The sequence below is a fragment of the Chaetodon auriga genome, chromosome 2, assembly GCF_051107435.1.
Source record: "Chaetodon auriga isolate fChaAug3 chromosome 2, fChaAug3.hap1, whole genome shotgun sequence".
In the NCBI taxonomy this organism is placed as follows: domain Eukaryota; kingdom Metazoa; phylum Chordata; class Actinopteri; order Chaetodontiformes; family Chaetodontidae; genus Chaetodon; species Chaetodon auriga.
Window position 1 is genome coordinate 26804464 of NC_135075.1, and position 115965 is coordinate 26920428.

Below are 115965 nucleotides of genomic sequence, written 5' to 3' on the forward strand. Positions count from 1 at the left end.
CATTAAAATACTGCATCAGTATTTGATGGAAATGACCTTCACAGTAAATCTTCGTCCGGCTGTTAGAGATCAAATGAAGCACAAACAGTCAGAGCGCCTGCGTCTTGAAGTGACCCGGGTCTGTTGGAAAGTGTCCCCCCATCACGGCGGTTTCAGGAAGTCCTGCTCTGTTTTGTTCTGGTTTTAGTCGGCCGTGTTGGACGTTCGGCATGGCTCTTTCTCTGTTTTGTTTTTTTCTTTTCGGGGGAGTTCGGGTCGGGGATGAAAGTTGAAGCCAAATTATTAGAATAAAAATCAGGTTTTGTTTTTTTTGTTTTTGTTTTTCGGGGCACAGAAGAAGGGGGTCAAAGTGCCTCTGATGTAACTAACACCACAGTTTCTGTACGTGTGTGGGCAAACACGCACACAACCACACACACACGCACGCACGCACACGCACACTTTCTCTGATAAACACACAAACACACACACTTGGTTTATTTGACTCGGAGGTCCGTCAGTGTCAGTGTGGAGAGAGGCTGAACGTTGGGGATCCATCGTGTCCCAGAAGCTTTTTCCAGAGCTTTCAGCTGCTCCTCCTGGCCTTCTTCAAACAGGGCATTTAGCTCAGTTAGCACAGAATTAGCTCAGATCCAACGACATCTGAGCTAACTCTGTGCTGTTGACATAGTTATGACAGAGAAGCTCGTATTGTTGCGAAAGCTCAGACGTGTTCGAGTTGGTGTTCAATAATTGTTAAAGGTCAAATATGGACGCCAAACCTAAACCAAAGTCTGTCTTAGAAACGTGGCTCTTCCAGATTTTAGATTTTCTCTTAATTTGGCACCTCCTCAGGATAAATTTCACATTAAACATCACAGAAAGTTGTCTTCACCCAAAAATTGTACTTCCTGTACTTCCTCTAGCCTCAGAGTCGAAGGCTAAAATGTGAGTTTGTAGAAATAAAAAAAGGAGATTCATCTTCTCTCCAGACTGTTAACACTTCAGGCCTCTGCTGAAATGTTTTTAGCAGACGTTAAGTTATTTGTAGGTGTGTGTGTGTGCGTGTGTGTGTTGGTGAGCAGGGGGAGTGTGTGTGTCGGTTCACACTCTGGACTCTTGAGCAGCGTTTGTCATCGTTCGTGTACTCTGTCTTGTCTCCGTGTTTAAAAAAATGAATAATACGAACAAATATTCCTGATGTTTAAAGAGAAAAACACTACAGTACAGAGAGAGAATTGTAAAATAAAATGTTATTGAATGATGTGCTACTAGACTTATTTTGTTAAAATTGTTTAGAGATATGAGAGGGAGCTATGTAGAGGATACAGTATGACGATGATGATGATGATGATGTATTGAATATGCAGAGAAATGTTTGGATTAAAGTTGTAGCAAGCTGACCCACCAAACCAGCGTCCAGCGCCTTCATTCACGGTTCCACATCTGGGTCCTGGTCTTCAGATGTGCTTCAGTCCAGCTTATCGTGAGCTGAAATCACCTTTTCGGAGGCAGTATGCTCTTATTTTGAAAGGAAGCCAACAAGCAGAGAGTTGAATCAGCACTCATGATTGGTTGGTGCTTTGCTGAAAGTGCACTTTTCTGCTGTCCTTGCACAGCATTTCATTCAAATCAGACTTTTTCTCATCAGCCACACCTGCAGGTGAAAATACTCAAGTACAAGTACTTCGAAACTGTACTGAAGGACCGGAGTAAATGTACATAGTTAATTTCCAGCACTGATTAAAGCGCAGAGAGAAGATGTGATGTAATACGGACACTGCAGCATTAAACAGGCCTGGGCAGGTGTGTGTGGGTGTGTGTGTGTGATGTTAGCTGAGTGTCTTCACACGACAAACGTGCATCAATCATCCAGCAGGAGCTTGATGTCGTCTTTATGAGACGGTTTCAACATGCAGAAGGAATGAAGACATCTGTGACTCGTCTAATGTTGAATCAGAAAACTACTTTGAGAAAAGGTTTTCATTCTTACTTCATGTTGGAAAAGTTTAAAAAAAAAAAAACAGTGAATTTATGTCAAAGATTAAAGCAAATGATGATCAGTAACAATCACAAGTCAAAATTTGTCTTAAAAAGTAAAAATTTGCCATAAACCTTAAAAATTCAAATTTTGACTGAAAAGATCTTGATTTTAACGTAGTCTCTTATTGTCTTTTAAAGTGAAATATTTTACTTTTTATCTTAATTTTGTCTCAGATGTTGACAGACGTTTATAATTTATATTTATTTTTTACATCAATAAACATAATAAAAATGTTTTAACACAGTTTCATTGGTACATAGTTTTTAATAAAACAGGAGTGTTTTATTCTTATGATTCCTAAACTTTCTTCTTGTTCGTGTCTGAACAGACAGAAAAGCAACATCAGCAAGAAGAAGAGTGTGTGTTGGGACATGTCAAGGAGGGTTTGGTTTGTTCAGATTAAAGACTGACTGTGTCGATCAGATCCAACTTTATTGATCCGAGTGAGTCTGAAGGTAAAAACAACAACAAATTAAACTGACAGAAAATAAGAGCGGTGCACAAACTCTGAACAGACAAACAAACAAACAAACAAACAAACAAATTACAAATATGATCTGTAAAAGATATTTATTTGCTTTATTCTTTTTGTTTACTTTTTCCTAATTATTCTTTGGCGAAACACTTTAAAATTGTTTCTTTAAATCTCCCCATGTTCAGCTAATAGGACCCCACTTTGGGTCACTTATAAGCAGGTGAGGTTGTGAAAAGGCTCATTTAATATTTTGGTTAAATAATAATAACAAGTTTGAAATGTGTCATGATTTCTTCTCATGAAACTTCAACATTGAGCATACTAATTTTTAGTTTAGTAACTTTAATTGTAATGGAGTATTTTTACGGTCTGGTGTTAGTACCTTTATTTAAGTAAAGGATCTGAATTCTTCCTCCATCACTGGAAACCAGAGTTAAAGTAAATCAGAGTGTGGAGGGACGAAAATGGTTATTTGGTTTTATAAAAGCTAATTACACAACTTTAAAAGAAACAAAGGGGAAGATTAAATCCAGAAGGAGGCAGTAACGCAACATCCAGGATGCCAAATGCTGTAAAACCTCAAAGAAGAAGTGTGGGAGGGATTCCGAGCTTTCAAAGCAGCACCTGAACACACCAGCAGCCAGTCAGTCTCAGTGAGGTTCAAAGAAACTTCAGACCACCTTCGTCTTCCTCCGAGGAAGCACCGCGGGACACCGAACGCGCTCACCGGCACTGTGTCATTTTACCCTCCGTCCCAACAAAAAGAGCTCACGATAATTAACCAGAAGAGTCGATAAAGATGCCGGCCACAGAGAAGGACCTGGCTGAGGACGCTCCGTGGAAGAAGATCCAGCAGAACACCTTCACCCGCTGGATCAACGAGCACCTGAAGTGCGTCAACAAGCGAATCGGGGACCTGCAGTTGGACCTGGGCGACGGCCTGAGGCTCATTGCCCTGCTGGAGGTCCTTAGCCACAAGAAGATGTTCAGAAAGTACCACCCGAGGCCCAACTTCAGGCAGATGAAGCTGGAGAACGTGTCCGTGGCTCTGGAGTTCCTGGACAAGGAGAACATAAAGCTCGTCTCCATCGGTGAGTAACGGCGGTCCATTCATTCGTCTGGAAGCTTCTCTGAGGCTCCAGAACCATCACCTGTTGAGCCCAACATGAGTTTATCAGTTAATGGAGAGTCCACACACGGCAGGGAGGCTGGCATGACTAATATTACTTGTCCCAGGAAAGTTTCCCCCCCAAGTTTTCCAAGCTTATATCCCAAACACGCCGTTTTCTGTCGTGGAAGGTGCGGATTGCCTTTGATAATGTGGCGTTTTAAAGTGCAATTGCTTCTCCACATTAATGTATATATCTTGTACTATTTTAAATGATGTTGTTTGAATCAGTTGGACGCAGTCTTTAATTCGGCATAAACGAATCATGCAAAGCAACAACGATATTTCTTATAAATCTGAGGTTTTTTAAGTGCTTCACTGTGTCGCTGCCGCCCACCTGGCTGCAGTTAACGTTAGCTAGGTGTCGGGCTGCGCTGGGAATCAAGAGGAAAACTAGTTTAAAAAGTTTTATTCAATTGAAGTTAACGCTGTTGGTTGTGTTTTGTTGTCTCAAAGTAAAGAGTGACTTCGACCGTTTCTGAATTTAGTCGTGTTTCATAATTATGTCTATGCAGTTCGTCGGAGACCAAAGTTCAATCCGGACTATTGTTCTTTCATTTGTGTGGAAGTTTCCCGGAGTTCGCACATTTCTTCCCGCTATGTTTACCCAAGTCAGGTTGCTAACGAGGGCTCCTGACGTGGTAGAATACATAATATTACTTAAGTGTCACGGTTTAATGCAATTTCTTCTCATTTTAGTGAGTTTGGGTCCCGTTAGCCCCTTTGCATGTAGCACTTAGGCGTGACAAGAACTCCCTGCCAAACTCGATTAAATAATTCCGGAGTTTAAGGTCTTCTTATTGATCTGTGATATTAGAATAATGGTCAGTTGTTTTTTTAGAGTATTCATACAATTTGCAGGAACTCCTCTTCAGATCGGCATACACATAAGCCACATTTGAGTCAATATTTAATTGGCAATCTCAAGTTTTCTAAGCAAACCGCGGTCCTGCTGCCTCTCACTTCGTCCTAATATTCCTGTGAAAGACTGAGAACTGAAATCAAATCACCCCTAAAATTTTCATTTCATATCCCAGCTACAGATTTGCTGATGAAATGTGATCATGTTGTCAACAGCAGCGTTAAACTGACAGATTTCTGGATGGAGTTTGGCATGTTTTGGGTGCAGAGTCTCCACATGACAACAGCAGAGAGTGTTTTAATGAGCAGGCTCCCACAGACAGAGGACACACCTGTGTTAATGAGCCAGGCTTCACGTGGAGAGGTGAAGTCTTAGTTTAAGTCTGGATGAAAACATTTCTCCCCCTAAACCCCCAAATCCACTGTGTTGTTAATGCGGTTTGTCAGTTTGAAAGTGAACGTGAGCAGCCTCCACCTGCCCTCCCTTACTGTGCTGCTTATTTCTCTTTAACAAGCTGCTTGTTGTTGTGTCCCGAACATAATTACCACACATCTGATTTTAATTAACGCTGTTCGGCTTCCACCCAGGCGGCCCAACGCTGACAGATAATCATATTGCACTTATCTGCTATAGAAACAACAGCGTCTGTGTAGTCACTGATGCGCTTGTCTTTGTGAAAAGTTCTGGGTGTGTTTTTTATTCATGTGTTCATTCGCTTATCCTGCTTTGGTGTGCAAAGGACAAATATGATGACACAGTTAAGTTTGATGTGGTGGTAAAGTGGTGTGACAGTGTTTCAATGTCAAGTGCTGAAAACTGTTTGTGCTGCAGGAAACTGTTTGAAAAGTCAACACTGCTGTTAACATGTTTGCCTGCCGTCGCCTGCCGTCTGTCTGTCTGTCTGCCTGTCCGTCTGTACACTGTGGGATTCATAGGTTCACAGAGTGTGAGATGCCCCAACAAAAGCTTAGTCATGATGGTTTCCAGACTGCGTGATTATCAGTTTTGAGGCTTGTCTAATTGTGTGATGAGTGTCTGGTGAGTCATAGAAAGTCTTAGCACATCATCAGAGCTCACATCTTCAATCTGTACCGCTGTTTGAAAATTCATCAGAAGCCAAACTTTGGTCGAAGAGCTGCTAAAATCCTCATTCAGAAATTATGCTAACCATCGAGGGTAAACATGATGAACATCTTTGTCTACAGGGACTCAAAGTGTCTCATTATTCAGTGAATTCTACATCAGCTCGTGCTCATTGTGAGAGGTGATATTGGCTGTTTGGTCTCTGACTGACTTGTTATCAGTGGACGAGTCTCTCAGTGAGACCTCAGACTTTAGACTGATGATCGAGGATCTTTCCACAGGTCTCAGGAAGACAGTTTCTTTTTTTCTCATGACCGCCAACTTTCATCTGGGACAGTCAGCTGATTGGAAAATATCTGGGTCAGTTTTAAGAAGAGCATTGTTAAGAGCTCTGCAAAGTAACGAATGCAGAGAAGTATTACTTCAGTGTTGTGTGCACAGTGCTGGAAGCACAGTGATATGAAGTACTTTCAGAACGCTGAAGATATTCTTCGTTTTCTGTCTTTCTGGGAATTAAGATGAAATGCTGAGTTGTGTGTAAACATGAGGCTTGAACTTGTTAACTTGAGTTTGCCTCTTCTTCTGTGGTGTTCATACCAGCCCAATGCTGTGTTCAAATACCCGAATTATTTAGTATGCAATCAGAAGATGTAGTATGTCCTGATACATAGTATACAGCATACCAGAAATACCAGGATGTCCTTCTGCGTTCGGTCGCATTTTGCAGAATGCAAGCCAGCGTACATTTTGTGCGGCCGTTCTTACCCACAATCCTTTGCACGGTGGAAGATTCGTCACATCGACTGAGCCGCTACAAAATCTTGGCATCCGTTCCAAATCATACTTTTTCTTTTTACTTCAAATTTCACAGTACAGACTTCAAGGAGCAGTGATAAGACGAAGTACTGGTGCCCCTTGTCTTCATGCTGCATGCAGCAGTTTGTATTTTAAAGGGCAGCTGCCCAAGTATCCAATCACAACGAGCTGCCTCCGCCCTTTCTACCCATAATCCCTTTTGTGTTGTTGTCGTTTTGCGTCAGAGGATCGAGACATTATTGTTTGTTTCTGTGTTGCTGCTGGAGTTTAAACCTCTGCTCCATCATCAGGCAGATGGAGCAGTAACACCTTCACACGGTCACATCTCAGGCCTGTATGAGTGGCAGCGTTTCAGGTGTGTGGTCAGACGGGACCGCTGCTTTTCCAGATTCAGCAGAAGCTCCGTCAGACGCTCTGAATTCTCTGAATAAACTGTGGTTCAGGAACCAGCTCGAGTGTGAGAGCATCCCGAGGCCGACCATGTTCGGTGATGGGCGTGAGCTGAGGTCAGAGTGTTCAGTGATGTCAAACTGAGGAGGTTTGATTTTCCACAGTAGAAAGGAAATGACTGGGTGGGTGGGACGGACACACACACACACACACACGCACACGGAGCATTGGGCATGTTTCTGCTTTCAGAGCTCCTGACAGATCAGAAAACACTGATCTGTGTCGCTTTAAAGAAGCTGTAAAACACTTGGTGTTTAGTTTTCGGAGACTCGATGCTTGTCTCATATTAAATGCAGGTGATGTTCTCTAGTTTGCAGAGGAAATAATTTGTGATTGTGCTTATTGCAGAGGACTCTTCATTTAGACATTTTGCTGAACTCTGTTAACACTTTGGTACTTTCTGATGGGAATGAAAGGTCCACATGACCCCTGAAGCTGCAGTCCGGACAGTGTGGAAGGGGTCCAGTACTGTTACACAGGTAACGCTGGTGTGTCAGATACCTCACCTCCATGGCAGGAAGAGTGCACCAGGCAAACAGAGAGGGAGCGTGGGAAGGAGATGTTTGCTGCTGTCAGAGTGAAGTAACTGTCTCTTTTGCAGCTTAATGGTTAGCTGTGGTGTGGGGCCCCTCAGGGAGGCCCCCAGGCTTTTGTCTGTCACACACACATTGGGGCAAACAGAGGGATATTTTCAGCACGTCGGAGATGAATAATGTTTTTTAATTCATCGAGCAGTGTGAATATTTTGTTTCTTGGTTGGTCCTTGAAGCTTTTGTGTTTTAGCAACAGAACAATTTTAAAATCATTTTCCCCTTTTTAGATATTTAATTTTTCCTCTGTATTGAAGCGCTAACTCTTTCTTTGACCACAAACTGGACTCACACATTTGATGAATCTTACAAAATATGGAAATGACTGAATAAAGACGTCCATGTGGACACTTTGCATGCCGTGAACAAACGTACTGGATATTATTTTGTTTGCCAAAACGTTCTCACAGACATAGAAATGCACAGTCAGCCAACATGTTAATTGGCCTAATGAGGTTTCTGGTGTTTGGGATGAATCCCTGTTAGACCTCCTGTCGACAAACTGTTCCTTATTTGGAAACAGAAACATTGTATGTTGTGGATTTATGCTACTTGTCTTCAGCCCTGAATAGTTGAATAACAAAACATGAAAGTTCAATAATGTTAAAAATCTGATCTGAGTCTCTTCAGGAATGAATAGTGTGTGTGTGTGTGTGTGTGTGTGTGTGTGTGTGTGTGTGTGTGTGTGTGTGTGTGTGTGTGTGTGTGTGTGTGTGGTGGACCCCACCCTGCTTCATATCGACCAGCTGTGGTTTCTTCCTGATGTAACTGTAGCTGAGGATCGACCTCATCTGTCTTCTTCTGCTGCTTCTGGAGTCCCGTCATTCTGAAGGAGCCACATTTTTATCAAAAGAAGCGCGTGATTGGTCGGTTCACTTAAAGTGACACTGACGAGGGCGTGGGCGTTATGAAAAGTTAGCCAAACCCACTCTTTGCTGATCTCGTCCTTGTTGTCTCCTGTCTTACTGCTTCAGCTGCAGAACCTTGACTAACAGCTTCTCAGCTGTCCAGTGTCTTTTCCACCATCCGTTCAGGTGGAACCTGTTATCAAGGACGAGGAGAAAAAACATTATCATCTCATTGTAGTCGTTTTTACGTCCCATCTGATGGATGGAAGTCCAGTGTTCACTCTCCTTTTTGCTCTGGTTTGGTCTCCACAAGCTAACAAGAACAGTATGGAGTCTTTTTAGCTGCCAGATGTTCCACTTTGTTCACCAGCTGGTCGCTCAGTGTGTCCGAATGTCGCTCAGTGCTGAGCAGGTAGCGTGCAGTGGGTTTTGTGGGTTTGGTGCTGGAAAACCGAAACCAGGAGCTAAAAGAAAACAGACTGCTGTTACACGTCGTAAAAAGCTGTTGGAAATGTGCGCCAACAAAGATTGAAGGTATCACAAACTAAGCTTACGTCACCATGATGCATAACGTGGTCCACCGAAGCATGTGGAGCACCAGGATTTACTGTGCCAAACACCAGCAATTAGACACATCGGCAGGACCAAGCTGCAAGGCAAGAACCCACAACATTACTGTGACACACTGAGACATGGCTGTCATTTCCAGATTTAACGCGGTCTGAATTCACCTGCTGCTGTTTCCCGCCGAGAGTGAGAGGGACCAGGTGAAGACACTGAGAACAGGCCCAACGGGATCTGTAGCTTTCAGTTATGACCTCAGTCAGACTGTGTGACCTCATTCTCACACACACACACACACACACACACGCAGTGCCTCCAGGCTGTGTTTTTTGTAGAGTAACATTAGCTGAACACAACTGACTTGTGTTTAGAGTTTAAGACAAAAGAAATGTGCAGAGTTTCACTGAAGTGACTGAAGCTTCAGTCTGTGTTTTAACGACCTTTCGTGTAGAAAAGTATCTGTTGCATTTTAATATGCAGTCCTGATTCAGCCTATTTCCACCTCACCACAGGCTTTTTATGTTTAGTCTTTGCGGCTCTAAACACTCTGGCGTTTTGACCTTCACGGGCCTGTAAAGCTGCTCGGAATGACATCAACGCTGCATGAATGCCCCCAAAACGAAACTGAAGTGGCCGTAAAGCTCTGTGAAGCCGAGTGGAGCTGCACACTCTGCTGATGAATCTCCGTAGGTCCATTGTCATTTGATGCGTTTATCAAGCAACGAGGGTCTCACAGAAAATGCTGTCAAGTTGCATTATGGGAAATGTAGGATCCACTCGGGACTAAACGTATTGATTTCTCCGCCTCTGCCGCCACGATTTTGACCTTCATGATATTTAATGTTAAAGTCCCCCAGCTTGCTTTCCCGTTAACGTGGATCGCTCATATGACGTCCAGATCCTGATCAGATTAACCAGGACAGGAATACACCAATATTACATTTTCTAGACTAAATGATTAATCAAAGACAATAATTGGTTTGTTGCGACCTGAACCTGAATGTTCTCAGTCTCTGTCCCAGTTTCACACTCTCTCTCTCTCTCACTCTCTCTCTTCCTCTGTTGGCTGCTCGGTTGCCGTGGTGCTGTGTGTCAACAGTCTTCCTCCCGCTCGGCTTGTTGGACTCCGTCAGCTGATGGATGTTTGGTTTCAGTCTAACAGGTCCTGAAACTCTTTCTGTCTGACTCGTGTGTTTCAGTTTTGTGTCCGTGTGTTTTTTATTGGTGCTGGTTTGTCACTGAGGTGGTTTTATCTGCCGTCAGGGATGTTCAGTCTTTGGCTCACAGACTGGTTGGTGTTGAACATTTACTTGTTGTAGTTCATTAAAGAAGCAACACGCTGGCCTTCAAACATGTCCGTGCTCCTGTGTGGCTTCACGTGTGTCATGTTGACGGATGCTGTTTCATCATCTTCACGTCCTGGTTTTAATGTTTCAAACGTGCTCGACTACGTGACGACTTTGACAGACTTTTCAATCTGTGTGCACTTATAAGGAAATATTGACAATAAAGCAGAGCAGAAAAATTAAATGCAAAAATATAAAACTGTGGTTTTGGACTGGTTTTTCAAACATACCAGTCAGCTCCCACAGTCATGAAAATTGCCTTGTTTTTGTCAGAGGGGCCAAGTTTTGAAAAATGTATAATGCATAATTAATCCAGGAGTATGAGTGTTTTACATTTCGGAAATGTGGTTTGAGATGTGACCAAACAGCTGTCACAGTTTACACAGTGCTTCATGATGTGACACAATTACAATATGAAACAAAGATCCATTTAAGAGCAGAGCAGGAGTAAAACAAGACAAGAAAAGGAGACGAAACACACTTGAACATCAGTAAAAGCAGGGATGAAATAGTGAAACTGCAGAAAATAGTTTAAAAAGCATGAAGATGTCTAAAACTCTGTGATATTCAGCTGGTTTGTTACTTAAATATGCAGAGAAATCTATCACAGATTTGGCAACATTGTTCCCTTTCAACGCAAGAAAGAACAATTAGTATCATTTTAAACACACACACACACACACACACACACACAGAGGAGTGGTTGACTACACCAGCAGAAAAGTGACCCAAGGTCGGCACAGGATGAGGCGCGTTCCACCTGTTGTCCCGGCAACCTCTGTAAACAAAGTCAGTGACTGGCTGGAGTGGACTGGAGGGGGGCGGGGCTCTGAAGAGAAAGCGTCACATAACTTCAGTGACCCGCTGCTGCCTCATGCTGCGTTCAAGTCCTGTGAGAAAGATGAGCGATAAGAGAAAGTCTGACAGTGAACACTTCTTTGTTCGATCAGGCTCAGAGGTCCAGGGTCCAGGATCCCTCCCAAACATCTGCATTCGATCTGCTCAGGGCTGATGGGTCAGAAGTCTTCTTGTGGATAAGTCCACAGGCAGAGGACGTAGAGGTCTGTGACCTGTGAACACGGTGGATGTAGGCCTCCAACATGGCGCCTCACTCATTTCAGTGAAAGAAGACGCTTGTTTTTGAGTCCCTCTCTGCGATCTTACGTGTGAGTGCACCGGGTGTATCATTATGTGGGTTACTATTTTGTAGACGGTCGCAGCCTTTTAAATGTTATGGTATAGATGGTGTGTATTTATGTCCGTACACAAGGGATTAGAGAGCTACGGCGCTCTACAGTAAACTTCAGCAGAGCGGACTGATGTGGCCCAGATGTGTCTTCAGGGTGGCGCCGCTGGCATCTGGGTGGCAGCAGCATAAATCATACGAGCCGATTATCCCCTGACGTTAAGCAGGTATGCATTTAACCACGCTTGCCTTATTTGTTTAGCATGTTAGCATTTGCTAATTAGCAGAAAACCCAAAGTACAGCTGAGGCCGATCATGAATTTTGCAGGTATTTTGGTGTAAATCAAAGTGACCTGATGGTGGCGCTAGGTGAGTGGAGGCTCATCAGAGTTAAGACAGTTCAATCTGGACCAAAGTGCATTTGCTATTTAACAGAATATCAGTCTGCTTAAGTCTTTTGGAGGAGATTTCCAGTGAAGTTAAGCAAGAAGCTAAACAAAACAATAATATTAGGGTGACCTGACGTGTGGAGATGAGGCAGCCATGAATCATCTTCATGTCCTTTGGAAACTGGAGCCATAAATAAATAAAACTAATGTGCTCTTTCATGCAAGGGTCTCCCCTGTCTATAAGTCATAGCTGGCAGGAGTGTTTGAGTTGGCCGTGTACTCTCTCACACGCACACACACACACACACACACACACACACACACCTCACAGCTCCTGAACTCTCACATTAACTCGTTTGTCTCTTGGCTGCTTTGTTCTGTCTGTCCTTTCTGAAAACCTCCGAGCTGCCGTCACGTTCATGGCTCTTCGGCGTCCACTGTGTGCTGCGTTACTGCTGTCACCAAAACTGTGTCAGCCGGACGGAAGGACATAAACATGGACGTCCAGATAAAGTGGTTTCAAAGTCCAGATTGTCAGCCTCGGCTCCCTGGTTACTACTTGTTTTGAGATGCAACCACCTTGATAATTGCAAACACATCAATAATCACAAGCAGATCTGGACTCACGCCGCCTGCAGATGAGGTCAGAGCTATGAAAAGATAAACGTATATAAAACTATTTAAAGAACTATGACTTGATAATTGCATTGTTCTCTTGATGTTTTGGTTCTCCACCATGAAGTATGGTTTTGGAGGAATTAAAGAAGCGTGACTTGTGGTGCTGGAACAGAAAACACATTTTCGGGGGAAGAACAAAAGTGCTTTCAGGTTACGGCTTACGCTGCAAGAACCGGAGCCGGAGTCAAGACGCTATAAAACCACCAGCGCAGAAAACACCAACAAATTCCCTCCTTGTCTTTGGTTGAGCTGATGTTTCCTGCAGAGTCCCAAACATGAAACCAGACTATGAAAGAGATCCTGTGAACTGAGCTCACTGTGAAAACAAGTTACTTTGCACATATAAACATTTAATGCCTTTACATCGTTAGTGTACTCAGTCATAAATATGGCCGAACAAATCACCTTTCTCATATTTAAAAGCGTCGTTTTCAAATTGCAGTTTTCACTGCATTATTATCAGTGACTCAGCTGGAAAACATGATTCCAGACACGTTTAGCTGGCGACCATCAAGCTCTTTGCCTGGTTCTGCAAGTGTTTTTCACGATCTGTGTCCCAGTTCCCATTTTTCCTCTAAGAGATCCTCAGTGTTACTTAACATGGAAACATGGGACTCTCCCAGATGTTCTGACAGTTGTGGCCCCCAGTTTTATTTCAACTTTGTTTCTGAGAAATCATGTGTTCTCCATCAGTTTGGCATGGCGGACAGATCAAAGTACTGCAGTACCCATGAGCCTCCGTTGTGTTTGTTGTGAGTGTTCACCTTTGAACGTTTCCTGTCCAGCCAATACTTGAGGCGCTCCAAATGCGAGTCACCTAACATTCCCTGCGAGGAAGACGAACAGGGTTTTTTTTTTTTTACAGCTTTTCCCACTTCGCTGGCAAATTCAGTCAGCAATAAGCACTGTTAATTTTGGGAGTCTGCCAGAACATGCGTTATACCACTCACATGCGAATTGGTGCCATTTCTAAGCAGCCTAGCTTATTCTGAAAATAACAATGCGCGACAGGCTGAGCTAAGACGTGGAGCGACTCTGCCAAAAGCCTCGTTCAGGTGTGACTAAACCATTAAGGAGCGCTCAGTGTGAGGATTTCAAAAGCTGCTAAACACACCGGAGCCACACCACATCCTTGAGCCAATCAGCTTTTGAGGACAGGTCAGCCAGCGCGCTCTGATTGGACATTTGGCTCCACTACAAACCATGAGCTTCAAACGTGCAGCTGAGTGCTCTGCAGACAAAGATGGAAAAACAGCAGGATCAGCGATGTTTTATGTAAACACACAAATACATTTAAGGCTGTTTCGCTCTTGTCCCACGCTAGATGTGTGTGTGTGTGTGTGTATGTGTGTGTATGTATGTGTGTGTGCATGTGAGGCACAACACATAGAGCCTCTGTGTTGCTGCAGAAAAGGTAACATGAGACTGGTAGAGATATAGACTTTCACTCCTACACACACACACACACACACACACACCTCCTCTGTGCAGAGAAAGCTCCTTTGTTGGTTTCAGGTCTAAATGTTGCAGCTTTGTGCTGGTTTTTCAATGTTAAGCTCAAAGGAACAAATGTCACTGAAATCCACTTTGAGGAACATTTCAAGGATTCGTTCCAGGAAGTCGGATTTCTCCGTGTTTATTCCCGATCAAAGCGATGACCGCACTGGTCACATGTGATTTATTTAGTTTTTGGTGATGTTTTTAAATGCAAACCTTTTTGGCTCGTGACTCAGTGAAGAGGTCTTCTTTGTACCCCCTCTCCCCCTCTAACGTCCATCTCAGTCTGCAGCTGGTTAGCTTAGCGCAGACACTAAACAGGTGAACAGCTAACAGGTGAACAGCTCGCCTGGTTCTGTCCTGACCTCACCAAAGCTCACTAATGAGCATGTGATATTTTGTTTGGTTAATCCAGACGTATGTTTTGCCGGTAGTTATGTTATGTTTCTCTCAATATCTCAATACCTGTGATGGAAAAAAAAAAAATCACCTTTTTAAAGTGTCAGTTCACCCAAATGACAAAGACTTTACCTTTAAAGCCGGTGGCAGTTTGGTTTCTGCCAAGAGTTTGAGGTGTCTGCTGATGAGACCAGACACAGTGGAGGTTAATGGAATTTGTATTGTGGGGCCAACACTGCCGGGAGGAAAGAAAAAAAAAAACATCCAGCACGCACGCACGCACACACACACACACACACACACACACACACACACACACACACACACACACACACACACACACACACACACACACTCACTCCCTTTGTTTGCTCGTCACTACCAGGCGTCCTGTTGTCTCACAACAGATGTTCATGTCAGGCGTTCATGTCTTCATCAAGCTAAATTGTTACCGTCATGTCGCTGGTGTCATTGTGTTCAGGTGCTGAGTTGTGTTTGATGTCGGGAATCTAATCACTAACTCACCACACACACACACACACACACACACACACACACACACTCACACACACACTCTTCTATTGTCTGGTTGGAGATGAAGCAGACATGACGCAGAGTAATGGACAGTGACTGCTCACCAAATGTTTGGTTAATGATGAAGGTGACACACATTTCACTCCAACAAAAAACAGTTGTCTCACTCTCTTACACACACAAACACACACACACACACACACCACACCACACCACACCACACACACACACAAACCCCAAACCTCGACATTTAACCAACCCCACACAACTTCCCAACACACTCACACAATGTGGGGTGTGTGTGTATGTGTGTGTGTGTGTGTGTGTGTGTGTGTGTGTGTGTGTGTGTGTGTGTGTGTGTGTGGTTACGGTGGTTTTCTGAGGATTGTTCAGTGATAATCACTGTGGTGAACCTCCTGCAGCCTGGCTCAGCTACAAACATCTCTGCTCTTCTTACTCACTCTGGTTTCTTCTTCTCCTCTTTCTCTTCTTCCTCTCCTCTTTCTCTTCTTCTTCTCCTCCTCCTTCTCTTCTTCTTCTCCTCTTTCTTCATCTCTCTTTTCCTCGTCACTCTTGGTGTTGAACTCTCAGTACTTTTTTGGCACAGACAGAATCTGTGTTTTAGTATCTGCTATTGAAAAAAAGTTGGCAGCAAATGTTTGTTCTTGATTATTTGTTCTTGATTATTTGTTCTTTGATCAGACAGGTCCTGATGTAAATCATTTTAGACTGTGTTAGGCTGCAACTATCAAATATTGTAAATGTTTATTTTTTGATTAATCAATTTTGGTTTATAAAAATGGAAGGAAACAGTGAAAAAGGCCTTTCATGGTTTCCAGAAACTCAAGCTGACGGCATCAGTTGAATTGTTTTGTCTGATCAATGGTCCAAATCCAAATACTCAGTTTGCTGTCACACAAAATCAAAGAAATACAGTTAATCCTCACAGCTGAGTTGTTTTATTGTTTGTGTTCTGCTTTTCCTCCAGTTTCTCTCCATTTTGTCTTCTTTGAGTGTATTCAGGAAGTGAAGTCTAGTTTATATTCAAATGTTCAACACAGATTCCTAAAAAGCAAGAAGGAAAAGACCGAAATGAAGCAGTGATGCTGATCCTTTCTGACATAAACAGCACGAACTCAACGTGTTTGATGTTTGACCTCATCAGCTTCATTGATTTTTGTAAATATCTGCTTATTCTGAATCTGATGCAGCAACACGTTTCAAAGACTGGGAAAGATGTGGAACACTCCAGAAACACCTGTTTGGATCATTCCACAGGTAAACAGGTTGATTGGTAACAGGTGAGAGGATCATGATTGGGTATCAAAGGGGCGTCCTGGAAAGGCTCAGTCGCTCACAGGCGAGGATGGAGCGAGGTTCACCACTTTGTGAACACATGATTGGATGAAGGATGTGACTACATGGACTCAGGAACACAGGAAAACTGCTGTCAGTGAACATGATTTTATGTTTTACAGCGTCCCAATTTTTTTGAATCAGAGTCCATTGAGTTGCTTTTCTGGAGCTTTTGAGCCTGCAGCTGTTTGTCTTTCCATTGACTTCCATCCAGCCTCGTGGCCTCCTGCCTTTATTCTGCTCTTCATATTTTTCTATCTATCCCTCCTCCCCTCTTCATCGTAATCCTCCTCTTCCTCACCACAAACGCGGTCTGGTTCTGATGACATCATAGCCTGGGAACCAGCAGGGTGAGGTCATGCAAGGCTAAACGCTGCAGTGTGTTTGTCAGTGTGTGTCCTGTTTATGCATGCAGATGTAATGCCAGATGTGTGTGTGTGTGTGTGTGTGTGTGTGTGTGTGTGTGTGTGTGTGTGTGTTAATGACAGGGCAGCACTGTGCTGGTTACTCAGCTCTCTTGCGGTTCTCATGTTTTCATGTTTCTTCTGCTGTTTGTTCAGATCAGGCTTCTTGCTCTGTCTTCCTGTGGAAACTCGTTTTCTATGCATGCACTGTTTAAATGCTAATCTATGTTTAACTTCATTTCCTTTTCGTGGTGATGCTCCATTCTGATCAGCAGTCGACTGTTACCGTATATTCAATGGCCAGTGCCAGTATTCAGAGAGCCGGGTGGCTGATGGCCGATGTGTAATCCTGATGTTGGTTTTTTTTTCCATCTTATAAAATACAACAATCTGAAAATAATAACAAATGAGACACAATTGCTGAACTTAAACAAAAAATTATTTAACACTGATGTTAATGGCTGTGATGTCTGTTTGCACTTACTTCAAATAAAAACTTGATCAACTAAATAAATGTCCACAGGCAATCCACTAAACTTAATGTATTTAACACTAACACAGTATTCACTTGAACAAAGACAAATATTTGAAAATAAATACTGCTGTCTCTGAAATGTCTGCAGGCATTTTTTTTTTTTTTTTTAATCAGCCTGTGAGCATTGGCTGATTATCCCGGATATTGGCTCGATTAATCAGTCTACCTCTGATTCTGATACTTCATGAGGACATCATCTTTTTTAATGGTCTTGAGAATTTTGTCTCTGGTAGCGCCCTGCTCTTTTTAAAATACTATCTCATCCATGAAATACTGGAGGAGTACTTTAAGCTGTACTGCCCTTCTCACTTGTGGTGTACCACAAAGCTCAATTTAAGGCCCACTATTGTTCTCTGTATAAATGCTGTGGCAGACCTGTCAAGATATCAAAACCTGACTCCATAAATGACACACTGAAGCCGTTGGTAGTCCCCATTAACTCATGCTGCTTTTAAAACAACCTTCCAGAGGTCTATCTTAAAGAAACTGGCTCGTGGAGGATGCTCTGCCTTTGTTCTGCGATCGTGTTGTTTATTTCGTTTGTGGTTTTGTGTGAGACCCTTGAGGCTGAGGTCTGGTTGGAGTTTGTAGCTCTTGTTCTGTCTTGGTCTGGATCATTTCTCCAGAGAGTGACCAGCAGACCTCATCACGACCTCTCTGTCTGTCAGGCTGAAGGGTTAATGCTGACGAAGGCCGACTGTATGACTGACTGCACAGTACCTTTATCACTTAGTCCTCTCAGCTGTTTCCTGCCTTTGTTTTGTTTTCTTCCTGCTTTTTTGGTTGAGCTGACGGTAAATCCTGGGGTGGAATTTTGAGTTACTGTTACTGTTTTTCTGGTGATTAAACTGAACTGAGCTGAAGGCGTTGTCTGAGTGATGCTTCTTGCATCCTCATATCAACATTTCACCTCATCCCCAGCAAGGGCGCAGACCTCATTACACTTTAAGGGGGGGACCACAAACATGGAAAAAGGCTGTGTGTGCTGATCAATCACATACATACCTGGGCTGCTAACATTAGCTAGCAGGCTAGCTAAACTATGTATATACCTCTAAATATGGATCTGGCCTGGGATAAATGAATTTACTTGAGGCCTGAAACACATTCTGATTGTGTTTTTAATTGATTTAATTCTGTTGATGGGTCACATTACTTAGTCTGTGTCTGCCACAGGACTACCTGGGGTCCTTGTAGTCACCGTTCACCAGCAGCTGGACTCATTCATTGAAGACACAACTCACGTTCTACAGAGATGCTGTAGAGATAGAATCTGGGAAATGTAGTCCAATAGCAAGTGAAGGTATCAGGACGAAGTAAAACATTGGGACACTTTGGGAAAGTAATTTAGAGGATACATAAGTGGAGTTGGCTTCTATTATATAATATATTTTCAGAGACATTATTTATTCAGGGCTGAACTTGGTCTGACCCCTGATGAGCAGGGTCCCGGTCTGAGGTCCTCCATCAGGGCTCTCCTGGCTGCTCCTAGAAGCTGCTTCACAAACAGTTTCACCTCTTGAACCAACACTGGATGCTCTCCAGTTTCCATCATTTGACATTTTTTTGGTTCATTCACTTCTTTAATTCTTTGGGTCTGAAAGACGTGAGAGCGACTTTTTCTTGCTCTTTGATCTTTGTCTCTCTTCATCTCTGCAGCTGTGTGAGTCCCAACCAATGACCAGATGAAAGAGAGAGAGAGACAGAATGACACACACTGCAGCTCGCTCGCCCCTCATTAACTAAATCAAAGACATTAAAAGCCTCTTGCCTCCTTCTGTGTCTGTAATCTGGGTTTTTTGGTGGGATCGCCCCCTCTGAGCTGCTGGTGCATGACTCATGTGACTCCTATTAAGCAGCACCGTTATTACAGCAATGCATCATGCGGTGATGTCATCAGTGGGTGCCACAGTTAGGGAGTGCCGACATGGTGCGATGGGGGAAGGACTGCTGACTTCTCTGGAAACAGTTCGCATTTTAAGTGATCAGTCATTTTAAAACAACTTAAATCTCACTGGAGGCCCAAACAGTCAGTTCAGCCAAATTATTAGAAACACGCGCTCTTCCTCGCCGCTGGTCATACGGAGCCATGCTGATGAGGTTTCTGCCTCCACCCCAATTGAAGGGTGGTGAATTTTCGGTGCTCGCAGCGTTGAAAAATGAGGTCTCTCTCCATGACTCAGTCCACAGATCATGCTGTCTGCTGTTTCCATAAGAACTAGTTCTTCAGGACAAAGTAGTTCCCTCCGATCACCTCCTTTATGTAAATACCGCTTTTAAAATTTCAAGAGAAGTTAAATTCCTGAGAAAGCTGATTACACTGAGCATAAATAGCTGTTTCCCTTAGTTTGAATGACATAGATTAAGCTAAGGCTAGTATAAGTAATGTAAATGTGTGCTTTTGCTTCTCATTTTTAGCACCAATGATTGAGATATCACGCATTCATGAAATGAAAGCTTCAACATCTGGAAAAATTCATGCAAAAATAATTATGTTCGCATGAAGTTTGGGCTGTAAGTGACTAAGATTTTACCGCTCAAATAAACATGTTAATTAAAACATATGTGCTCAAGTTCAATGTCAGAGCATTTAGGGAACAAATATGCTTTGATATAAACAGATAAATAACTTTTATCCACACAAAGTTAAGAAAAGAAGATAAAAACAAGGATAAAACAATAGTGTTTGATCTATAGATGATGATGATGATGATGATGATGATGATGATGAAGATGATGATGGTCCTCACTGTTGGACCGTCAACGGTTGATCAATCTCAGCGCAGAGGAGTGATGTCATATACCTGGAGGAGTGTGTGTGTGTGTGTGTGTGTGTTTGCGTAGGGTGTTTTCACCCCATTGTGTTCAGTGAAGGACGTGCTGACCTGACATCAGTTTGAAAAGTGTGTTTATGGTCGTCTTTAAAGAGTAATGTTTTATTTATACAGAGAGGGGTGTGTGTGTGTGTGTGTGTGTGTGTGTGTGTGTGTGTGTGTGTGTGTGTGTGTGTGTGGCTTTTGTTCCTTTGCCACCATCCATTGGATCCTCGGAGGGGAGGGGGGTGTTGGAAATATGTGTGTGTGTGTGTGTGTGTGTGTGTGTGTGTGTGTGTGGTGAAGTGGGGGGTGGGTGGGCGGGGAGATGATCTCATCATTGAGGAATCTGTGTGTGTGTGTGTGTGTGTGTGTGTGTCAAACCTTCTGCACACACACACTCACGCATGGTAGCTCCACATCCTGTTTCCCACTGCAGGTACTTTTAAAGGGCATTTCCACCCCAGATTGACTTTCCTCACTGGGCTGCTGAATTGTCTAAGCTTTAAGTCTTTGTCCCTCAGTGAGTCCCTGATCAGTGTGATGATGCTCCGTTGCAGCTGGTTGTGACCAGTTTTCCTTTATTTCCTTGTATAAATCAAAAAACTGTAAAAAGTACATTTAAAAACTCCAATATCAACTGGAAAGAGTGAGAATAATGGGACATTGACACCATCCATCATTGAGCCTCAGAACTCATTTGCTGATGTGTGTGATGATGAGGACGGGGTGTCCTCCCTCTGGCTGCTGCTGTGGGACTGCGTGTGTCCTTCTGGAGCGCGGACCGCTGTGTGTCGGCTGACATCAGCGCGATGGTCCGCCTCAGGCGTCGGCTGTTCTGTGCCGTGCAGCAGTAAATTGTTGGGTAGGAAGCTGAACATGTGTGTTTGTGAGGCGGTGATGTCGTCATCGTGTGAGGAACAGCTGTTGTAAGTGGGACGGCGTTTTTTGCCTCTGAGACACAGAAACAGAGAGAGGGGTCAGGATTCGCCTGTTACCTGACGGGATGTTCAGCTCTCACCTGTCGGCCAGGTGTGACTGGACTGCACAGATTAGCGTGTGGCTAACAGTGGATGGAGGACAGGTGTTGAATCTCAGCGTGGAGCTTTGATTCCTCTCGCTCTGCTGTTGTTGTCAGTAACGCAGGAAAACAGCAAGTGAGGCCGTTTTACAAGCGATTCTTGTTACATACTTCCAACCTCCGGTAACTATAACGGAAACGGGGAGAACGATGGAAATTCTTTATAAACAAGGAAAGAGCAGCGTGATGCTTTTGGGCTAAGTTGAATTGAACGTGAATTGAATTCATGGAGGCCCTCAGGGGTCCATTCTGGGCATCATCTTGTTCTCGATGTTAGTTTGTAGGTCTGATGTGGGCCGAGTCAAGGCTGCTTTTGTTTCTTCTGTGACTTGTTGGTACACGGGTTGGTCAGTGGTCAGTGGACGTGATGAACGGCTGCTCTGGAGGTTATGAGTCCGACTGGACTGCCGGCCTCACGGAGCAGGTACTCCTGCAGTCTGCTGTTGGCTCATAATGCAACTTCCTGTAGAGAGAGAGGGTGTGCCACACTGATAAGAAAGGCATTTTGTTCCAACTCGATTCACCTTTACACACCCACACACACACACACACACACACATCCACACACACACACACACACACACACTCACACTCACACAGCACACTCTTTATCGCTCTCCCTCACTTTCCGTTTCTCCTTGTACTCATTCTTTGTCTCTCCTTACACAAACTTAAACCCTCCCATCCCCCACTTCTCCATTGCCGTCCTTGTTGCCTCTGTATTGTTGTGTCTCCATAGTGACGGGTCAACAAATCGGCAGGTATCTGCAGAGATAGTGGCTGTCTGAGAGGCTCAAACACTGTTTATCTGGCAGGAACCCGGGCTGAATTAAACAGGACCTTTGTGAATGGATTCGTGGAGAGATAAATCTCTGAATGAAAGAGGAGGTGACTGCAGTGTTAAATATAGCGGAGCGAGTGGGGGAGTCGAGGCAAACCTCCTCTGTGAGCCCTTCACGGCTGTAGCATGTTAGCATAGAGCGCTACAGCAGGTGTGGGTCAGTAGATGAAAAAGAAGTCTGTACAGGAAACCACAGCAGGGTGCAGTAAATAAACTGAACTGATTTAACTGATGTGATCATTGAACTTTTCTAACACTCGTCTAAGTGTTACGTAGACCAGGTTCAGTGTTGCCATCGTCTTTGTGGGTCTTCATCCAGACTCTGACACCACCGCTCCCTGAGCCTGGTTTTGATGTTTATTTGGGCTGGGTGGGGTCAAGGGCTTTCAGGACGTGACTGTGTTTAGCAAGGCGGGTCAGTTCCTTTAAGACATGAAGGACATGAGTGGTAGTGTTTGGCGTTACCTGTCCAGGTGTGTGTGGGTCAGAGTTTATGCTTGTGTTCTTTAGACAGAACCAGAACATCAGTTGAATTTAGTGTGTGTGTGTGTGAAATATTATTTGAATAGAAAATAACTGATTGGGCCTCAGATAAGCTGAATGCTGAGTGATGCATGTCCTCGAACCTGCGAGTCACATGAGGAGGATGAGGAACTCCGAGAGGAAGGAGAGGTCAGGTTTTAAGCAGCAGGAAACAATGCAGCAGATTAGAGCTGTTTGTAAGCCCTCTGTACCACACACACACACACACACACACACACACACACACACACACACGCGCACACACACACACGGGTAATCCGATTGCTTGATTTTTTTAAAATATTTTGTATCATATATTTATCTATTTGAATATCCTTGTATCTTTGTTGTTGCTCTTCCTCTCGCTGCCCCCCCCACTCTCGTCCTGTATGTGAACAATGGGCTACCATGGCAATAGCCTCGTTACTCACAAAACTGTGTCAGCAAGGACACACACACACACACACACACACACACACACACACACACACAGTAGTTAGTTCCCAGTCTGTTCTGAACTGTTTAAGTGAAATTAAGTTTAAAGGGAAAAAAAATAACACTTAAAGGTTAAAAAGTAACATTTAAGTAACATTTCACCCAAACTGCAGCTCAAAGCTGGGACGCAGTGGAAACATGAATAAAAACAGAATGTAATCATTTGCAGATCCTGTTCAAGCTGTATTCAGTTGATAACAGTACAACAACAAACGGATAAACTTCAGGCTGGAAGCTGTCCTGACCGTGAGGGACATCACTACATGAGCTCTTCAGGAACGCTTCAGAGTCCCACTGTCAGTGAACTCAGCTCATCGCCGCATCTGCAAAATGCAAGTTAAGAGTTAAGCACACGAAGCCAAAGCCAGATATCAACATCATCCACAAACGCTGCCACAAACGAGCTCATCTGAGACGGACTGACGCAAAGTGGAAAAGTGTGCTGCGGTCTGACGAGTCCACATCTCACATTGTGTTTGTAGACGTCCTCGCTTATTCCAGCGAGACGATGCCAAGACACACTCTGCACGAGGTATAGCAGCAGGGCCTCGTAGTGAAAGAGAGCAGGTGGTAGACTGCAGTCCAGTCCTGCCTCCATTGACACTGTGAAGAAATGAAGATGTACATCAAGCAAGAAAGAAAGAAAGTCACATTAAATTCTGTCTTTGTGCTGCATTCAATCGAATAACAGTCGAACAGGATTTGAACACGGCATTTTATTTCAGCTTAGGTTTCACACATCATCCCAACTTTTTTGGGATCTTGGTTGTACATGTCTCAACACCTGGACTAATAAAACCAAAACTGTCCATATGGATGACGGCACTAAAACTATTGAGTTCCCAAGAGGCCCCAGAATAAATCTGGAGCATCACAAGCAGTTTACAGGAAAGGAAAGCAGAATAAAAACACATGCAGGCGACACAAAGCTGTAGTTGTGTTGTGTGTTAGTCTGAATCTTCAGAAAAGTGACAGCCCGTCACATGACCCCTCGAATTCTTCATGGGACCCCTGAACTGCTGCTCTTATCTTTGTTTTCCCCTTATTTAGTGAAACAGTGGCCTGGTCATAACCCACAAACTAGATATGAGTGAGGAAATCTGCTTTTTGTTATCTGTTTTAACCAGCCGTTTAAAGTACAGAAAAGCTGCTTAAAGGCACAAAAGTAGCACTTTAAAGGCAAAAAGAACAGTTTTAATTCCGTCTTCATGCATTAACTAAACGACCATGTCGTAACTTTAACGGCTTGTAGTTCCTCACCTGGTTTCAATAAAGAAAGTGTCTCGTTCGATGTGACTGAGTGTTAAGCTGAGTGAGTGAGCTCAGCCATGGGTGGAGCTGTGCGTGCGTGCACGCGTGCGTGTGTGTCTGTGTGTGTGTAGCACTGACTTGCCAGCGATGTTGCTCGCGGCAGGATGTTTGCTGGAGAGGTGGCTGGTGGTGACACACACTCACAGGTGTGGCAGATGAACCATAGAGAGTGAGAGAAAGGCAGAAAGAGGGAAAACCACAGAGAGATTAATGAGACGTAACAGGTGGAGAAAGTGAAAGGGTTGGAGGAGAGATGAGCGGAAAAATGAGGGACGAGAGTTGAAATAGACGAAGAAAAAGAGGCAGAAAGACACAGATGTGAGCGTGAGTCTGGAGACGTGCAGAAAGCAGGATGTCGTAACCTCTCCTGTGCGTGTCGTTGAAGAATCCTCCGTCATGAACAGCGTTGTGTCACCATTGTGGGTGAGGCGGACGTCTCCCAGAGCTCCACCTAAACCTGAGCTGCTGAAACATGTTCGGGCCACAGCTGGTCCGCTGAGCTGCAGATTCACCAGGTGGATTCCTCACACACACACACACACACACACACACACTGAGGACACGGCTCGTATGTGTGCTAAACACACATTACACAGCGCTGAGAGGCGGCTTGCAGCAACACAGTTGCATAAGCAGGCAGAGACAAACATATTTGGTAACTGTGAAGGTGTGGAGGCTCCAGGATGAGATTGCTGGTAAGGGCTGTTAAAGAGCTGAGTCCACATGTGTTCAACACACATGCAGCGCAATGAAAGGTTTCCCGCTGTGTTTTGGAGTGAAATGAAGAAAGGAAGAGCGCCTCATCGCAATCAATCTTAATGAAATAAAATCAGTATGCTGTCAGCTAAAGCCACGTATTTAATGACTGAGGACATTGTTCTAACCACTAAGCAGGTGTGTGAAGATGAGCTGATAAGGACCGAAATCACCTCACAACCACAGATCACACCCAGATTCTGCATCAGATATAAATGACAAAATCATCTTACTCAATAACTTTCTCTGCATTCTGAGGCTTTGGTGTGGGTGTGGTAGGTGTGCGTGTACGTGTGCGTGTGTGTGTGCGTGTGCGTGCGGCCCCGCCCTGTTCTACTAGCTCGTTATGTTCCTCAATCACATACCTGCTTCACATACAGAGCAGGTTCAGTCCGTCCTCATGTCCACATGTTGATGCGTCTTCATGAAAGACGCTGAGCCCCATGTTGGTGAACACCTGCTCCACTCATTTGTTCGGACAGCTAACGTGTAAACGGACCAATTTATCTGCATCGTCTCATTTGATGACAGCTTGTTTTGTGCTGTCGGTGACTGATGGCGTCAACATTTGGTCATGTTTCACCAGAATTTATCAGAAATGTCTGAGTTTCTCTTTTAAGAATGAGTTGTTGTTATCGGAGGCCGAGAGATTAAAAATGACTGGAATGTTTTGTCTGCTTCACCCTGAACTCAGTGTGCTGCAGCCACAGATTAGCTAATGCTGCTGCGTGTGTGTGTGTGTGTGCGTGCCTGTGTGCGTGTGTGTGAGGTACCAGCTGGTACAGAAGTCTGATCAATGAGCACTGTAACTCAGCAGCACTGCTCTGCTAAAAAAGGCTGAAACGTTGATGTTAATGGTAAGCTGGTCGGGTTTGTCACCGGCTTGTGTTCAGACGTTGATCCTCAGGTCGAGTCAGTGTCGGGGTGGGAGGCCCAGCAGGTTGGTCACAACGGGCTGCAGATTGAGGCTGTGCTGTAAAAATGGATGTCAGCAGTTAAATCTGAATCTTTTCCTCTTCCTCTTCGTGTGGATTTGAATTTGATTTAATTAAACAAAGCCGATCACCAGTTTGAAAGGTTTGAATGTGTTTTTCAAACTCAGACTTTAAAGGGCCAGTCTGTAGCATTTAGTGGCATCTAGTGTTTGGTTTGTCTGTTCGGGGCTTCTGTAGAAACATGGCGGACTCTGTGAAAGAGGCCCCGCTCTCTCTGGATTAACATTAATGTTCTGGTTTGGGAACCTGGTCGTTGTTTCGTTGCTGCTCTGTTAGGAGCAGTTTGTGTTGTTGTCATTATTGTATGTATGTGTGTCATTATTACAGCAGAACAAACATCAGGAGGAGAGCAGAATGTAAATCTGACCTCAGGTCTGTCTGTGTCTCTCCATCAGACTCCAAAGCCATCGTGGATGGGAACCTGAAGCTGATCCTGGGTCTGGTCTGGACTCTGATCCTGCACTACTCTATCTCCATGCCAGTCTGGGAGGACGAGGAAGAAGAGGTAACGTCCAGCTGAGCTTTTGACTTCATCTCTTGACCAAATCAGCCTTCTGTGATAAAACCAGATTTTAAGATTGAAAGAGAAATAAACAAAATGAACAGTTGAAAGCTGTGACTGCATTCGCTACATTTTCTGTTCAGTCAGAGTCAAAGACACCTAAACAGCGTCTGCTGGGCTGGATCCAAAACAAAGTCCCTGATCTGCCGATTACCAACTTCAGCCGGGACTGGAGCAACGGCAAGGCACTGGGAGCACTGGTCGACAGCTGTGCACCAGGTACGAACGTGTGTTTTTTTATTAGTATAACATCACTGAGCTCATTGTTTCAGTATTTTCCCAGCAGGACTCGTCCTGTTGTGTGTCTGTACGTTGTTGTGGTTGACAGTGTTGTTGTGTGTCCTTTGCAGGCCTTTGTCCAGACTGGGAGACCTGGGATCCAGTGAAACCAGTGGAAAACGCCACTGAGGCCATGCAGCTGGCTGACGACTGGCTGGGCATCCCGCAGGTTAGATTCCCCTTGACGTGTTCACGCTGTGACCTTTGACCTGTCTGCTTTTGACTTCCAGAATTTCAGATTTGACCTCGACAAATTTGACAAAGATATAAAGAAAAGCAAGTGCAGAAAACCAAATATAGATTCTGACCAGCTTCCATCCAACGTGTTCGAAGTCACACCAAGTCAAAAACTTCCTTCCAGCTCTTTCACAATAAAAGCCTTCCAGCTACCGATCATCTAATGAATCCGACAAAAGGGGGTGTTTCTGGGGGCTTTTACTGTAAAGCGTCTGCAGGGATGATTCACACATGTATTGTTTGCTGCAGTCTAGACTGCGAACAGGATTTGTCCTGCTGTGATTTTTCTCCAGAGGTCAAAGGTCACCAGCAGCATGTCACACAGAGGCTTCCTGATTGTTCACAGCAGAGGGAAGCTTGTCTTTAATACTTTTCCTTGAAGCGAAGAGGGTACAACAAGCAGATTTAAGTGTGCTATAATGACTGATGTAAAAATGCTGGTACGGCAGTTTTATCTTAAGTTCTACTCACTGAGTCACAGTGGACAAATCTCTGATGTGTGCGCTCACGTGCAGGTGATCGCTCCAGAGGAGATCATCGATCCCAGTGTGGACGAGCAGTCGGTGATGACCTACCTGTCTCAGTTCCCCAAATCCAAACTGAAACCAGGAGCTCCACTCAAACCCAAACTCAACCCCAAGAAGGCCCGCGCATATGGACCAGGTACACACACACACACACACACACACACACACACACACACACACACACACACACACACACACACACACACGGACCGAACAGGGAAAAGACAACGCAGATAGTAACAGAATAACTTTGGATTAAATGGAATCCAGTTGTAGAAGGTCTGCTGCTGTTCATGTGTGGTTGTATTTCATTATATTTAGTCACAAACGTCTTCGCGTAGCTTTCAGGCTGTCTGGGTTCTGATTGAATAACACGAAAGCTTCTGTGTTTGTGACCTGTTTTTCTCCATCTGTGTTGGCTAATGGGAGCACTGGAAACACTGGTCTCTCTGACAATGTGAGGAAGTGAGCAGCTGTTAGTCTGAACAATGGACTGCACTTATAACTGATACACACACACACACACACACACACACACACACAGATTGGTGAGTTCTCCAACTTTGACTGTAACCCTGAAGAGGAAATACCTGGAACTGGCTACAGGGGCAGCAGGCAAACACACACACACGCACACACACATGCATGCACAGGAACTGAGCTGCAGGAATGTAAATGTTTGACATTTTTGCTGGAAAAATAACTGAAGCTATTGATCGAGTATCAGAATAGGTGATGGTTCATTGTCTGCTGATCGATGAATTGATTAATAAACTGATCGTTTCTCCTCTGAATGCTTTGATTGATTTTTGCCAAAGCATCTGCAGCACATAAACACACTGAAGTGGACAATACAAACAATGCATGAAGAGTCCTATAGAGCACATAGAGAGGATGTAGTTTCTGATGAGAGCCGATAAAGTGAGAGATGACTGATTGGTAAAATCATTGATAACATTGCTAAAAGTTTTTTTTTTATCCGGCTTGTGTCTGTTGACGTTCTTCTCCTGCAGGTATCGAACCGACGGGGAACAGGGTGATGCGTCCTGCTGTGTTCACTGTGGACACGTTCAGCGCCGGTCAGGGTCAGGTCACCGTCTACCTGGATCATCCTGACGGCACCAGAGAGGAGGTACGCACCTAATCCTCCTCTTCCTCTTCCTCTTCTATTCTGTCCTCTTTTTTTTCATTACTTTATATTTCTGTGTAATATTTGATGTAGTCACATCAGTAACATCTGTCTGTGTGCTGATCAGCTGAAGGCAGAACTGAATGAGGGTAAGAAGACCTTCAGCGTCACCTACATTCCTCAAGTCATCGGACCTCACAAGGTGAGCCTCATTTTATTCCCTGTAAACATCTGACAATTCAGAAACGCTTCCTTCCTGCAGTAACTGTTGTTTTTCTGTCTTAGGTGACGGTGTTGTTTGCAGGCCAGCAGATTCCCAAAAGTCCATTTGAGGTGGACGTGGACAAGGCGCTGGGCGACGCCTCCAAGGTCACGGTCAAAGGCCCAGGAATCGAACCTGTGGGCAACATTGCCAACAAACCCACCTACTTTGACATCTTCACCGCAGGTCAGAGGAATCACAAACGACATCTGAGAGTGTTCAATGCATGAAAACACAGATATGTTTACAGGAAGGGTCAAATCAGCCTTCAGTCCAATGAGAAGGTCTCATCACTCAGCGCTGAGAGGATGTGATCACAGACTGGAAACCATCTTTACCAGTGAAGCCACTCACACATTACATAATCAGTCTATGACTCGCCTCAATACACAAATGCCCTTTCTATGTTAGCACACACACACACACACACACACACCCTGGAGGCGTCTTCACATGCGTCAGCTTGTCAGGATCACTGTTGGGCAAGTCTCTTCCATTGTACTCATTGAAAGTTATCACAGTATTTATTAATTATTTACCAGCTAAAGGGATTTGTTACATTTCTCATTCTTACATGACGTTGTTACTCAGTCCAGCTTCATCAAAGCGTGACGGTATTTACTGACCATCGCCGGCCTGAACGTGGCCTCAGGTGACTGCGAGCAGCACCACTTCAAAGCAGGTGATTTCTTAATGTAGGCTCACCAGGTGCTAACGTTAGCGAAGCAGCTAAGAAGACGCAGTGTTCAGAGTTACCGTGAGTCGCATTTCTCCTCTTTTTTTTCTCACCACCTCCCTACACCTCCGGGCCCTGTGCCACCCCAATATGCCCACTGAACCCACAGAGACAAAACTGGTGCCCGCCCTCCACCATCCTGTGAGACAATGACCAAAGGACTGTGTTCATGTAATGGAGCACACTGCGATTAGTGACTGCTACGCCTTACTAAGTAATGCATTACTGCCACATTTTCCAATGTCAGCGCTCCGGAAAGGCAGCAGTTTTATTACATTCACTCCCCAAAATAGAAACCCAGCCTGCTGTACATTGAATGTTTTCTGTCTGCTGGATATGCTGGATTCAGTGTGTCCTTGAATGCATCGTTCATAAGGATTTTAGCAGAAATAGTGAGGAGATGGAGAGACAGCACAGAAGTGTAATATGACGATAACTCAAAGGCTCCATTAAGTGATAATATTGATGTTCACATTGAATCAAATGTGTAGTGTCAAAGTGCTGCTGAAGCTGCTGAGAGTCTCTGCTGCTGTATGCAGCTTTTAGGCGCTTGTGGTTCAAGGTTTTGGTTCTTCAGCTGCGTATACACTGTGGTGGAGTCTTTCAGGAACTCACCAACATGGCCACATGAAGTAAAACCACAGGTTAACATTTCCAGGAAAAAAACAATTCATAGAAGGTGAGTGTACGCCAGCTGCCCGGCAACAAACTGAGATTCAAACATCTGGCAGCTAGAGCAATGGTCACTTTAAAAACTGTTTTTAAGGTTTAGAGTCAGATTGTATGGCTTTCGAAAGGAGAGATACTGCAGTCTGAAAAGTTTCCTCCTCTCTGACTGAAGCTGGAGACTGACTCCTTAAAGCTCCTCTTCCTCACATCGTCTCTGTAGGAGCTGGTACAGGAGATGTGACGGCCATGATCAGAGACCCTCAGGGCCGCCAGAACACCGTGGAGGCGATGATGGAGGATAAGGGTGACAGCACGTATCGCTGCACCTACCGGCCCACCCAGGCTGGTCCGCACGCAGTTACCGTCACCTTCGGAGGGATGGGGATCCCCAAGAGCCCCTTTAGTGTGGACGTGGGGCCTGGTGAGTTCACAACATCAGCAAGTTGTTTAAAAGGACTCAAAAACATGGTAAACATGACCCTGCTAGAACCCACCATGATACATATGATCACCCCTGCATGTGTGTTTTCTCTGGTTTGTTCAGCCTGCATGCCGGGGGCCTGCAGGGCTACGGGTCGCGGTCTCCAGCCGTCAGGACTGAGGGTGAAACAGGTCGGCGACTTCAAGGTGGACACCAAAAACGCTGGGAGCGGAGACCTGAAGGTGCTCGTCAAAGGACCCAGTGAGTTCAGTTCACGCTGTCGAGGCTTCACAGAGACGAAGTGAAACCAGGACTCTGTTACCTCACGAACACCCGGCATTAACTTGCAAGAAGTGTAACAGGGCTGATGGCAGATGAGAATATTTTACAAAATTTCAGAACGATCATAAAATCACGTCATGTAATGTGTGTGTGTGTGTGTGTGTGTGTGTGTGCGCGCGTGCGTGCGTGTGTGTTCAGAGGGCATCGAGGAGCCGGTGAAGCAGATCTCCAGTCAGGATGGTGTCTTCTCCTACGAGTATTATCCCAGCAGTCCTGGAAAATACACAGTCTCCATCACCTGGGGGGGTCAGCACATCCCGAAGAGGTGAGCTTCACATTCTCTGTGTGTGTGTGTGTCTGCGCGTGTGTGTGCGTGTGTGCTTCAAAGAATTAGCTCAGCACATTACCTCATTTGGTCTGAGTGTCTGGATCTGCAGGGGAACAAAGGCTTTCAGTCCAGGCCTCGTGTTCTTTGTCACCTCTGTAGAGCAGATTGGCTGTTTCGTTCTGTCAGTATTTGTATTATTATCAGGGACTTCCCCAAATTTGTGAGCAGGCAGCCAGATGGGAAGAGAAGTCAATTAAGGGATTGTTGTTGGCGGTAAAACACGCTGATGTGTGTTTTCTTGCTTGATGAGCCAGACTTGGATGAAGAAGACATAGATCATAAGTTGCACATGTGAGGAAAATACAAAATAAAACAAACATTTCACAGAACAGCAGTGTCGACCGCACCTGAACGTGGTTCAGTCATAATCCAGAACAGAGTCGTGCACAGGCTTCCTCAGGGGTCATACGAGGTCAGAAAGTTCCCACAATAAAGAAGCCTTCTGCAAATCTTCGGGGTTTTGAGAAGCTGTGCTCGGGCAGGTTTCTGCTTTATTTCATCCAGCGCTGACAGTTAGCTCGGCGGCTAATGTAACACACAGTTGATGCTGTTCCACTGGAGGGAGGGAAGCCGTGTGGTGCTGCCCTCTCTGGGTTAAAGCTTCTCGTCTGCTTGGCTTTGGAGCACAGCCAGCATCACTGATGGCGGTGGTTAGGTCCACTTTTATTTATTTATTTATTTATTTGACACCCTGTATCCCTGGACCCTCGAGGTGTAGTTAGAAATGAGCTGTGTTACACCTGTAACCACACCCACCAGTGATGTCACAGGGTCTTTAAGCGCACCTCTACTTCTCTGCAGCAGCGCCAGAAGTTAAACCACTGGAGGACGGTGACGACAAGATTTTCAGGCGGCGTTTATTAGTTTTTAAAGTCCAACTGAAATTTGAATTCTGCTTACTTTCAGTGCAAAGAAACAGAAGCTCTGTTTTTCAAAAGAGGGTAGATTTGTGGAAACCGTGTCCAAACTCGAGCCTCTCTGGCTTCAGGCTGTTTCTTTCATGTGTCCAGATGTGCTGACGTTAAATGTCCAAACTGTCGAAACTCATGAACTGCCGATGATTTGAATCAGGACACAGAGTTTCTTAACGGAGGGCTGAAATCACAGATGAGTCTAAACAAGTCGCAGCTTCATCTCCAGCTGGTTCAAACCTGATGCAGCTGATGACAAAAGAAACCCCTCACAGATAACTGCACCAATCAAATGACAGTACAGATGTGGTCATAAAAACTCACCACAGAAAAATGAATAACATTTTCATTCCTTCCAATTAAAATTCATTATTAATAATGATGTTATTAGTCATAGCAGTATTAGTCAGAGGAGCATTTTGGAAAAGACAAAACTGAAGGTAAAAGGAAAAAGTGTGTTAGTGTGTGTGTGTGTGTGTGTGTGTGTGTGTGTAAGATGAAGACAGTAAATCCCAGCGGACAGTTTTATTTGGCATGAAGGTGGTTTCCATCTGTACACACACTTACAGCCAGTAACTGCAAAAGGTGTGTGTGTGGACAGCCTCACAGGTGATCTCAGTCTGTGTCTCACACACACACACACACACACACACACGCAAACACACACACACACACCTTCAGCCACATGCAGTTTTTCATACATAAGCTGCATCGTCACCACTTCATCAGCCTCAGAGCAGGGCATTGTGGGATTTTCCTCGTGTTGACACTTCTTGCTCTATCGCTCTTTTCAGTCCATTCGAAGTGACGGTGGGTCGGGAGGCGGGGCCTCAGCAGATCAGGGCCTGGGGTCCTGGCCTGGAGGGAGGCATCGTGGGTAAACCTGCCACCTTTGTCGTGGAGTCTGTCGGCACGGATGTCGGAGTGCTGGGTGAGTCTCTGATTTCACTTTTTTCAAACTGGGTTTATTTTTGTTCTCAGGATATTTACCGCCGTCACACTCTAAACGGTTCTGAATCAGGACCTGCAGTATTTTGGATCAAACAGCTGATCAGAGGCTTTAAAGTCAATAAGTTCCCGCTGTTACTTCGCTAGCCTCCGTCCTTCAACAGCTAACACCATGGACAGAGTTTAGACGACGTCAGGAATAACATGATGTGGACAATCAAACGATTCAGATCAGAGGATTCAAAACTGGATCGAAATGCAATCAAACAATCAATCTGACCTGCCATGTCTTCAGGTTTTGCCATTGAGGGACCTTCGCAGGCTAAAATCGAGTGCGAGGACCAGAACGACGGTTCGTGTGATGTCCGCTACTGGCCGACGGAGCCCGGAGAATACGCCGTCCATGTGACCTGTGACGAGGAGGACATCGAGCACAGCCCCTTCATGGCCTACATCGTCCCTGACAACAACACCAGCGACCCAGATAAGGTCAGTCAGATGATCAGATGTGATTGGATTTTGATCAGTTTTATTTTAGCCAGTCCTGATCCATCAAACTTTGCCCTGACTCGTCCTGGACATCTATTTTAATTCGTACTGGTTTTGCTGTTGTAGGTCCAGGCTTACGGGCCAGGTCTTGAGAAGACTGGCTGCCTGGTCAACCAACCTGCTGAATTCACTGTCAGTGCTAAGGATGCTGGGAAAGGACCTCTGAAGATCATGGCCCAGGTAAGATGCAGCTCAACCAATACGGACACGTGTGCCTCTTAAAGCAACAGAGGGTTTCATTCTCTGAATGTGTGAATCTATTTCATGAAGTTTTGTCTACCATCTCAACGGTCTGTCTGACTGTTTGTCTGTCTGTCAGGACGCAGAGGGACTTCCTGTGGAGGTGAAAGTGAGGAGTAAAGGCGACGGGCTGTACTCCTGCTCCTACACGCCAACCTCACCTCTCAAACACACTCTGGCCGTCGCCTGGGGAGGAGTCGCCATCTCCAACAGCCCATTTAGGGTAAGCAGCCAATCGCAGCACCCTGTCGCAACAGGAAGTGATTTCCCGCTCAAATCCGAGGACCCGGTTGAGGCAGGAATTGCTAAGGTTGTCCGATCAGAGCAGATGGTGCAGTCAGAATTTAAAGATGTGAGCAGTAAAGCGAAGAAGCCTCTGATCATCATCACTACATACACCGAGGAGACGTACAGCTTTTAGTTTAGCTGCACAGAGATAAATCACAGAGGTGATATTTAAAAAAATATTTACTTTGAACAGAGCCAAGCTAGCTGTTTCCCCACGTTAACACTCTTTATGCTAAGCTAGGCTAACCACACCCTGACTCCAGCTCCATATTTGTCACAAAGACATAAGATTGAGACTGAACGTGTGCCAGTATTAACAAGCTAACGAATTAGCTCCTGCTACTTTGTTTGCTAATCAGATGTGTATTAATATTTGCTGGACAGCTGCTGTAGTTAGCTAGCTAAGAGGCTAATACAAACAGAAACGTCACTGATGAAATGATGAGACCAGGTCTGCAGTCTGCTGAGGGCTTTAATGATGCGATGTTTTAGCCTCCATCACAGACGCTGTGTCATGTGGCTGTTTGAGTGGCCTCACATCTGAATCCGAACGGCAAAGTTGACTTGAATTTTGTCAGACTTTCATTTAAAAACATATTCTGCTATGAAAATAATACAAACTACATATCTACACATTATTAGCACCTTAAACTTGCTTTGTTGTTGACTGAAAGAGTTTGACTGCCTGTCACTGATCTCCACGATATGATCAGAGATGCAGCTAACAAACTATCTTTGTGTATTTGGATGTTTATTTCATGTGATTAAGTTTATATGTCGTAGATGATACCACTGTAACCTGCACTGTAACAGCCTTTGGTTTGTCTTTTAAAACCTCACTAATAACATTTTAACTCTGTATGGAGACTGAAAAGGGGTTTGACCACACTGTACTAACCAGCCTTTCCTGCTCTGGATCCACTGTCCATGCACTGTACTCACTTTGCTTTTTGTACTTTTTAACACTTTGTTTGGTTGAGCTCACTTGAACTTCACTAATCTGAACCTTTCTGATCCAAGCTACAAACCAGTGAAGAGCTTTTGTAACCTAATGCCTGATACTCATGTTTACTTAAGTGTTGATCAAACACATATCTGACACACTGAAATAACAGCTGTAGCTACTTAATCTGACACCCCTTATTATTTAGAGCCATCGGTTAACCAGACAACAGACAAGTTTAATTTTGTACAGATCCATCAGAATATGCCTGATCCTGATGTTTAAGACTGCCTCGAGTCTGTAAACACAGGCAGGGTCCAAATAAAAAAACATGGTGTTTTCTCTATTTGAGTGCGTTTCGCTCTCTGGACGACTGCAGCTTGTCATAGTTTTGCATCAGTATTACTTGCTGGACCAGTAAAAGATCGGTCAGTGAGTTAAGACTGAATTTCCCATCAAAGATCGCTAACGGCTAGCTAACACGATTATGCGTTTATGCTGGTGGAAAGCCAGCGAGGGATCATGGGATCACGTCCTCGCCCTGGTCGATTGTTTCACCTGCCAGGTGTCAGGCGCTACAGGTGAAACATGGACAGTACGAACACATATGTACAGTGAAAGGTTCAGATGAGTGACGCGCAACTGTTCTCCTCAAAGCATGTGATTTTTATTTTTATTTATTTTTAAGTAAAAGTTCCTTTTGAATAAAAACATTTTCACATCACTCATGAAGTAATAACATCTATTTGAATCCCTTTGACTCTCTTGGGTCAGAGGTGCACTGACCTTTGACCCCGATCTCATTTCGGGATTGAAAGACGTTCCATCAGTTCATTAAGTCAAGTCTACTAATGGTAGAAATAAACAAAAAGCATGAAACAGTGAAAATGTTTTCATTTTACAGTAAATTACTGCACTAATCAGTCTTCTTTGCACTGTTACCACCTTGAATTTTGTCGTTTTTAATGACGTTTTGACACATTTCTTTGCTTTGGAGTTATCGCTGTTAACTTTCTGACTTTGTTTTCCGGCTGTCTTCCCGTCTCTCTGTTATTGGAGGGTGTTTATAGTTTCACCTGCAGGGAAAATAAGTCTGAGAATCTTCTAATAGGGCTCAGATATGTCTGGATATGTGTGCTGTTTGGGAATTTATGAGGATGCCAGCAGGCTTCAGGAGTGTCTTTGTGCTGAGGTGACTGAGGTTCAAAGTCTAAATGGGATAAGATAAAAGACCACGAAGAGTTTTAAGAGATTTGGCTCGGTGAAGGTTTGATTGTGCAATCCGAAGAAAATAATCAGTGTTTCGACTGGGACACTGTTTCATAATATTTGGACAAATCTTTTCTTAGCATTTGTAGTGGAAAAACAACATTCTGCAACATAACAAGATGTTCGTTTTTCTTCTGGCTTTGATGGATTACAAATATTTGCACTGGCTCACAGATGATTTGAAATGGTCCGGGGACGTTTGTGCTTGTCTGGAAGGTATTTTTCCATGTTTAGAGCTGATGTCACTGTGATGATTCAGCAGGCTTGTTGCGAGCTGCAGCAGCCTGCAGGCCACCTGGCACCGACTACACCTTTCTCTAGTTTTGATGTTGACACAGGCGATGGATAGAAAATAAACAGTCACACCCAGCTCTCAGCTCTGCCGGGAACACGCTGCAGTGACACCTTTTTATTGACAATGGGAAGGTAAAGAAGCCAGTGTGGATGAGCGGTTCACGGTGGAAATCTGAGCCGAGCTGTCACTAATGTCCACAACCGTGACGGAAGCAACATAAAAAGCTCATCTTCGCTGACAATGCTCCATTTAATGGAAGTTCTAAGAGGCTGTAAAGCTAACCATCCGTTTTGGTTAAGAAAACCACCCCAGCCACTCTCCCTGAGCACAGTTTAATTACAGCGACAGAAATCAGTTAACTGCAGTGGCGCTGCCGCAGTCACTGGCCTCAACCACTGAGCTGAAGTAAACCCGCAGTGAGGTTTTGTGCTGAGTTTAACTTTGGAGTCTTTAACGTGTGAATTTGCACTGTGAGGAAATGAACTGCACCTGAAAAGAAACCTGGTCTGGAGTCAGCTGTGAGGCAGGAATCGAGGGTGCAGCTACGGTGTCCAACATCGAGATCATTTCACTGGTTTGCTAACAGAACTATAGCAGGCCAAGCTGCCTTTGGGGGACGTTTGAGTCCTCTGAGCCTTCGAGGGTTAAATGAGATTCAGCCCTCAGTCTTTTTGTTGTTGTTGTTGCTTTAAAAACAAACCTGGGAGACAGCTGATAAACAAATGTTTCATTTAATGAATCTGTAACTAACAACTTGACTGAAACTCACATTATTAAATCAGCTGTACTAAAGTCCAAACTCATTTATATTCACTTAAGTCACAAATCAAGTTAGATTTGTCTCAAAATAAATTCTCACATTTCATTTAAATGTTTTATGTGTTGTTTGGTTCATTTTCTTTAGTTTCCGCTCACTCTTAACCTTGTTTCTTATTTCCATTTTACTGAGTATTCTAGTAATTATTATTTGTTCAGTTATTTGAAGGTGTACTTCACATATTTTAGAATTCTAGATGATATAATTTTAATTGTAGCATTAAAAATAGAGATGTGTTCAAAATGAAAACATCTGTGAAGCTCTCTGACATTCTTTGTATTCAGCATTATTCTTGTGAAATATGAGCGACTCTAATGTTCACCAGGATCTCAACAGAGACGCGACAGTTGACTTTGACTGAACACACATCAGTGACCATAAATATCAGTGTGTGTGTGTACAGACAGTAAAACATTCAGTGTGAGTGAAGTAAATGTAATAGTGTATCTTGTCTCTTACTAAAGGGAAAAAATGTGTTTTAAACAGTGTTTGTGGCTGTTTATCACTCATGAAAATTCAATCAAGCTCAGTCTTGTGGGTAAAACTGGTGAACTGACTCCACTCTGCAGGATTTGTCAGTATTTTAAGTCCTTGTTTTTTCACAATTAAACTCTTCCTGCTCATTATTGTTGCCAACATGCTGCTAAACATGTCTTCAGCCGCTATAACAGACAAAAGTAGAGCCTGTTCATTTCTGAATTGAACTTGTATAATCTGTTATTTTGGGGGTAAAACCTTGTCACGGGGTCTGTTGTAGATGTGTTCAGCATCTACATGTTCATTCACAGAATTTCTACTTCTTAACATTCAGTTTGTCAGATCAGCCTCTGAAGCTGCAGCCGGAAGACGAGTTACCACAATATATTTACCTCTCTTTGAAATCTGAACATCATCTTAGTGTCGGTGGTGTTTGAGCAAGAGGAGCTTCTTAAGATGTCTTTACTGTTTCAAACTCATTGTTTACCAAAACTGTGCTGACATGTCAGGTGTGTATTCATGAAGTTCAGTGAAGCCATGTGTAAAAAAGGGTTTAAATATGTTGTTGTAAGTAGTTTATCGACTGAAGACTGGTGTGGATCCAGGACAGAGCCCTGTGGCACTCCGTATTTAGTGTTCACTCTTTGTAACAATGAATAGTGATGTCACTTCCTGTTGTAGGTGAACGTGGGTAAAGGCAGTCACCCCAACATGGTGAAGGTGTTCGGCCCTGGAGTGGAGAGAACCGGACTGAAGGCCAACGAACCCACGCACTTCACTGTAGACTGTTCAGGGGCTGGAGATGGTAAGAAAGACAGACACACACACACACACACACACACACACACACACACACACACACACACAGACTAATAATTAAGACAGGAAATCCCCACAGACAGTTTTATTTGGTGTGACAGCAGTTCCCATCTGTGTCAGAACGACTCACAAAAAGAGTCCACACACTAAAAAACGTCTAGACGCTCAACGCAGACAAACATTTACCTTTATATTGTCTGTGAATGATTCACACACACACACACACGCACGCACGCACGCACGCACGCACGCACGCACGCACGCACGCACGCACGCACGCACGCACGCACACACACCCTGGTATGTCCTGACAATGATCTCAAGGCAGAAACATCCTGACAGGAAATTCATCACTCTGACCTTCCTGAACAGAGCAACACACACACACACGATCACTCTTCATCTACCTGCACAAACCAAGAACAAAAGGACATTAAAGAGAAGCTTCCTGCCCCCTTCACATATTAAAGAAATGCATTCAATCCTGCACACACCGTGTTTCATGCTGCGGTCATCCACAGTTCAGAGAACCTCGGTTACAAACGACTCTTGTTCTGCGGAGGTCATGTAATGGCAAATGTTTTGCTGTTGCCACCAAAAGCGTCTTTTTTTTTTTTTTATTGGCCTACATGGAAAGCAGTGACAGTGAATCCAGTACTCTTGTTGTTTTCACTCCACAACAGAGCTGCAAACACTACAGTTGTCCTACTCTATCACCTCCTCTTAGCTCCTGAAGTGTCACATTTCTTTGTTTTACTGTTGGACTTTGTCAGACAGAACAACAGCACTGAAGTGAATAAGAACATTTTAATGCTTTGTGTTTTTGCTTCCTGGTCTACGTTGGAGTCTTTTACTTGAAGCTTTGAGCCTAACTACGTACTATTAGCTCAAATATTTAAGTACAGTTTTGAAGTACTTGTGCTTTACTTGAGTATTTTCACAGATAGAGGTTTAAATTCAGTGTGTAGTCACTTTGAATGTTAAACGAAGAAGAATGAACTACTCAATAGTGTATAAAGTAGTTACTTGAAAGTAGTTTTATTTTACTTGAACCAGCTCCAACATAGAATCCAGAAATATTATATCACGCAGCCTGGGGGTATTCTGCCGTTGTTATCAGAGTATTTAGCGGTGCCTGCAGTCAGTGAGTATTTGATACTGTAAAGATTTTCATCTGCAGATATAAATTGAACACTTGTGTTACCTGAAGTGTTTCTTTGCTGTGTTGTTTTGGCTTTTGCTGCCATGTGCACAGCAGCTGATTGCGTATGATGATGTACTGTGTGATGAACAAACCTGCCTGTTAGCCTTCATCGTGCTGATCGCTGCTTCCCGGGCAAACGAGCTGCAGGTAAACAGGTGAAGGCAGAGAGGTTTCAGATGTTCGGCAGTTGAAGAATCTGACCTGTTTCTGTTGACACAGTTTCCTGCTTCATTCCTCTCACTCTTTGAATTCCTCTGCTGTGATTGACAGCTGAGGTCTGCTGAGTCCCAGGAGCAAACAGCAGGAAACAAACACTCTAACCCCCTCTTGTGGCAGTCGGTGTCACCTGAACGAAAGAAGCTCATCGTCGTCTCTTTACACTGAAATCAAACACCTTCTAATTCAGGAACATCATCATTTCTCTGTTTGTGTGTGTGTTCAGGTGACGTCAGTGTGGGCATTAAGTGTGACGCCAACATGGTCAGTGACAAAGAGGCTGACGTGGACTTTGACATCATCTCCAACGCCAATGACACATTCACTGTCAAATACATCCCTCCTGCTGCTGGAAAACTGACCGTCAAAGTCCTGTTTACTGACAAGGTACACACACACACACACACACAAGATGCAGGTCATGATCTGAAAAAATCTTGAAGATGTTGTTCTGATGGATTTCAGTGTGAATCTTTCCACACAGGAAGTTCCACAGAGCCCCTTTTTGGTCAAAGTCGATCCTTCCCATGATGCATCGAAGGTTAAAGCAGAGGGTCCTGGACTGGCTCGCACTGGTGAGACACACAAACACACCCACACACATACAATCATGATGACCCAATGTGTTTCAGTTTACATCTAATTCTTTTGCGTATTGTTTATCTCCCTGTCCAGGTATAGAAAGTGGTAAGCCGACTCATTTCACAGTGTTGACCAAAGGAGCCGGTAAAGCACCGCTGGATGTTTCCTTCTCCTCCCCCGTCAAAGACTTTGACATCATCGATAACTACGACTACTCACAGACTGTCAAATACACACCTGCGCAACAGGTACGCCAAATGCACCAGTACAGCAAACCCAGTGAACAGTGTGTGCAGGCAGCATGTCTTCACCTGCCTGCAGTCACTGTGAAGGGCAGCGCTGGCCCTGGCTTGTCACGTTCCAACATGTTTTCAGGAGAATTTAAGAGTCAGCATAGGCATTGTTTTGCCTCCTGTCTTCTTACAGAGTGCTTTTAAAATGGAGTAACTGTTGGATCTGCATGTTTAATGTGTCTGCAGGGGGAGATGACGATTGTGGTGAAGTTTGGAGGAGATCCCATCGCCAAGAGCCCCTTCAAAGTTGGGGTCGCTGCCCCGCTTGATCTGAGCAAGGTCACTCTGGACAACCTGGAAGGAAGTAAGAAAACAGTCCTGCTCTGCGTCCAGCTAGCTTTTCTGTCCAACTGTGACTGTTAAAAAATGAAGTTTTTCATCATTTACAAAACAAGTATTAGTTTTCATTGAGGCCTCCCTGGAAACCCGTTAAATTGATAAATGTCTTTCAGGAGTGGAGGTCGATCAGGAACAGCAGTTCATGGTGGACTCCAAGGGAGCAGGAGGTCAAGGTCACCTGGAGGTGGCAGTGGTGAGTGTCAGGGATGCTGTGTTTTCACTTGTATCACGAAAAGAAGAACGAAAACCACAGAAAAATAATCACCAGACTGTGTGTTTGTCTGTGTCACTAGCTGAGTCCCAGCAAGCAGGCAGTACCCTGTAAAGTGGAGCCTCAGCCCGGTAAAGCAGGCATCAGTCTGGTCCATTACACCCCCACAGAGGAGGGGGTCCATGCTGTCAACGTGTCCTACGACGGACACCCCGTCCCTGGGAGTCCCTTCCCTGTGGAGGCCCAGCTGCCTCCAGACCCGAGCAAGGTAACAGCAGTCAGGGTCAGGCCTGAGAGAAAAAGATCATGTTTATGTTTTATTTTTCTCTAATCTTGAAAGTTATTAATCTTTTTGGGTAGTAGCAGCAGTAGTAGCAGTAGCTGCATGGCACCATCATCATCCCTTCTCATCCCCCTGCAGGTGAAGGCTTTTGGTCCTGGTCTGAAGGGAGGTCTGGTGGGAAACCCCGCAGAGTTCACCATCGACACCAAAGGCGCTGGGACAGGAGGTCTGGGGCTGACGGTGGAGGGGCCGACCGAGGCCAAGATCGAGTGTTCGGACAACGGTGACGGGACCTGCTCTGTCTCCTACCTGCCCACCGAGCCCGGAGACTACGTGGTTAACATCCTGTTTGAGGAGGTCCACATCCCGGGGTCGCCATTCAAAGCCGACATCCAGATGCCCTTTGACCCCTCTAAGGTGGTGGCGTCAGGGTCGGGCCTGAAAAGAGCCAAGGTGAGGGTCTGTAGAGGAAGACGGACGGGCGAGCTGAAGCTACAGATTCAGCAGTTTAAAGTTCAGATTGTTGATGCATTTTGTTCACGACTGCGACTACGAAGCTTCTGAATTTGCTCCAACTCTGATTTGAGCCTCTGACTCACTGAAGAGATTATTTAAAGAAAACTTTGAAAAGGGGAAATTACTTCAGGCTTCTACCTCCAGAATGATCTGTTCTTTGACTTTTGTTATGAATGAGGAACTGTCCATTTTATATATATATATGTGTGTGTGTGTGTGTGTGTATATATGCAGGTTGGAGAGACCAGTGTGGTGAATGTGGACTGTTCCCAGGTCGGACCGGGACAACTCAGCCTGGAGGCGGCACTTGACTCCCCCCCAACCAGTCCTACTGGCTCTGCACCAGGCTCTGGTAACACAAACCCAGTTTTCCTTCATTAGGAACCAGTAAATCCAGCATCAGCTGTAAACCAGCATACTGGTGGCCCATTAACTATGAATCAGTCTGCACATTTGCGTTGATCTGGTTCCAAGTCATCCATTAGCTGTGAGATATACTTCCTTCCTTCCAGGCAGCCACTGGTTTCATGCAGAGACTGGAAACTTGTTGCCAGTAGATAATCTATCAATCAACATCATCTTTAAAGGAATAGTAGTTTTCACATGATGTCACTCGCTGGCAGAGAGCTGCATGAGAGGACACGGCTCTCACACCTGTCCATTAAATAAAAGGCTGAAGGTAACAAAATCCACCTATCAGCACCTCTAAAGCTCACAAATGAACACGTTGTATCTTGTTTGCTGATCTTATACGAAAACAAATGTGTAAAAACAACAAATGTCTGTTAAACTACAGGTGTGTGTCCAGGCACACTAACATTATGTCTTCTCTGGTTGCCTTACAACTGTTCAGAGCCAACAAAGAGTCTGATGCATAACCACCTGAAATACTGTTTTTACACTTACAGGAAGAATTAAACAAACAGGATACAACGTGCTGATTAATGAACTGTAGAGTTGCTGGCAGGTGGAATTTGTTAGCGTCAGAGGCAGGCTAGCTGTTGTCGGTCTTTATGCTAAGCTAACTGAACTGGTTACTGGCTTTGGACAGATATTACATGACAGACATTTTGAAAAAGTGATGTTTCTGTGTCATACAGTCAGGCAGCAGCAAGCAGGCACTTTTATACTACTTAAAATAAACAAATGGCTGGATTTAATCCTCTGACCTCATACTTCATTAACATAATGCATTTAAGCAGCCAGTTGGCCAGATCTGACTCAGGTCTGGAGTCAGGCCAGGTCCAAATAATCCTCAGTCTAATCCGGTCTGGAAAGGTCTTATTGTTTTGCCGCAGGTCTCAAGTCTGTGTGTCAATACGTCTAAATGATGTCTGAGACTCCAGTCATGGTCAGACCACCAGAGCATCAAATACGCCAGTATAATGTCTGTAATCGTCCCAGTTTCACAAAGTAATGTTGAGGGTGTGAAGAGTGTTGTCTGCTTAAAGCATGCAGAAAAAAACAGCTCATATTTCAGATATTCAGTTTTCAGTTCTGTGACGGAAATGTAAAAACTTGACTGTGTGTTCCAGGTGTTAAAGCTAAGACCGAGGTGGTGGACAACAAAGACGGGACCTACACGGTGACCTACGTCCCCCTGACCTCCGGCATGTACACGCTCCTGCTGAAGTACGGAGGCAAGACCGTCCCCGGCTTCCCTGCCAAGGTGATGGTGGATCCTGCGGTCGACACCTCCAAGGTCAAAGTGTTCGGACCCGGTGTGGAGGGACAAGGTGCAGTACGTCTGTCTGAGTCAGGGTGTAGCTCTGTTTGGTTAAAGGTGGCATGTGTAAAAGATGAAGCAGCATCATTCTGATGATTTGATTTGACGAAGCTCCTTTAGAGCAGCTGTTTTCACAGGCTGAACCGGACTAACTGTGCCCTCTTCTCACCTTCAGCTGTTTTCAGAGAAGCCACCACAGCATTCACTGTGGACGCCCGTCCTCTCACCCGGCGAGGAGGAGACCACGTGAAGGCGGAGGTCAGGAACCCGTCGGGAGCACTGACAGACTGTCTGGTTACCGACAACGCCGATGGGACCTATGGCGTCGAGTACACTCCTTTCGAGAACGGTAACACACCTGCTGCGCTGAAAAACACTGAGCTGTTAGCAAACTATTTTACATTCATCAGCTGCTGCCTGTCCTGGTTTGCATTTCAGGCGTCCACAGCGTCCAGGTTCTGTATGACGACACACCGGTTCCTAAGAGCCCATTCAAGGTTTCTGTGTCAGAGGGATGTGACCCCAGCAGGGTGGTGGCTACTGGCCCTGGACTCCAGCAAGCCCTGACTGACAAGCCCAACAACTTCGACATCATCACCAGGTGCTGTTGGTAATAGTTTGAAGGCAAAGTTTTGATGAATGAAAACGTATCTAACTTTAGGCCAAACTATTGCTGACTTTGGGTGTGTTGATCCTTTACCAGAGGGGCAGGTATCGGTGGTCTCGGCATCACAGTAGAGGGTCCATCAGAGTCAAAGATGTCCTGCAAAGACAACAAAGACGGCAGCTGCAGTGTGGAGTACGTTCCCTTCACCCCTGGCCTTTATGATGTCAACATCACCTTCGGAGGAGAACACATCCCTGGTGAGACGAGATATTCTACCTTTGGTGGGATTTTATTTGAAAGCCTCGTCATGCTGCTATCTCTCAGTATTTCCCTCCTCTGTGTGTCTCAAGTCCACTGGTACATCTTTAAAAACATCCCACAAATATGTAGTTTCATTTTCTGCCCTAAAAAAATTTTAAGCAACTTCAAACGAGGAAATATTGCATCTTTATGGGACTATTTTAGGCGGTGGATTAATACACATTTAGTGCTCTAGTGAGTACAGCAGCAGGATGATGAGTGTGGGAGTCAAAATAAACTACGAACTGATGTGATTTTAATTCATTCTGGACAATAACGGAGCTGCGTGGCACAGAAGAATCAGATATATCAGGCTTTGATACAGAGACAATCCTCGTTATTGGATGAATTCATTATTGTTTTTGGTCTTTTTATTGGATTTGCATTATCCTTTAAATGAAGACAGACTCTCTTGAATATTGGTGCAGACATTAATAACCCACTAAAGATAAATTCTGATCTATTTGAGAAAGCTCAAAGGTCTAATCACTGACTTCTAATCAGCAGCAGAGATCCACTAAGATCCATCTTGTCTGTTTATTTCCTAAAGGCGCTTTAATGTCAAATCCCTTGTAAAATTTTGTTGGCTCTGCTCTCATTTCCGCCCATTAACAACCACTGATGTTAAAAGATGTGGTTTTTAAGTTAATGTTGGAAAGATGTTATTGGCTGTTTAAAGTCGTGCCGCCTGTTTAAGTCTAATGTTTCAAAGATGTGGTTGAAGTTAAAAAGCTGCAGCTTAGTTTAATTGACTTTGTTCAGGAAAAGCTCAGGGTGTTTCCTTGTTCAACACCTTCTGCCAACAGCTGTTGGTTTGTGGTTCTGCTGTGTGAAGGCATCAGCTGGAGGTACAGAGTCAGCCTGCACAAACCACATTAACCAGAAACCCAGATAATCTCACAATTTGAGCAGTAGGAACTACGAAATGTTTGGCATTGCTTGAAAAATATTAATCAGAATAGTTTTCAGCTATTTGAGTTGATTATTGTTTGTCATCTTTATCCATTTTCATTGAGAGCTCAGTATGTGCGTCCAGCTGAAGGTGGCTGATCTGCAACCCGTATGTTTTCATGTGTTTAATGTAAACACGTGGCTGAAATTTCTGAAAAAGCTTTGAAAATTTAAACACATTAAAGTACCATAAATATTCTACAATTACTTCAAAAATAGCATCAATATTTGTGAGTTTTCCGGCTACCTTAATAGGAAATGTTAGTCCGCTGAGATGCCGAGAGGGGCATGTTTTTCCTCCTTTGTTTTTGTGACTTAAACCAGTGTTTCCTCGTCCTGCTCTTTCCAGGAAGTCCATTCAAAGTTCCAGTGAAAGATGTGGTGGACTCCAGTAAGGTCAAGGTGTCTGGTCCCGGTGTGGGGTCAGGGGTCAGGGCCAATATCCCACAATCCTTCACGGTGGACTGCAGGAAGGCGGGCGTGGCCCCGCTGGCCGTGGCCATCACCGCTCCTAAAGGCATCGCGGAGCCTGTGGAGGTGACCGACAACGGGGACGGGACTCATTTGGTGTCCTACACTCCATCTGTGGAAGGACCGTACTCTGTGGCTGTCAAGTATGCAGAGGAGGACGTCCCCCGCAGGTACAGAGCAGTACTGCAGTACTAACATTAAGGTCATTTAACAGGAAGCTGTGTCAGGTGACCACTTTAGAGACAAAATCAGATCTGCAATATTTGTGGAAAACTAAAGTTAATCTTTTAGGCAGTCACATGTATTTACTTGTTTACAGCAGAGGTTGTCTGAGCAGTCCTTTGTTGTATTGGAGGATAATGATCTGTACTCTCTGAGCTTGTGTTGTGGGACTTCTTTGTTTGGACCTTTTCATTCAAAAGCCAAACTACAGAGGGAGGATGTTTAGGAGTAAAATATTTAGTCCGTAATGATAACTGGATTAAACATTCACAATTTATAAATCATCTGTTGTGTGTCTGTGGTCTCTTCAGTCCCTTCAAGTTTCGGGTTCTGCCGACTCACGATGCCAGTAAAGTGCGAGCTAGCGGCCCCGGGCTAACCAGTGGCGTACCCGCCAGCTTCCCCGTTGAGTTCAACATCGACGCCAAGGACGCCGGCCAGGGCCAACTGAGCGTGCTCATTACCGTCAGTAACACACACATACACAGGCAGCTATACCCACGCTTAAAGGGCCAGTGTGTAGCATTTAAGGGAGGAGCAGGGGGAGCAGGTCCTCTTGCGTGGGGTCTGCCATGTTGTTCTACAGAAGCCCAGAATGGACAAACCAAACACTGCCTCTTGAGAGAACCTTTAACATTTTGTGAGTTTAGTGGCCACCGTAGGATCTCCTACACGCTTGGAAGTGAGAAGAGAAATGAGGGGTATTCAGTTGGTTGCAATCTGCAGCCTCACCACTAGATGTCACTAAATCCTCCACACTGGTCCTTTAAAGTATCTGTCCTCCCACGTTTCTTCATTTCTCTTCCCTCTCTCCGCTTCAGGATCAGGATGGTAAACCTAAGCAGCCCAGTATCCATGACAACGGTGATGGTACATACCGGGTGTCATACATCCCAGACCGTGCTGGCCGGTACACCATCGTCATAAAGTACGGTGGTGACGACATCCCAGCCTCGCCTTATAGAGTCCGTGCCACGGCAAGCGGAGACGCCAGCAAGTGCACTGTCACTGGTACGTGACCACGGGTGAAGGCATGAAATATGTTCATGTTTATAGAAATTTACAACGTTGAATGCCCCCCCCCCCCCCCCTCCCCCCAGGTCCAGGTGTGGGCCCCACGGTGGCCATTGGGGAGGAGCTGGGCCTGGTGGTGAACGCTAAGGGTGCTGGGAAGGGGAAGGTGAGCTGTGTGGTGGTTCAGCCCGACGGCAGCGAGGTGGAGGCCGAGGTGCTGGAGAACGAGGACGGCACCTTCGACATCTTCTACACTGCGCCGGCACCCGGGAACTACGTCATCTACGTCCGCTTCGGAGGAGAAAACATCCCACGCAGTCCCTTCAAAGTCATGGTGAGGGAGGGATGTAGAATTGTGTTCATTCTGGGATTTATTACACTGATTAGGGATCCAAAATGGATTCAGAAGATGAGCACATCCATCTTTGAACGGAAGAGCATCTCAAAAACATGCAGACAGACGAAGATCTCATTATTTGGCTTGATTATAGTTTGACTGGAGATCCAGAATGGGTTCAGTGCTTAAAGGAGCAAGTTTTATCTCCTTTACTACAAATCTTGTGTGTATGGTTTACATAGTTTGTTTTCAATGTGTTTTTGTTGCATATTCAGCTGGTTTCTATTCATGTGGGTACAACATGAGAAACAAACCAGCTGATTCTTGATACTTGCTCAGGTTGTGTAATCCCTCACTGTGAACATGAACGTTGCATTAATTTGTGTCACATAATTATTGTGTGTTGGAACATTTAAAGCGCAGACTGATTTACATCACAGCTTTGACATTCTTCACTCTTCATTGTCCAAAAAATCAGTTGATGCAGGTGTAAGTGAGACTGTTGGTTGATTAATTTAGTTGCTGATCAACTTTTGACCTCATTCATGGCTTCAATTTACAGACCAGCATTTACCCACAAGGCCTCAGCGGTGTATGTTAGCATCAAAACGTCTGTCATTGTGTGTGTGAGGTCAGATGTTAATCCTTACTGTCATGTCTTCAGGCTACTGATGAGGTACCCATGGTGCAAGAGCAGAAGTCTCTACAGCAACAGGCCGGCCCCCCTGGAGCTGGCTTCCAGCCCTGGGTACCCCTACACAGACACACACACAATCATGCACATATGTATATATAGAGGTGGGTAATATGACAGTATGTACCATGCAGTGGAAGAAATGTGTCCACCTGTAGAGATTTGAGCTGTCTGTAGCTGTTTGGTTATTTTAAACCATTTCTTAATTGAATTTACAGAACAATTTCTATACTGTGAATATACCAGTACCATGATTTTAGCCATATTGCCCACCTCTGCATATAAACATTTGTGTGAAATTACCCTTGAACAACATATCACTCACACACACACAATGCTCCTCTCTCTTGCAGGTGGCTGCTGGTTAAAACTTGACACCCCCCCTTCCCCTCCACTCTAATGTGTCCTCGCTCAACCGCTTTGCCTCCTCCATGTCATTGCTTCTTCTATTTAACATCATAACATAAATAATAAATCTCAGGTGTTTGTGGGAGGTGTTGCTGCCGAAGGTGTTGCTGTAATTACGGGTGATTTTTTTTTTTTTCTTTTGTTTTCCTCTCCAAGGTGTTTGTTTTGGTGGCCTCTTTCCTCTTCCTCAGTGCACTCTTCATTGCTGTGGCTGCATCACAGAATCACCTCATCATCATTTTCTTTCTTCCTCTTCCTGCTCCATCACACTACATTTCCCAGGATGCCTCTTTGAGGGTGGGGCTGGGCAGCAGCAGCAACAGCAGCATGTCTCTTGTGCAGGTCGTTGAGGCAGACAGGAAGTTGTTTTAAGTGTTGAACAGACACGTTAAACTCTGTCTGTCTCTTTCAGGTGACATCAGACAGCTATCAGCCAATCAGCAGCAGCGTTAATGGAAGCGGCTTCAGACCATTCGACATGGTGATACCTTTCTCCTTCAGGAAGGGAGAAATCACCGGTGAGAGGGACTGATGGGCTGAATGTCTGCTGATTCAGAAATACAGTTGCCCCCATGTTTCCCTCAGTTATCCAGACATACGCCCCTTTAAGACAAACAATATTACATGTTGGCCTCTGGTCTGAATCTCCACAAAACAACAATCAGACTGTCCTGAGCATTTTCGTATTGGTCCTTTTCATGACCAGATGAAGCCATACATCGATGTAACAGACTGGAGAAGGCAGGAGTGTTACATGAAAACCTTACATTTGTCAAACCAATCAATTAATCCTCCTCCTTCAGTTCTTTCCTCTTGTAAAACTGAAACACATCATGCCAAAACACTTCCAAGCAGGAGATCAGTTCATCTTCTACTCACTTAAGTATTCACAGTGACAAGTTTTGATCAAACTTTTGCATGCTGCTGTTTCGGTTTTACAAGAAGAGATGTTTCAGTCCCTACTGTAAATCAAGTTGTGTATATGGATTCCATATGAAAGAACTCTGTAGAAGTGTTTCTGTCCTCAGGTAGATCTTGTGATAGCTCTGTGATCCCCTTTCAAACCAAACTACAAGACCCAGAAATGTAAAAAAAAATCAGCATCTGCATCTGTTTAATGTCACCCCTCTTCCCCTGTTAATAATAAATAACAGAAAAGTCCATTGGTAATAATCAAAGCATGTGCGCATCTGTGTCTTACCTCTGTGACGCTCTCAGGTGAGGTGCTGATGCCTTCAGGTAAATCAGCTCAGCCACTGATCTCAGACAACCTGGATGGGACGGTCACAGTGCAGTACTCACCCACCGAAGCTGGCCTGCACGAGATGCACATCAAATACAACGGCACACACATCCCAGGTGAGCGAGCAAACACACACACACACACACACACACACACACACACACACACACACACACAGATTTTCATGACTGGGGTTAGAAAGGTGCAGTGGTTTCCAGGAGGAAAACTGCAGCCTCTCTCAGACATAAATCTACTGTCAGGATGTTTGGACACTGACGTCATAGTCAGGACGAAACGTGGTGTGTGTGTGTGTGTGTGTGTGGATGATATCGCTATTGCTTAGTGAGGCCCAACACGGGGTGACGAGGCCTGGCTCGCAGTCGGTGTTTCAGTTCATCCCAAAGGTGTTGGATGGGGTTGAGGTCAGGGCTCTGTGCAGACCAGTCCACTTCTTGCACACCATTTCTTCATGGATCTGGCTTTCTGCACAGGGGTGTAGCCAGGTTGAAATGGGGAAGCACTTTCCCAAAACTGCTGCCTAGAAGTTGCAAAAACAATTGTTTTAAATGTCATTGTGTGCTATAGCATTAACATTGTGGACTGACGATTCCTGAAACATCTTTACCTTCAGTCTGAATGTTCTTTGTTGTACTGATGTTGTAGAGTGTGTGTGTTGCAGAGTCTCCCCTTCAGTTCTATGTGAACCACGCCAGTAGCCCCAATGTCACAGCCTATGGCCCTGGTCTGAGCTACGGCGTCGCCAACAAGGCAGCCACGTTCACTGTCTTCACAGAGGACGCCTCTGAAGGTACGTTAGCTACAGGAAGAGCACGGGTGGCAGAGCTGGTGGTTATTCTGGTAACGTCATCTGACAGCAGCAGGACCTGTGAAGACAAGGTGTTTTATGTTTTTTTACAACATGTTTTTGTAATCACTGACTGTCTGTCTGTCTGTCCGTCCAGGGGGTCTGGACTTGGCCATCGAGGGTCCCTCTAAAGCAGAGATCAGCTGTGTGGATAACAAGGACGGGACGTGCAGTGTCAGCTACCTGCCCACTCTGCCCGGAGACTACAACATTCTGGTCAAATACAACGACGATCACATCGCTGGCAGCCCGTTCACTGCCCGGATCACCGGTGAGACGCTGCTACACAAACAGGCAGATTATTAATGATCAATGATCTCATGTCTACCTTTCAATTTATTTCTATTTAAGCAAAAGTAATTGTCAGGTTATTTTTGACTTTAGTATTAGTTTCAAAACTTAGTTAATCTGTAAACTCTAGAGCCTTTAATTGAACATTTGTCTTGATGTCTTTACAGACATAATGCTAACTCTTACCTCTGTGTGTGTTGGTGTGTTGCAGAGAACAACCAGCGGCGCTCTCAAGTCAAACTGGGCTCTGCAGCAGATTTCTTTCTGGACATCAATGAGACAGACCTGAGCCTGCTGACCGCCAGCATCCAGGCGCCGTCTGGCCGCGATGAGCCCTGCCTGCTGAAGAGGATGGCCAACAACCACATCGGTAACACACACATGCACACACACACATTAATTAAAAGTTATTGTAACATTTGAATCTTCTCACTTATCTGTTCTTCCTCTCCCTCCTCGATCCTTCCTACTACCTGTTCTCTTACTCCGCCTGTCTTTCTCTCCACTGCTCACTCCATCCCTCCTCTTCATTGTCTCTCCTCTCCTGCTTCTCCTCTTTCACCATCCTTCCTCTCCTGCACATTTTTCACCTCTTATTTACTTTTGCATCTTTCCACGTTGTTGCCCACATCTCTTCTCACCCCTTCCCTCCTCCTCCTAGGTATCTCCTTCATCCCGCGGGAGGTGGGTGAACACCGGGTCAGCATCCTGAAGAACGGCTGTCATGTCGCCAACAGTCCCATCACCATCATGGTTGTCCAGTCTGAGATCGGCAATGCCAGCCAAGTCAAAGTTCATGGCGACGGCCTCGTCCAGGGAACCACCTTCAACAACTCCAGCTTTGTGGTCGACACGCGGGAAGCTGGTCAGTATGCAGGCCTGTGAATACCACAGCCGTTTACTCATCTCCATTTATGCTTTTAGCCATGATAGCTACATTCATGTCTGTGCCTGGATTAATTGTAATAACTTTGGTGATTGTCAGTGTCTGTCTGTCTCACACCATCATTATGCCAAATTATCAGTTTGCACAGTACTGTTTTATGATCAAATACCTGCAAAATCAAACATTGTGAACATTGTGTCTGCTGAACATCAGCATGACAGTATTTTCCTTGTAAGCATGTCAGCATGCTGATGTTAGCAAATTAGCATTTAGTTCAAAGCACTGCTTGATATAAACTTAGAAGAAAGTTCCTGTCTTTACCAGTGTTAACTTCATATACTGTGTGTGTGTGCGCACGCAGGTTATGGTGGCCTGGCTCTGTCCATCGAAGGTCCCAGTAAGGTGGACATCCAGACAGAAGACGTGGAGGACGGGACATGTAGAGTCACCTACTGTCCTACTGAGCCAGGAAACTACATTGTCTCAATCCGCTTCGCTGAGGAACATGTCCCAGGTAGAATCAAGCACTTTTTTTTTTTTTTTTTAACAGATGTGGAATACATCTTTTCAGACAAATAATCTGAGATGTGTTTGTCAACAGGAAGTCCGTTCACAGTGCGGGTGACTGGGGAGGGTCGTATCCGGGAAAGCATCACCCGACGACAGAAGGCGGCGTCTGTTGCCAGCGTGGGGAGTGTGTGTGACCTCAGTCTGAAGATACCAGGTACACACACACACACGCTTTCTTACCTTGCTAATCTGAAGGCTCATCTGATTGGCTGTCTGAAGTATCAGTGTCCACGTACGCCTGGATGACAGGTGTAGTAACAGCAGTGTGTGTTTCTGATGTAAATCAATGAAAAAAAAACTCTTAAGGTTAAAGTTTGTAAGTCTTGAACTCGTTGAGCCTCAGTGTGTCACAGACCATCAGGCTGGAATCTGGTGACGTGGTTCAGACTGAAAACTTCCTGCACCATCAGAGCTGCTCCTCCTCCTCCTCCTCCTCCTCCTCCTCCTCCTCCTCCTCCACAGCAGTTTTCTGTCTGACGTTTCTCTGATCTGTAGTTTCTTTCCACTGCTCTCTACTGACTGTGGTTTGTCAGCTTTATCTTTTGTTCTTTCCTAATCTCCTTTTCTTGTCTCTCTTTCCCTCTTCTGCTGTCCTTCTGTCTCACCCTGCCTCCTTTTCCTTGGCTTTTTTTTATAGCTTTGTTTTATTCTTCTTCCATAATCTTTCATTACTTGTTTCTTTTCTCCTAATCCACTTTCTCTTCTTCACATCACTTCTCCCTCTTTTGCTCCTCAGCATCTCCTTATTTTCTCCCCTGCCTTTCATCTCCTTTCGTTCCTCTACTTCTCTTCCTCTTCACCCTGCTCTCCATGTTTTCCTCTCCCTTTTCTTCCTCCTCTCCCTCCAGTGAGCTGGTTCCTCCTGAACTTGTCTCGGCAGCTCCTCTCTCACACCTCCACCCGCTCCTACTGCTCACTGTGGTGGTCTGGAGGATCCAGAGATCACAGGATTCGTTCTTATGCTGTTGCCCAGGATCGGAGCCTCTCACCTGGGCGTGTCCGACTCATCACCGGCCTCTCTGGTCTGGTGCTGGCGGGAGGGTCAAGAGCAGCGAGGGGTGTTGATGCCTGCTGCTCAGTGGGCGGCGTCAGGGTGGAGGGTGTGTTGTAGCCTCTAGGTCTCAACTCATATTCAGCTTTTGCCTTTACTTTGTGTCATGATACTGTTTGGGTGTACAGTTGGTGCCTGTTTCTTCAAACCATGTCAGGATCACCAGTCTACTTCTCCATTACAAGCTTCCAGTGTTGGAATGAACTGAAAATATTTACTGTACAGTAAAGTATGAGGTACTTGTACTACATTTCACATGGAATTAGTATACCTTCAAAAAGACTGAGGAACTAAACTTGCACAGATACACACTGACTGTGCAAACAATGATTCTGACTATCAAAACATGTTGAACAGTATCCATAAAGGGTTACAGGAGAAGGTTAAATCGGTCAACAAATAACCAAAAAACTAATAAAACGCTCTGGTTGCAGCGATCGACATGCAGGACGTCACTGCTGAGGTCACTTCCCCCTCTGGAACCAGTCAGCCTGCCGAGCTGGTCGCTGTGGGAAACGACACCTACTGTGTGCGCTTCGTGCCCACAGAGATGGGTGTGCACAGTGTGAGCGTGAGGTACAGGGGTGTGCACGTGCCAGGCAGCCCCTTCCAGTTCACTGTGGGGCCGCTGGGAGAGGGCGGGGCCGCCAAGGTGAGAGCTGGAGGTCCAGGACTGGAGGGCGCACAGGCAGGAGAGCCAGGTACACAAACACAGACACCGTCTTTACAGGGACACTACACACCTCGTTCCTGACCCTCAGCTTCACATCAAAGCTACATGCCTGACCTACAGGGATAAGTTTGGACAAAAGGACTTGATTGACCTTGCTTTCAGTCACCTTTTAAACACACGAACCCTCTTCTGTTCCACATTGTGTGGTTTGTTTCAGAGAATTCACACAATAAACATTTGCTATTAAGGATTAAAAACTGTCATGTTTTCACATGATTGTCAGAAAATAATGACAAGAAATACTTAATGTTTGGCAAATCTCTGTGGTAATGAAAAGGTAGCAGTAGCAGCTTAATGATGAACTTGCTTTATAAATCATAACACTTAACGCTCTGTCCTACATGATATTAGATAGAGTTTTCTTATATCCATTCTTTTACCAGCTGAGTTCAGCATCTGGACAAGAGAGGCGGGTGCCGGCGGTCTGGCCATCGCAGTGGAAGGACCCAGCAGGGCAGAGATCTCTTTCGACGACCGCAAAGATGGATCCTGCGGCGTCTCGTACATTGCTCAGGAGCCCGGTAGAGAAAACACACACAGTTGATCCTGATGATTGTTCACTGATGTATCTGTTTGACTCTCTGAGTTACATTCTCGCCTCCTTGTCTCCAGGTGATTATGAGATTTCAGTGAAGTTCAATGACCAGCACATACCTGACAGCCCCTACCTTGTTCCTGTTGTTGCTCCAGTGAATGACGCTCGCCGCCTCACTGTTACCGGCCTTCAGGTGAGGCATGAGGAGACACCTCCACATCCAGCCTGCCCTGCCTTGCTAAAGGGCTCTGGGGCACAGTTGCATAAAAATTTGATGTTAGGAGCAAAGATAGATTCTACTCTCATACAGAGCAGATGAACTGGGTGTGATGGTTTGACTGGTTTGAGTTTTTAATCAAGCACGGGTAACTGTTGATGTAGATAATTTAAAATTAATTATCATTGACATCAAATTTCTGATGGCTTATCATTGTAGCACCAACAAGACAACTACAGCACCTCAAAGAGATCATCTCAAAGATCATCAGTTAAATAAATGTTCACCAGTGTCGCCACTGATTGAGCCCAGGACCCACTGATGAATGCACTGCAATATTCATGTATTTGCAGTATTACAAACCGGCTTTCTGTGGCAACTTTCCTGGAAAACAGTTTGTTTAAAGTTACTGCTAATGCAAACTGAATATTTCCTACTGCTGCAACTTCACATTGAAAGCATTCAACTGTGTCTGACTGCTGGATCAGTTTGAAATATTGTAGGGATTAATGGAAGAAGGAGAAGCCACAGTGAGCTGTTAGAAGAAGAGCTGCAGGCGACAGGCTGTACACCTCTAACTTCTCAGGGAGGTGACAACCTCATTTCCTGCTGTCTGCAGACTCAAACCTTGTAAAATTAGATCAGAGTTGCTCACAGAATGATGGAAAAAGGCCAATTCTTGGTACCAAGGTATTGGACATCAGGCTAAATAGCTCATATCAGTCAAACCCTTGCAGTTGTACAGATACTCAGGTATTAGAATTTTCTTTATGCAACTGGCCTCTCATGGACGTGACCACAGCCAGGCAAACCCACCGTTTCTGTGTGAAATTGACACTTTGGCCTCAGAAAGGTGCCAAAAGAAACATCAAGGAGAGTCATAACTGGAAGTAGTTTGTCCTTCATCCTTTTTTGGACAGACTTTATAGGACTGAGTAGGGCTCTAACACACAATTCTTTTCATTTTTGTCTATACTATTTATTATATAAAGATTATTATACTCAGATGTCATTTTATTGGACCAATCAAAAACCCAAAGATATTCAATTAATAATCATGTAGAAGAGAAAAACAAACAGAAGATTGTCACATTTGAGGAGCTGGAGCCACAGTGTGATCAGCATTTTTGATTGATAACTGAACAATTAATCTGTTATTATAGTTGTTAAAGATGGCCACAGTCAACTAATAGATTAACTGACTAATTAATGAACTCTTTTCCATTTTGAACACTCCATGATGTTTCATATCATTTCCAAAATGTCAGTTTCACAACAAAATATCAAGGACAGATTTCCTTGACATTTACTGAACACAGTACCTCTGTCCGTGTTGGATGGACAAATACTGTCCTCCCAGTGATGTAATACAAAATGCATCTGTTAAGACTGACTGAGTTTAGATATCTGTGTTCAGGAAATCCTTCCTGTCTTAACAGTTTTGTCTGGCTCTGGTCATCCCTCTTCTGTCTGGTGTGGAACTGCTGGTGTTTCTCTTGTGTTTCATTTAAAGGCTTTTAACAGCATCATCATCATTACCAGCATCATCAGCTCCCTGGTTGCCTAGTTACAGCAGATGGAGGCAGGCCACATCAAACGTTCCCCTGTCCTTTTAGAGACTGTAGTTTGTTTCTAGTCTGTAGCTGATGGACCTCTGTTCAGTCTGCAGTGCTCTAATGTCTTCATTGAATCTGGGTCTTATGGTACAGTCAAGTACTTAATGACAAACTGCTTATCCCTTTTAATATCTCTGGTTGTATTTGGCAATTTACAGGATTTTTTGCATCAGTGTGATGAGGTACCTTGATTTGTTTGATATTCAGACATTCTCATTAGGCTGCTTTATATACAGTTTCCTAAATTACCTTCCATTTACTATCATGACACAATAGTGTAATGACGTTTGGATATTGAGCCTCAATCATGGAAACAGTACGCATCTAAAACCTCTAAAATGTTGGAAACAATGTCAGATTTAATGAGTTCTGCCTTTAAGACTGTACTATAACACTGTAAGACTGAAGTGCAGTGTCACTGTGCCTAACTCTGCTTTTTAACACTGTGGCCATCTGCCTCTGTCTGCTGAAGCTGCACCAACAGGAGCTCAGGTAAGAGTTGGAGACAGTCAATAAAATACACGGAGAGAAATCGTAGAACTGAGAAAATAAGAGAATAAAATAGGAACTGTGAACAGGAAGACAGTATTTTGTTTGTAGCACTTCACTCTACTACTTAAAAGTGAGTGTATTTGTATATATGTATGTGTGAGTGTGTGTTTGTTTTAAAGTCTGACTGTATTTTCTTCCCGGTTGTTTAACTGTCCATCCCTGCGCATTGGCTGTGTCTGTGTGTGTCTGACCTTGGTAGGAGTCTGGTCTGAAGGTGAACCACCCAGCCTCCTTTGCGGTGCGTCTGAACGGAGCACAGGGCAAGATGGCAGCCAAAGTCCACAGCCCCTCTGGAGCTCTAGAGGAGTGTGTTGTCACTGAGCTGGAAAGAGGTCTGTCTATGTTTTATAAGGGTTTACAAGGCGATATATGGCAGCTTAAAGATGTCTAAAGAAGCCAGGAATTTCCTGCCTGAAGTCCAGCTGCTCTCTATAAATACTGCAAAATTGTCTTTCAAGGAAAAAAGTGTGAAAAATCTTTGCCATTGGGACTGCTGGTAACCAAATCCCTCTGTCCTGTCCTCCAGACAAGTACGCTGTCCGGTTCATCCCGAGGGAGAATGGGGTCCACTCCATCGATGTCAAGTTCAACGGCTCTCACATCCCTGGAAGTCCTTTCCAGGTCCGAGTTGGGGAACCAGGACAGACCGGAGAGCCCAGTCTTGTCTCAGCATATGGAGCTGGACTGGAGAGAGGCACAACAGGTGGGTCACCTGTCTCCCTGTTCACCTGACTCATGACCTCTTTAACTGTGTCATTCTTATCTATAAAAGCAAAACAAACCAAGATTGTTTTTAAATTACGTTAATTTGTTATTTCATTAAAGGTTAGAAATTTTAATGAAGGTTTTATACAGTTAATAAAAGGAACACAACACTGTGACAGCTGCTGCTACTTGTAAAACAGTGATTTAATCTCACAGGTACCCAGTCAGAGTTCATCATCAACAACACTAAGGCGGGCCCTGGGGCCTTGGCTGTGACCATTGAGGGTCCATCCAAGGTAAAGATGGACTGTCAGGAGGTTCCAGAGGGCTACAAGGTGCAGTACACTCCCATGGCACCTGGAAACTACCTGATCAGCATCAAATACGGGGGACCAAACCACATCACTGGCAGTCCCTTCAAGGCCAAAGTCACAGGTATTAGTGGACGTCACTGTGCTGAACTTATCTGTACTGTGCCACTACAGCCTTGTTAACCCAAAGATCCATCTCTTGATCTTCAGCTAATTGAAAGATGACCGTGACATTCGGTTTAAGGCTACTTAAACAAAAAAAAAAAAAAAAACAGCTTGTCAAGTAGCATTCTGAGTAACGTAGGAGAGTATTAACTGAAGTACAGGCAGATGCAGGAGGCTTTAATTTTGTTGCAGATTTAATTGTATGGCAAGTCCTGTTTTTGCACAGCAACTTTTTCTTTTGATGACTGCTTGCTCTCCTACAGAGCATTTTTAAAAGTATTTGAAGCTACCAGAGTAAGGTTTCTTAAAAATGATTTTACCTGTTCTTTTCCCTCTCTCTTAGGTCCTCGACTGGTGAATGTGACCAATGCCAGCGAGACGTCGACCCTGACTGTGGATCCGGCAGTAAGGGCGTCCAGCAGCAGCTTCACCCAGAGTGCCATGCCCAGGCTGGCCGACTCAGACGCCAGCAAGGTGCTGAGCCGAGGCCCTGGCCTCAGCAAGGCCTTTGTGGGCCAGAGGAGCAGCTTCTCTGTCGACTGCAGCAAGGCCGGTAAGGATCTGACATGATTCCACTGTTGATCTATGATCACAGTGTACACACTTTGCTTCCTGTTGGGAGGGAAAGATTTGTCATTGTTTTCGACACTCGATGCTACAGACACATTTTGGTTTATAAGTAGAATATATTAAGTAGAATTATATTATGACAGCTGAAACTGTGGAAACTATGAAACAGGCTATGACACACGAAATGTTCCCTTAACACTTCTAACAACACTGGTGTTCAGGTACTTCACTTTCTTGTTATCTCCCCCTCCTCAGGTAAGAATATGCTCCTGGTGGGTGTGCACGGTCCTCAGATCCCCTGTGAAGAGGTTCTGGTCAAACACTTGGGCAACCTGCAGTACAATGTAAGCTACGTGCTGAAAGAGCGGGGCAACTACATCCTGGTGGTCAAGTGGGGCGAGGACCACATCCCAGGTTCCCCCTTCCATGTCACCGTCCCATGATGCACCATGAAACCTGCTTTCACTCCTCCTGTACCGCATTCATGTTTGAGTGGACACATTAGCTGCACATCAAATAACTGTCCAGTGAACAAGTTGCTTAACAGAGCTATTTTTGCTAATTTTGTTTTTTCAGATGTGTTCAGAAATCAGATGTTTCAAGGTTTTTCTGCTCTGACAGAACTGATTTACTTGTTGAAATGTTTTTCACTCTGCCAAATTACCCTTCGAAAAGGAAAAAAAAGGTCAGATTTTAAACAACCCCTATAAAGTTGAAGGGAAAAGAAAATTAACATATCCATGAACGGAGACTCAGTACTTTTTCTGCAGTGAATCAGGGAGGCAAAATGGTAAAAATGGTAGATGCTGTAATCTGGCCTAAAGCTGGAGCTGTACATAAAATGGATAAAAGAAATGACCTGATTGGGGAAGAGATATCTCATTTATTGATTTTGCTGCCCTGAAATTATCAATTGACAAATTTTGCACTTGACGATAGTTTTTATACTTGATTGGTAAATAAAGATTACTGGTTTTTCACATGAAGTTAGTGGTTAAGAATGTCTTCACACAACAGCTTGGTGTGTCTGCATGTTTCCAAGATGTTGAAACTAGATTTGGAAAAGGTTTCGACCAAGAGAAGGGGAGCCAAACTTTTAAAAGCGTCCATTTAGAGAAACAACTGGAATTACAAGCACTTTGCTTTAGGTTACACAATGCCAGGAACATGATGAAAATGAGACACATTTAACCTGGAGTTCTGTGATGTGTGTTTCTCAGTGGTCAGTTATAGCTGAATCTGTGCAGACCCTTTATCAAGTGCTGACTTAACAGCTCAGTTTAAAGTAGAAAACTGGAATTCTCTGTGTTTGGTTTACTGTCGGTATGATGTTTCTTGAAAGTATGGGCAGACCGGACTTGCTCTGACAGGAAGCATCAAACTGTACACGACTACTGATGTTTATTGTTCATTTCTTGTTCTTGAAACTTAGCTCCCAGAATCCCATGAGTACATAATGTTGCCATAACGAACCAATGACTGTTAAAGCTGCCTTCACACTACTGGTTCCTGCACTGTACAACAGACTACTTGATTATGTGCTAGATGTTTGGGTTCATCGCTGTTTTCTGTTGTTCCTTCAGCTGGCTTTTCACATGAACAGATCTGACTTTTAACTTTGTGGCTCAGTTCTGATCTGCTTCACGTCTACCTGAACAGAGTAGAAATCACACTGTGGTAGGGATGCTGGATGACCAGAGTTCACATTTGATACTGATATTAATTAAAGTCTGGCATCCTCAGTTATTCTCTACCACTGATAGTCTTTGCAGTGAAAGTACAATGAAAAACAGACTGTCAGTCACTGCATTAAAATGCTAAAATGAAACAAGTCTGATCTGAGCTGGAGGATTAAAGGTCATATTTTTGGTTTGTGTGTAAATCCTGTAGAAATCTGGATGAATGTCTTAATGTCTTAACCTGGATGTTGTTGCCTAATCATTGATACTTTTGATACTTAAGGGATGAGAGGACTTTTGTATGGGGGGGAAAGAACTTCTCATTTTGTATTAGGGAATGGGTGTTTTAATGTGAAATTAAACCCTGAAATGATGTACATTTGATAATTAAAATCAACAGGAATTAAGAAGATTGACTTTTAGTCTTTCATTTTCAGGATCTACTTTCTTTTCCTTTGAACAATTTGACACATAGTTTCATCCAGAGGTTACAGGACAGTGGAAGTAGCAGGTTAGTTACTATGCTGAAACCTTACTTTCACTTTAGGACGACCTTTAATAAGGTTCCTAATTGAGTGAAGTGACCTGCTGTTCGATAGATGTCTGGAGCAGGTGGTGACAGTGATCGAGGCAGCTGGCCTCATATTGAACAGAGCTAAATGGAAGTTCAAACAGCGGTAGATGAAAGTGGCAGGGATAGAAAAAAAAAAAAAAAACAGATCAGAGCTCTAATTTGCAACTACATGGCCAAATTCATCCCAGAACTCTCTGCAGCAGGGCAAGCACTCTATGAACTGCAGAAGGTGAAGGTGGAATGGCTGTGAGGACAGCCACGGCACTGCTACACCACAGAAGATGCAAGAGATCAAAATCCACACAACTAAAAACCCCCAAAGCTCCAGGTAATAAGGCAGTTCATCCAGACAGGTTGACCAGCTTATGAAAGGAAAATAACTCACAGTCAGGGACTTCTTCAAGGTTAAAGGGGCGGAGGTTTAGTGGTAAGGGGTAACTGCACTGTCATTCTCACTTCTATACGAGCAGAGATATTAGAAAGGACTTGAACAGTTGGGGTATCCTCCCAAATAATCACAGAGGTCAATCAACGCCTCAACAAAAACTGAACGTAATAACTTTTAGGCTGCATAACTCTGTGTACCTAATAAACTGGCAATTAAGTGCCAAAATTGTATATTTCCAAGAGTAATGGAGTGCAAATATCATATCACACCAACAATAACCCATACAAAGTCTTGTCCATATTTTGACAAATATGTAAATAGTGCACATGGGCCATATAATTAATTTTGGCCACATAGACATTGACACAGAAAAACTGGAGTCATGTTCACATACTACGTAAATAAAACTGATTCTGATGTATTTTACATTCGTATAGTCCTCACAGGTTTGTTTAACACCTCAGATTGGGTTTGGGCCTATGAACCTTATATTCACAGGTCCTGTCTATGCTGGCTGTACCGCCTTGGAAGTGCATTTAACGTTTCTGTAAATATATTTGATTGCATGGGACGTTATGTATTCCATCCGACGCCACCAAGTACCGCCACAGACTGTCCAGGAGCTCACCGATGCCCTGATCCAGGTCTGGGAGGAAATCCCCCTGTACACCATCTGTTGACTCATCAGCGACATGCCCAGACGTTGTCCGCAGTGCATACAGGCACGCGGGGGCGATACAAACTTACTGAGTCACATTATGAGTTGCCGTGATGAAAGTCATGCAAGTTGGATCAGCCTGTGATTTCAATTTTTCGATTTTCGGTGTGATTTTGAATCCTGCCCTGAGTAGGTTGACGATTTTCAGATGCCACTCAGCCTCTATGGTACCAACATTATCTTAACGACTACTTTCAGAAACTAAATCACGTTACAGACACACAAGGCGACATCACATAAAACACCTTCTTACCTGGTTTACAAAGCAGTTAAGTCATCAGCTATGTGTGTGTGGTAGGCTCGGCTTCCCTGACAGGAAAACAAAGGAGACAATTAAACGTTAATACCAATAACCTGTGCACACAGATTTAAGCTAGCTGGCACATGTAGCTAACTTATTACCCTTAACTTTCTAACAAACGAACTCGGGGTAAAACCGCGTTTGGCGGCGTCAAACATCGACACAACCAACACAGAAGAAGAGGGGACGGAATATAGAGCAAAATTCCACCATATGTGTGGAAATACTGTTGGTAATATCAGCAAAAACGTAACGCTTTCCTCCCAACAAGCACATAAATTTTCACCCCTGTCCCTCATGAGCCTTGTTAAAAGCTTGGTTTAGGCTTCTGTCAACGGTCAAAACGGTGGCGCGCATGCGCACACAGGAAGGGAGACGTTCCTCCGGAGGGAAAAAAAAAAAAATTGTATTATAATAGAAAAAAATACACTAATAAATTAAGTCGCTATATCAATGTGAAACGGTCACCTTATGGCGCCATCAGCTGGTCATATTTTCCACACATCTAAATTGAAAGACTGAATTCCTGTTAGCATGCTACATTTGCTATATTATGTCAACATGGTAACTTTAGCGTTAGTAAGCTATTGCTAAAGTATTAACAGGCTAGTGTGAACGTTTGCATGTAATGTAGTTAGCGTGCTAAGTGTATATTATTTAATTAGCAGGATCAATTGTATCTGCTATCATATGAGTGAACCTGTCAGCGCTAATCATGATATTCATATTAGCATGTTATGCTAACATTCATACGTGCACATGTTAGCATATGAGGAATTTCTGTAAGATACCGTATCTCACATGGTCAAAAGAACTACAAGTGTCAATAAACGGATACCAAATGACTGTAACACAATAGCACCAATGGCAGCTATATCTGTGATGTCATTGTTAAAGCAGCTGATTCAAGAGAATCTTTTAATGTGATAATATTGCATATTTACCATTTGTGGCCACAGGGGAGGCTTTTTGGCAAAGGTTAAAGGCCTTACTGAAAACTGATTATATTTAGGTTAGTGTAACAGGCGGTGGGAGAACAGGAAGTGTGTTTGCATGTGTCTCATGTTTCCCTGTGTTACAGAGTGTTACTTGATCCACATCTCATTTCCACAGTAAGAAGCTGATCCTACACAGCTCTGCGTCACACACACCAAAGGTAAATTATGATATTTAACAATTATCTAATCTAATTATTTATATTGGGATTTCAGCAATGCGGCACCTCTACCATGTAAATGGTGGCATGCAGTTTGTTGCATGCTAAATCAAGGACAGCTCTAAATTAAGCTTTCTGGCAGATGATGAGTTGCCTGCTGACGACCCAGAGCCAGAACTGCTACCGAGAGCAGATCCAGAAGGAGATGTTGACCCGTTTGGCCTGGAAGAGCCGCTATGCCAAACTTTACCCGACCTGCTACAATCCCAGCAACCACATCACAGAGCCAAGGGAGCTGGCTCATGTGACTACTGACTCCCGGTGAGCATCTTTATTCACAATTACCCTGCAGTCAGACAGGTTTGTAAAACTGTAACTCTGTTGTCACCCCGAACCCACACGTGTGTGTGTTTTCAGGATGATTTAAATCTGAGTAGTGAAGGTTCAAGACAATTTTATGGTCAGCTTCTTCAATGCAGTGAGCATCAGCTGCATCAGCAGTGTCAACCAATGCCTCTGGCACACATCAGATGTGCCATACAGACAGAGAAAGTAGTCTACAGACCAAATGTTTTAACAATGATGATTTTCTGGAGAGCTGATGGAGTCAGTGCTGGAAAACAGGCCAGGGACTAATATGTCAGTCTGTAATGAGTCATGTCATGACAAAACTAGTATGTGTTGAATTCATCCATATCTGTACTGTTTAGTGAGCAGTGATATACTGTAGTGCAACAGAAATGGCAACTCTGGTTAAGATTTTAGCTGTAATATAATTCATAAAGACTAAAGACGTAAGATATAAAATTGTATAAACGTATCATACAAACGACAGATGATACACGCTTTAATCCACTCTCCAGGTCTGTTCTGCCTCCTGTTACCAGGACACCCAAGAAGCAGAACAACCTTCCTCCTCCTCCTCCTCCTCCTCCTCCTCCTCCTGTTCTCTCTTCAGAAGGGGAAGGCCCGCTCAGTGTGGCCCCCCTGATGAGGCCAGTTTCTCCCCAGACCAGACATGCTCTCTATCAGGACTCCTCTCACCATGTACGAATCACTGTGACACACAACCTACTTGAGATTAGAACTTGCTTAATCCTAATTTTGAATCCTTCAGTACCCAGTAATACTTTATTATAATTTATTATGCAAAATCATGCTAATGCTTCTAATAAAGACGATATCGCAGGCAATTACTCCATCAATGATATCATCATTTGGTTGTTGGTCAGTTTTCCTATATTGTTGCTAAATGTTAAACATTATACAGCATTTAAAAGTTATTTCAAACAAAGTGTCCTCTGCAGGGGAAGGGCCGGAGTCTATACCTGCAGAGACGAGGCCAGATTAGACCCGAGGAGAAGTTTGACTTTCCTGTGCTCTCGTCCTGGGAGTACGGATGGAGGCTGGGTAATATGAAGATAAAGCCTGCTCTGGATTAAATTGATGACTTTGTTTTTTTTAGTTTTTTCTCTAGATTAACAGTGTCTGCCTGGATCCACAGGCGACTACACTCTGGATTACAGGACTCCGTCCCGAGCCAAGTCTTCAGTGGTGAAAAACACCTTCTATGCCAGGAACGGTGTGTTCAACAGCCCATCGGCTACCGACTCACTGGGCTGAAGTTCAGAGAGTGTAGAACAGCAAACAGGCTTTCGCCTGATGAAAAATATTCCTGTTTGTTTGAAGACACACTGATTTTATTTTAATGGACAACAGTGCTAAAAAAAATCCCCAAATGTTGCTTCAGCATATGTTGTTCTGGGATTTGTTGGTCCATTTTGTCATGACTGTTATAATTAATCATTTGTAATGACCCTGAAAATTTGACCCTGCTTTACTTATGGTGTGTATCTCTTGATACTGTCCTTTTAAATGACGTGTTTGTAAACTGATTGGTGAGATATAACAAATTTGAAAGAGCATGATGTAATGGTAAAAAATGTAAATTCAACAGAAAAACCCATCCAGCTATCCCCCACTTCCTGTAACATGGTCTGTTTACCTTCCTCACACCTGTAAGGCCGATTGTCTGCCAACCTGACACTGTGTGATGGATAATTAATGAACTCCTGGCCGGGTATCAGAGAGGTTTACGCCTGATACCTCAATGTTGTCAAATAGTGAGCCACTGGAGGAAATGTAACACACAATGTTAAATATTTAATTTCTAATCAGTCATAGTAATTCCATTATGCTTCCTCCAAGTACTGTAGTTCTGTTCCTGTTGTGCAGATGTACAGATGTTTATAGTATACAGTGTAAAGTATAAACTTATTTATTCTTTCTTATTGTTGTTCAGGGTGTGTTTACACGTTATAAGCCTTAAAATATAACCTTCTCTTTCAGCAAGCGAGTAAATCTGTAGTTTTAGCTGGACACTGTAGTTTTTAGCAAAGAGGAAATAGCATATTTGTTGGGGACTATTTTCAGCGGCAGATTAATCTACATTTGAAAGAGTGAGTATTTCTCAGAGCAGGATGGTGTATGAGGAATTAACTTGAAAAAAAACAGTGTGTGCATTCATAGTGATAAATTAACATGTCGCCCAGTGCTACAGTGTGACTCACTGATGTGTTTTTAATATTTTTTGGACAACAATGGAGCTCTATGGCACAAAGGAAGAAGATATATCTGGCTCTGTTAGCAGGATCAGTTCATGAGATATACCTGCACAATATCTGCACAATAGATGTCTTACCTTGACAGTTGCCGCATTGTCCTCTGTACATTTAACTGCAAAATGAGTAATTAGTAAAATGGGATAATATAAGGACGAAATAGCATTGCTTCTTTTGTAGTCTTTAACACTTCCACTAAAATATCATCAACATAAATGATTTTGCTGCTGCCTGTTACATCATCGACATGTTAATTAGACAAAATATTCACCTTTCATCAAAAACAAAGTGTAAGAGAAAGCCTAGAGAAAGGTCTACAAAGCTTAATACAGGCTGAATTTTATACTGTAAATGATGTCGTAGCATCAGGAAACATTTGACCACAGGGGGGCAGAGTTAGTTGTTAGGTTCATTTTGTCCTCATTTGATATTAACCTGCACAAAGCAAAAAGTATGGTCAGTGATTTTCTGACTATAGAAATTTGATGTTTATTGAGGATACATAATAATGAAGTCTGATCTTGTACTATTACAGAAAACTCGTATTTCATTTAGTTGCTATAAAGGTCCCCAAAGTCTGTGATGTTATCAACACTGGTTTTGTGGTTCAGAGGCTTCAGCCTGTGGGGAAGATCAGAAACCCGGTGAAGATGTGGCTGGTGCTGCTCTGGCTCGTCACAATGGTGTTGAACCTGGTTGCCTCCAGTGAGACGGTGTCTCCAACCTCCAGCTCCAGGACTGCCGAGCCGGAGGTGACCAGGAAACCTTCGGATGTGTCACACAGTGTCACGTGACTGTCGCTGCCCTTCACCAGCTTCAGACACACCTAGACGTGAAAAAATACAGAATTAAATAATAAAATGTCTCTTTTTGTGAGGGGGGCATTGAAACCTTTATTACACATAGTTCGAAAGGTGACAGGAAATAAGGAAGAAAGAGATGCGACAAAGCTCCCTGGATGGACTCAAACCAGGAATGTAGTCCATGGTCAGCATCCCAACCTTTGAACCGGGGTGCCTTGAAAAAGTCTTAATTTTAGTTAAATGCAGTAAATGCTCAAGTAAAAGTTAAAAAATGTACTGAAGTAAAAGTAAAGAAGCATTTTAACTTTAAAGTAAAAGTATCAGAAGTGTAAGTCCTCGTTATGCATAATGGTCCCTCTCAAAAGACGTTATTATTACATCAATGGATTATTAGTTTTCATGCTTTTAATGTGTAGGTAGTATTTTAATATTGTAGCTGGTTGAAGTGGAGTTAATGTCAACTATAAACTGCAGTTTAATTTTACCTTAAGCCTCGTATTTAAAAGAAGATAAACATTAATGAAATTCAGGCCAATCACGTGATTTAAGTATAAAATAGCAGTAAATGCAAATACCAAAATAAAGTACCGCAGTACTGCAGTAAATGAGACTTTTGATCACTGGTTAAATGATTTAATCTGACTCTTGACAAGAAAATGATGCTAATCAGAGAAGATATAAGACAACGAATTCTTCAGACTCACTCTGCTCTTTGCTGAAACGTGGTAACTGAAGAAATAGACGCCTTTGACGGTGCTTACAAACAAACCGTTTGTCAGCGGCTCTGACAAGCGAAGCTGTTGATCCAGGTTCGGCAGAATCTCTCTGTGGGAAGGTTACAGAAAAACTTTTTAGGTTTTTTATTGATTATTTTGTTATGGTTGCTGTATCAACAAACGTTTCATGAACCACTTTTTTTTTCCATCTTATGTTTTGTGTTTTACAAGCTGTTAGTTGTTCACAGTGTTGTGGCCTTGGGGATAAATCCTAATGACTTTGGTGATCTGGCTGGTGGCTTGTTGGATGGATTGCCATGAAATGTGGTGCACACATTCATGCTCCCCTCAGGATTAAATGTTAGCAAATGATAGCATGCTAACAAGCTAAATTCCCGCTTCATATCAGCATGTTAACATTGCTGCTGTGCCTATACAGCCTCACAGAGCTGTGATATTTTTGACTGTTAATCTCTTTAGAAAATCCTAAAGATATTTTTGTCCAAACTTAAATTTGAATGTTGCTTTTTAATTCTGAATATTTACACTATAGACAAATATTTAAGTTTTCTGGGGGTTTAATAGTGACCTCAGGCTGTTTGCTATCTCATCAGTTGGCAGTTCTGTTCTAGTTCAGTTCTACTCTTGTGTTATCAGGGCATGCATGACATGAAATACTGCTGCTATCTCACCATCAAAGCACTGACCTGTCGAAGATGATGGCTGTGTCCAGCTCTGGTAGCTGTGATGGCAACCATTTGTAGGAGAAGTAGGATCTCTGCTGGTTGGAAGGGCTGAAGGCCCGTCCCTTCTCCCCTGGGCTGCCTGGCCTACCGGGAAGCCCCGGGAGGCCTATGTCACCCTTCAGCCCAGGCCGTCCTGGGGGCCCCGTCAGACCTGACTCCCCCTTCTCGCCCCTGACAGACTGACCTGCCTCACCTACTCATGTAGAGAAACTCTTATTACACATCATAACTAATCACTAATCACTTATCAGCCAATACTTCCAAACCTCTCACCAAAATTTAACTTCAACTTATAAACATAGATACCCCTGCTGCATTAAAAAACTGAGTCAGATAAACTAAAACTGAACACATTGAAGGCGTACGTTACAGTCAGGTTTACATTAAATTACAGTAAAATGTATCTGATGTCTGTAACAGCTCACCAGAGTCTCCTTTTTCTCCCTTGAGACCATCTACCCCGTTGTGCCCGTGGCTGCCTGGTATCCCAGGGACCCCTGGGGTTCCACAGGACTGCGTGACAACTGGGCCGACATGAACCAGCAGCAGAAGCGCTGCAGTACTGCAGCTCAACCACTGGGGGGCCTGAGTGAACACACACAGATACACACAAACCTGTCTGTGTCACTTAGGAGGACCAGGCATTGACTTTTATTGACTCCTTGGAGACTTAACTTAAACTTTAGCCATAACCACTACATATTTACACGCTAACAATCAAACATCAAATCTTGACCATAAAACATCTTGTCTAGCCTTATGGCGACCAGCTTTGTCTCAAATTGGAAAGTTTTCCCAGCTGAGTGTCATTATCATAATTAGAAATTTGATGAGTAAAACCCAAACAGTGACACACATTATACAAAGAAAGAGGATTTTCCTGAACCACTGAGAGGTTCAAAATTAATATCTGACAATACCTACATGAAAGTTTTGAATGGTCTAACCAATTATCCACAAACCATATGCACAACATAGTACAAGTTAAGATATCATAAATTTAAGTTAAAGACAAATTAATGACTAACATGACTCCTCTGCTCGGGAACAGCAAATGTTATTGTACTACAGTAAAAGGTAAAATATAATGACTTGGATTTAGCTTCAACATGTGGAAAGAAATGCTATGAAATATCCACTTCTGTATCAGCAATGCTTCTATCTGATGTCTCTACTTCTCCCTGCCTCTCTACATACATATTTTTTGTTCTTTGGTTTCGTAGCATACAAAAATCTTACCATTTGCAGGTAAAGCAGTCGCTCGTCTTGTGGTGGAGGAATACGCTGGCAGAGAGCAGAGGTGAAGAGCTGTCCTGCTTCACAGTGACAGCAGCAGCTCAGTCAGGAGAAAACAGGAAGTGAAACAGTTCAACAGTGCAGGATTGCTGCTCTGCTGGTCTTCATAATAATCATATTTAGGATCCAACACTGACTGAAGCAGCGACCATGAAGACACTTTGCTGCCGGCAGTGGTGGAATAAAGCAAAACACACAAACTCGTGTATTTTACTTAAGTACAAATGTGAGGTATTTTTATTTAATTTTCACTTCATGTTATTTGTACTTCTAATCTACTACATTGTTTATGGTGAGGTTAAGATTTTATGGACAAAAAAATATGATGCACTGCTGGAGATTAACCTACAAAAACGGTGTACAAAACAGTTCAAATGAGCTCCACCTTTCCCAACAAAAACAGGGAAATGCTAATTACACATCAGTAATAATAATCCCGCATTTTGAGTAGTTTTTCTTCAGATACTTTAAGTGCATTTTATTAAAATTTGTTGTGCTTGTTTAATTTCTCAGAAGCAGTGACTAATATATTGTTGTCGACACTTGGATAAGCATAACAAAGCAGCTATTAGTTTTGAGGTACTTCATATCTTCATATTAATTTTCCTTTTCTAGCTATTTGACACTCCATTAACTTAACAAAAATAACTAAATACAAAAACTCTTTAAGTAAGCAACCAGCAGCTTAATCTGTCAATAAATATTGTGGAGCATAAAGTGGAATATTTCCCTCTGAAATGTTGCAATAAAGCAACATGATTTGAGAATACTAAATAAAATACACCTAATTAGCTAACTGTATTTGTGTACAATACTTATTTACTTCCAAGCACTAACCACAGGTGGATGTTACATGTTTGAAGTTCTCTCTGTCTCCTGTTTGTTCAGTTTTGCGTCACATCTGTTTTCTCATTATATCATCTTTTTGGGTTCAGTTCATGTAAATTTCTAATGATTTAATTGTATTTATCTGACAAAGCAATTTGTTATCAGAGGAAGTGAAACAGTTTAACAAGAAGTCAGGAAAAACTCCACCTAATGAAGAACTGATGATCAAGCACAACTGAATGTGTCTGAATTAAAAAAATCTTTCCTAATTATCATTTTGTTCTGTTTTTTTCTGGACTTCCTCTTTGTTGTTGCCTCAAACATAAACTGGTTTCCTGGCAGTGTGATGCTGAGGCTCTTAACCCCAGCTGGGATGTCAGTATCTGTTCCACAAAATACTTAATTTGCTCAATAGTATATATCAACAAACAGCTGATGCATATTTCTTATAAAATATGCCAGAGTGCCATTTCTCTCTCTCTCAGATCCTCTTTCCATTTCTTCCTCCATTTGTCCACGTTTTGTTTTCTAGTTCTGCATGTTTGGGTCTAAATGGGAAAAACCTTTTTCTTTGTTTTGTCCACCTTTTTGGGGACCTGTTGTCTCATCTTTAAATGTCTTCCCATGATTACTTGTGTTCTGGGGTCATTGTCAATGTTGGTCTGGATGATGCTGTCAGACTGAATTAATTAATGCAATCAACAATTTGTTGAAGTCACCAAAGGGTTAGTGTATGACCCTTAAGAGTTTCATGAAATTAAACCCCTTTGTTGACATTATGGTCTGTATTTTTTCTTGAAATAGCCATTTACTGTCCTCACATTTTTACCTCACTAAATGGTAGATTTGTGTTGTTAGTGGCAGAGTCCACCATTCCCACACTGGACTGAAGTTGCCTTCACATGCACGAGGGATCCTCTGGAAATTATGGATGCATGTAATCCAGTGAAATTTTAACGGCCTCTCTGTTTACTGTCAGCTCTCTTTACACCAGTACAGCTGTATGAAGTTACTGCCAATGCAAATACACCAAAGTGTTCAACTGGCGAAAAAAAAACCCAACTACTCAGCTGATGGAACTGACAGCAAATGAAACAAACATGCTCTAAGAATTAACACAGAGGAGGGATGCTAAAGCAGGGTCATTATATTCAGTATAAAACCATCATTCTCATCATTCTCATCTGTCTTTGGTGTATTATATTTTAAGTTGAATTAAAATATTCTAAAATACGTTATTCTAAAAATACTGCATGCGCAGATGGTAGAAATGGAGAAATTAGATGCAAATATGAAGTGTTCTGGCTGTTTTTCCAGTTGTTTATTTGGGTTTATTGGGTTTTCCAGTTCATATTATGCTGACACAGAGAGAAGATAAATGAACAGAATAAACTCAACCCTCTCAGGATGGTAGTCAGTACAAGTGTTTCTTTTACTAAAATGTTCTTTTTTGTGGATGTGAGAAACCAGATTTAGTTTCATTTTCTGTGTTGTTGCTCCACATGTTTAAGATTTCAGTTTCTGTACCATTAAATGTATGAATGACAGGGAGCTGGAACTATGGACTCTTGAGAATAAAACACTTTTGTTTCATCAGTATTCAGTATAAACTTGAGATTATGTAGAAATGTCTGAGGAACATTAACGGCAGATCATAATCTTGATATAGTTGACTAACGAATACAAGACTGTATCGTCTGCATAAAGATTGACGTTGCGTTGGAGTGATGAATGGCACTGAGGAATGAGAGTGCTGAAGCAGTACACAATGCTTGATGCATCTAAAATGAATCCAAGCTGGCTTTCACTGTATTCTGTGACCTGAATAGGAATTTCAGTTGTATCACCACTTAAATGTTGTATGCTAAAAACACCAGCAGTGGTAACACAGCTGAAGTTCTGGATCACAAACAGTCACATGTCCTGTGTTTGGTCAAATGTTAGGTAACTTTGAAAACTTAGCAAATCAGAAGAAAGTTCTTTGCCAAGAAGCAGGACTATGAAAACTGTATTTTGGGGGAAAAGCATTTTAAGGCTGCTGCCTGTTCCTGACCTTAGTTTTTACTAAGATGCCTCTCCTCATTGTAGCGACAAAAATAATCTTTTTCTACTTACAAACACCATTGTATTTATGCATTATTTGATGGGTGTGTCAGTGCTTTTAGACAGAATTAGGTTTAGAAACCTTTTAAATAAGCTGCCCATGAAACAACATACAGAAGGAGTTCAAGTCATCTAAGCTGAAAACTGTTGTCAATTCAAGTTTCACACATAAAGTACATGGAAAATAACACTCTTGCTCAATGTGTTTTGTGTACTTTTAATTTATTATTTTTGCTTCATTTCAGAGAGTTTACACACAACAGATATTGACTTTACCCTTTTTCAGCATTTGTTTATATTGTTTGCATTTATCATTATAACAATATTTTTCTGTTTCCTTTTTGGCCAGGTCTCTCTCGAAAAGAGATTTTTATCACAACAAGACTTTACTGGTAAAAAATACACAAACATTTTGAAAAGGTTAAAGGGTCGGCGTGAAGGAAGGGAAGACGTTATTGTGGCCGTAGTTTCAGCCTCAGAGTGCTGCTGTAAATCTGTTTAGTAAAAGTGAGGAGAGAAGCTGTTTTGTGTTTCCTGTCCTGTGTGTCAGTGAGGGTGCAGCAGGAAGCCAGAGAAGACGCTGTAACCAGCCGGTTTTCCTCTCATCCCTCTGTAGTCTTTAGTCTCCAGCCAAACCTCCTGATCCCTCGACAGGTAGACCGCCAGGCCACCTGCAGTCACCTGGAATCAGCATCAGTTGAAATTTAATAACAGCATGTTGGGGTTAAACTTGTTTTGGTGGAACATGTGTGGAAGCAAGATTTGCCATCAAAATGGCTAAATCTCAGCAAAAGAAAACAGCTGCAATGTTAGGTTTACGTTCACACCATTTGCGACCAGGTTATGATAACTTGCCATAGACCATAGATCAGCGTGTTGGTTGCTAGCTCAGGGTTTGTTGTTGTTGTTTCCCATGGTGACAGGGATTTTGAAAAAGGTAACATGCAGATAGTGGAAGGGTCTACCACTGGCTGAAATAGGGGGCCAATCACAGGCTTATACCCACAGTCTACATCATAGAAAATTGCTTATTGATACATACTTGTCTCCTGTTGCGGCGGTGATCGCAGAACGCTGTCACCAGCGTGTTGTCCACCTTCATCAGCACACACAGTCGGTCATCTAAAGAAGCGTGGTACACAAAGTAGTACGTTCCCGGGATCCGACATCTACAACAAACAAACGTCCTTAATTCTCTCGAAGTGGCTTTGAAGGCATTTCATTAAAGCTTAAATTTTGTTTGGCATAAGAATTGCAGACCAGTCCAGAGACCAGAGAATTGTTAGTTTTTAGCCATGCTAATGAGCAGTATAGCTCCACAGATGGCATGATCGTTCTATTGGTTTGCTGTTGTTACATTTGTAGTTGAATAAAATGTCTCAACGACTATTGGATTGATTGCAATGAAGTCTGGTACTCTGATTAATGCTCCCCTCAGGATGACTCGTAATAACTTGGAGATGGTATCTGCCTGAAGAAGACCTATAGTTTGTGATTCCAGTTTGCTCCTAGAATCACTATTTTAATTAGATAAAACAATTTTTTAATTTATTGTTTTAATTGTAGCTTAAAAACTTTGGTTCTGGCCTTTGATTTTGCCTCTTGTGCCATTGTCAGGTCAAAATTTGAATTTGTCCAATACTTTTAAGTACCTGCCAAAATAATAACATTCCCAGAATACTCCCAATATGGTCATTGCTTTGAGTGAAAAACAGGTGGTATTCTCACCTGAAGTGTCCTGTCACAGTGTTGTAGTCATCGTTGATGTTGGTGATGATGGTGGTGAATCGAATGACGCTGCCTTTGTCCGGGTATTCATTGGTTCCTCTGGCCACACTGAAGGCTGCCTGCTGCTGGATGCCAACAGTCCTGCAGCCACAGAAACAGCAAAGTGATGCTCAGAGCTCGACTGACTGACTAGTCGACCCCTGGTGAAACTCTGTTGTACCTAATAAATGGTGCTTATTCTTAAATAAATTAAGGATATGAGTTTGGTTGAATTCATACCCTGGATCTCCTGGTTCTCCTACAGGTCCAGCCATCCCTGGAAACCCTGGTTGCCCTGGATCCCCGCCCTGACCTCGTTTACCGGGGGGTCCCGTCCCCCCCGGCTCCCCCTTCTCTCCCTTCTGAAGGCCGAGACCGCCTTGCCACACTGGTCCTGTAAACAGGCTGGTCAGTAAATCATAACCAGCCACACTCACCTGCTGCGTCCAACAGTTTAAAGGAAGAGATGAACATTTTGGGAAATAAGCTTATTCGCTTTCTTTTGAGAGTTTGATGAGAGGACGACTATCAGTCTGATGACTCATGTCACACAAGTTTAGCCAAATTTACAAAGGGAGGGACAGGAAGCAGTGAGCAAAGCTCCATCCAGAGCTCAAAAATTTAAACACTCGATCGCATTTGTTTAATCCACACAGAGAGAAATGTAAGAAACATAGTTTTTGTTTTTAAGGAGTTTTCTGAAGGAAACTGTACAGAAAGAAAATAGTTACCACCTTCAGATCTTTTTTAGAATTTATGATCAGAGGTTCAAGTTTTATGACCTGAAATGAGCCGAATTCTCTAATCCTGCCAGAGTAACTGTATTATGATAATAATTTGACAGCTTTAGCTTTATTAGCATGCTTTCCAGCATACAGTGAGTTTCTGTTAGCTCTCTGAAAAATATTCTTTCCTCTAGTTTGTCTAAAAAGAAAATAGTTTTTCATAAAACGCTGTCAGTATTTGACAAAGTGGCAACGAGAATGGGTCGAAACTTTACACGGATCAATACATCCACTCCTAAACGGCTCTGCTCACAGTGTGTGTGTGTGTGTGTGTGTGTGTGTGTGTGTGTGTGTGTTGGATACCTGGTTCTCCTTTCTCTCCTCTGTCTCCATCACGACCGTCTCTGCCAGGCATCCCTGGAAGACCTGAGGAGGGACAGAAAGTAAACAAACCAAACAAAAAGAGGCACACACGCACACACACACACACACACACACACACACACACACACACACACACAAACAAACATGCATGCACATACCCGGTATTCCTGGTATCCCTGTTGCTGGGCAGGTCTCCATGGCAACCAGCATGGGTATGGCCAATGAGAGCAGGGCTCCGATCATGAGGAAACACTGATGGAGCATGATGGAGGACCTGATAGGGAGAGGAGGAGACAAGGAAAGATAAGAGGAGAAGAGGACTTGAGGAAAGGAAGAGAGGACAGTTGGAGAGGAGTGAAGGAAAAGACATGAGGAGACGAGAAGAAAGAAAAAGACAGGAGAGGGGAGAAGGACAGAAGAAGCAAATAGCAATGAGGAAAGAGGAGGGCATGATAGGACAGAAGGAAAGAGGAAAGGAGAGGAGGAGAAATGTGACAGACTGGTGGAATGTCATTAAATACATTTACTCAAGTCGTGTAATTAAGTACGAATTTGAGGTACTTTGAGTATTTCCATTTTATGCAGGTTCATAATTCTACTCCAGGTAAATATTTCTACTCCATTACATTTGTCTAACAGCTTTAGTTACTTTTCAGAGTACAACTTTTCATAGCCTTCCTGTCCAGTGAAAACCATGTTCTTCCATTGTGATAGAGCCGCAGGAAAGATGAAAGGAGGACAGGAGATGAGGCAAGGAGACAAGAGAGGAGATGAAGGAAGAGCTAGATGAAGGAAGTGGAGAAGAGGAGGAGGAGGTAGAGGAGAGAAGCTGACAGTTTGGTTTAAACCACGTTAACAACAGTACCCAAATGTACCACAGTGCCTCTGAGCAACTGAATCATCTGCAGACAAATGAACTCAAAGTATTCTTCAGAATAACAGACGAAGTGTGAGGTCAAATGAAACTGATCAAATATCAAAGTCCTCTTTTCATATAAAAACACACAACAGTGAAAGGAGAAACAGGAGATCAGCTTGTTAACAAAGGCAGATTCTCTTTTTTACTTTAGTAAATTGTAACTGTGACACATAAATGTAGAAAATAAATGTAAAAATGTTTAAAAACTCACCTGAGTGAACCGACTAAAAGACAAATGAAACCCACCGCGGTGAGTTCAGCGCAAACTGAAGCGAAGCTGTGAGTCCTGCAGCAGCCAGAGGAGGAAGCCGAGAAAAAAAACAAAGATTCAGCAGCTTTTCATCCGAAATATTTTTCTGAGATGACTGTGGGTAGTTCTGCAAATCAGGGAGGTTACTGAGAGCTGGAGAGAGAGAGAGAAAGATGATGATGATCAAACATTAGAGGAGTGTTCATCAACATTTTCTACGTTTTGATTTCAGACATGTGAAGACTGGAGCCGCCACTCTCCTGGTTTCAGGCTTTCTGGTGACTCTGGAAGCCGACTGGCTTGCAGTTTTTGGGTTGTGTTGAGATTTCAGTGCAGGCCAGTAAAGATTTTCCACACAAAATGGGGAAACCCATTTCTCTATGGACAAAAAGTTGTGTTGTTCACCATTGTCACGTTAAAGCAGGGAAGGACTTTTACCAAACTGTTGACACAAAGTTGAAAGAACATTGTTGTCTAAAATATTGTTTTCTGTAGTGTAAAAATTCCCCTTAACTTTAATTAAGAAGTGCAAACATGAAAAAAACAGCCCAAGACTGAAAGCACACCCGTAAAGGGGTGTCCACATACATTTGGCCATGTAGGGTACATTTACTTATGTAGTGAATTGAATGAATTGATCGTCCTGTTGTCAGTGCATCCAGAGTCTGATATATCTTCTTCCCGGTGCCACAGAGCTCAATTGTTTCCCAGAAACTATTAAATAAACATCAGTGAGCCAACATGAACACAGACACACTCTAGTTTGTTTTTTTTTTTTTTGAATAAATCACAAGGATCATCTGTGTATTAATCCACCACTGCAAATAGTTCCCAACAAATCCACCATTTCCTCCCACCTGAGTGACTTCAGATAAGAACTAGTGACTACCAGGAAGCAAGAGAAACACATAGTTGGTGTCGACCGTTTCCTGGGATTTGCGGACAGTAAAAGAAATAGAGAATATCAACCACCACATCTTTTAAGTCCTAATGAACATGATGGACGTCTGGATGCATTTCCTGTTTCAGAAAACAGAAAACAAACTGCCACCACCCCCACTACTGCCCCCTGTGGCTGGCAGAAATTCCCCCCCCCCCTCCATGAGAGTCCAGGACCTTTAACTCCAACCATCCCACTTCAACTTCTGGCTCAGGAAGAAGCAGGTTTCAGCAATCTAATCAAAATGAAACAACTTCACACACACACACTCACACACACACACACACTCACACACACACTATTATGTAAGGAAGAGGTCAACTGAGGATGTGGCAAAGTGGCAAAAGTGTACCAAAAAGAAGAAGTTCACTGTCACTGTTTCACTTCCATAACCTTCAGAGGGTCACAAGAGGCATTTCTGTGTAAATAAAAGGAAACTTTTTGTGCTTTTTTAATATTGATCTGTGTCACTCTCCTCTGCTAAAGTGATTAATTTGATAGCTCAGACAGGGAGATGGACATGTTTAAAGTGGTTTGTGATTGGATGAGATTTTGAACAATCCTTTTGTTCTCTCCATTCACTGGAGTCAGATGAGAAGATGCACATCAGTTTCATCTCTGTGTGTCCAGTACAGAGGTTCAGGATGTGGTTAGCCTAGCTTAGCACAAAGACTGGAAGCAGGGGAAAACTGCTAGCCTAGCTCTGCTGATATTCTGACCTGACTCTGGGTGCCTTTAACAGACAGACAGACAGAAAAAATAATGAGATTATGTTTTAGGCTCACACTGCACTTTTTTTTTTTCTTTTTTTTAATCATTTGGGATTTTGGTAGAAAGTCAGGAACAAGCCATTAGTGACTTTTTAAAAAACATTTCTTCACATTAAGTTACAGGACAGTTACATGAGATTTTAACTCAAAATGTGCATTTTGATGAAGCTCATTTTCACCAGTAAAAGAAAAACAACAATGAAAGTAAATGATGATCAAAAGAAGTGGTCTGGATGAGTCAAAATTGTGATGTTTTTATTCTGTTATTTCTTATCTGGATTCACTAAGTTTGACTGACCAACTATCCAGCATTGACATTAAGTTGTTCATGCACAGTATGATTGAAAAACAGTGGGCTGCTTCATCGGAGGGCAAGCAGAACTTTTTGGCTCAGTTCTGGCAAAAAAGTTGAATGTGGTTCAACATTTTGCTGCGATGCAACATGATGTCATCGTGCAAAGCACACGGTGCTGTACTTCTACTGTTTACAATGCAATCATTGCAAGGAATAATACACATTATTCCTACTGTGATAAAGTGGTAAAATCCTGACTGTGAGTATTACAAACCTAATAAACCTGTAAATTCATTAATTTGTTTTATGTTTTGAAATAATGTGAACATTGATGACAGTAAAACAAGAGTGGAAAGACATTTGGAGTTTGAGGAGCTACAATAAAATCAGTGATTATATCCCTCTGAATTATACATATCATTCCTTTAATCTTACAAAACAAACCCACACTTAATAATAAACTTTAATTTTGGTTTGGTTACACTCACAGACAAAGTAAACATTCAAAGAACATTTACATGAGTCAATATGAAGAAAACAAAGTATAAAAGTGTCACAGATGTTAGTGGACTGTGAAAATGTGACCTGAAATCAGAGATTTTTGGATGGTAAATTGATGAAGGGGTGCAGTCTCAGGTGTGCAGCACCATGCTGTCGTGAAATGATCCTGATCATTCTGTGACAGAGAAGAGCAGGAAGCCGCTGAAGATGATCTGTTTTTCATTAGTGTCTCGTGCCTCAGCGTCTTTCTGCTGGTCCTTGAAGGACTCGAGCCAAATCCTCTGTCCAGCTGTCAGCTGTAAGACCACGCCCCCCGACAGCACCTGAACCGCAACACAGCCAATCACAGCACGCTAAAATGACGGTTTCTGTCGTAAACTTAAATAAAAAGTTTGAAACTGACCTGATCAGTGTTCCTGTTGTAATCACAGAATCCCACCCTGTTGAATGGAGGGTCACTGGCTATACCCAGACACACGCTAACCTGAACACACAACAAACAGGTTAATAACGGAGGTGATGACATGCGTATGACACATTACAAAACGGTCCAGATATGAAGACGTGCAGCAGGAGAAAAGACAGCGGCGTGTTACCTTGGCCACAGAGTGGAAGGTGAAGTAATAAACACCAGGTACTCTGCAGGTGAAGAAACCTGTGGCTGCATTAAAGTCCCCAGGTATGTTGACCACAGTCGTCTGGTAGGTCACTACCTGATTCGCACATACACACATGTAGAACACAAATAATAAGACGATACAACCTGAAAAGTTAAAAGAAAAGCTAAAGAACTGGATGAAAAATGCCTCTATGTTCTTATATTTTTCTAGAATATGAACAATCCTCTTTTCCTTTATTCCAGCAGACATTAAAGGTACAATGTGTAAGAACTGGCCACCTGCTGAAGATCCCTCCAAACAAACAGGGGGCAGCATATCACCATAGTGACAGCTAACTGCTGCTCTCCATACTATATAGTTAGCTCAGTTAGCTGTGCAGCTAGCGGTCTTATTAGCTGACCGAGTCTGCCTGGACTGGGAGCTCGGAGCTTGATTTGATTGTTGGTTTTACACCCAGACAAAGGAGCTAGGTTAAGCAGCCTCCCAGTGAACCTTTTTGTGAGTTGATTTTGTTTGTTTATTAGACTGAAAAAGGCAACTTGTGAAATGTCAAACTTGCCACTTGCATACATCCTCAGCTGAAGCTACAGGGGGGTTATTCTATCAGACTATCACCTCCAAAGGTACAAAGTGATATTACAAGACAATTAGCGACTAGCTTGCTAACCAGCTAGCTAACTTCAGTAGATATCTCTGCAACACAATACACTGACGAGTTAGTTCATTTTTTGAATGTTTTAAACAGAAATTCTGGGCATATCTCACGCATCGCACTTTTAAAAAGACCAACAGAAAACATGTTTCATTTGTTAATATATTGCAGATTTTAAGTTAAATGAAAATGAAACAGGCGACAGACAGAGAGGTGTGATGGATGAACCTTGCCAAAGGTGGGATAACTTGGATCAGTCCTCATCACTGAGAAGGCAGAACGGGCCTGCTGAGGGGAGTGTTCTCCTAGGAGCGGACAGGACACACACACACACACACACACACACACACACACACACACACACACACACACACAGTTTAACGTGATACATACTGTGTGTTATTACATAAAAATACTGTATGTTAGCATGATATATACTGTAGGCTGTAGGGCAGTATTATTACCCGCTCTGACGGTCTTCCCATCAGGGCCGGGGTGACCGGGTGTTCCGGGTTGACCTTCTGGTCCCAGATCTCCACGGTAACCTTTAAGACCCATGGCCCCTGGCCTACCCCGACTCCCAGACTCCCCCTTCAGACTCAGCAGGACGTTCGCATCCATCGGGCCGCTGTCCGTCACAGCTGGAGACAAACAGATTCAGGTGATAATTATCTGTAGTTTAATCACTATGAGCTCCCCATTTCACATTGTTTCTTATCACTTTATTTGTTGATATGCAGACACATAACACACATATATAAACATATTGATTATAGTCAATTGCAACGACCAGGAGAGAACCCTGCATGTACTGATTCCACTTACATTGGAAGGACAAGGCAAGCAAACCCATAAAGTGGAGAGTTTGTGTCCATGCAGAATGCTGTCAGAACAACGACAAAGCCCAACACATATTCAGGAGACTTCTACCTGGCTCTCCTTTCTGTCCCTTCACTCCAGGCCGCCCGTCTCTGCCGGGGATGCCTGCCTCTCCCGGCTGGCCATCTGTTCCACTACAGCTCACATCACATTGGCCAGTTGTCAGAAGCAAGGCCACGCCCAACAGAACCAGCAGCCTATAAGAACCTCCCATGGTCCAAAACACTGGATTGAACAGTGATATTTAGAACAAGGAGAAGGTGAGGGTGATGATGATGATGATGATCAAGTCAAAATACAACAAAGAGATGATGAGAGGAAACTACACGTCCTCTGCAGTTTGTCCTGGGAATTTAAGGGTTGTTGACAACCATTAATCATTTCATATCTTGTGTATTTTCTATGTTGATTCCAGTATTTGCAGACTCAGTATATTTACATATGACTGCTTTTAGGATGACAGTATGTTTCCAGTATAACTTCATGTCTGACAGTGTGAGAAAGGCTTTGAAACATCGCTCGACTCCGGCTGTGACAATGATTCAGATTTTAAGAGTAATGAAATTACAGATTGCATTTTTTTTGTAATGAGAAAGACTAAACACAATTCAAAGACAAAGCAAGTAAATGATCACTGAGGTGGTTCAAGACAAGTTGTTTTCATGTCGTTTATATAACAGTTTCATATTATCGACAGTCTGGAACAAAGAAAAATACATGTAAAGATTGAAAGAATAAAGTTTTTAGACCCAGCATGCAGTGTTCATCACCACAAAGGCTAAACTCTAATTTAATCTAAAACACAGTGAAGGATTATAACCAGTATATAAAATTAATCAATCAGTTTTGACAGATTTTCATCCAGCCATTAATTTCAGTTCATTTCTATGAAAAACAACCTGCAGCTGTTTGAACATAAACAAACATTCATGAAAAACGTCGCCTTTTTCTGTCCTCAGTATTTCAGCACATTTGAATGTTGGAGACGTTATTTTACTCACCAGAGTTTTATGTCTCACCAGCGGAGATTTGAAGCTGTGATGAATGAACGCGGTTTCCTCTTTTGGTGAACAGATCAAGACTTCTTATTAGACTAAGGAGTCTCTCTCTCTCTCTCTCTCTCGCATGCACACACACACACACACACACACACACACACACACACACACACACACACACACACAGAGTTGTGTTTCCATCACTTATGGGGACATTACAAAGACTTGCTTTCATTTCCTGGAGACTAACCCTAACCATTAGAATAACCACTCTTTGCCTAACCCTATTCTTAACCTTAACCCAAACCTTCACATTAAAATGAATAAGTTCCATTATGTCCCCTTGAGGGACATAAGGAAGCGAGTCCCCACAATGTCACTGTGTAAACAGATTTATGTCCACACAACATGACTAATACATCACTGCACGCACACACATGCACGCACAGAATACACAATCAGGAGGGAAATGAAACCTCTGATGTGACAGAAAGATTTGTTTGTTATGTTTTTGACTGGTCTGTTCTGTTAATTAAAGTGTCTTAATTCTGCCTAAAACCTAAAAAGGTAGAACCTTAAACTGTTAAACCTTTCGCCCTCAACCCAAGTTGTCTGAAAATTGGTAGAGAAATTAGAAAAGTAAGAAAACAATCTATACACCATACCATACGAAAAGAAAATCCAACCTAAAAATGAAACTGCCAGCAATAATGACAAGTGCAAACTACAAGCTAACCACACTGTGACGCAGCAGCAAGTCACTGACACCTGAGGTTACGACACTAAAAGCTATTAGAGCTGTTCAAATAATTGAGACAGTTTAGATCGCCCTCATGTGGTCATATTATACAATAGCAGCATGCTCCACCTGCTGAGCCACAGCCACCTTATGAGGATTCTACTGATCAATTAGCCACTGAGCATTGATCTTGAATGTCAGTTCATGCATTTTTTTTTTTTAACTTTTCATTAAATTACATTCATATTGCATTTTAATCACTTGGATTTTTTATTTTATTTTATTTAATAATAACTTTTAAACTTAGGTTAAGTTTAAAAGTTCAAATGCAAATGTGAAGTCTTTAGTTTCTCTTGAATTTAATATAAAATGATTTATGTGACTCTCAGAACAGGATTTGGACATGAATTTAAGTGTTGGACAGATGTTAAAAATGTTGTCAAAAACGGTGAAATAAGGTGATCACAAAGTCAGTGTCATGTAACGTCTGAGGACCATGAACGAATTATCACAAAAATAATTGTCTGTGACAGTGAAACACAGTTTTTTTTTTGTTAAATTGATTAATAAATATCATTTTTATTCTGAAGAATATTCAGAGATTAAGGCTACATGATATATTCCACATTTTTACTGTCAGGCTTACAATTGTAAAGAAGTGTAAAGAAGTGACTGGTTTTATGGATTCATGAAATGTTACTGACAATACATGAACCATAAATCCAATAAAAGCATGTAGCATGAAATAAGTGGAAAACATATGAAGAACACAGATATGAAAAGTTACGGATGTCCAAGATGTGTAAACATGTCCCATCAAGAGCTGCACTGCAGACATAAAAATATCTAGAAAAGTTCAGACACACAATCGACTCACTGTCAAGCTCCACTAATCAATACTTTACTAATGATATAGCAAATGACCTGTGAATGGGGTTAAAGTTAGAAACTAGCTGGTGAAGAAAGTGAAACACTTAGCAGCTGCAGACACATTTTTCTCAGGAGTCGGTGGAGACAAAAGCAAAGTTAACATGAGAATGAATATTGGCTTTGTGTTGGTGCGTGTTCGATGGCTGTGTGAACAGGCAGCTGTTTGATCACATTTGCCAAACAACTTTCATGTAAAGAATTTTTGTTACACATTTTTGTCTCTATTGGACACTTTTGGCAGCCAAGAGGCAGACCGGAAATGTGAGGGTACAGCGGGGGGTATGACGTGCAACAAAGGACCCCAGCTGGAATCAAACTGGTGACAATGCAGTTAAGTGGCCTGCATAGCAAATATTTGGCTGCCAAGGTGCTTCACACAACTTTAAAAGGCGATAATGTCATTGTTATGTCACTGTCTAACCTCTCGCTGTGAGAAAAAATAAAATGATGCAGCTTTCAGAGTCATTTCCCAGAAATGCTGTGTTTATCTGAAATGCTGTTGAATCTCAGGACCATGCAGATAACATGAGATGGCATCTCTGTACGTGATCCTCACAGTTCTCTTGTTACAGCGATTTTGCCTTGTAATACTTTCAGTGGGAGTTCATTCAAAGTGCCAATGCATGCGAACAACTTGTCAGTGAACGTGTGCGTGAAGGTGTGTATGTGTGTGTCAGTGTCAGGATCATAGAACAACAGTTTTCCTCTGTTCCAGTCCAGATGAACGCTGATCCTCTGGAGCTTCCTCCTCACCCGGAGAACAGTGGGTGGAGATCCTGACAAGCGTGCGCTGTATTTATTATTGTAGAACTCGATTTGCCAGAACCCTGATTTTATGCGCCTCTTGTTCTGGACTGACTCTGCTGCCACACCAGTAAACCAGGCTGTATTGTCTCCTACTTCAACATCCCAGCTGTGAGTCCCTGAGTTAAAGCCCTCCCAGCTCCGGACAGAGCGATGATAGTCAAACCTCTCTGGGTTCTCAGGAAGTTTCTGTCTCTCTCCGTGTCTCACACTGGTCAGATCTTCAGACAGGATAAATTCTGGGTTTGCTGTGTTTGGATCCAGAATCACAGGACTGTAGGGGGCAATCTCCTTCATCTTGTTCCAGATGTTGAAGGTCAGGTTGCCCAGGTGTTTGGCCACGTCTATCAGAGCTCCTGAGACCAGCTGTGGATCATCCAGCAGGGGGCGCTGCTGGACTCTTTCCACTGCAGCCTTGTAGTTCTGCAGGAATGAGACGTCTTCAGCTCTCAGCTCCTCCTCTGTGGCTCTGACTGTGTCTGAAAGAGCTGCTATCTCTCTGCTCAGAGCCTCAATGTGCTCCTTCATCATCTGACTCTTCTGCTCCTCTTCCTCCCTCAGAGCACTGATCCTGGCCTCCTCTTCCTCTTGTAGAAACTGATGAAACTTCTTAAACTGCTCCTTCATCTGGCTCTCTGTCTGCTGGGCCTGGACCTTAATGTATTTTGCTGTTTGATCACAGTTTCCTTTAACTTTTTCAAAGAGCTTCAGTTTCTCCTGTAAGGGCTTCAGGGAGTTCTTGAGTTCCTTTTTGTGATCCAGTGTAAAGTCATGGATGGGTCTGAATCTGTGGTTGTTGTGTGTTTTTGAATCTCTGCAGACAAGACACACTGGCCGCTGATGGTCCAGACAGAAGAGTTTGAGTTTCTCAGAGTGCAGACTGCAGAGAGCCTCAGATCCTGCTGAAGAGCTCTGATCTCTTTCCAGTAAGAAGGTCTCACACAGGTTCTTTAATGCCAGGTTACGAGGTGGATCACTCCTTGACGATCGTCTCTTACAAACCGGACACTCCTGTATAGGTTTCCCTCTCCACCATTTCTGCAGACAGTCTTTGCAGAAGCTGTGGCTGCATGTCAGCACAACAGGATCTTTAAAGATGTCCTGGCAGACAGGACACGACAGATCCTCCTCTGATCGGAAAGACATTTTCTCTCTGAGTGAGGCTGAACATACCAGACAAACTGCTAAACAGGAAGTCAGTCAATTGTAGCTCCTCTTGAAAATTCCTCAAAGTTACATTCACTCTGAGTCATTTTCTTCCCCTTAGATTATAAATCCATGAATGCAGTCAGCAGCGTGATAAAATTGCAGCACTCCCAGGAATTCTGCCTGTAGCTTTCCTCACTCAGGTGAAGTTATGGGTCTAGACTGAAAAAGATTCGTATTGTCTGTCTCTCAGCGTGCGTGTGTCACTTCCTGGTGGAGGAACAACTGTCTGTTTCCTGGTGAGTCTCAGGTGAGTTGGAGGAGGAGCTTTCTCAGGAAATCCGTGCCAAACTTTGAACCACTAAGGAATAAAGAAGCCACTAGTTTCCTTTCACAGCACTGTAGGTTTTTATAAATCAAGGACAACAATAAAACACAGGCCGGCAGCATAAATATACAGTGTAACTGAAAATAACAGTCAGCCACTGCCATGACGGTGACAGCTGAAGCCACTGTCACTGAGCTTCACAGTGGTTGTTCAGAAGCCTAAGGATGACGTCACACAATGTCCATGTTTCATACAGTCTTTGACTTTTACACACACATTTTACCAAGAACAGAATAGAAACAACCAGGAATAATATGTAATATCAATTAAATATACATCATGGTTAAGTCAAATATATTTTTATTTGGCAGTATAACATTTGCCTCAGTCAACATTTCCTGAGGCAAGCTTAGCTCAACATCTTACACAAACAATAGAGAAGCTGATTATGTCACTTTGAGGAGTTTCTATGACCAAGTTATAGACAATATGATATATTTTGCTGTGACTCTGGGCCAACATCTGAATCGATTTCTGTAAATCCAAGCTGACCACAGTAGCAAGGTTCAAAGTTTTCAGAGCCACACTGCAAGCCTGCAGACTGTTAGACGCACAAAGGATAGTACTGTAATGTTTGATCAATACACTGTAAACATACTGTATGTACAAAGAAAATGACATATCTTCAAATAACACATAAATGTTCAGTATTCCCATTCTAGACAAACACACAAAGATATATATGTGTGAGTGTGTGGTGTGTATATACAGGTACACAGAGTTTGCTGTACAGTTCAGAAATCAAAATGCAAATTTTGAACTGCCAGGTCAACAGAGGGCACTATTGTATATGGAAAGCCGTTGTGTGGGTACAGATGAACTGTACTGTCAAACCTTTTCACCTAGTTTTTTCATAAAGTTGTCAATAAAAGTGGCCCTAGAATAGAACCCTGTGGCACACCTTTGTCCAAAAAACTGGACTGACAGCCATCAGATTGTGTTCTACCACTGAAATAATTTGCAAACCAATTATAAGATTTTTCATCAAATGGAATCCATGTATTTCAAAATAATTTGGTTAACCAGAGTATCAAGAAATTTGTTAAGTCAATGAAAAGGGTGACAAATCCTGTTTATTATCTAATGAACTGGCAACGTGATTTCTGAGTGCGAAGTCTGTTTGTCCAGCAAGGTACATGGTGATTAGAGCCAGAGGGAGGAAATCTGGCATTTTCACACGTACAGTATAAGCTCAAGGACCAAAGTGTGCATTGAACGCATCACATATACTCTTTCAAGTTGAGTTGGTGGTACAACCTTGAACAGTTTCATGGATGAAGTCCACTTATGTGAAGAGGTGTTTTACTGTGACAGAGACATTCAGTGGTAAAATTTTTAGTTGGTGTTCATTGTTGTTACTGATGAATGGAAACAGCTTGTCAGTGAACGTGTGTGTGAAGGTGTGTATGTGTGTGTCAGTATCAGGATCAGAGAACGACAGTTTTCCTCTGTTCCAGTCCAGATAAACTCTGATTCTCTGGAACTTCCTCTTCACCTGGAGAACAGTGGGTGGAGATCCTGACAAGCGTGCGCTGTATTTATCGTTGTAGAACTCGATTTGCCAGAACCCTGATTTTATGCGCCTCTTATTCTGGACTGACTCTGCTGCCACACCAGTAAACCAGGCTGTATTGTCTCCTACTTCAACATCCCAGCTGTGAGTCCCTGAGTTAAAGCCCTCCCAGCTCCGGACAGAGCAATGATAGTCAAACCTCTCTGGGTTCTCAGGAAGTTTCTGTCTCTCTCCGTGTCTCACACTGGTCAGATCTTCAGACAGGATGAGTTCTGGATGAGCAGAGTTTGGATCCAGAATCACAGGACTGTAGGAGACCATCTCCTTCATCTTGTTCCAGATGCCGAAAGTCAGGTTGCCCAGGTGTTTGGCCACGTCTATCAGAGCTCCTGAGACCAGCTGTGGATCATCCAGCAGGGGGCGCTGCTGGACTCTTTCCACTGCAGCCTTGTAGTTCTGCAGGAATGAGACGTCTTCAGCTCTCAGCTCCTCCTCTGTGGCTCTGACTGTGTCTGAAAGAGTTGCTATGTCTCTGCTCAGAGCCTCAATGTGCTCCTTCATCATCTGACTCTTCTGCTCCTCTTCCTCCCTCAGAGCACTGATCCTGGCCTCCTCCTCCTGTTGTAGAAACTGGTGAAGCTTCTTAAACTGCTCTTTAATCTGCCTCTCTGTGTGTCGGGCCTGGACCTTAATGTATTCTGCTGTTTGATCACAGTTTCCTTGAATTTCTTTAAAGACTTTCAGTTTCTCCTGTAAGGGCTTCAGGGAGTTGTGGAGCTCCTCTCTGTGATCCTGTGCAGCTTCATCGATGGGTCTGAATCTGTGGTTGTTGTGTCTTTTTGAGTCTCGACAGATGACACACACTGGCTGCTGATGGTCCAGACAGAAGAGCTTGAGTTTCTCAGAGTGCAGACTGCAGAGAGCCTCGGATCCTGCTGAATATCTCCGATCTCTCTGCAGTAAGAAGGCCTCACACTGGTTCTTCAGCGCCAAGTTAAAAGGTGGATCACTCAGTAAAGGTCTTCCCCTACAAACCGGACACTCCTGTATTTGTTTCTCTCTCCACCATTTATGCACACAGGTTTGACAGAAGTTGTGGCTGCACGACAGGATAACAGGATCTTTAAAGATTTCACAGCAGACAGGACAGGACAGATCCTTTGGTGAATAAGAAGCCATTTTCTCTTTGAGTGCATCGAAAAACGCTCTGGGCAGAGGAAGACTGCCAGCTGTGTCTCTCCTTCCTGCTTTAACAACGTCTCTCAGTTACTTTCACTTTGATTCTTGTTTTTTTTTTTTTTCCCCATTCAGTGGCAGGATAAGCTGGAAGTTTTCAATGTTCCATTATTACATCCCCTACCTGTATCTCCTCAGTTATGAAGATTAATGCGATCGTGTCTCAGTGTGTCCGTGTCTCTTTTGAGGGTGCAATGTAGAAAACAAACTCCATTTCCTCTTTGTCACAGATGACGTAAAATAAGAGGTGGAGCTTTGTCAGGCCGCTGATGTGACTCAGTGTGGTGGTGTCACACTATTTTGAGGTCACCTTGTTATGTCAACATACTTTTCATGGGAAGAGTACAAAGACAACATGTTGAGTTCTGACATGCAGGCTGATGGTGCAAATGGAAAACACACACGAAACCAAATTCATGTCGTGTCACTTCCATGGTATGTGTTTGCTTTGCATCATCCCAGACGGACGTGATGGAAGAACTAAGACAAATGACAAACATAACAACAAATGAGGTTGTGATTTCATTTCTATGTTAATTTCCAAAACAAAATGTACACACAAATCAAACACATGGTAGCTTTATATAAATACAGCTGGAGTAAAACAATATCACTAGTATCTGCAGTATGCGGTCAAGATGGCACAGTTTTAAAACACATAGAAGAGAAACAAAAAGGGTAAGACTTTCCAAAACCCACAATCTGAAATTCAAACTCACTTCATGCTGTGATTGGTCAGCTGCACAAAGGCGAGATAGGCAGGTTGTGCTGTTTACCAGCTAACTAGGCACTCAAGTAAAAAAGATAAAGCCGAGCATTTTCAGGAGGAAGGAGGAAGAAGATTGCACTCACAACTTGTTTCGGCTGCCCCCCAGGGGCCAAACAAATCAGTTATTGCAGGTTTAAGTAATTAGTAATTAACAAGTAGCTCTGGTTCGGAGTTAACCAGAAACAACTTATGAGGAAGTGGTCTGTATGTGGATTCAGAGATATTTATGAACTAATCAGAGCGATCCATTGATACAGTATATAGTTTGTCCTGGATTTGCTCCTCATTTACATCTCATTAACTACTCAAATTTTCAACTCTGTATTGTAAAGTGCCACTGAGGTGTACTACGAAAACCATGAAAATAAGACCCAAGCTGTAGTAACCCATAATTATCCTTTAAAATCCCACTAATTTAACATCTTATCTACATGTTGCTTCATTACTGGGCCCCTGATACAGAGAACTCTGTGACTTTCAGTGGACGTACACGGTTGCCAGCATTTTTCTGGCAGAGTTCAGCGTGAAACCCGTTGAGGTGCCAGCGGCACAGATCACCTGTCCAACCACCGTAACAGCCGATGAATCACCAAGTGAGGGGGAGAACTCTGAGAAAACAGAAGTATTTGTTTTGGCTGCTCAGCTTCCACCGAGCTTTCACTGATAATCATCTTTTCCTCTCCATCAGTACCTCTCAGTGAAACACCTACAGTTTGTTAGTTTGAAAACATAAACATGAATGACGATGAATTTCTTGTTGAAACGTGACACTGGGTGGGACAAGAAATAACATTACACAAAGACCAATCATAAAGAAAGAGATATGAGTTATTTGCACAATCACGATGGTTGCTTTTGCAGAAACTACAGTGTACACTGGTCATTTTGGGTATTTGAACAAATGACCAATGCTATCATTTTTCTAAACAGATAGCTAAATCGATCACTCGATAGATTATTATTTTTTTTTTAATCCCCAGGAAAACTCACATGAATGAAACACCACAGTACATGTGTGCAAATGACAGTGTGGTGTGCAAAATGAATGTAAATGCCAGAAGTTATGGAAAAGGTCATTACGACTCCCAGGTACCAAATCCAGTAAGACCTCAGGAGCCTCCCAGTCCACTGATGAGTAAACAGGCCGATGGCCACCGGCAGGAATGAGCTCCTGCTCGGTGGGGCCTCGTGTCGCTCATCACATTTCCTGACGTGCACTCGCTCAGTCTTACAAACTTTCGCCTGCCAGTCAGGTAATTCTAGTTATCCGTGAAACACTGTCCACCCAGCGCTTCGCCGCCCTCCCTTGGGTGAGACGTGGGGGGTGGGGGGCTGGTGGGAGGGAGCGCTTGTGTTGATTCTATTATAAAACACGTTTAGCTCTTCAGCCTAGTTAGCATACCCTGAAAATAAACACTGACTGATCAAAGGTCTGCTGTTACAGTCTGTAAAGGCTGACGACTTCCTGTCTGAGAGCGACGCCCTTCACCTCAGTGATCACTTTGAGTTCATTACTTTCTTTGAGTTCATTACTTCCTTTGTAAACTGTCAGTCTGGCCTGCTGATTAACTGCTCACTTTGTATGTTATTGATCACAGCCGTTTGTTTTACTGTTTAGATGAACTCAGTGGTGCTGCTTTATATTTGTACAATTCAAATGAAAATATTTTTACTTGTCTACATGTATTTGAGGCTAGTTACTCTGTCAATTCAGAAACGCAATCAACAAATTATTAGATCACATTTTTTTTTGCATGCTGTAACCATATAAACACAGATATTTTACAAGTATTTCTACCCAGTAAAAATCCTTGAGGCCAAGGCTTCTGTTGACTCCAGGCCCCGGGGAACACGCCCGCCTTGTTATCCAACTACTTCCAGTTCAAACTGGGAAGTCTGCTGTAAACCTGACTGGATTACATCTTTTTGTCAGAGGAAAGGCAAGAGTACTCTCAAACAAGTGGAATGTATATGTGTACTTGTGTATGTGTACTTCAGGGGTAAACCAATTCCTGTGGGTGTGTCATGTGTCGTGTGTCACTGCATTGTGGGGTCATGTCACCTGATCTCTGCTGAGGAGCCTCGAGCAGACAAACATCCTCTCACACGCAAACACATTTTAATGCTCAGATTTATGGTCTCCTTTTGTTTGAGATCATAAAGGCAAGACAGTATCCTCTCTCTCTCACACACACACACACACACACACACACACACACACACACAGACCCACAGACACCAGGAAAACATTATGGAGGGCGGGATCCCTGTTCTGTTTTGTTTTTCTCTCTCTGTCCAGCCCTCACTATTGGTTGGCTTTCGACCAATCACATTGCCTGTGGTCACCCACAACAGAACAGTTTTGCCGCTGGCAGTGACTGCAGATTCGAGCATTTACTGTGAAGCTCACAAGGTTTTCCCCTCTCTTCCTTCATCTTGTGTGATCCTCATTAGGATTAAACTCACCTGGTCGAAGGTCCGTCAGCAGCAGCAGATCCTCCTCCTCCTCCTGCAGGTGAGAACAACTCGTCTGTTTGTCTGTTTTCCTCTCGCTGAGCTGAATTCCTGAGAGGCTTTACATGTCTTCAGACAATGAAACCTTCATCCTTCCTAGGTCTAAAACAACAAGTGGGACGTTGTCACAGTCAGTCATTTAAGTACAGACTGTAGGTGCTGCTAGTTTCGACTTTGTATTAGCAGTGAAACTTAGCAGACATATGAAAAGTACACATACAAAGTATAGAAGTAGTAAGTAGGGAACCTTTCATTTATTGTGTAGTACAGGGTACCTTGTGTCTGTTGTTGCATCACCAACAAAAATCCTCACAGAAGTTGGGGATTGGTTTCCTTTGATATGTTGAAGAACTAAATGATTTGTCTCTACAATCAGACAAATTCACTGCGTAAATGAGAGTTTCCCTGAGGTCAGAGTTGACGTGTCGGTGATGCAACAGCATGATTTATGATCTTATCTCATGAAAAAAAAATAAAAATAAAAATAAAAAAAATCCAAACTAATGACTCAAACCATGAAATAAATGTTGTGTAAAAGTAAAAGTTAAAAGTGCTCCAAAACGGAAATACTCAAATATCTGAAAACTGTACTGTGCAGTACTGAACTATTCACTTTATTTACTTCAACGCTGCTTTTCATTAAACTACATTTCAACAGAAAAGACCATAATGTTTTTTAGATTTCACACAAAAACTTGCAAAAAACACTGTTCTAGTCCACCAGTGGTCATACCTCCCACCACATGGACCACATACCACATTAAATTATCCCAATACGACACCAAATACTGCCTACAGATTAACACATTAGTAATTTAAATTAATCATGAAAACTTTTATTTTTGAGACCTGAGCTTCATTCACTGTAAATACAGAGTTCCCTGAAGAATAATGTTGAATGCAGGATTTTTCATGCAGGTTTGCTTTTGTCAGGTATTCAGTTGTAGATTCTGAATATTAATACAAAATAACATCATATAAAGTGTGGTGTATTACTACAGATCAAGCTTACCAGCAGTTTATAAAGTAGTTAACATTAACCTCAACTTTGCCATTGGGGCGGCACGGTGGCGCAGCAGGTAGTGCGCGTGCCTCGCAGCAAGGAGGTCTCTGGTTTGATCCCCGGGTCGGGCAGAAGTTTGTATGTTCTTCCCGTGCATGCGTGGGTTCTCTCCGGGCACTCCGGCTTCCTCCCACAAAACATGCTCATTAGGTTAATTGGTAACTCTCGCCCATTGCCAGCTGGGATAGGCTCCAGCCCCCCACAACCCCGAAAGGGATACGCGGGTATAGAAGATGAATGAATGAACTTTGCCATTATCAACAGTTGGAATCAATTATATATTCTACAAATACATTATTCTGAAAAGGGTCATTATGCATAAGAAGTACTTTTACTTTTGGTACATTAAGTGTACTTTGATACTATTTTGATACAAATACTGCTCCATTAATGCCATTTGAAAAATTTCCTTTATAAATTTTCTAATTTTCTTTCCTTTTTTTCATTTCACATAACAAAGCATTTCTACATTGTGGTATTTCTACCTTTACTTAGTAAAAAGTAAAAAAAACCTGAGTACTTCTTGCCGCACTGAAAGTATTTGAGTTCAGGCTCAGGGTGAGGACGGTTATGGTTGTCTGAGGTCAAAAACAACACGTCACAAAACATCTCAGAAGGAGTATTTCACAACAGCAGTCATCAATGCAGACGAGCTCAGGTCTTTCTGTTGATGTTGTGCTTTTGCCCAAGACTGTAAGCTGATACTGATCCAAGCAGCCGTCGCCTACAGTCTAAAAGAATGCTGTACACAAGTTTTAACAGTCTGATGTCTGTGTTTTACCTCGACTATCAACTCCACCTTTATTGCTCTTGGCTGATTGGAAAGTATAAACTTAAAAACGTAATCTTGGTACATGACTGTGAAATTCAGGTAACGTTCATCAGCTCGTAAAAGGTTCCTGCTGCTGAAAAGAGCTGAAGGAAGAAAGTGAACGGAGAACCCAAAAGTCCAGGCAGACGTCAGACTGTGTTTTTTACAGCCACAGCAGACAGGACATCACTTACATGAAAATTACCAGTTAGTACAAACATTTGACGGCAACTGGCTGGAGGTTTCACTGGAGGTAAAACTAGTCAGGGCGACACTGATATCTGATCCCAGTGTTTACAACTTCATTATGTTTTAGTCCTGAGGAAATGTCTGCAGAGGGAGTTGGCATGCTGTGGCTGTTATCAGCTGCAGGATCAAGTAATCACCTGCTGAACAGCAGGACAAATGCAAACGAGTTGGACAACCTCCACAACACAAATGCAAACACGCTGTTACCTATTAAACCTCGAGGGACGACCAGGTAACGACAAGAGGGCGGCAAAAACAACACACACATAGATGCTGGACTGCAACTTTGTTCATCAGACGTAGTAATAAAAACTATTTTCTTGATTATCAGTGTTCAAAATGCTTGTTTTCTCCAATCAACAGTCCAAAATCCAAAGACAACTGAGGTGGGAGGCGGAGAATCTTTGTCAGTTTTGTGTCATCAGTGACTCAAATGATTAATTTTTGTTTCAGCTCTACAGATTTTATCCATCTTCTGTTTATCATTTGTATCCTTATCCTAAAAAATGCAAACTTCATTGATTTACTACTGTCAAAAAATGTTACAGCAGACTGATGACTGTTTTATACCAAATAATTATAGATCAAATAATTGACTACTGACATAACATCTTATGATTAACAAGTACTTTTACATAGTAAAAGAAAGAGCCATTAAATAATGACAGTCATTAATATGACAGAAAAAAAAGATTTTGAAATGACTTGAAAAATGTTTATTTCAATACTTGTAGTGACCAGGTGAGACCAGTCTGGATGTGGTGGATCTGTCTTTACCACCAATAAACATCCCATTATGACTGGTGACGGTTTTAGGACGATGAAATGAAATTACTCTCTTAACATTCAGATTTTTTTAAGATACAGTTAAATCTGAACATTGTGTGAGTTACCACTGGTGTCAGAGTACATATTCAATTTAGTAAAAGCAGCAATACGAGGCTGTAAAAATACTCACACTTCTAAATTCTATAAGTGAATTTTCATATTTAACTTTTTACTTACAGACACTGTTTGACTTTAATTTTCTCTTCTTTACAGACCTGAAAACTGTGTTTAATCAGAGACTCGTCATGTTTGTACATCTGTTTGACTTCTCCTTTAGAGCCGCATGGTGACTGATGGAGTCTAAAGGGTAAACTGACAGAGTGGTACTGAGAGCTACATCTACAGTCCTGTGTTAGTGTAGTATGTCCTGTGTTGATGTGAAGCAGGTGACTGCAGTCACATGGGTGGAGACGGGGTATCGGGGGGATTTGGGACGGGCGTCGTAAAGACACTGTGACTAAACCTGTTAGAACAAGTTGTGGACAGTTTCCTCTGCAGTGTCTGATGAAGCACTGATCTCAACAGGAGTTCATTCAGGAAAAACCTGGAAAGCAGTTTGTATTCATTTATCTATTTATTTGTTTTAAAGTGAATTTAAGTTCTTAATTTTTGTTTTACTTCATAATCACACTTTCACAATTTGTTGTTTTCTGACTCATATTTTGTTAACTGAACCTCTTCTTCAGTTCATATAAATTTCCATCACCCGGTTCTTTTACCCTCGTATTTGTGGCTTCTTCTTCTCTAATAGCTTCGCTTTTTCAGCAATTACTCAGAGAAAGTACATATCTATCATAACTAAATGGTACAAATTACCTCCTGGTGTTCTTAATTAATTCACCTCCAAATTAATCAAACTACCTTTGAAATTCTTCACGTTCCATCCTGCTTATTTTCAGTTGATAAACATGTTTTTTCCATGTGTATGTATTCCTGGTACTCAGTGGAGAGATGAAACACACACCTGCTGTTTAAAGCCAGACTCAATGAACAGTATTTTATCTTTACAGCGTGTACTTGAATCACCACAAACATGTTTTCATTGTGTACAGTGTGAATTTAGCAGCCTATTACACAGGCCTCGGGCCAGGTGAGCTGAGACGCCGTCAGGTTTTATGAGACGAGGCTGCTTTTAACGCAGAGCTGGCTGCGCTCACAGGGACGGACGAGTCACAGCTTGTCTGATGTTAATTACGTGATACCACACATGCCTGTTCATGTCCAGACGCAGACAGACTCATGAAAACGCCAATAATGTTTCTTTTCTCTTCCTGTTTTTGCAGCCGCCATGAAAATAGCATCTTTTAACATCCAGAAGTTTGGAAAAAGAAAAGTGTCTGACCCTGATGTCCTGAACATCCTGGTTAAGGTAATGATTCGAACGCACGCACACACGCATGGACACACACACACGCACACACACAGTCGTGTTTCCATCATTTCTGGGGACATTACATAGACTTACATTCATTTTCTGGAGACTTACCCTCACCATAAGAATAACCACTCCTTGTTAACACAGTCAGCACAATGTGACTGTGTTAACAGATTTATGTCCCCACACACACACATCCACACACACACACACTCATTTGTCTGCTCTTACATATCTAATGTAGTTTATTTTAGATTCAGTTGATTTACCATCACCGATGTTTGAGTAACAAAACAATTCAGAAATGAGCTATTAGTAAAATAGTCTTTAAAATCAGTTATCAAAAGTGTTGCTGACTAATTTAAGTGACTAATCAGTTACAATAATGATTAAAATTATCAGATGTATTGATAAATAAGCAATCAAATAATAAGTAAAATGCATAAGACACTGGGATAAACAGATTTTGTCCCAAATTTCCTGCATGACACTCTGTCAGAACGTGATCTTGTGAAAACTGACTGTTTTACTCCCAAACTCCTCTGAAGAGCTGTTTAAGGCTGAATGTAACTGCGCTGAAGATGGTCTGTTTAATCTGATACCTGAGGTGTTGTCAGGTCACATGACCTCATAAATGTGGACACGTGTTCTAAAACTTTGAGATCTCTCTCTGTCTCTGCCTTCCAGATCGTGTCTCGATACGACATCATTGTGATCCTGGAGGTGGTGGACATCAGCGGACAGTCCGTAGAAACCTTGCTGAATGAACTCAACAAGTGAGTGCAGGCTTTGTCTCCGTCCTCATTAGCATCATCATTATTACTGTTATTATCTGCATGAAGAAGTGAGTTCCTGACACTTGGCAATTTCCTTTATGCATTGCAACTTATGGCAACATAAAACAATACTAAGAGTATAAAGAGTCAAGTGGCTCTGTGAGACTGTACATATATGAAATGTATGAAATGAGCAAAATGCTAATGTTAACCATGTTAATGACAAAGCTAAATCATGTTCACCGTCTTAGTTTAGCATGTTAGCATGCTAAGATGTGGCAATTCGCACTAAACACAAAGTACAGCGGAGTGTGTGACACAGGACCAGCAGATACAGAATACACACCGTGCTGAAAAGAGGTCTGATCGATGTAAAGACAAATGAAATAAACACTGACATCACGTCCGTCTGTCTGTCTGTTCAGAGCCAATAGGGAGCATCACTACACTCTGAAGATCAGCAGTCGCCTGGGTCGAACGCGCTACAAGGAACAGTTCATGTTCCTGTACAGGTGAGCGTTCACCTGCAGCACATTCCCACTGGTTCCCCATTAATATCAAATGAGTTATGAAGGATTGTGTACAGCAGTCTGTCAGTACAGGAGATCCCTGTTCTTCATACATCAATAATGGATTTTCCTGGATTAGAAAGATGATTTGACACTGGCCTGAATATTTCTGCTGTTCCCACTGTATGTCTGTGTGTGTGTGTGTGTGTGTGTGTGTGTGTGTGTGTGTGTGTGTGTGTAGGGATGACATGGTGGACTTGGTGGGTTCCTATCAGTTTGATGACCAGGTGACTGAGGGAGGAGACGTTTTCGCTAGAGATCCTTACATCCTGCGATTCAGATGCCTCAATACAGGTAGAAGACGTGTGTTTGAGTGCTTTAGAGAGGACTAAATATCTTCAGAAGGACAGAAAAATTAGGAAAACGCAACAAGACTCAACAACAAACCTGTTTGCACATCCTCAGATTAAGGTTAGGACTCGGCTTTAGGTGTAGGATTATATGTGGCTGTAATCAGTGTTTACAGGAAGGAACGACTGCAGTGGGCTTCCTTTCAGATACACCTGTCTGAATGTAAATTTGTGTGTGTGTGTGTGTGTGCACCCACCACAGTGCTGAAAGACCTTGTGATGATCCCAGTTCACACCAAACCAGAGGACTCGGAGACAGAGCTGGATGAGCTCTACGATGTCTTCCAGCACGTCAAGAAGAAGTGGAGGACTGATGTAAGGACAGGACATCATCGGGACACTGACGGCACAAACAAAACCATCGATCTAACACACTGAATCTCAAACACCTGTACCTGTGTCCCAGAGGATGAAGCAGCTGAACTAATACATCAAGTCAGCTACATACCTCAGAAGAACACAGCCATAATCAGTTGAAGGATCAATGGTTGAAACAGCTCGCTAACAGTTAACTAGATAGCAAAAGTGATGGATGAATAGTTATGGTTGACAGTTATCTTAAAGTAACAGATAAACAGTTGATATAATTAGCATTAGCTGTAAGTACTGGATCAACTCTGAAAAAGCTAAACATAATCAATAAATGGTTGAAGTACTTAAGTACTAAAAGTAGTTAGTAGTTATTAAGACTGAAAAAGATGTGGGATAAATGGATGGACTGGCTGAAAATAATACATAAATGGTGAAATGAAATAAACATCTTCAACTACTGGAAACATGGTCGGCAAAGATAGCTAAAAGTACTGTGAAAATGACGAAATTGTTCAAAAGTAACAGATAAATGGCTGAAACTTCCAGTTTCTGCAACTCGACGTGGTCAAAGACCAAACTGGCTTAAACACTGGTGGTTCAACATCCATGATCTGAGAGGATGGGAACCACTGATCTATCAGCAAGGACATGAAAATAATGTTCATGTCTGTCAGAAAAAACTGATCCCACCTCTTAGTAATTTTAAAATAGTTGATACAGGAGCATTCGCAGTCTCACTCAGAATCAGGTAAGATCATGTCCAGTTGATGTGCACGTCGTGAATCTGGGCGTTGATGTTCTGTCACCTTCTTCTGTAGAACATGATGATCCTGGGCGACTTCAATGCGGACGGTTTGTACGTCTCCAAAAAGGACATGAAGGACATCCGTATCCGTAGCGACACAAACTTCCACTGGCTGATTGGAGATGATGTCGACACCACGGCAAGCAACCGAAACGACCACACATACGACAGGTAACACACACGCAAATGCCAGAGGTGGAACGTAGAGTAAATCGAAAGCTGTTGACGAAGTTATCGTGAGCAGTAGGTTAACTCATCTCAGCACAAAGCAGGAGAAACAGAGCCAGGCCAACAGTGTCTTCTTTTAAAACACACTAAAAACATCTCTTCACAAAATTTTAGTTAAAGTTTGTGGTTAATGGGCAAAACTTCTTAGATTCAGTATTTCTATTATCCCTTTTTATTAACACCTTATGTTCTTGAGTTGTTGTGATGTTTGATCTTTGTCTTTTTTTGCTCTCAGTCTACACCTGTCGTATGAAATGTGCTGTACAAATAACCTTGACTACTGTGTATCTCCTGTTCAGGATAGTGGTTTATGGAGACGACATGCTCCAGGCTGTGGTACCCAACTCGGCCAAACCTTTCAACTTCCAGGAGGCGTACAGACTCAGCGAGGAGCAGGTCTGTGGTTGTTCTCACGCTTTCATTTCACAAAGCCTGAAATGAATCATTGTGCTGTTCTTAGGACCTATGATGTCTGTCAGCCTTAAAATCAAACCTCAGTTCGGCATTACAGGTTATAAAATCAAAAGCAGCATCTACTCATTATTTGTACACCACAGTTCCACCTGGCAGGTAGAAGTAGGCTAAGTTTGAACTTAAAAAACAGCTGGTTTGATCCTGTCAACACAACGTGGTTCACCTTCATCCACAATTATGTAAGAGCTCACAAATTACAACCGCTATTGCTAATCAACAAACGTTTATTTTCCAGGCTCTGAAAGTGAGCGACCATTACCCTGTGGAGGTGGAGCTCAAGTCCATGAGTAAGCTAACTCATGAAGAGGAGGGTAACCAGCACAATCATACACACTTAGAATTGTGTTTGAATAGTACTACTGTGACGAACAGCTGTAAAATCAATGTTTGCTTCTTGTTAAATGATGTCTGGCAACACTAGCTGACTGACTCAAAGAATCTGTTTTGCTGAAATGTTTCAGTGCAGGATATTCATTGAGATGATTTTCAGAGTGTGTAAACAATAAATAAATAAATAAATAAATAACAGCCAACTCTACAAGAAGGCTGAACCTGCATCAGTTATCCAATGAGAGTTCACTTTTTTTTTTTTGGATTAAACAAACAAGCTGTAATGTGTTTATTGGTGAGCTGATTTTGTTCCCATTGTACAGACCCAGGCTAGCTGTTTCCTTTATGCTAAGCTAAGCTAACTGCCTGCCGTTAGTAGTCTTTTATTGTATGGATGGATATGAGAGTGGTATTGATTTTCTGATGTAACTGAAGAAATGAGAGTGAATGACTGTATTTCCCAACATGTCAAACTATCCTTCAAAAGCCAGCCTTGTAACCTGTGCTGATGGAGCTGCCGGACTCAGTGGCTTATGTGGTTTTTCTCTGCAGGTCTGGATGAGAAGCAGCTTCAGCTGGACCCGCGGCGGCTTGTGGTCGTGGACGAGGATCTGCTGGAGCTGAAGAGAGGGAACCTGCTGCTGGAGAGGGAGAAGCTCAGCCTGGAGATCCAGATGCTCCGGGCGAAGATGGCCAAGCTAAATCGCGGAGATGAAGGTTAAGTTCAGGAGTCCGGATCCATCCCAAACACATTACAGAACAAAAAACTCCTAACTTAACCCACGTCTACAGAACCACTCTGTAGTGTTGAATTTGACTGTTCGCTGGATGATGTTGTGGGTGTTCACTGGGCACTGCAGATGTCCTGGGTGTTCACCACTTTACCTCAGGCATCATCCTGGATTGCTGCTCATATTTGATTTTCTGGATGACTGCGCGTATCCTTCACCAATATGAACTAACTGATATGAACACTTGTCAGGTTTTTTTTTTACTTTGACTGAATCAAGCTGTCCGTCTTGTTTCCTCCACACTGCACACAAGGTAAAATAAAGTCTAAGTGGCTCATTTTTTACACAGATTTGGACTAATTCTTGTGTAGATTTCATTCTCAGCCCAAACCAAATGTGACCTGACAGGTTTGGGCCTGATTTGAATTCATGTGTTAAATCGGCAGCATCTTCCTTTATGGGTTGAAGCTGACGGTTGATCTTTTTAATCATCACTGACATGTCTCCCCAAGAGAGTAAAATCAATTTATCATCACTTTTCAGTATTATAAACACATGAAAGAGTCTTATTGTTACTTACTTTCCAATGTGATCAGCACTGGTCCACAGTCAAAGAATCAAACTTTCATATTCAGTATGTATACGCACTTCTGTCAAGACTTTACATATATGCAGAAACTCAATCATGTTGGAAAAGTAAATGCATCACATGTAACCTCTTCACATTTAACGTGCATTGTGTTATACTGAGAGGTGTTTGTGATATTCAGTCACACCTCACAAAGCCATTCAATAAACATGAATCAGCAGCTCTCTGAACATTATAACCTTCATGAAGGTGGGATTTATTGCAGGACTGATGTATTAGATGAGTCTTAAACAAGAGTTAGTGCCAAGCTACTGTAACAAGACTGGGTTGAAACCTAGCAGGCCGCGGTCCACGGCCGGATGGTCTATGGTCAATGTACATTCCTGGATATTAAATTTTCATCTGCAATTTTCTGTCCCAGTAATTAATATTTGATCTTAAAGTGTACTTAAGCAGTGCATCACATCACGCATGGTTAAACTAGTTTGACTGCCAACATGGTCATAGCCGTGTTTTCAAATATGATGCAGGAAGCAGCACAAGTACAGATGGGAGTGTGCATAGCAGCGTCTGCTCCATGAGCTATTGTTATTACTATGATTATTATTAGTATCATTATCACATTGTTGTGAGAATCATCATCAGGGTATTCAATCATCTTTACCTGCATCACACAGATCAGCAACTTTAGCCACCTGATCATCATCATCATCATCATCATCATCCACTGACTGATCTGAAACTGTGACATGAAAGAGAAGAAATCTTTCAATTAAATCTACACACATTTCCATGAAGGAAAATTTGCTTATCACTATCAATCTCTTCTGCGATAACCTATCTCTGCACTTTCAAACTCCTTACTGACTAAAGGGCTGCAGCTTTCAGCGTTTGGCTAAATTAAACAGGATGCTAAGCTAGCACAGGTGGGTAGATAGACGGAGACTCCCAACTGAGTTCGCTCACGGACGCGTAGCCCCAGGTGGTTTAGACGATCTATCCCCCCTGATTATATTTCACGTATTCGTGTCATTTATAGCATATATTATGTATTGGCACACGTATTATTTCTTAACACCACTCCAGTAAGAATAACACTACTGGATAAAACGACGGCGGAGTATGCCAGTAAAAGTATTTCAAAACACTAATGCAAAATACCCAGCACTGTAACTGTTAGAAATAGATACAGTTACTGCTGTGCATCTTGTAGCCTTATTTTCTAACCGTTTCATAATTACTTTACCATAATTTCTAGCTGTTTCATAAATGCACAGTTAATGTTGTGCACTTATAGGCTGTTTTAATGCTGGGTACTTCGCATTGTATTTGGGAATACTTTTAGATGTATCTTTGCCCATCCCTGATTACTAGGCCTACAACAACAACAACAACTACTACTACTACTACTACAACTACTACCACAGATACTGAACGAAGGATACAGTACATCGTACTACCAAACCAGAGGCATGGCGAACTCAAGAGTATCTGTGATGTGACGTTAACTGACCGGAAACGGAAAGAGGATTTATCCACCACTTGTTAAAACGTAACGACAAAGTCAATTCATAGGCTAATGGTCATACTGTAGGTGTATTTGAAACAATATGTCACTAATTATATGTCAAATACACTTGTACGTAACAAAAAACTAACATAAAAAAAGATAACTAGCTCCGTTATATGTCGGTGGGCTCGATAGTCTGGCTAGCGGGAGAGTGCCGACCGGGGATAGTCCCGCGTTGGGGTAGACAATCAGGGAATCCACAGGTGAAGACTAGCTAGCTAGCCAGAGGGCTGAGGGATGACCACTAATTTTAGCTTGTGGTAGCCGACTATCTGGCAAAGCAAACTACACCTGTATTTCCCAAATGCACTTAAATGTGTATAACTAACTGTATTTCATTCAGCAACATATCGTTAAGCTTCAGTCTACATCTGCTCCGGCACCACAGAGACTGACTGTTTTATGCTTGTTTGCCTGCTGTTGTCAACCGATTTCGTCCGACAACGTTTGGAAGAAACCATTACCACAGGGAACGGGGTGTGTGTGACTTTTTGACGTAGGACATTAATTAAAATATGACTCAAAATATATGTTGATCCTAAATAGAAAAGATAATAATAAAATAAAAAAGAAATTACATAAAAATATTTACTAGCTGCTAGCAACAGAACAGCCAATAGAAACCCTCTGCCGATGGCAGAATGGTCATGTCTCTGTGGGGTTATTGTTTACCACTAAACTTTGTGGCTTCCAGATGTTGAGTGCCATGAGTGAACGTTACTGGTACCAACAGAAGGATAGTGACTTTACCTGAGCCGCAGTGAACTCAACACGCCTCCAACTGCCTGGTCTCACCAGACCATTTATGGGCGGCGGTGGTTCAGGAGGTAGCGCGTTCATCCGCCAATCAGGTGGTTGGTGGTTCGATCCGGTGTGTGAATTCATATGCACGTCGCTTTGGATAAACGCGTCTGCCAAATGACTAATTGTAATAGACATAGCGGTCTGTTATAACAGCACAAGTGTGCTTAATAACATAAATGACGGGGATTCTTTTTAGATGAACCAGCCATTGTACATGCTGGCTCACTGGCAGACTTAATGGAAGTGAGCCAACTTAATTAGTTCCATCCGTGGTTTTACTGCTAAGACGGTTTCAGCTGTGAAGAGGCTGTTTTGAGCTGCATGGTGGAGACAGGTTCCCTCTTGCATTGACAACTGTTACCTGCCCATAATTTCGTGTCGATTTCACTTAATTTAGGAACATAAACACAGACAAAAACTTAAAATAAGCTCATTATTTGTACTCATTCCTCTGCCGCAGGCAGAATGAACTTCTTTCCTCCTCTCCTTGGCTAGATAAGACCCACTGTTTTCATGTTCAGCAACCAATCAATTGGACAAATGTAAACCATGTGATTGTGGCATAAAACCAAAGTCTTTTAAAGCACATAAATGAGCCTTATTACATGTCCCTTCACTGAGATGACGGATTACAATGTACTCAAAGAATCAAACTTTCATATATATACACACCGCATGTGCTTCAGTGAAGGCTACAGATCCCAGTCATGTTGTTGCATCAGTGACGTCTTCATCACTTTCAGCTACTGTGTTACACTCAGGGGTGATTCTAATATTTAGTCCAGCCTCACACAATCTTACAGCCTCCAAAATAACCATGAAATGGAGTCAAGGCCTCTCTAAAAATCAACCTCATTAAGGTAGGAGTTTTTGCAGGACTGCTGTGGTAACAGACAACGTGCAACATTTACACACGTTTAATGTGTTGGGTGTTTTAAGTGTGTAAATACATTTGAATGTGTCTTGTAAAGACAGTGTTTGTTTGTTTCCAGAAATGATTTCATCCTGGTTATCTCTTACTCACACTTAAGCTGTTTTGATAAATAAGGCTGATGCAAAGTAAATGACTGATTTAACAAGGCCTGAAACAGTTCATAACTTGTGAAAACATAACTGTTTCTTTACTCGGTTGAGATTCTTGTTTGGTTCCTTTCCAACTGACCAATAATTTAAATAACAAGCAGTAATTACAAAAACTTTATTAGTATCTCCCTCTTTACAATACAACAGAAATCAGAAGAAAGAAGAACTTGGGGTGAGTTGTGTCTCTGATCGTTGAAGTTTCACATGGGCACAAAAAGAAATAATGTGGAAATAGGATTTTCTTCTTCACACTTTCTTTTCTGAAGCTTCAGACCTTCATTTCTAAACTGGATTTGAAGATTCTGGTCAGTGTGTATGACTGAGTGACCATTTCTCAGCAACAAATATCACAGTGTGAAAGCTGTAATTACTTGTTATAAGAAGTTATTATGTGTGCACCTGGTCTGACTGGCAACAGATATTCCCATCCTTGAAATCCTCAAAATTATTAAAATTGATTTTCTGTACATTTTCACTGGTGGAGGGGGTCAACACCAGGGCAGGTTTTGAGTTTGATGAGGTTCGTGTTAAACAGAGCAAAACAAACTGTAGACTTCTCGGTGAGTACACACAGATCGCAGATGGAGGAAGCGAGGCCGGGGAGCGAACATACACCATCATCCGATTTTACTTCTTGCCTGATTTCTTGATGCCACTGGTGCCTGAAGGAAATAAAAAGACAGTATGAAAATCTCTAATCTGAATTAATAGTCTCAGTGGTCCAAACTGTTGAAATTTTGCTCATTCTGTAAATTTCAAAGAGTTGTTCATGTGTTTATAACTCAAAGACAGACTCTAAAGGTTGGTTTCATCGTGACTTCCTGCCTTAAGGATAGTTTAGGATTTTGCCATCCTTTTTTCTATCTTAAGGCAACACTCACATAACCATATGTACATCTGGAGTTACTGGTGGCTGTAAAGGACTGGATATACTCCAAGATGAACCAGGCTATAATTTTAACTTATCTTTGTCCTGGTAGTCCTGTGTAGGTTTGTTGCTGGGACAAAAAAAAAAACTACAACACTGCAAAGAATTTGCACACAACTACCAGGACATAGATGAGCACTTGATGTGTCTAACTCAGACAGCTGAAACCTCACGTTAGCTTCAGCTTTAGATTGCACTGAATGAGGTCTGTGGATTTTGCCACACATTCTTTAACGCTGCTATACAGGAAGCCATCTACTCACTGTGACTGCTGCTATGAAATGATCTCAGTAGGGGATTGTGATTAAATTTATGTTGATAGTGATAAGCTTTGTACATTTTTACTTGGTATGGATAAATCTAATAGCTTATCACACAGCAGACATAAACACAACAACAACCAGTCAGTCTGCAGTTTCTGTCTCGCATGTCAAACTAAATGCCCACTGCCCACTGAACAATACTGTTTGGGCTAAGGGTGAAGAAAGTGGCTGAGCATGTGGATGTCCTCTGGAAAAGATGAAAAATAATAAGTGGCATCGAGGGGCACAAATGTGACTTTTGCGTCTCCGCCTCGGCCTGTTTAAACAAGGGATGAGCTCACAGCAAAGGGAGTGAAACAGATTTTAGGATGTATTTCACTGGAGTCAATGACGACAATGCTCATATCCATAAGTGCAACAAAGAGACAGTGTGATCAAGTTATCAAACACCTGTTGAAGTAGCAGACCATGAACTTGCAGAAATATGACGTCTTCAGCCACTCTGTCTGCAGTAACCTGCCGTCACTTATTAATCCACACCCAGTTTGATTTACACAGCCATACTTTGTTAAAGTACTGACAGCGAACTCGCACTATCCTCCAAAGCGTTGACAAACATGACATGCATTTTATGGAACTGGTTTGAGTTTCTCAAAAGCCACAAGAAGTGCAGATTAAGATGTTCGATGATTAAATGTTTACATTATGTTTTCTATTTTTCATGTTAATAAACTATCTTCCCCACTAATGAACTCTCATGTTTCATATATATTTTGCCATATGGCCCAGCCCTACTCTCCATCACAGTGAATGACAGAGAAGAAATGTGTCAAATGCACAGCAGGAGTCTCCTATTCAGTAATTAGACAAGGAGAAACAGAAGTTACCTTGGTGTGACTCATTCTGTAAATACGAGCGCAGGCCCTGGCTCTATGTTAGAAAGTGAAGTGACGCCATTATTGTGGGCAACGAAATTGACGTTCGGTCCGATCGAGTATGATGCATCCATTGAGTGTTGTGGGAGTAAAGGGGAAAATCCAACACTAAACTACAAATCAAGATCTATGCCATGGTTATCTAAAGCAGTACACCTTGTATCACGTATAAGCCTACACCCAGCTCAAATACTGTACATGTGTATGCAGCATGTTGAGTATTGTATTGAGACAGACTTAAAGAAATCTGAAACTTTAGGGGTCACATACATGTCATATACACCGTGGCTGTTTTTCTGGTCTTACCTAGAGGTCCTTTTCCTGAAGCTTTGGCCTTCAACTCCTGCAAGGCCTTCTGTTCTTCCTTTTGCCTCTGCTTGAAAGCCACATCATCCTGCAGACACCCAGACAGTTTCAATCCATTGACTACACTGTTTACATGACACCACTTCTGACTTATGTCTGTCTTCAGCTTGAATGCAACTAACATTTATTTCTGATGATGAAGTTAGTGTTACAGCTTCCCAGAGCCAAAAACAGCAAACACACACACAAAAAAGAAAGAAACATTTTCCTTTAAAACAGATTCCAGAAGACTTTTGAAGAAATCACGTTGGGTTTTGTGGAATAGCAATGGGAATTTTTCATTATTTTCTGACTATCAGTTAACTAAATGATTGGAAATCACAAAGATTTATGACTAGGTTTTCACATGCAAGTTATTTTCCTTATAAATAACGATATAATACTTTGTATTAAAGTAATGTTATCTGTTACATGTGGAAGAAAGTAAAAATAATCATTACGCTAACTGATAATAATAAAAAATAATAAACATAATGCCTGATGCAGTCCGAGAAGAGAGAAGTACACACTTACGTCATCCAGTTCCTTGGTCTGTTTCTTGGGCGCCTTCAGTGGTTTCTTTTTGCCTCCTGAGGACAGTAAATGAATAAATAGTTAGTACATTATGTATGCATTTAGTTTAAATTATCTTTTCCTTCGAAGACAATTTATTCGCCGAATGCCCCGGACGACTCAGTCATGGTCTAAAAACATTGTCTCGCTTATGTCTACATTTCCTGACAAAAACAAGTCAAACAAAAGATTTATGTGGGGGATTATGAACGCAGTTCTGTGAAATAAGACGACGTAACAGGCTCGCGCTCTCTTTAGCAGCCGTTAGCTAGCTAATCCAGCCAGCCAAACACGTACCGTTGACTTTTGTAATTATGTTAAAAATGATCTTTCATAACAAGCGGAATTTTCAGCTGACGATCAGTAGACATGACTTCTCACCTTCTCTTCCAGACATGTTTAAATCTGGCCTAAAGGAAAGAAAGAAATGTAATTTTGACGTGAATACACCCGGCTGGCGTCTCAATCCGCGCTGGTAGGACCCCCAGTGAACTCTGAACCGGAAATAGAATGACCGTTCTGTGCCTGAGCGAAAAGTCAACCTGTTCTTAGCTGTTTCATCTGGCATCAAGATGCTAACTAGTTAGCCAAAAGAAACAGCATCCATGTAGCATGTATGCATCGACAACACCGGAGAAAACAGGTATATTATTTTTCATACCTTGTTATATGTGTGGACCTGTCACAGAATATAACAGACGTGTAAACACTTAATTGTTAGCAACGTGGAACTAACGTGGAGTTGTGAATGAAGCAGGGCAGGGGGCAGACCAGGCAGCTAACCTTGGACGACAATTGTGATGTGTCTTAAATTATACTACTGACGTTAGGCCCTGTAAACTTCGACTTCCTCCAGTCTCTCTGCTTATTTACTTGTATGTATTAATCGGTGTTGTTTGTTAGTTGTTTGCTTATAATGAGGACAGTTCACCCTGTGTGTTGGGAAATCATTCATCATACTGTGACATATACAGGGTGCATATTAGTCACGTTTTTTCCCTCGGGTTGTAAATTTAGCAGCGTGTTTAAGAAGGTAGCCAGATGTGAAATTTACATGTCTGTATTTTACTTTAATTGTAAATTATCACACTTCATACAATTGTTAATCATAACATAACATGACCTCCTTTCACAGATTGCACACAGATTGTATCAGAAATGTTTTAAGAGGCTTGACCCAGTACAGCACTCAGATCCCTTTCACACAGCACTATGCGATCATCTAAATCACATTGAACCTTGAACCTTGACCCTCCTTGAACCTTGATGCATGTAAACCTTTGTTTTTTTTTTAACTGTTCTCCCAGGTGCCTGTTCCAGTGTTGGCTCTGTAGCTGCACTGAAAGTGAAGCTCTGACGGTTTTCAAGCTCCACGACTGACTGCTGCCCTTCTCAATGAGGTAGGTCTACACATCGTAGTCCAAAGGGGAGACCTGAGCTTTTTCACTGGTTCCACATAAAAATACAGTGCTGAATGTGTTGATTCACAGTATCTTTGCATGTCAGGTACAGAGGAGTTCAGATCTTTCTCTGGACTCGTGGCTCTTGCTGTGTGTCCCGCGTCTCCGTGCCTGGATCTCTGCATGGCAGAATCACTCTGGTCCGAACGTACAGTATTCACCGTCAACCTGGCTCCCCGCCACCCACTAACCCCGCCTCTCCTGATGGGAAGGGAGGAGCCGAGGTGGTGAAGGAGCGTGCCCTGGCTGCATTACAGGTACAGGAAATCCCTCCTCTGATGCTCTCTAACTGCTTTACGGGCCATAGATATCTCTGCCAACATGCTGGTGATCAACTTAAAACACAGCCCTTTATCTTTCTTTTCTCTTCCTCCTCCAGAATGCAGGTGAGGTGGGGCGGCACTTGGGTCAGAAGTTGGCTCAGACAGCCACTGCCTCAATCAACTACTGGTGGGAGAGGTATGAGGAGTTTGTCGGACTCAACGAGGTCCGGATCGCCCAGACCAAAGTCACTGAGGTCAGCAGACAGTAAGGCGTAGGAAACCTTGGAAATCCATGGTGTTGTGTCTACATGTTAATAGTCAGCGAAAACAGCCAGTAATCTGCAGATTCTGAGTTTCCCATGGCTCTTTGCTGCCCTGTGTTACAGATGAACTCCAAGAAATGACAGAGGACAAATGATGTATATTGAGAAAGATCCAGAGTGTCAGACTTGTGTTTCTTCCAGGCTGAGGCAGCGTTCATGGTGGCCAGAGGGATGGTGCGTGAGGCTCATGTTAGCCTGGAGGCCCTGCAGGTCAGGCTGAAGGAGGTCAGAGACCGGCTGGACAGAGTTTCCAGGGAGGAGGCTCACTACCTGGAGCTCGCCACACTGGAGCACAAACTGCTGCAGGTTAGCAGGTTAATGCAACATGTTCAAGATGTGCATAATATGAGGTCAGAAGAAGAAGTGGAGGAACTTTTATTCTCTAGAATGATATCTAGAGTTAGTCACAGCAACACATTACCTACCATCAGGTACGGACTGGTCATTGGGAGTGCTGTGAAAATTCCCAGTGGCCTGTCCAGCTGATTGGTGTCAGACCAGTGTTAAAAATGCAAAATTGGGCATCTTACAGTCTGTCCTTACCGAGTTGATTCCATTTTAAAAACTAATAAATGACAGCACAAGACTTGTATACGCTTGAACCTCCAATCACTTAGACCTACTGGAGCTCTTGAACAGAAGTCCATTCAAAGCTCTGAGGAAATGTCAGGCCAACACTCCAAAAGTGCACAAAAATTCTGTGTAAAATATGTATATGTGTGTAAATATTTATTCCTGTAATATAAATTAATGAACACAATGAACCCCTCTTGTGCCTCTCTCCCGACCGCAGGAGGAGCGTCGCCTCCGGACGGCGTATGAGAACGCAGAAGGTTCAGAGAGGGAGAAGTTCGCCTTGTTCTCAGCAGGCGTCAGGGAGAGCCATGAGAAGGAGAGGGCGAGAGCGGAACGCACCAAGAACTGGTCCATCATCGGCTCGGTGCTCGGAGCCCTGATCGGGGTCATAGGGTCAACATACATTAACCGTGTCCGCCTGCAGGTGAGGACGGGTGATGATCACTGTTGGATTTATGTAGTTATAGACTGGATGACTTTTTTTTACCACTTTTCTTATAATGTCATCATCACATCAAAGTTTGAAATTGTCCAATACTTTGTTCAAAGATTAAACACCTGCAAAACTAATGACATTCCCTTCAGCCTCAGCTGTGCTTTGTATTTTGTGCTAGCATGCTAACACGCTATACTAAGATTGTGAACATGGTAAACAGCATACCTGCTAAACATCAGCACGTTAGCATTGTGAGCATGTTAGCATGATGACATTCAGATTTTGCTCAAGCTGCTCTCAAGCACATTGACTATAGGCTCTCAGTCCACTGTATTTTTTCTGTTTACTACAAATGACACATTCTTTATTCCAGAGATTTTCCAGATGATGCTTTTGTGTCTTGTGCTGTATATTTTGATCTGTATGAACACATCAGCCAGAGCGCACTGATGTTTGTTTGAGCTGACACATCTTCACCTCTCTCATCTGTAGGAGCTGAAGAGTCTGCTGCTGGAGGCCCAGAAGGGTCCAGAGAGCCTGCAGGAAGCCCTCAGAGTCCAGGCTGGAAACCATCGTTCTCAGCAGGACGAGCTCCGAACCCTCATCGACAGCCTCAGGGTCACTCTGAATGACACCGTCACACAGACGGACATCATCCTTCAGAACAAGCCAGGTTCAACCACAGACTCACCCATGGTGCCTCTTTCAGCCTTAAAAGACCTTCGCCTCAGCAGCCAAAAGACAGAGTCCCTCCTGGAGTCCCTCCCGCCACAAGTGGGACAACTGGAGCAGGGACTTGGTAGAGTTGAGGACAAACTGTCGGAGGTGAAGAAGCTGCTGGAAACCAGACCACAGGTTGAACCACAGGCTGGTCTGCTACAGGTAGCAGAGCCGGAGAGACCAGAGAGACCAGAGAGACGGGACCAGTGGGAGTCTGAGGTGGTGGTGAGGCAACTGGAGGAGACCCAGAGGACGCTGGGTGAAAGAATCAGGACCAACACTCTTTATAACGCCGTGTTTACCTACACTGCCACAGCCATCACCGTCTCTGCCGTCTACCTGCTGCTCAGAGGAACTGGTTAGACCATATGATACCTCAGTTTGAATATGTTCACATGCACTGTTAAACCCTGTCACAGTGGACAAAAAACACACTAACACCCACTAACGTGGCTTTTGTCTTCAGTGGGAACTGGTGCAACAACATTCATTCCCAGGTCAGCTGATTGTGCAGTAATCACAGTCTTTATGAGCTCCAGCTCCGATCAGCAGTGATGGAAACGTGACTCCTGGGTGGAGACTCATTTTCGGCTCTTTTCCAGGGCAATGTTATGACACGTGTTGAAGTTTTGAGTCACTGGGAGTAATAATCTAAATCAATTATGTCAGAATCCAACTTTAACTTGGTTGGAAGTGACTCAATTTCAGTGATTAACAGGCTACAAGTTTTGATTCGGGCTTATTATCTGCTGCTGCTGCTGCTTTAAGGGGAACTGCTGAATCAGACAGTGACTTTGGTTCCTTCGAAGTGTTTTTAATTCTGTGATCTCAAGAGGAGTCTGCTCATAATTCCAGCTATGCTGCATTCAACATATAATTCCCTTCAATTCATGATATGAAATAGAGAAAAGCAGTAATTTCTCGCGGTTGAGAAGCTGGATCGTATCCAGATGGGTTTTGAATCTTTGTCTGTCGTCATCTCATTGACTACAGCCGCCCTGTTAGATATTTCTGAGCTTCTAATTTGCATCAGGAACTATCTTTCCTGATAGGAATTCAGAGTTTCTGTCATTGCTGAATCTGGGGAGTGATCTTCTGACAACCACTTCCAAATGAACACCAGTGACACACAACATGTGGACACGTTAGTCCCAGTGCCAAGTGAGTTTTTAGCTTTGGTAGCTTGATTCGGCCTTGTCGTCAGCAGCCTGATCAGCAGATGACCGGCTTCTGATCTTCTGATCCCACCTCTGGGATTCATTTCCACTCTGCTTTAATCTAATATTCAGACTCACATTCACTTAGCTGCACTTAATTCACTATTTGTTTCCAGACATGTAAGGAGATGATATTTTAATTTAGATTTAACTGATGATGTATCTCAATCACAGGACATTAAATTGAGCACAAGCTCAGTATAAACGCCTGAAGGAGCAATAAAGACAAAAAATGAACCGTGACTTTTCATCAGTGTAAGAAAACATTTGTTATGTGAACTGACAAAATGAAACTGACCAATTAAAATGTCTTTAAGCAGCCTCGCAGAGCTCTGAGGTGGCCTTTACCTTCCTTTAGTCGCTGCAGTCCTCACTGTTCTTTGAATGAGTGAAGTAAAATTACCAAACGCTAACTACATGCGGAAATGTAGAAAAATGTTAATGGAGTTCTGCATTGTCTGTCGGCTGCAGTGGAAATCCTTTTTAATCTCCAGTACTTGAACGTGTTTGTGTGTTTCCGGTACCTGTCACATTGTTGACAGTTTGCACTGAGCTGGATGAAGATCACTGTGCATTAAACTGTTTGTTCTGCTGAGCCTTGTGTTTGTTCCTGTTTATTATTGTACAGGATTGCAAATTTAAGGTTGCAACTAAATTGCTTTCATTAGCATTTCTCTGCTGAATGTTTTGCTGATTAATCATTTAGTCCAGAAAAAGTCAGAAAATAGTAAAAAAAAAAAAAAATGTCAGACACAAGTTCCCTCTGCCAAAGATGAGTCCTGTTAAATGCTTGTTATATCTAAACAAAACCTCGAAATATTCAGTTTACCATCATGTAAGAGGAAAAACAGGGAGTCTTCATGTGTGAGAGGCTGTAACCAGCAAATTTTTTTTGCCATTTTTACATGAAAAGTGACTCGAATGATAACCAATTATCAGATTTGATCTCGGTGAAGCATTGCGTTGAGGCATTAAGGTGCAGTTTTAATCCTCTAATCCTCTAATGCATGCTAATCCTTCATATTTACGGCGCTTTGGATAAAGGCGTCTGCCAAAATGACTAATTGTAAATCACAGCTGTACCTGATGAGGTGATGACTTGCAGACTTTTGTGTAAGGTCCACCAGCTACCAGCAGGGGGCAGCAGCTGACTCTGTGACCTGAGGCGAGACCTGCTGACTCTGTCACCACCTCCTCACCTTCATCACACTGCTTCACTCTTCTCCATCGGTCTCTGCAAAAGTCAAGACATATTGATAATGTGTGATACAAGAGCAAGTGAAAATTACAAGGTAAGCTGTATACATGCAGTGCTCATGTATTAAGATAATAAAGGATGGGATACAAAAATCAATGCAGATGTGTGCAGGCAGGTTCCAGCACCTGGTGGACGGACTGAAACCAGAAGAGTGGAGGCTGTTAGCAGCACAGTAATTCAGGTGTCTGCATACTTTTGGCCATGTATTGGTTGTATCACGTCTCTCCAGTGTTGCTCTGTCCTGGTAAATCCACTGCAGCAGGTGTTGAGTCTTTACTTAGCACAATGACGGCTACAAAACCAC

The 115965-nt window shown here is 42.9% G+C and overlaps 10 protein-coding genes across 15 annotated transcripts; 4 read left to right on the forward strand and 6 right to left on the reverse strand.

Moving 5' to 3' along the window:
• Positions 1-3151: 3151 nt before the first annotated feature.
• Positions 3152-61828, forward strand: flnba (filamin B a). Of its 4 annotated transcripts, XM_076744417.1 has the most exons (49): positions 3152-3589; positions 26413-26522; positions 26663-26798; positions 26930-27027; positions 27611-27758; positions 28636-28754; positions 28879-28953; positions 29037-29199; positions 30639-30839; positions 30963-31100; positions 31320-31446; positions 33215-33351; positions 33664-33857; positions 33984-34097; positions 34237-34380; positions 38928-39051; positions 40712-40872; positions 40970-41060; positions 41161-41315; positions 41547-41664; positions 41813-41892; positions 41993-42178; positions 42332-42646; positions 42944-43061; positions 44245-44445; positions 44611-44784; positions 44874-45036; positions 45139-45299; positions 46643-46934; positions 47298-47451; positions 47808-47997; positions 48087-48334; positions 49002-49085; positions 49852-49957; positions 50658-50798; positions 51362-51490; positions 51645-51818; positions 52050-52208; positions 52500-52703; positions 53086-53238; positions 53326-53448; positions 54780-55046; positions 55462-55599; positions 55691-55806; positions 58198-58330; positions 58525-58701; positions 58920-59138; positions 59523-59732; positions 60005-61828. In XM_076744417.1, the coding sequence occupies exons 1-49, from the start codon at positions 3298-3300 to the stop codon at positions 60190-60192; spliced, it is 7848 nt and encodes a 2615-aa protein (XP_076600532.1). In that variant the 5' UTR covers positions 3152-3297; the 3' UTR covers positions 60193-61828. The 4 variants fall into 4 exon arrangements, with proteins under 4 accessions (XP_076600532.1, XP_076600514.1, XP_076600540.1 ...); XM_076744399.1 differs by having other exon boundaries at positions 30639-31100; XM_076744425.1 differs by lacking the exon at positions 49002-49085.
• Positions 61829-64710: 2882 nt separating this feature from the next.
• On the forward strand, positions 64711-66188 carry LOC143330640 (protein SPMIP1). The gene is made up of 4 exons (XM_076747349.1): positions 64711-64886; positions 65429-65612; positions 65873-65975; positions 66070-66188. The coding sequence occupies exons 1-4, from the start codon at positions 64711-64713 to the stop codon at positions 66186-66188; spliced, it is 582 nt and encodes a 193-aa protein (XP_076603464.1).
• A 1462-nt stretch (positions 66189-67650) lies between these two features.
• Positions 67651-70783, reverse strand: c1qb (complement component 1, q subcomponent, B chain). Its single transcript, XM_076746577.1, has 5 exons — positions 70691-70783; positions 69877-70036; positions 69413-69644; positions 68694-68814; positions 67651-68012 (listed from the first exon to the last, which is right to left on the reverse strand). The coding sequence occupies exons 1-5, from the start codon at positions 70691-70693 to the stop codon at positions 67803-67805; spliced, it is 726 nt and encodes a 241-aa protein (XP_076602692.1). The 5' UTR covers positions 70694-70783; the 3' UTR covers positions 67651-67802.
• A 3128-nt stretch (positions 70784-73911) lies between these two features.
• Positions 73912-77778, reverse strand: LOC143328968 (complement C1q subcomponent subunit C-like). The gene is made up of 7 exons (XM_076744539.1): positions 77685-77778; positions 76713-76828; positions 76534-76596; positions 75686-75839; positions 75407-75547; positions 74721-74847; positions 73912-74359 (listed from the first exon to the last, which is right to left on the reverse strand). Exons 2-7 carry the CDS (start codon positions 76816-76818, stop codon positions 74225-74227), a joined length of 726 nt encoding a protein of 241 aa, XP_076600654.1. The 5' UTR covers positions 76819-76828; positions 77685-77778; the 3' UTR covers positions 73912-74224.
• Positions 77779-79694: 1916 nt separating this feature from the next.
• On the reverse strand, positions 79695-83479 carry LOC143328961 (complement C1q subcomponent subunit A-like). Its single transcript, XM_076744525.1, has 7 exons — positions 83382-83479; positions 82432-82605; positions 81966-82142; positions 81730-81806; positions 80826-80942; positions 80633-80713; positions 79695-80552 (listed from the first exon to the last, which is right to left on the reverse strand). The coding sequence occupies exons 2-7, from the start codon at positions 82592-82594 to the stop codon at positions 80400-80402; spliced, it is 768 nt and encodes a 255-aa protein (XP_076600640.1). The 5' UTR covers positions 82595-82605; positions 83382-83479; the 3' UTR covers positions 79695-80399.
• Positions 83480-85066: 1587 nt separating this feature from the next.
• LOC143329283 (nuclear factor 7, ovary-like) lies at positions 85067-86997 on the reverse strand. The gene is made up of 2 exons (XM_076745112.1): positions 85637-86997; positions 85067-85121 (listed from the first exon to the last, which is right to left on the reverse strand). Exons 1-2 carry the CDS (start codon positions 86995-86997, stop codon positions 85067-85069), a joined length of 1416 nt encoding a protein of 471 aa, XP_076601227.1.
• Positions 86998-87792: 795 nt separating this feature from the next.
• On the reverse strand, positions 87793-90316 carry LOC143330827 (nuclear factor 7, ovary-like). Its single transcript, XM_076747590.1, has one exon. It carries the CDS (start codon positions 90075-90077, stop codon positions 88671-88673), a length of 1407 nt encoding a protein of 468 aa, XP_076603705.1. The 5' UTR covers positions 90078-90316; the 3' UTR covers positions 87793-88670.
• Positions 90317-93302: 2986 nt separating this feature from the next.
• On the forward strand, positions 93303-103208 carry dnase1l4.1 (deoxyribonuclease 1 like 4, tandem duplicate 1). Of its 3 annotated transcripts, none has more exons than XM_076747817.1 (10): positions 93303-93418; positions 97652-97737; positions 98431-98519; positions 98945-99031; positions 99270-99382; positions 99641-99753; positions 100569-100726; positions 101083-101179; positions 101493-101568; positions 102140-103208. In XM_076747817.1, exons 2-10 carry the CDS (start codon positions 97657-97659, stop codon positions 102307-102309), a joined length of 984 nt encoding a protein of 327 aa, XP_076603932.1. In that variant the 5' UTR covers positions 93303-93418; positions 97652-97656; the 3' UTR covers positions 102310-103208. The 3 variants fall into 3 exon arrangements, with proteins under 3 accessions (XP_076603932.1, XP_076603934.1, XP_076603933.1); XM_076747819.1 differs by having other exon boundaries at positions 101493-101544; XM_076747818.1 differs by lacking the exon at positions 93303-93418 and having other exon boundaries at positions 97570-97737.
• A 3257-nt stretch (positions 103209-106465) lies between these two features.
• tma7 (translation machinery associated 7 homolog) lies at positions 106466-109898 on the reverse strand. The gene is made up of 4 exons (XM_076745368.1): positions 109790-109898; positions 109370-109425; positions 108797-108884; positions 106466-107026 (listed from the first exon to the last, which is right to left on the reverse strand). Exons 1-4 carry the CDS (start codon positions 109803-109805, stop codon positions 106992-106994), a joined length of 195 nt encoding a protein of 64 aa, XP_076601483.1. The 5' UTR covers positions 109806-109898; the 3' UTR covers positions 106466-106991.
• Positions 109899-109947: 49 nt separating this feature from the next.
• ccdc51 (coiled-coil domain containing 51) lies at positions 109948-114997 on the forward strand. The gene is made up of 7 exons (XM_076744566.1): positions 109948-110051; positions 110716-110808; positions 110915-111125; positions 111248-111385; positions 111596-111760; positions 112248-112454; positions 112959-114997. Exons 2-7 carry the CDS (start codon positions 110804-110806, stop codon positions 113547-113549), a joined length of 1317 nt encoding a protein of 438 aa, XP_076600681.1. The 5' UTR covers positions 109948-110051; positions 110716-110803; the 3' UTR covers positions 113550-114997.
• The last annotated feature ends 968 nt before the right edge of the window (positions 114998-115965 follow it).

What these genes read in the sequence shown, in the direction of transcription:
- c1qb (XM_076746577.1), bottom strand. An exon ending in GGGAGAAAAAGGAGACTCTG is followed by an intron (nt 69,645 to 69,876) that starts GTGAGCTGTTAC and finishes CTACATGAGTAG; the next exon opens with GTGAGGCAGGTCAGTCTGTC. An exon ending in ACGTTTCAGCAAAGAGCAGA is followed by an intron (nt 68,013 to 68,693) that starts GTGAGTCTGAAG and finishes TTTCACGTCTAG; the next exon opens with GTGTGTCTGAAGCTGGTGAA.
- LOC143328961 (XM_076744525.1), bottom strand. Translation starts at nt 82,594, where the DNA reads ATGGGAGGTTCTTATAGGCTGCTGGTTCTGTTGGGCGTGGCCTTGCTT. An exon ending in GGGACAGAAAGGAGAGCCAG is followed by an intron (nt 82,143 to 82,431) that starts GTAGAAGTCTCC and finishes GTTTGTCTCCAG; the next exon opens with CTGTGACGGACAGCGGCCCG. An exon ending in ACAACAGGAACACTGATCAG is followed by an intron (nt 80,553 to 80,632) that starts GTCAGTTTCAAA and finishes GTTGCGGTTCAG; the next exon opens with GTGCTGTCGGGGGGCGTGGT.
- LOC143330827 (XM_076747590.1), bottom strand. Translation starts at nt 90,077, where the DNA reads ATGGCTTCTTATTCACCAAAGGATCTGTCCTGTCCTGTCTGCTGTGAA.
- LOC143328968 (XM_076744539.1), bottom strand. Translation starts at nt 76,818, where the DNA reads ATGCTCCATCAGTGTTTCCTCATGATCGGAGCCCTGCTCTCATTGGCC. An exon ending in AGGGATACCAGGAATACCGG is followed by an intron (nt 76,597 to 76,712) that starts GTATGTGCATGC and finishes GTCCCTCCTCAG; the next exon opens with GTCTTCCAGGGATGCCTGGC. An exon ending in ACCGCCGCAACAGGAGACAA is followed by an intron (nt 74,360 to 74,720) that starts GTATGTATCAAT and finishes TGCTGATTCCAG; the next exon opens with GTGACTGCAGGTGGCCTGGC.
- LOC143329283 (XM_076745112.1), bottom strand. Translation starts at nt 86,997, where the DNA reads ATGTCTTTCCGATCAGAGGAGGATCTGTCGTGTCCTGTCTGCCAGGAC. An exon ending in AATGAACTCCCACTGAAAGT is followed by an intron (nt 85,122 to 85,636) that starts ATTACAAGGCAA and finishes GTCTCCACCGAC; the next exon opens with TCCTGAGAAAAATGTGTCTG.
- LOC143330640 (XM_076747349.1), top strand. Translation starts at nt 64,711, where the DNA reads ATGAGTTGCCTGCTGACGACCCAGAGCCAGAACTGCTACCGAGAGCAG. An exon ending in CATGTGACTACTGACTCCCG is followed by an intron (nt 64,887 to 65,428) that starts GTGAGCATCTTT and finishes TCCACTCTCCAG; the next exon opens with GTCTGTTCTGCCTCCTGTTA. An exon ending in ATCAGGACTCCTCTCACCAT is followed by an intron (nt 65,613 to 65,872) that starts GTACGAATCACT and finishes TGTCCTCTGCAG; the next exon opens with GGGAAGGGCCGGAGTCTATA.
- ccdc51 (XM_076744566.1), top strand. An exon ending in GTGCCCTGGCTGCATTACAG is followed by an intron (nt 111,126 to 111,247) that starts GTACAGGAAATC and finishes TTCCTCCTCCAG; the next exon opens with AATGCAGGTGAGGTGGGGCG. An exon ending in TTAACCGTGTCCGCCTGCAG is followed by an intron (nt 112,455 to 112,958) that starts GTGAGGACGGGT and finishes TCTCATCTGTAG; the next exon opens with GAGCTGAAGAGTCTGCTGCT.
- tma7 (XM_076745368.1), bottom strand. An exon ending in AGACCAAGGAACTGGATGAC is followed by an intron (nt 108,885 to 109,369) that starts GTAAGTGTGTAC and finishes GGGTGTCTGCAG; the next exon opens with GATGATGTGGCTTTCAAGCA. An exon ending in TTCAGGAAAAGGACCTCTAG is followed by an intron (nt 107,027 to 108,796) that starts GTAAGACCAGAA and finishes TATTTCCTTCAG; the next exon opens with GCACCAGTGGCATCAAGAAA.
- dnase1l4.1 (XM_076747817.1), top strand. Translation starts at nt 97,657, where the DNA reads ATGAAAATAGCATCTTTTAACATCCAGAAGTTTGGAAAAAGAAAAGTG. An exon ending in TTGCTGAATGAACTCAACAA is followed by an intron (nt 98,520 to 98,944) that starts GTGAGTGCAGGC and finishes CTGTCTGTTCAG; the next exon opens with AGCCAATAGGGAGCATCACT. An exon ending in GCTAACTCATGAAGAGGAGG is followed by an intron (nt 101,569 to 102,139) that starts GTAACCAGCACA and finishes TTTTCTCTGCAG; the next exon opens with GTCTGGATGAGAAGCAGCTT.
- flnba (XM_076744399.1), top strand. Translation starts at nt 3,298, where the DNA reads ATGCCGGCCACAGAGAAGGACCTGGCTGAGGACGCTCCGTGGAAGAAG. An exon ending in CTGTTCAGGGGCTGGAGATG is followed by an intron (nt 39,052 to 40,711) that starts GTAAGAAAGACA and finishes GTGTGTGTTCAG; the next exon opens with GTGACGTCAGTGTGGGCATT. An exon ending in GTTCACTGCCCGGATCACCG is followed by an intron (nt 51,819 to 52,049) that starts GTGAGACGCTGC and finishes GGTGTGTTGCAG; the next exon opens with AGAACAACCAGCGGCGCTCT.